General features: G+C 44.1%; 8 protein-coding genes across 8 annotated transcripts; 2 read left to right on the plus strand and 6 right to left on the minus strand.

The window, feature by feature from the left end:
• Window positions 1-10,503: 10,503 nt before the first annotated feature.
• On the minus strand, window positions 10,504-17,570 carry LOC104034492 (C-type lectin domain family 1 member B-like). The gene is made up of 6 exons (XM_009487517.1): window positions 17,459-17,570; window positions 16,282-16,371; window positions 15,040-15,138; window positions 14,635-14,789; window positions 13,962-14,074; window positions 10,504-10,627 (listed from the first exon to the last, which is right to left on the minus strand). The coding sequence occupies exons 1-6, from the start codon at window positions 17,568-17,570 to the stop codon at window positions 10,504-10,506; spliced, it is 693 nt and encodes a 230-aa protein (XP_009485792.1).
• A 4,112-nt stretch (window positions 17,571-21,682) lies between these two features.
• LOC104034494 (natural killer cells antigen CD94) lies at window positions 21,683-29,987 on the minus strand. The gene is made up of 6 exons (XM_009487519.2): window positions 29,815-29,987; window positions 27,207-27,305; window positions 25,862-25,948; window positions 25,420-25,574; window positions 23,263-23,375; window positions 21,683-22,907 (listed from the first exon to the last, which is right to left on the minus strand). The coding sequence occupies exons 1-6, from the start codon at window positions 29,939-29,941 to the stop codon at window positions 22,787-22,789; spliced, it is 702 nt and encodes a 233-aa protein (XP_009485794.1). The 5' UTR covers window positions 29,942-29,987; the 3' UTR covers window positions 21,683-22,786.
• Window positions 29,988-33,463: 3,476 nt separating this feature from the next.
• On the minus strand, window positions 33,464-38,461 carry LOC104034493 (C-type lectin domain family 12 member B-like). The gene is made up of 6 exons (XM_009487518.2): window positions 38,434-38,461; window positions 37,605-37,748; window positions 36,272-36,426; window positions 34,718-34,833; window positions 33,705-33,899; window positions 33,464-33,608 (listed from the first exon to the last, which is right to left on the minus strand). The coding sequence occupies exons 1-5, from the start codon at window positions 38,459-38,461 to the stop codon at window positions 33,734-33,736; spliced, it is 609 nt and encodes a 202-aa protein (XP_009485793.2). The 3' UTR covers window positions 33,464-33,608; window positions 33,705-33,733.
• A 19,736-nt stretch (window positions 38,462-58,197) lies between these two features.
• LOC142593332 (uncharacterized) lies at window positions 58,198-59,728 on the plus strand. The gene is made up of 2 exons (XM_075708379.1): window positions 58,198-58,254; window positions 58,991-59,728. Exons 1-2 carry the CDS (start codon window positions 58,198-58,200, stop codon window positions 59,726-59,728), a joined length of 795 nt encoding a protein of 264 aa, XP_075564494.1.
• Window positions 59,729-65,363: 5,635 nt separating this feature from the next.
• LOC104037751 (olfactory receptor 10T2-like) lies at window positions 65,364-66,311 on the minus strand. The gene is given in 1 exon segment (XM_009491868.2): window positions 65,364-66,311. A coding segment is annotated over 1 exon segment (942 nt). The 5' UTR covers window positions 66,306-66,311.
• A 1,433-nt stretch (window positions 66,312-67,744) lies between these two features.
• LOC104029658 (olfactory receptor 2A2-like) lies at window positions 67,745-68,682 on the minus strand. Its single transcript, XM_009481081.2, is given in 2 exon segments — window positions 67,745-68,451; window positions 68,454-68,682. Coding segments are annotated over 2 exon segments (936 nt in total).
• An 8,016-nt stretch (window positions 68,683-76,698) lies between these two features.
• Window positions 76,699-77,646, plus strand: LOC142593354 (olfactory receptor 10T2-like). The gene is given in 1 exon segment (XM_075708612.1): window positions 76,699-77,646. A coding segment is annotated over 1 exon segment (942 nt). The 5' UTR covers window positions 76,699-76,704.
• A 5,635-nt stretch (window positions 77,647-83,281) lies between these two features.
• On the minus strand, window positions 83,282-84,812 carry LOC142593404 (uncharacterized). The gene is made up of 2 exons (XM_075708707.1): window positions 84,756-84,812; window positions 83,282-84,019 (listed from the first exon to the last, which is right to left on the minus strand). Exons 1-2 carry the CDS (start codon window positions 84,810-84,812, stop codon window positions 83,282-83,284), a joined length of 795 nt encoding a protein of 264 aa, XP_075564822.1.
• Between the last annotated feature and the right edge of the window lie 29,067 nt (window positions 84,813-113,879).

The following is a 113,879-nucleotide window of genomic DNA, read 5'->3' on the forward strand; positions in this document are numbered from 1 at the left end:
TTCAGTTTCTTGCTGTCCACAACTAGAAAGCTTGCTGGCCTTGCCTGCTCCCTGGCCTCTTCTCCCGCAGGAGCAGAAGAGGATTCATATCTTTTTCTGACTCCTGAGCTGTACAGGAAGCAGCAGATAAAGCACAGCCAGAAGAGCTCTTTGCTGTGAAGGAATTTTTACGCAGACCCTTAATGGCAATGGGATTATGTCTTGAACTCTGTGGTTTTATTGTCTGTATTTTGAATTTCCTGTGTGCAATGATAGCAAACGACGCAAATGCCTTTTCTTGCCTGACTTATGCAACCAGGGTGTTGGAAGGAAGTCATTGTCCTATACCCATTACCCAGCTAATGTGCAGGCTTTGGTTCTTTTAGCTGAGAGATACTGAAAGCTCTCAGCAGGTTAATTTTCCTTATCTCCAAGATAGCACTGACTGCCAGGAGTAGGAGGCACTGCCCAGATTTACTTGTGAAACAAAGTCTGTTAAGCACAGGTGTGAGCAGCTCGCTTTCATTTGCCTCTCTCCTTTTCCAAATCATAGGCTGTTATGACAGAAGCAGAGATGTGATTCACAGGCTTTGCATTTATTTCTGTACAGGACTTTGCAATGCGATCAGCACAGTCTTACAGTTCTTATTCTTTCTGGATTGGGCTGTCTCGCAATGGAGCTGAGGGGCCCTGGCTGTGGGAGGATGGATCAGCTTTCTCCCCTGATCTGTAAGTCACTGCACAAATAGGAGCAGGCCACGTCCAGGCATGTTTGTCATGAGCCAGAAGCAGCAACCTTTAACTGCCACTGAGTAATTGCCCATCTCCCCACCTGCTTGCCAGCTGACAGGTTACCTACCCATCACTCACTCCTTTATCAACCTAGGCAAGCCCCCATCAGAGAGCTTGTATGATATTGTGGGTCAAATGGGAAGCAGCAGTCAGGAATTATTGTATCTGCCTGTAACTTTTGCATGGGATGATGAATATCTCTGCTATTTTTTCACAGGTTTCAGATCCAACAAGCCAGCTCAAGTCCTTTGCTGGATTGTGTGTGGCTTCAAGGTGCAAACATAGACATTGCACGGTGTGGCGAGTACAAATTTTACATTTGTGAGAAAGTGGTGGATCCTGCGGTGGTCGAGCAAGTGAGCTACTTGGAGAGGCACTAGTGTGCAGAGCTCTGCAGAGAGCCCTGTCCTGGGATACGCCATTGTGGGGGCGAGCTCTGCCCCAGCATTTGCAGTAGGGAAAACGAGTCTGAGCTCAGGTTAATGTAACTTCAGGGATAATCTAAGCTTAACTTGCCATCTGGTGATGCACATCAGCCAGACTCTGTCTTGGGCTTTTTCTTCAACAACTTCATTTCCTCTTTCTTCTTTCAGCCTTTGCATTCTTGTGTAACCACTTCTATCCACTTCTTATAAATTCCTTTCTAAATGAAGGAAAATTAAGTATATGATTCCAGAACTGTATTTTAAAGATTCATACATATCTCCCAGAAACAGGAATCAAAGACTATTTCTAAAAGCAAGATATCATGTTTTCAAAATCCATCCATTGGGTATTCACAGATGTGAGCTCCTAATTTACAGTAAATTTCCAAATATTTGATTTAATTTCACGCCCCACTTACTGATAACTAGAAAGTGCAACAGAATCAGAGCCTTCATTAAAAGACAAATAAAAATATTCATAGTTCTCCTGGTTAGAGAGAAAAACTTTCAAATGGGATTGTGTACCCTATGGTAAATACAGAAGGCAAATACAGAACACATCTTTATTGAGGGAAGTCAGCAATATTTAATGCCCAGGAATGCCATTCCAGCTGCTAGTGGATTGTTCTGCTGCATCGGGTGTAAGGGGGGAAGGTGCATTCCTCTAAGTCTTAATAATTATCCATATCACATCTGATCCAGTTCTTTGATTTCTCAAATCCATTTTCCATTCTGTTGCAGAATTTCACAACTAGAATAAATATTGCTGCTACTGACCTTTTCTGTAGTGTGTCTTTTTAGTAAGTCACTGTGCACAGTAGGCTCAACAACAATCAAATACATCGGATAGGGCCTTTAATGATGCAAAGCCTCCTGCTGCTTCACTGCTCTTTAGGAGGCTGTTCAAAGAGAAGGCTGCATCAGGGAGAGTATCTCTTCTATGGCACTAGCAAACAATAGAGATCTTTGAAATCTCTCAGGAACAGTCAGGTTTAGGACTTTTGTTCCTGTGTGTATTTTGTACTAATTTGAGCCATTCAATGAAAATTGAACTGTAAGTTGGGGAAGGTGGAAGTATGTAGGCAAGCCTCTAATTATGTTTATTTCAGACATAAGGCTGTGCATCAGAAGTCTGCAGTAGCAGCAGCCAACAAGTGTGCTGTATCTCTCACTAAATGAGTGTTTAGCAATATGGCACTTATCTTAATTATGGATATGAAGAAGTAGTTTAGAGGAGCAGGGACAACACCGAGTATCTTGCCATACAGCTATCTTATAGTCTGGAAGAGTTGCATTTTCTCAGTCTAAGCATGAGGCCTCAGCAGCCATGGAGATACTACCTGGGATCCCAGCACTGACTGGTCTACAGGGGATGCAGGTATGATGTGAATGATGGGAGGGGTAACCCATAGAGGGCTGTTGTTCTAACACATGCAGGGCATGGTGGGAGGCCCCATCTTGGTAATACAAGAGAGTCTTAAAGATCACACTTAAAGAGGAAGCAGGAGAGCCCTCACTGAGAAGGCTGGTATGAGGAGGAGCTGGTGAAGAGCTGAAGCATTGAGCAAAACCAATGTGAGGGAACTGATGTAATGGGCATGGGGTCAGCAGAACAGTGAGGGGAGCAGTGTTTGATTGTAGGGACCTGGCTGAGGGAAAAGTGTTACATGTGAAAAGCACTGGTATTATGGACTATTGCTGGGAGTGAAAAGCTGCAGAAGATGAAGGAAGGAAATGTTGAATGGAAGTCTGCTGTTCTGTACTGCGTCTGGAAGGAGAATACATTAGCCTGTCTTGTCCCCCTGTCTGGGGCATGAAGCGCTGGTCCCCGTGCCTGTCTGCTGAATATTCATGAGCTCAGGAATGTATAAAACAAGGGGTAAATTCCTGGTCCTCATTGCTGTCTTGATTTTTTCATTTTATACAACACCTCCATGTCTCAATGACTCGTAATTATAATCGCTACATGATGAGCCAAGTTGCACAGAATAGAAGAGCACATGGCATTCAGTAATTGCTCTGAGATATGCAGTGTACAACCTGTTACTGTGTGTGTTTGAGTAATACCTAACCCTGAATTTCCTTGATATGTAGCGTAAATTAGTTCTTGTATTTTGGCTTAAACCAGGAGAGAAAAATTTAGCCTTATATGTAATATGATTGCTTAAGTCACAATACAATAATTATTTCAACAGATGTCATATCTTTTCTTATATGAAGCTAAAATGTTCAGAATTTTAAAGCAATTCAGAACTGAGCAATTTCTTCTACACTTTACTCTTTCCCATAGCCACCTACACACATCAGACCATCTTCTAAATCACTCTGTGTGTTCTTCATGCAATTCTTCTTAACTCCCTTTGAAATGTCCTCTTCAGAAATCTTTCTCAGATTGCCCAGGGTCCATTAAACTAGTTGTGACACAGGAGTCTGTCCTGTGCTGCTGAGTAAAGGGAATATTCTCAGCAAGCAATGGGTTAGAGAAACAGTCTTTCCACTTAGCTTTGCAAGTCATGCTAACTATTGCATTTTGCACAGCTACCTGTGAAGTCTGGTCCTTCAAAATTACCGCAAATTCAGTGTTAATTTGTCTTAAGAGTGATGTCATCTGTGCTGTCATTCGGCTGCAGGAAGCATTTAAAACTAACAAAGTTCAAAAGGCAGCATGCAATCATACCCTTAATCAAATGAACTGAGTCATTTCAAGCCATGCAATGCTCATAGGCAAATCTTTAGGTTTTGTTGCACACTGAAAAAGACAAAGGGTGAAAAATTTTTTGATAGAATCATAGAATCGTTTAGGTTGGAAAAGACCTTTAAGATCATCCAGTCCAACCATTAACCTACACTACCAAGTCCACTCTAAACCAATCAAGGGTAGACTAGACTAAACCATGTCCCAAAGTGCCACATCTACCTGTTTTTTGAACACTTCCAGCGATGGGGACTCCACCACCTCTCTGGGCAGCCTGTTACAATTCTTGACCACCCTTTCCATAAAGAAATTTTTCCTAATTTCCAACCTAAACCTCCCCTGGCGCAGCTTGAGGCCATTTCCTCTCATCCTATCGCTAACTACATGGGAGAAGAGACCAACACCCACCTCACTACAACCTCCTTTCAGGTAGTTGTAGAGAGTGATAAGGTCTCCCCTCAGCCTCCTCTTCTCTAAGCCACCACTAGATTAGCAATTAGTTGCTGTCTGTTGTTGCCATAAGGTTTTATTAACACAGCCAGTTCTGTATTCTTGATGTTATGTTGTTCACAGTGATAAAAACTCTTGAGTCTATAATTAGCCTTTTCAGTTCAATACAATGTCCATTAAAACCACAGTATAGGCAGTGTACCCATCACGTTGCTACAGAACAAGCCTTCAGCTCACAAGCCACTCTCAGTGCTTCTTGGCAAATAATTTCCCTACTGTTCCCAACATGAGTATTTGTCTCAATAGATCTACCAAACTCATTAACATCTTTCTTCATAGTGCCTATGTGTTTTAAACACAATTTTTTCTGCTCACTCTAGTTTTCTTACATTGCTTTCAGTTGCTTCACATTGACATATAGCTGCACAAGTAGCTCATTTCTCAGCCATGCTCAGAGATGCAACCTTGAATGGAGTGTCACAGCTTTACTTTTTGATGAGTTTTTTTCTCTGCATTGTCATGCTCTTTACCCTTGGTGGCAAACAGTCAGTAAAACACCTGCATCATAAAAACTTAAACAAATCCGAGTGGAGAAAAATGTTCTTGTGGCAAGATCCCCATAATCATAACCACCAGACAAAACAGATGCATCTATGATTTCATATGGAGACAGAAGCTGCTGTCTTTAAACAGCAGGCCTTGCAAAATATACTGTCATTTTTCAAGTTGCACTGACACATGATATATGGAAAATACTGCTAAATCACCTCTACTTAAGGACTGCTGAGAGAACAAGGAAACAAGGAGAGAAGCACGATGATTTGCTGAATATATCACAGTAAATGCAGCTGCATATTGCATGCTTTGGGTGAAATATTTAAGTTTTCTGAGGTTTTCAATTTTTGTTTAAAATGAGTGTTCATGTCCTAGACCTAAAATAAAAGTTAAAGCCATGAGAGATGGTCAAGAGAGGTTTTTTTCTGTGCACTTGGAATTCTGCAGACAGTGTCAGGATTTTAAGAACCTGCATTTAAACCTGTGCATTCAAACTTGTTTAGTCTAATCTTTTGCCCTCTCTCTAATCTTTGATTCTCTTTCCACCACCATCTCATCCCTAGCCCTCTTGGATAAAAGAACTAGTTTTAATGCTAAAAAAAGAAGTAAAAAAGGAAACGTTACTCATCCTTCAGTTCTCTGGTTAGAGTCATGTGGGGATTTCTCCCTTTGCTAAATTAAGATTCCCATCCTGTAAATTTAACAATAAGAAACTTGTGATTTTATATTTGAAAACTAAAATGCAGAGCTTGTCTAAATGCTTCCAGCCTATTTCTATTTCTGTTTCAGAAATTCAGAGTCAGTGGTTTGCAATTACACATATGCCTGCTATCCTGAAAACTTACGTACCATCCCTGCTCCTCACCATTCTGGAGGCCCACCAGGAAACTGAGCAGGAAGAAATGCTCACTCCTTCTGTGGAAGGGTTGCCCTTTCGTTCTGATTTGAAACAAAAATATTCAGAGTTGTGAAATATTCTTTGGCAGAGGAAGACCACATAAGTCTGATTAAGCCATCAGCAGCAAAGCCAGTATTTCCTCCCTATTCAGTGTTTCCTGTATTCTATTCCTCTCTCATTCTTTAGATTTACTGGGACTTTTCCCGAAGAACATAGCCAGTAACAGTGAGCACCTGAAACAAACAGACAGACTCAAGTGACATTTGGAATTGGAGCACTCAGCTGGAACACACTTAAATGCACAAGACACACAGGTGACCTTTGTGGGTAAAACATTTCCTGGAGATGGACAGTCAAATGACCATGCTGAAGTCATATTTGCTGCTATTTAGAATGTCAAAGCAAGCTGAAGGCTTGTCATAGCACAAATTGTGGTGCAGATATTTAATAAGAATTGTGTAGCTGGAAAGCAGTATTTTGCAGGGGAAAGTAAGTAAATAATTAACACCAACTTGTCCATGTTATGATGGCAGAAGTCTTATGCACTTAAAAAATCTACATTTTGAAGCATAATGTTACAACCCAAGGAAAGGGAGCAGTTTCTTCTGCTGTATAAGTAAGACTGTATCACAAATATCACATATTCATAGACCAAGATGTGTCCTTGCTGACTGTGGTGGTTCCAGTTGCATCCCTATGCAAAATGCATATAGAAATATGCGCCAAATTTCTGGTGGACATAATGTGCTAAGTGTCACAAAAATACATCAAACTACCTTTTCCAATTTGTCCACTCAACTCAATTTTCCAACTTGAAGTAAAGATCTCAGAGTCACTTTCAAACTTGGAACAATAACAAGGGAACTTTTATAATCAGTGTTCCTACTAAAAAATGGCAAGCACTATTAAACTGAGCACCTTATTTGAACATGGCCACATCAGTATCACACAGAGATTTTATTCACTAGCATCTAAAATTTGACCTTGAAAAAACACAGAATCACCGAATGGTTGAGGTTGGAAGGGACCTCAGAACAGAAGGCTGGAACAGCTCTCTTATGAAGAAAGGCTGAGAGAGGTGGGGTTGTTCAGCCTGGAAAAAAGAAGGCTCTGGGGAGACCTTCTTGCAGCCTTTCAATATAAAAAGGGAGCTTACAAGAAAGACAGAAAGAGACTTTTTACCAAGACCTGTAGTGACAGGACAAGATTAAAGGAGCATAGATTTAGATTAGGTGTAAGAAATTTTTTGTGGTGGGGGTGGTGAGACACTGGAACAGGTTGCCTAGAGAAGTTGTGGATGCCCCCTCCCTGGAAGTGTTCAAGGTCAGGTTGGACGGGCTTTGAGCAACCTGACCTAGTGAAAGATGTCCCTGCCCATGGCAGGGGGGTTGGACTAGATAATCTTTAAAGGTCCCTTCCAAACCAACTGTTCTGTGATTCTATGACCTCTGTAGGTCATCTGCTCTAACCCCCCTGCTCAAGCAGAGCCACCTAGAACCAGTTGTCCAGGAGTATGACCATACTACTTTTGAATATCTCCATGGAGGGAGACTCTACAACCTCCCTGGACAACCAGTGCCAGTTTTCAATCACCCTCACAGTGAAAAAATGTTTCCCGATGTTCAGAGGGAACCTCCTCTGTTCCAGTTTGTGCTCATTGCCTCTGGTCTTGTCACTGGGCACCACTGAAAGAGCCTGGCTCCATCCTCTTTGTACCCTCCCTTCAGGTATTTATATACATTAATAAGTATATATATGTATATATAATAAGTATATATCCCCTCTATATCTTTTCTTCTCCATGCTAAACCATCCCAGCTCTCAGCCTTTCCTCATAAGAGAGATTCTTCAGTCCCATCATCATCTTCATGACCCTTCATTGGACCGTCTCTAGTATGTCTATGTCTCTCTTGTATTGGGGAGCCCAGCACTGGAACCAGCACTCCAGGTGTGACCTCACCAGTGCTGAGCAGAGGGGAAGGATCACCTCCCTCGACCTTCTAGCAACGCTCCTAATGCAGCCCAGGACACCATAAGCCTTCTTTGCCACAAAGGCATACTGTTGGCTCATGGTCAATTTGGTGTCCACCAGAACCCCGGGTCCTTTTCTGCAAAGCTTCTTTCCAGCTGGTCAGCCCCCAGCATATGCTGGTGCATGGGGTTGTTCCTCTCCAGTTGCAGGACTTTACACTTCTCCTTATTGAACTTAATGAGGTTCCTGTCAGCCCATTTCTCCAGCTTGTTGAGGTCCCTCTGGATGGCAGCATAGCCCTCCAGTGTATCAGCCACTCCTCCCAGTTTTATGTCATTAGCAAACTCTGCCCTATCATCCATGTCATTAATGAAGATGTTGAACTAGGTCAGATCCAGTGTTGACCCCTGGGGTACACTGCTAGTGACTGGCCTCCAGCTCTAGACTTCATGCCACTGATCACCACCCTCTGGGTCCGTCTGTTTAGCCAGTTTTCAACCCACCTCACTATTTGCTCATCCAACCTGTACATCAACAGCTTCTCTATGAGGATCTTATGGGAGACAGTGTTGAAAGCCTTACTGAAGTCTAGGTAGGCAATATTCACTGTTCTTTCCCTGTCTACCAAGCCAATCATCTCATCATAAAAGGTTATCATGTTGGTCAAGATCAACTTCCCCTCGGTGAATCCATGCTGGCTACTCCCAATCACCTTCTTGTCCTTCATGTGTCTGGAAGTGGTTTCCAGGATTAGTTGTTCCATCAGCTTCTTAGGGATTGAGGTGAGGCTGATTGGCCTATAGTTCCCTTGGTCCTCCTTCCTGCCCTTATTGAAGATAGGAGTGACATTTGCTTTCTTCCAGTCCTTGGGCACTTCTCCCAGTTGCCATGATCAGTCAAAGAGTATCAAGAGTTGCCTTGCAATGACATGTGCCAGCTTCCTCAGTACTCATGGGTGCATCCCATCAGGGCCCATGGACTTACACATGTCCAGTTTGCCTAAGTACTCCCTGACCTGATCCTATTCCACTGTGGCTACATCTTCCTTGTTCCAGACTTTTCCCTGGTCTCTGGGATCTGGGATTTCCAAAGGCCAGTCTTGCTAGTAAAGACTGAGGCGAAGAAGGCGTTGTAAAGTTGAAAGTATCTCTCAGCCTTTTCCATGTCCTGTGTCACCAGGTCCCTGGTCTCATTTGGCAGTGGGCCCACATTTTCCCTAGTCTTCCTTTTGTCACCTATGTACTAGTAGAATCCCTCCTTGTTGCCTTTGACACCCCTCACCATACTGAATTCCTTTTGGGCTTTGGCTTTCCTAACCTCACCCCTGCATGCCCAGACAGTGTCTCTGTGTTCCTTCCAGGTTACCTGTCCCTGCTGCCACCCTCTGTATGCTTCCTATTTGTGTTTGGGTTTTGCCAAGATCAGCTTGTTCATCCATGTAGGTGTCCTGACATTCCTGCCTGACTTCCTACTCATTGGGACAGACTGCTCTTGAGCTTGGAGGAGGTAATCCTTAAATATTAACCAACTTTCTTGGGCCCCTCTTCCCTCCAGGGCCTTATCCCATGGGACTCTTCCAAGCAGATCTTTGAAGAGGCCAAAGCCTGCTCTCCTGAAGTCCAGGGCTTTTTATCCAACTCCCTCCCCTCAGGATCTTGAACAAGATACACCAGATACAGTGACTTAGATTTAGAAAATCATCCATTCCAAAAGACAATTAATATATAATACCAAAAATATGTGGTTTCCCATACATTTGAAAATTCAGTTCCCCATTCAGCAGTTAATACTTTTCTGAATATTGTCACAACATTCCAGCTATCAGTGCAGCCATTCATGCCGCATATCCATCCTTTCATATGATGAGATGCTTTAGGTAAAGGGATGGATGTATGCTATGTTAGCTGAAGACTATGGCCCTCAGATGGTGTTCTTGGAAAAATCCAATCATTATTCCAATTGTCCCTGTATAACTGCAATGGTGATTATGATAATGGCATACTGTTTATTAAAACTCATTTAACACTGACTTCTGGGCATTCTTGGACGACCATATTATTGCATGTAAATGAAGTAAAATTTGAACATATCTAAAATTCATATACTATACCCAGTCAAGAAGAAAATGAGGATGCCGAGTGATGCTTCACTGCCAAGCAGTGAACAAGGGACCCACACATTTTTAAGTAGTAAAGGAGAGCAGAGCTTGCCTTGGAGTTTTAGACGAATATAGAATAACTGAAAGTGAGTGTGCTGAAGAGAGGGCTGGAAATAGTTAAGAGTTATCAGAGGTTAGCATATCTTTACAAATAGAAGTGAGAGAAGATTAATCATCTGAGTAAGGTCAAATACACTAGAGAGCCTTGGTAGAAATGGATATACATAAAGTCCAATCAGAGTGTCAAGAAGTGGTCCCGCAGGCCTTTACACTTCTGATTTCTTCGGCTGTAAGTAATGTTTAAGATTGTCAGCATTGCTAAGGTAGTGGTTTCTGAACTAGAACAGTAAGACTAATAGTTCATCTCTGATTTGCAGGTATTTGTTACTGCTGGTTCTTTTTATCTGCAAAGGCTTTCTGTCTCTCTTGCATTTTTGTGTTTGTGTGAATACACTAGGAAGAAAGGATGGACTCTGCTCTGAATTTGTATTAAACATTATTTTACACCCCTTCTTTGAAACATCTGAACATCAAAATCTTCTTCATACTCTTCCAGGTTTTTTTCTGATGATAATCTTTTTAGATCAGCTGGACTGCTGCCTTCTCACAGATCCAGGGATATTTCTTGTAACAATTCGCACTGTAAACTCTTGACTTACGATAAGACAGGTATGCACAGTTTTGCTTAGAGGACAAATCAATCCTAGAAAAAAAACCACACCATCTCGTTAAAAACTCTCATGTACAAATGTTAAAAAAACCCATAAAGCCCTTTTGGACAATCATACATTATTGCAAAAGTTGCTTAGTCATTTTAAGGTTTATAAAGGTTTGTACAAAATATTGAAGGACATAACAGATCTTGTAATTCAAGTCTGAAGGATCATGTTGGTCACCAAAACAAGTGAGCTAATCAGTGACATCAAGACTGGACGCAGCCTTGGCTGCAGTGACCATGCACTGCTGGAGTTCGCAGTCCTGAGGGATATGGGTCAGGTGAAGAGTAAAGTCAGAACCCTGAATTTTAGGAACGCAAAATTCCAGCTCTTCAAGGAGTTAGTCAATAGGACCCTCTGGGAAACTGCCCTCAGGGACAAGGGAGCAGAACAGAGCTGGCAGATGTTTAAGGATGCTTTCCATAAAGCACAAGAGCCCTCAATCCCCAGGTGTAAGAAGTCAGGAAAGGAAGGCAGGAGACCAGCATGGAAGAGTCGAGACATGCTGGTCAAACTAAAGGGCAAGAAGAAAATGCACAGGCAGTGGAAGCAGGGACAGGTATCCTGGGAAGAGTATAGGGATGCTGCCCGGTTATGTAGGGATGGGGTCAGGAAGGCCAAGGCGCAGCTGGAGCTGAACTTGGCAAAGGGTGCAAAGAACAATAATAAGGGCTTCTACAGGTATGTCAGCCAGAAAAGGAAGGTCAAAGAAAGCATGGCCCCTGTGATGAGCAGCATTGGCAAACCAGTAACAACGGACGAGGAGAAGGCTGAGGTACTCAACAAATTCTTTGTCTCAGTCTTCACTGGCACTGTCTCTTTGCACACCTCTCAAGTGGATGGACCACAAGACAGGGACTGGGGGACCAAAGTCCCTCCCACTGTAAGAGAAGATCAGGTTCATGACCACCTGAGGAACCTGAACGTATATGAGTCTATGGGACCTGACAAGATGCATCCCAGAGTCCTGAGGGAATTGGCTGGTGTAGTTGCCAAGCCACTCTATAATATTTGAAAAGTCATGGCAGTCAGGTGAAGTTCTGGGTGACTGGGAGAAGGGAAACACTGTGCCCATTTTTAAAAAGAGAAGAAAGGAGGACTCTAGGAACTACTGACCTGTCAGCGTCACCTCTGTGCCTGGGAAGATCATGGAACAGATCCTCCTAGAAGATATGCTAAGGCACATGAAGGACAGGGAGGTGATTTGAGACAGCCAGCATGGCTTCACCATGGGCAAGTCCTGCCTGACCAACCTAATAGCCTTCTATGAAGGAGTGACTGCATCAATGGACAAGCCAAGAGCTACACGTCGTCTATCTGGATTTCTGTAAGGCCTTTGACACAGTCCCCCACAACCTCCTTCTCTCTAAATTGGGGAGATATGGATTTGATGGGTGGACTGTTTGGTGGATGAGGAATTGGCTGGATGGTCACATCCAGAGGGTAGTGGTCAACACCTCAACGTCCAAATGGAGATCAATGACAAGTGGTGTCCCTCAGGGGTCTGTACTGGGACCAGTGCTGTTTAATATCTTCATCAGTGACCTAGACAGTGGGATTGAGTGCACCCTCAGCAAGTTTGCAGACAACACCAAGCTGAGTGGTGTGGTTGACACACCAGAAGGATGAGATGTCATCCAAAGGGACCTGGACAAGCTGGAGAGGTGGGCCTGTGTGAACCTCATGAGGTTCAACAAGGCCAAGTGCAAGCTCCTGCACCTTAGACAGGGCAACCCCCAGTACCAATACAGGCTGGGGGATGAAGGGATTGAGAGCAGCCCTGTGGAGAAGGACTTTGGGGTGCTGGTGGATGAAAAGCTGGACATGAGCAAACAATGTGCACTCACAGCCCAGAAGGCCAACCGTATCCTGGGTCGCATCAAAGGAAGTGTGGCCAGCAGGTCAAGGGAGGTGATTCTACCCCTCTACTCTGCTCTGGTGAGGACCCACCTGGAGTACTGCATCCAGCTCTGGAGCCCTCAGCACAGGAAAGACATGGAACTGTTGGAGCAGGTCCAGAGGAGGGCCACAAAAATGATCAGAGGGATGGAACACCTCTCCTGTGCAGAAAAGCTGAGAGAGTTGGGGTTGTTCAGCCTGGAGAAGAGAAGGCTGCAGGGAGACCTTATTGCAGCCTTTCAGTACTTAAAAGGGCTTATAAGAAAGATGTGGACAAATTTTTTAGCAGGGCCTGTTGCGATAGGACAAGGGGTGATGTTTTTAAACTCAAGGATGGTAGATTTAGACTAGATATAAGGAAGACATTTTTTGTGATGAGGGTGGTGAAACACTGGAGCTGGTTCCCCAGACAGGTGGCAGATGACCCATCCCTGGAAACATTCAAGGCCAGGTTGGATGGGGCTCTGAGCAACCTGATCTAGTTGAAGATGTCCCTGCTTATTGGAGGGTGGTTGGACTAGATGACCTTTAAAGGTCCCTTCCAACCCAAACTAGCTTCAGCTCAAAGATGTAAAAAAGAAAGCCTACATATGGAGAATCATCAAAGCAGGAAATAGCACTTGTTCCTCACCAGTGGTTATGTCACTCCAACCATTGCTTTATGTAGTGGTAGTTTGGGTCTGGAAACTGAAAGGCAGTGCTCTGCCTGAACAAAAGCCAGATCATTCTGCCCAATGTCTACTACGGAAGTGTAACAGTTTGCAAGACAAAATGACCACATGTTTCCAAGGAGGCACTGGAGAATCTTCACTCAAAGAAGGTTCCCCAGACCCTGAAGAGGACTCTCGCATTACTGCATACAGTGATCTCTTCACACAGAACAGAATGGGAATTTGATTTTTTTCCCCCTGGTTAGTAAAGGAGAAATACACTGAGTAAGCTCATGAGATTTTACAGAAAAAGTAAACAGGTTGTCTCCACCTAATGTTGACTATTTTTGTGTAATAAAGGTCTCAAAATGTTGATGCAAGAGAGAAGTGAATTTGGGATAATTGTTGCTGAGTAGAAGAGTCAGGTGCAGGCAGGCTTTGCAGGAGGTAGGCTGTCTTGAAGGAAGTGTGGGTTGCTTCCTATAGTCGTGGGATGTTTCATAAAGTGAATGGGTTTAAATAGTGAGAGCAGCCACTGTTTGTGCTGGTTTGCTGATTCCTCCTGCTCACACTTCCAGTTTTCTGAGACTTTCTCTATTTCAGAACTCCACAGCTGAAAGAGTATTTTAACTCCAAATCCATCTGCAGCTGTATTCTGCCTTGAAGCTTTGCCATTAATGGGATTTTCGTTTCCTCCTCCTTCAGTGCACAAGGAGGATGTTGTGCAAGAAGAGGTTAAAAACCACCAACTGTTTAAGTTCAGAAAACTTACCAGGCCATTCTCTTTGTAGAAAGTTTTGTATCATCTATCCAAGACCAGCCATCAAATCCATATGATAATCCAATCCAATAAGATTGTTTTTGTGATATTTGGGATATGCTAATCTATAAAAAATGCAAAACTTTTATCACTAAGGAGCTTGTGGGTATTTTTTTGCTGTACCTAAACAACTACTGTTGAGAGAGGAGGTGATCAAGAAAGAACCAAAGGACGTAATTTGACAACAATTTTCTGAACTCCTTATCAGGCCCTCATAAGTTTCCAAGAGTCAACATCTCTATCTGGTGTGCATACAGGAATATTTTGTGTCTGGCATCTCTATTAAAAGTAAGACCAGGGCAACAATTAGAACTGTTAGCTAGAATTAGAATTAGCTCCAGTTCTCAGAGTATTCAGTGAGATTTCCTGAATGAAAGACTCACTGCTTATAACTTCCACAGGATCCGTAACACTCATGTCCACTGTTTGGCTGAATAATATCCTGTGTTGCTAGCTACCTCATCATTACACATTTGTGGTTAAATGCTCTGCAGTCTGCATTGCCTCTCACCTTGGAGACAGTACCTCTATTACTATATAACATCAAGAGGTACTTGCTGACTGGTGAGGAGTTTTGAATAGTTGATACCAATGCAAAGAAATACCAGTATGATTGGAACCATACCAACTTGCTTTTCCTTTTCAGCATAAGAAGGGTGGCATTCTGGGAGAAGCAAAAGTCTTCACTTTCCTGCCATGTGGCCTCCTTTTCTGAAAAGTAGAAACAGGTGTCGCCTCCAACCCATTTCCAGTTTACAGGGCAGAGTGAACATGCAGATCCTAGAACAGAAAGAAACCATCAATCCCTTACAGACAGCCAAAGTAAGAGTAGAGGGGTCTACACGCATAGGCCTGGAAAGTCAAAGTTGTGCAGAGCTGAAAGGTATATGGCACTTTTTGGGTCACATCTACACTTACCCCTTTTTCTTAAAAACTCATTATTTAATCTGATATAGCATATAACACCCTTGTTTACTCTGATATAAGGCCTAGCACATAGATTTCAGGCTGTTTGAGCAGTTCTACTTACTATCGTTCCTCCTGTTTGCGTCACCCATCAAGCACAATCTCTCTTTTAGTCCTTGCAAGTTTTCATTGTGTCCTGCAGATGCCTTAGAATCTTTGAGACCTGGAGTTTATAAAGATAGTCTTCATGAGACAAAAAAGCTGTGATGATGCTACTGCATGATGCATGCTTCATCATATTACGCAAATTCACTTTTTGCAACAGTGTGCTCACATGCAACTATGATGCTACAGTGACACATATTGTGAGATTAGCAGATGAGAAAATGGTCTATATGTAGTTTAATCAGAGTGCCATTGCAGGCCACTTGGTAACCTAATAAAAGACTAAAATAATGCAAAAAAACATGCTTAGGAAGGACTATCCCAAAATAATCATGTTGATCTTAAAGGAAGTTTTATAAGCCTTTGAAAAAAACCTAAAATTCTAAACGTACTTCAGGTTGAAAAAACGTTTTATTCTTAAAGGTTGATAAAACTTCTCTGAAGAAAGCGGAGAGGGTTTTTTTATATATCTTCCTCAACAGTATTTAGATACTGGCTTTTGGTAGCAATGGCTCAGAATGACTATGTCCAGGCTTTGTGATAAAAAGTATAGGTACAGTCATATCACACATGATAAAAGCTAATATAAGTATGAGAGTCTTCAGTTCTCTTGAACATCTCGGGGAAACTGGGATGACAGTGAAACAGACAGAAAAAGTGAGATTTCCTCACTAATTTGAGTGCTAGAAGTATGTCCATTTTTAACACACTAGTATGAACTAATTTAAGACAGTAGTCTACAAACATGAAAAGTTAGTCTACAAACACAAAATGTTTATCAAATGAATGAGACAAGAACTGCTATTCCAGTAGAGTAGAAGGACTTGAATAATAGAAGAAGAGAAGAAGGGAAACAACAAACTGATTTATGAAAGTCAACATTAGAATTTTATAATTGATTTTGAATTAGCAAATAAATGAGTAATAGATGGGTGAGGACAGAATCCATATGTCATCTTGACTTCTATATCCTTGATCTGGGCACAGGTCCAGACTTAAAAAAATTGCTTCCCTCAAAGCCTTATGGCACCAGGCTGCAGAGTGTTCATCATAGGCAACTAGAAGAAGAGGAAAGAACAGTGTATGTGGGGAGGATAAGCTACGACTGTTCTTCTTGCAGTCAGTCTGCCACCTTTGTTCAATGCAGTTATTCCCAAGGCGTTAATATGAATAAAGGTACACAGCATATTTCAGCACTTACCTAGGACTATCATTCCTATGGTGAGGGCCAGGCACAGTGCAAACAAAGTGAAGATAACCGGCCACCATACAGCAAAGGGAAGAGAGTGCCCTGGGAGAAACCAACAATTTATCTGCACCCTGTTCAGCAGCACTCCCACCCCTCCACCTATCCATGAAAAGCCATCTGGTGACTCTCGAAAGAGTTCCCCTTCCAGGCTGTAGTATATTTTAAGGATCAACCCAAATGCAAGTGGAGAAGAAGATGTGATGCCTCTGTTAAAGAGGTCTGTTTGAAAGGAGACACTGGACATGGTTTAAATGGAACAGGTCAGGGATTCCTTGCCTTTGACAAATGATGAAACTATGAAACATTGTAGTGATCCTTTGACTTAGAATTAGGTGATGCTCCTGTTCTCCTTTGACAGTACTGTCAGTCAGAACAGAGTAAGGAAGTGTTTGCATACCACCTTACACTTTGCACAAATCCTTCCTGATCTCAGGGCACACAGTACTTAGGCTGTGTGCCAGCTCCAGGCTGAAGCCCAGTTCAGGAAAATTCTGGAGTCCAAAATATCCGCCAAGGTTCCCCTCAGAGAGTTGCTATCACCAGTCATGGCAACGCAGTATAATGAACCTTAGATGAAGAAATATTTAACTCAAGACTGGATGCCCTCTTGAAGTACATGCTTTAGCCCAACTAGAGCTATGGGACATGAAGGGAAATGACATGACCTGTATATTCAGGCCCAGTGTTGCCTCACACCTCCTGGTGTTAAAGTCTATGAATCTTAAGCATTTTCTGAAAAATTGAGGTCCAGAGGGCAAAACATGAAAGTTTTTTTCCTATTAAAGTCAGAATGTCCTGTCTCTGTAGCCATTTCTTGTAATAATAAACAAACAATAAAACTAGCCAACATTAAATCTGATTCCTACATTCTGGAGCTTGATCCTGAAGCTACCTCTCTTTTCCTACAGAAATTTAGGGCAAGTAATGGCCATAGTTCCACTCTATGCATTTTCACATTTATGAATGCTGGTTTTTATCAGACAAAACAATACAAATAGTGCATTAAACCTATAACATTAAACCTATAAGTACATATTTTTCTTACTTATTCAGCTGGACAAGAGAGACTGTTCCTATTGTCATTGTCTACCATAGCGCAGAAAGTTCAAAGAGCAAGTGTCAGTTGTACCTTTGCTGATGTTCAGAGACATGTAGTGTCTGGCTGGATGCTGTGGCAGGTGATTTAAATTAGAGTATCCATCCTCTTCCTCTGTATTCGTATGCATTATCTGAGAACTCATGCGTGGTTCAGTAACGATCCTCTTAAAAGACAGACTGAATGACTTGTGGAGGAGAGGCAAAAAGAAAAGCAGAAAGAGGGAGGGGATAGGAGAATGAGTCACAGTTCAAATGCCCTAAGGCAAGATTCAAGTATTACAAGTATTCAAGTGTTACATGTGACTCCTCCTTTTCTTCCCTCAGGGGAAGATCTCCTCTCTTCCCACCCATCGCATCTCAGCCTGGGTCTGCATTCCCAGGTCTAGAGACACATAGGGATGACATGAGTCCCAGTAAATGTATGGCCTGGTAGTTCCCCTCTTTTTCCATTAAAAAAAAAATCCCATAAAACACATAAACACTAAAACTGGTCAAGGGGAGGGACATCAAGATGCTTAGGAACTGGAGCACTTGATTTATAGGGACAGACTGACAACTGGATTTGTTCAGCCTGGAGAAGAGAAAGCTAAGGAGAATCCAATTGTAGACTCTCACTGCATAAAGGGGCTATGGAGAAGATGGAGCGAGACTCTCAGAAGTATACAGTGAAAGGTCAAGAAGCAATGGTCATAAGTTACAGGTAGATTGGCCAAATATTGGAAGAGGTGCCCAGAGAGGGTGTGTCATCTCCATCCTTTGAGATTTTCTGAACTTGACTGGACAGGGACTGAGCTTATCTGATCTACCTTTGAAATTAGACCTGCTGAGCAGGAGTTCAGATGAGATTAATTTTAGAGATCCTTTCCAAATTAAATCTTTCCATGACTTTGTGATCTATGAGCATGAAGGGAAGACTCATGATGATTTTTAGGGGAGAATGCCCAAGGGAACAATAGTAGACCACCTGAAATAGCATCAGCTGTTCCCCTTTCTTGTAACTTGGAGACAAAATTTTAAAAGGTGAGAAACAGACTGGATGCTACTTTCTTTAGTAACTCAAATTCTCTGCACCACCCAGCTATAGTAGGAGCCCATTTTTCTTTTTGCAAAGTTTGGCTCACAGCTTGCTGGCCTGCCTGCACAGTGCTGTGCACTCTTCCCTTTTTCCTCTGGAAGTTCCCCTACCAAGAGAACATAGATGTATTAAAGTCATGACGTCAAGAAAGAAGGTTCTGAAAGGTTAGCACCTCACCTGCTGCCTCAGATGTTTCAGATGAGTAGAGGTTTATTTAATTTAACACAAAACAAATATAAAAACTGACCAAGTGAAGGCAGGGACAGAGAGAAGGACCATGGTCCATGATCCAAATTAATACCAGTTGAAAGATCCTGTTAAGGAGAGAAGACACTGTGGGAAAGACCAGGCAGGCTTAAAGCAATGTGAATCTGTAGGGTGATAATGAGATTGTGTAACTGGAAACCTGTCATTAGACATGCATGAGCCAGAGCTGAGGCCTGTGTCAAGGAGTCCAGGCACCCCCAAGAAAAGACACGTGGCAGAAACATGGTGTCTTAAGACTCAATGTCTTAAGTGCTGTTGTTTGAAAGGAACCTCTGGAAGGCATGTGGTTGAACCTCCTGTTCAAAACTGGGGCAGCTTTGAATTCTGATGAAGTTGCTCAAGGACTTGTCCAGTCAAGTTCACGCAGTCTCCAAGGATGGAGGTCTCCCACCCTCTCTGGGTACCTGTTCCTGTGTTTGGCCACCCCCACTGTGAAGAATGTTCTCCTTGTGTCTAACTCAGTTTTCCCTTACTACAGTTTCTGTTAGTTGCCTCTGGTAGTGATCTAATCAGCCCTGGCAGAGCATAAGTATGAATATGGGGACAAGATAGAGGGCTCCACAGGAACGCTTGCTCATAAAGAGATGGTCCCATGTCTGCCATTGTAGCTGTGCTCCTGGACACCTTCTTGTAGTCTTTTAGGCACCTTTTACTGATTTAAAAGCATATCAGTGAACAATGTTACAATCGTTAAATGTTTTAAGATTCTGATTTGAAATAGAAAGAACAAACAGACAAGGAAGATCCAAGGGACAGACAAGCATTAAATTCTTTAGTAAAGTGGCTGACCTTCACAGAGAAGGGGTATTTTCTTTGTTGTTTTCTACAGCATATGTGAACACAGATTGGCATCATAACATTTAGCATCTTGCTGACAAGTGCATTTCAGTGTGTGAGTACCAACATCTACTGGCAAGTCTAAACCCCTTCCAGGGCAGCAGATGTGCTCATAACAAGGATGATGGAGGCCATTAGGAATGAGAGAAAATGCACTCAGTGCAGGGCCTGGAGCAGAGAGCGTAGTGGAGGATGTTGTGAAGAAGCACTGTGCATCTGTGGTGTGTGGTTCAACTCTTTTATTTCTGAACCTGCCTTCCTGACATCCATGAACTCTGCTTTTTCCTATCCAGCAGCTGACATTTAGGATCCTCCCATTTCACTGTCTTCATTATCTCATTGTAGATGGGCAAATGTGAAGCCACCATTCTCCTTCCACTTCAGAATGGCACTGCAGGGCTCATTCCCTCAGTGCACCCCTTTATTCACTTCACCCCATCTTCTTCACTGTCCATGTCCTGTTTGGAGGGATGTTGAAGCCAACAATTTCTCTTTAGTTCCCAAACCTTTCAAGATTTATGATGTCTCAGGCTCTACTGAGGGCTTTACTCACACTTATAGAATCATAGAATAGAATCATAGAATAGAATCATAGAATGCTTTGGGTTGGAAGGGACCTTTAGAGGTCATCTAGCCCAGCTCCCCTGCAGTGAGCAGGGACATCTTCAACTGGATCAGGTTACTCAGAGCCCCGTCCAACCTGACCTTGAATGTTTCTAGGGATAGGGCCTCCACTACCTCTCTGGGCAACCTGTTCCAGTGCTTCACCACACTCACTGTAAAAAATTTCTTCCTTATATCCAGTCTAAATCTGTCCTCCTTTAGTTTCAAACCATTACTCCTTGTCCTGACACAACAGGCCTTGCTAAAAAGATTGTCCCCTTCTTTCCTATAGGCCCCCTTTAACTACTGAGGTATTTAAGTACTGTATTATACAATACTTAAATACAATACAATACCTTTAAGTATTGTATTGTACAATACTAGGTTTTATTTTCCATACAAAATGTGCTTCAAATGAACAGCTTCTCTGAATTTCCCAGTGCCATGGGAGGATTGTGGACCTCCCCTATCCCCAAAGACAGTGGACCTCCTTGAGCAGCTTGTGTCTTGGACTCCCTATATGTGTAGTCAGGAGAACTTTGACAGCCTCTGAGATAGAGGACAGACTGGATGAAAGAATGAATTTACTTGAATTTAAAATACCAGATACTATAAATTCTTCACTCTGAAGTATGTTGCTGTTAACAGGGGAAAAGCCCTTTCCAAGCTGTGGTGGCCAAGATCTGGGCTGAGACCAAACGGAGTTTACTATATGAAGATATGGAAATAGTTTATAAAATCATCCAGCCATAGAAATGAAAGAAATGTACTCTGCAAGTTATCACCACTGACCTGACCTTCCTGCAGTGATAGTGAATGCTTCCTAAAAAATCACACCAAGCAGTCAGCAGGAAACCCAGAGGCTAACATTTGTTTTCACAATGCAGCCATCAAACAAAGGTGTATAGCAGGTTGCTAGAAAAAAAATGCAGTGTTAGTTTATGGGAAGAAAAAGTGATAAAATGTGGCAGCTTAGATGCCTGCATTGAATTACTTTTTCAAGTTGAATGGGTTGAAACAGATGAAACATTGTACCTTACTTGCATTGTACCTTGCACTTCCTACTGCAGCAGTAGAGGAAATGGCCTCAAGTTGCATCAGGGGAGGTTTAGATTGGATATTAGGAAAGATTTCTTCATGGAAAGAGTGGTCAAACATTGGAACAGGCTACCCAGAGAGGTGGAGTCACCATCCCTGAAGGGGTTCAAAAATGGGTAGTGTTGGTAGTGGTAAGTTAATAGTTGGACTGGATGATCTTAAAGGTCTTTTTCAATGATTCTATGATTCCTCTATGATGAGGAATTCTAGATAGCTCAACTGGCAGTTGTGCCCATGAATTATGACTGAGTATAGTGAATTGAGTCAGTTCACAAACATCTTTTGACACATTAGGAAGAGGGGTTCATTTTTTTATGGAGGTACTGCTTCAGTCTTTGAGAATATTTTCCAAGGAAATATTGAATACTAAAGACATATTATTATTTTTTCATTTATTTTAAGGAAAGTTCCCAAATACTCAGGCATATACACATAGACAAAGGTATATATATACAAGGAATATATGCATATGTAATACAAAACAGATGCTGACATACAAAACTTTCAAAGTACTCATGAAATGAAACTCCACCCAGAAAAGTGGAGGCATCATTTTCCTTCAAGAAGTATGACAAGTGCTTTAATAACATATGATGCATAGTGTGTACCTTGGGCTCCAGAGATCTCAAAGAGTGTGGATATAATACAAGAGCTCAAGTAAGATCTGTGGCAATGGATTCTGCATCAGTTTGAGTACTGACTGTATGTAGCTCTGAATGGAGCACGTAATTATTATCCTCACTTCTATTTCCATAGCAATTAATGTTATGATAGCACTGAAGTTATGCAGGTAATGTTTTAATCCATCCATGGCATTTGACTCTACTTTTCACAGACACTGCTTCCAGGGATTCCCTGCAGTCTTCTCACAAATGTCCTTTTTTTCTATAGATATTAATGCATATATGAAAAGAATTTTATGGGTGAATAGGCCTTGTGTTCTTTCTGTATCCCTGTACCTCAAATGGGGGAACAGTTGGAAGAACACATTTAGGAAAGAAGGCATGCCTAAGTAAACTGCTCCAGAAGAGGATTATGGGTGGACGGTAGTTAGTGTGTACAGTAAGTAATTCAGTGAGTATCATCAAAGATGTAGTTGGACTGGTTTATGACTGGCAGGTGTTAGTGTAAAATGCTGACTGAAGCTCAAAGAATATAGATATCTGCGAGAATGTGTGGTTGTCAACCAGGAGAGTCACGCAAGGATCATTGCTTGACTGTAGCTAACTCTTTCAAGTTACTTCCTAGTCTCGTAGTTTTTAGCTTTGTAGGGTTTTTTCCTCTCTCCCATTTGTGATCCTGGGAAGGAAAATGCAGACTAAGAGGAAGATTTAGTCTCTAATGACCTGCCCACTTGAATCGCCATTCTGAGAAAACTACATGATAAACAAACAAAAATAAAAATATATTTAAAAATTCCAGTTCCTAAAGTTGGTGTCTCACAACGGCAGATCCCACATCCATTCTTGCAATGCTTCCTCAGGTGAAATGAACAGCCACTTTCTCACAGATCCAGAATTGCTTTGTTGAACAGGGTTGTCTGGCATAAATAATCTGTCCATATAAGGAGGCACAGAAGATGTTGTCATAGAGCAGGACCCTAAGAAATTAAAAGATACGGCTTAATGATGTCCCAGTGACATCATGTAATCTGTATTTGGACTATTTGTAATTATACTGATTTGCCACTGGAATGTAGAGTTATTTCCCCCTTGGAGCTATTTTATCTGTGATAGCTGGTCCTTTTGGATCTGGTGCCTGTGATTGAGCTGTACTTTGCCACCCATTGTTCCTTATACAGGGCATGAGTTTAGACATCCATAGCAGATACTATGGTCTCCATGTTCCTTTGCTCATGTGGCAAACATGGGAAAGTAAGAGGAAGCACTAGTCTCTCATAATTTACTGGGGCCCATCAGATAGAACCACGCTGATCCTAAGTTATGAAGACTTACCAATTTGTCACTTCTTTTGAAAAAGCTGTTCCATCCTCCCAGTACCAGCCACTCCTTTCAGATATGTATGATAATCCAACCCAGTAAAACTGTGAATCCTGTGGCAGAGAAACCTGTAGGTATGAGAAAATCATCACAACAATATTTCAAAATTAAGACCTACGTTCCTGTATCTTCCAGCTGTGAAGGTTCTGCAACCAAAGGAGATAACTCTTAGTCAATAGGAGAGTAAACTGTTGTCCATGCTTGTTTTCCATGAGTGCTGACTGCTCTGATTATAGGATCATTTAAATACTGTTGTTTCTTGAATTGCTATAAGACAAATGTACCCTGGATCTGTAAAAACACTGCTTTTTAAAAACAAACAAACAAACAAACAAGCAAACAAACAAGCAGCTTTATCTGGTCTGCCTTTAGGTATCTACACTGCCTTTAGATTATCTGCAGTTTAGATATAGATATGGGAGCACCATTTAAACCCCAATTAGAGTCAGCAGAGATCTGGCCAACAGATCCAATGGAGCCTGGAAAGTGATTTATCTCACCCAGTGGGAGTGCTACTGAATAGTGACTGTATTGGCCAGATCTCCCCCTGGCTATAATGGAGCCTGAGGAAGTAGCTCTGAAGTTGCAGCCCGCTTACACTGTAGATGCTTGAAGTTAGGTGAGATGAATCCCAGCTTAGAGGGCAGAACCTGTTGCCTAAATACAGTCCTCTAGCACCTTTTGAGATTCTCCAACCTGTTTGAAGTCTTCATATATGGCTGAAAGACAAGACCCAGAACCTACAGGAGAACTGTGCCTTGCTGAGGCATTATTTGGAGGTCAAAGAGAATACCCCCGGGCATCTCAGATTGCCCTAGAAATCTACACTTAGGCACCTGAATCATTCACTAGGTGTCTAAGTGCTACCTAAGAGGTTCCTCAGCATCTTAGCCTGTTCAGATCCTCCAGATACTCTACTGCTGCTTAGTAGCATGTTTAGGGCCTTATTCAAAATCTAAAATCCACAGCTGGCTTAAACTTGTCGGGCCTCAGTCTGGCTGCAGCTGCATATACCAAACATGGAAGAAAAAGCAAGCACCTGGACATCTGGAATCAAACTATCCAGGGATTTATATAGCATACCAAAACAGTCTCTTGAATTCAGCATTGAAGGTGTGGTGTTCAGGTGTCTCCCAACAGTATGAGCCACAATTCTGATCTCAGGATGCTGCTAAACTAAAAAATAAATGATTTTTCTACTTTCTATTTTGTCTCTACCCATCTGATTTTCACTTTAAATAAATAAAAAAAAAAAAAAAAAAAAAAAAGCCAGCCTTTATGCCTTAAAATAAAGAAGTTGAGAACCCCCATCTGAAACTAACTCCATCTGGAAAAAGGGGAGAGATTTCCAGGGAAGCTTGTTTCCTTTTTTGCTAATGTAGCAAAAAGAAAATAAGGATATTTGGGCTTCATGTCAGCTTAACAGCTGCTGAAAAAGAGGTTCCCAGATATGTGTGTACAAAAAGGGAAGATACAGTCTTGACAGCAAATTACAGATTTTTTCATTAGTCAGCAAAGCACCCCCAAACTAGTAAGACTACTTAAAATTATTAATTCCCTAAATCTTTTTCAGTCATCATAATATAATCCTCTACTGTCTAGACTTTGTGCCATCATTAACACCACTCTATAACAGTATAACACAAGGTCAGAAAACAACCTTTTATAGTCACTTTGCACTGCAGTGAGCAAATGACAGTACCATGGTGAATAGGCTGCTCTCTAGATTTCACATAGATGTGGGTTTGATGCTGGGAGCTGTCAATAATAAAACTTGTGGAAAGAGATAATGAAAACACGTATTCTGTGTGCTGGGTCTCTCCTTCATGCTGGTAATACATCATTTGCTTTCTCTGTGAAAACCTAAGTATTAGCTAATTAAGGTATTTTATACAATGGCTTATTCTGTTTCTCAAAATACGTAATTTCACTATTTCTCACAGCACACAACTTAGTGTTGCAAGTCGTGACAATTTGTGTCTTGCGGGAAGGCTACCTGACCCAGAGAAAATTAAATACATGTACTGTAAGCGACCAAACTATTTTCTGCCTGCAAGATTGCTTGAAGTTAAAACACGTGACATAAAGGAATTCATGAGGTGAAGACTGTACCATCTTTGCTTTGTCTTTTAGCACAAGAAGAGTGGAATTTCTTGAGGAACAGAACTCCTGGCTTTGTTTCCATGTTTTCTTCTGCTTTGAAATGTAGAAGCAGTTGTCAGCTCCACTGTTTTGCCAGCTTGCTGGACAGAGAGCACATTTTGTTTCTAGAAATCAGAGAGAGTATTATGCAGACCTATGAGGAATATGGGGCCTTTAGCTACTGGCTTGACACAGAAAAGATTAAGGGTAGCCATGAATCAGCTGAACTCTTGAGGGGCAAGAGACAAGTTGTTTTGCATGTTAGCGTACACATATCCACATCTCAAATACTACCACAGTTAAAAACAGACACTAACTGGTCAGATCTTTTCCCTGTGATTTTACAGTGCCTCAGTCAATGGGCTCTGAAAACGGGGTGATTTGTGTTTATTTACATAACAAACACATTTACCATTTTTCTCCTTCCCCTCAAAACACAATGCTTCCCTCATTTCCTGCAGCTTCTTTCCTTCCTCAGGATCCTTGGAAACCTGAAAAACTGAAGGGCATGAAAGTGCTTATCAAAAATAGTTTTTAAAAATTTGTAGCTTTAATCTGTAGCTTTTGGCATTCTTTTGGTTTTTGTCTACTTTCTTTGTATGTCAATCATTGTGTGTACAACATCCGCATTTTCTTCACCAGGAGGGTTTTGCAGTACTGGAAAAGGCCACCTGGGAAGGTGGGGGCATCTCTGCCCTTGAAGATTTTCAAAAGTCATCTGGACAAAGTTATAGATGAGTTTATCTGGGGTTGGTGATAGTCCAGCTTTGAATGGTGGGGAGGAAAGGGTGGGTGTCAGACTAGAAACCTGAAGAATTGCCTCTGAGCTATTTCTGTGATGCCATGGACCACCCTGAGTGTTCATCCTGGGCACTTGCAACTGCTTCCCTCCTGCCAAAAATAAGCCGGGGACTCTCTGACTTTGCTTCCAAATGTAATGTGGCATCATCTCTGGTTGTTACTTGAAATGTTTCTATGGAAAATCTGCTGTAATCGTTGGGCAAATGCACCAGTCACAATGCTTTGAAGCCAAGATTGCTCTCCCTGCAAAAAACTTGCAATCCAAGAAAAAGAGGGAACTGTAACTGTGAAATATTCCGGTAACAGTCACAGGGGGGCACCATTATCCAGATAGTGTGGCTAACGAGATGAGCTGTGAAAACTAAGCATTTCAGAAAAGGGTTAGAGTTAGAGTTTAAAGTTAGGTTTTAGGGTAAGCGTTAGGGTTGGGGTTAGGGTTAAGGTTGAGGTTAGGGTTAGGATTAGGGTTAGGGTCATTATGATTAGGGTTAGGGTTAGGCATTAGGTGTTAGGGTTAAGGTTATTGTTTAGGATTAGGGTTGGGGTTAGGGTTTAGGCTTATGTTTAGCGATAGGGATAGGGTTAGGGATTAGCTTTAGTGTTAGGATTAGGGTCATTAAAGTTAGGGGTTTAGGGTTAGGGTTAGGGTTGAAGTTAGGGGTTACGTTTAGGGTTAGGGTTAGTTAGGTTAAAGTGTTAAGGTAATTATAAGTGCAGATATTAGTGATCCCGAGTTGCTGGGGTTGGAAAAGACCTTTAAGATCATCCAGTCCAACCATTAACCTAACATTACCAAGTCCACCACTAAACCAATTAAAGGTAAATGTTGCCCTTATTGCTGTATTGTTTCCATTGGGGGAACAGGGACACCAGAAACAGTCTGTAGGTGGAGAAAAAGCAGTCGTACAGCTGGAATTCACTCCCACAGCAGCAGCTTGGGACACCACAGTACTTACACAGGGCCAGCAGGGCTACCAGCCCCATCAGCAGCACCAAGCACAAAGTGAGGAAAGCAAAGGCCACTGGCCGCCATACGGAAGATGAGGCAGAGGGTCCTGGGACAAAAAAACAATGCATTCAGCAACAAAAATAGCAGCTCTCCTCACCACACAGTGGTATTACCTCCTCTCTGACATCCCCAGTTCACCTTTATCCCATCTGCAGAGCATCTTTTTTCCTTACTGCAGTTTTTGTTATCACTGTTCTGAATTTCCTGCAGTCATTTTGAGAAATGTCTATTTATCCACTGAGAATGTTTATTAACTGAGGCTCTATTGTTTTAGAGTAAAAATTCTCATGAAACAGGTAAACAGATTAAATTTTGCAGTTCCCACAGTCCTGGAAATAATAAAGCAATCTCTAAGACTTCTCTACCGTGAAAGGGAAAAATTACCATCTACTTTTGGCTAATTAATTCTGGAACCTGTGATTGGGATTTTTAAATTATTGTAATGTTTGAACATTAAACTGTGCATCTTTCTTCAGGCTTTTTCTCCAGATTTCCATTGTGGTTCAATGTCTAACAAGGAATATAGTTCTCCAGAATTTTATAGCTGACTATCCCCTCATTAAAATACTTTCTTTTATAGATATGCATTTTTCCCTTTTGGGAAGCGGTGCTCTGTAATTTTCCGTAATACTCTTTCATACCTATTTAGCGTGTTCAGGTTAATTGAAAAGTATTACACACATCAAGTATTTTACTTGAGTCCAGTGCATCAGAGCAAGCCCCTCCAGGGAGCTAACCTTTTATTGGGTGAGAAGAATCACCCTCCAGAGGTGCCTGAAGTCCAGATAGACTTGGCAAGTAAAACTCATATAACCAAAGTTAAGGGAGACGACCCTAGCCCTCACTAATTACAGAAATTTGAAGAGACTGCAGACGATACCACATTGGAGTGGTGACTGATATGCTGGAGAGTAGGGCTTCCTCTTAAAGGGACCTAAAAGTCCTAGGAATGCGCTGTAAGTGCAACAGTTCAGCAAAGGCAAATGTGAAGTCCAGCACCTGTAATAGTATAACTTCATGCACCAGTACAGGTAGGGGAATGACTGGCTAGAAAACAGCTATACTTCAGGGTTCTGGTGGACAAGTTGAACATGAGTCCTCAAGTGTGCCCTTGTGGCAGCAAAAGCTGACCAGCACTGGGCTGCATTGGCAAGACTGCAGCCAGTAGGTCGAGAGAATTGATTATTCCACTCTACTTGACAGTCATGAAGCCACATCGAGGTACTGTGTCCAGTGCTGAGCTTCCCAGTTCAAGAGAGATGCCAGCTAACTGTAGAGAGTCCAGCAGAGGAACACTGAGTTGGTCAGGGACCTGTAGAGAGGCTGAAGGACCTAGGCTTGTTTAGCCTGGAGAAGAGGAGGCCAAGGGAGGACCTAATTTCAGTCTTCCACTACCTGAAAGGGCTTTACAGATGAAGCCAGACTCTTCTCAGAGAGGCACAGCGAAGGGACACAATACAACACTCACAAGTTGCATCAAGGAAACTTGTGATTAGCTGTGAGGAAAAAGAATTCTTCCCCTTCAGCACTAGAACAAGTGCCCAAAGAGGATGTGAGATCTCCATCCCTGGAGTTTTCTGAAACTCAAGTGCACAAGTCCCTAAGCAACTTGATCAGACTTTAGAGCTAGCCCTTTTGTGCAAAAAATTGGAAAAGATGAACCCTCCCAACCTAATTTGGTCATAAGTCTATCTACTTTACATGTTCTCTGTGCATATCCGTAGGCCATTTTAAGAGTTTTCTGAGCTCGCCAGCCTGTTTCTTTCCGGGAAGCTCTGCTCCTAGATCACACTCCCTAATATTTTATCCTTGGTTTTCTGGCTGCTGCTTCTCAACAGCTTCTCCTCCCTCCTCCTTGTCAAGCCATCATTCTCAATTGATAGCCATAGCTCTTTGCCAGACAGCACCAGAGTGATGTTAATTTAGTCTCTGTCTACTCTACCTAACCTGCAAATAGCAGCAATGATATTTGTTTCACACATAAGCCATGTGGTGAATTTATGAGCAGCAGCAACAGTACTCACGTCATCATTTTATGGTCTCAGGCATTCCACGGGCACAATCCACTATCTTAGCTAACACTCAGCTTGTTTATAGAAAAACTTTGAGTATAAACAAATAAAAATATATACTCCTATCAGAGCTTACATTCACTGATAAACAGGGCACCTTTCTACTCCCCATAGCTGAGGACATTGCTTCCATTTCCAAGGCCTGCATTGTCTGATAAAACTATAGCACCTTCCTCTCTTGCAGTACCCTGCTGTAATAAATGAGTCTTACCAAAATGAAAAAAAATCCATAGAAAGGTGAAATTTGTTTTCTGTGTTGAAGTAAATGGAAAAAATAATTGCAGTAAAGATAGGCTTCAGAAAAAATATCATAAACAATAGCACACAAGACTCCATTATGATTATTCTTTCTGCTGTTTCTATGAACATTTATCTAAGAATATACTATAAAGTTTAGAAAGATTCTAAAGCAATCAACCTGAACATGCAAATTTAAGTTATGCCCTGATTTAGATAGAAAAGCAAATTTCCATCTGTACTTACTGTCTACTACAACACAACTGGCTTGAGCCTTAAATGCAGAACATTTGTTGCTGGTTGAATATGCAGGAGCAATAACTGAAGCTGAGGGTCGTAAATTTAAAGTGGTGTAGCCTTCCTCATCCTCCATTTCCAGCTCATCACACTTCTTTGCTGCAATAGCAGTACTTTGGGCGCAGGGGCACACTGCAGCAAGAGCAATGCTGAGGCAATGGGAATGGTTCACGTTTTAGCATTTCCAGTGAAACCACGGAGGAAGCTGGCTCTGTTCTGATTACTGTGTCATACCAGAAGTGTAGTATATTGAAAGCATGTTAAGGAGTTAAAGTGGCACTTTCAAGGATGGGTGTTTTCTTCCTGAATGTGAAGAGCAGGAGTCTTGGTTCCTGGATGGAACCTAAGACTGTTTAATTTAACTATCCACCCAATAAGACCCTGTAAATATAGCAAACATCAGGATATTCTACCTCCTTAAAATAAGATGCTCCAAAAATAGTTACTATTTTGAGTTAAGGTATGAAAGATATCTGTTCATGTATCAGGGCACGAATACAACACATCAGCTGCACTGAAAGCCATAGGCTGCATTTCTATACACTGTTATGAAATAAATGAAAAATGAAACTATTTTACAAAAATTCACTGAACTAAATGCTAGAAGGGGGAACGCTGAGGTGAAAGGATGGTGAGGCCAGGAGCTTGGCAGGATTCATGTGACCACTCAGCCTGTGTCTGAGAAAGACCAGACTACACTGAGGATGTCTCTATGTCTCTGCTGTTGCACCATACACAGAAGTGACTGTGCAGAAGTGGTTTAACCATCCTCACTGTCCATCTCTAGCTCTTTGCAGTGCCTTGCTCCAGTGCTGAGCTGTAGTTCTTAAACATCTTCAGTGACCAACTCTCCTTAACAGAGCACTTGTCCAGACATGATGAGTCACATCATGGTGACAGGATGAGTCAGAAGGAAATTGCAAGAGAGGAATTTCTGCAGTAGCTGTTCTTGTTCTTGTGTGTAAATTTCAGAGTCTCCCATTTGCAAAATAATTTCAATAGACTGGAAATATTCTGTAATGACTTGGCTATTATTCCTGCCTTGCTGTGCAGATGATAGATTTTTTCAGAGCAGAAATCTTCCTGGCTGCATATATTTCTTGCATAATGTTTTACCCGTATGCAAAGAGAAGGCATGAGGAAAAAGTATGGAGCAAAGGGTGCATAGTTTTGTTACACAGACAGGCATGCAAGGAATAGCATTTACTATGTATTTGTGGTGTATCCATAATATCCTTATAAAAACTTCATGCTAAATATGGTGCAAAAATCCTTGTCTATCAGCCTGAAAACTGTATGTTGACACCCTAGTGTAAAAAGGGCTTTTCTGCAGAGAACTGGGAGTCAAGTGTGTCTATGCTACTGAATTTGGTTGCAGATTTTCATGACAGTAACCTCTTCACTCTTAGCAATAACTTCTCAAGCATGTAACGAATCTCCTTTAGGGAAACTTTTTTCCAAGCTGATTTTAATTCTGGAGAGAAAACAGGAGGTAATAATTTTCTTGTATTATTTTTCTAGCTCTGAATTCAATAAGCAGTCTTAATTATATCACTTTTTTTTTTTGAGTCACCTTTTAAAACAGATCCTGCTGCAAGAACAGAAGTAACAAAAGCGTTAAGATGGAGCTCCACCACCACACTATCTGTTCTTTTAAGGATCCAGGGCAGGCAAAATTTCTTGGTTTTTCAGACTAAAAGGAAAAGAAAGGTAAACTAAGGCAGGAAATTTGGGCCTGCAGTTGAATACAGCCCGTGTATAAATATTGTCAGCAGGCTGGACAAAATGCCATCTCAGCAAATACACAAAGAGTACCTTTCTATGCCTCTTCCCCTGTAAGGAAAAGCTCCTTTCAATGGAAAAGGGGATACAATCAGACAGCCCTACCTGGTTACAACACCACCAGGGTATGTCCTTTGCCACTTTCAACCTTGCTGGACAAGGTTGTTTGCTGCAGCACTCCGAATGCTTGCAGTGAATGGTAGGACACTACTTGTCTCCTCTCTTTCTTCTCTGGGGTGATTATTTCTTTCCTCTTTTTTTTTTTTTTGTTTGTTTCAGTCTGTTTTTTGAGGAGAAGCAGCTAGCTGCTTCTGTTTCAGTAGCATGGTGCACCTGTGAAACTGTACTCGTGTTTGTCTTCAAGAAACGGCAGAAACGTGTAGGATTCACCCCTCTGCTATTAGGTATGCCTCATTAATGAAAAAACATCCTGGAAATAGCTTTTTTGTTTCTTCACAGTTGCTCTAATGTCAGAGAAAACAAGATCAGAGTAGTTTGGGTTTTTTTCTTTTTAATTTTTCTGGCAAATTACAGCAAAGCCCTTCATTATCAATAAAGGATGCACCATGAATACAGTTCAGGATACTTTCCACATGAGATTTCCTATTTCAGTGTAGTTGGTGTGAACACTGAGAGACACTCTGGGAAGTCACCAGGGCTGTGTCTGCACTGCAAGACAGAAGCACTCTGCATTTTCACCTGCAAAGACAGGAACAGCTAGGAGAGGAACTGAGGGGAGCAGCTAGAAGAGGTTATGCTAGAGATATGAGTGATAAGTGTAAACAGCAAACAGAGTAATCCACTAAGGTTTCTGGAGCGTGAAATTAGTATTTGAAAATAACACCTGAAATGTTCATGTTGGTGATCAGAAACTGCTGTGTAGTGCTGAGATCAGTGAGACACTAGAACAGCCCCTTGAAGGGAATGACTAATGCTTTAGCAGCCCAGCTGCTACACCTGTGGTAAATGATCCACAATAAATAATCTGGGATGCAAACCACAAGGAACACACAACTCTCTGGAGGGGACCAAGCTAGGAATTTGTGGACTTTTTGCTCCAATCAAAACACTGTTATGGGACTGAGATTTCTTATTTCAACCTGACTGTCATTGTTCTACAGAGATGTGGAGGGAGACATTTTGTTCATTAACACTGCTTGGGGTATTTTCACTATGGTTGGGTTTGTAGACCCTTGCTCAGCACATTAAGTCAGTAGTAGCGCATTCCAGGAAAGATCCTAAAAATACATAAAAGGAGGTTCTGCTCATGCCTCTGACTGAACCCTAGTGTAACTCTTGCAATAGATAAAAAAAAAAAAGTAGAAAATTAGAAAGGTAGAGCAGAATTATTACGGGGGGGTGGGGGGGGGGATGGAAAGAAAGAAAAAAAAAAAGGAAAAAAGAGAATTAATGGAGCCAGGAAGAATTATAGAGCATGGAAGAGAGCTAGACATTCATAGCTGAAGGCTATCTTAGCCTGTGACACATGCACAAGTCCTTATGAGGACTATGAATCCCTGTGCTCCAGAGCAAATATGATTATTAATATGGTTATGGAACACCTTGACCCACCTTCTGAGGATAACTGTGTTTGTGTGTTGTATACTCCAGCCTACTAGTGTATTAAAGCAGTCAGATCAACAAGACATCAGAAGCATCTCCTGAATTGAAGTGTTTAATCCTCATCACCTGTGTTATGTTACAGCTGTACAGTTATGAACTGACAAGTGGTATTAGGACTGCATCAGTGGATGGTGGGAGAGGAGCAGTATCTTTACGTGCTTGCCTTGTCACTGTGCTTTTTTTCCTGGCCATCACTTTTGGCCATTTTGTCCATCACTTGTGTTGGTTAAAACTGAGTAATCATTTGGCAGATTTGGATCTGGAACAACAGACTTGGGTCATTCCTGGAGCCCCTCACCATGCCCGTTTCCTTAGTATGAAGATATTTTTACATATGTCTAAAAGAGAATGAAAACAGGGAAATGTAATAGGTCTGATCCAACATATTTAAATTCCTATGTGATAGTCTGAAAAACAAAATAATAAATTCCAACCTTGCAGAATGTCTTCTAGCTGCTCATAATCATGTTGGTCTGACAAACCAGTCCTCCCGCCAATGGTTGTCACCTCGCTGTAATTGGATGGCAGGCTTTTCACAGACATAGTGAAGCTCGTCTTCACATGGTTTGTTATATACGGCAGTGTAATAAAAATATTGACAGGATTGGAAGTAATTTACATACTTTACCCTAGGAAAGAAAAACCTTTTTTGTTACATCTCACCTCATTCAAATGGTTCATCCTTAACCTTCCATAAAGAGCCATCTTTGCAAGAATTACTTACATGGCTTTCATGAAGAATACATACCCCCAACAAAGAAATAAAGCATTTAGTGACATAGTGCACCAATTCCTAGGAGGCTGACCCTGTCCTGAACATGCCAACAAGCACCCCTAGCAGACTGTAAGGGTGGATCCTAAACCATTTCCTGTACCTGACAGTAAGAAACGATAACTCCTGGGTACTGACTAGAGGGTGTCAGTGCCTGTTTCAACAGAAATTTTAAGAGGAGACTGCCCAATAATGAAAAGGAAAATTAGCAAAGTAGGTTTGCAAGCAAGAGAAAAATATACTGTATTTCTGAAATAACATGTTAAACTGAAGTGAAATGATTCCAGAGAGTAAATAATGTCTTATATAAAAATAAAAAAGTATAAAATTAAAAGCATGAAATGAAACACCTTTCCACTGGGTTTTTTTCCATGTATCCTCACTGAAACAAGATGTCAAATACAAGAGAAACATATGACATGTCACTCTGAAACTAAATTGTGGAAATAAACTTGCAGGGTACTTTTTTTGCCCAGTAATAGTGCCTAGATCACCCTCCAAGAAGTCCTGGGTGAGGCCAAGAAAAATCTGAAATGGAAAAGTGAGACCCAGAATACAGAGAAAGCTGCATAGAAATTGGCTGTTCAGTGTTCCCTTTGCATCAGAGAAACTGGGAGTTTGGGTGTGTATGGGTGAGGACCAGCTTTATGTACTGCGGGAAAGCTCCCCACTTACCAAGACTTTTGTTCTTCTGTAAGAGCTGTGCTGTCTGCCCAATACCAGTCTCTCTGTTCAGGTCTAAATCTTAATCCAAGCCAGTACATTTTTCTAGGAAATTTTTTTACCAGTTCCTATGCAGAGTAAGCACAATTCAAAACAGATATTCAGGAAGATATTAAAAATAAATATTTAGGCTCAGAATTTGAAAGCATTGATGGAAATTGCTTAAAGAACATAAATACCACAAATTGTTAACCTGTCAGGACAAGTTCTGGTCTTAGAGGAAAAGCCTACTATCAAAGCAGAAATGATAGTAGATCTGTTTTTAATTGGAGAGAAGATACATTTATAGCTCTGAAGAGCAATGTCACCCCCATCAACCTGATTTAAACCTTCTGGGTGAAACACTGGATCGTTCTTCCCACTTTAGTCATGAATCATTCTTCCCCCTTTACTCTGTCCTTAGCCTTTGTCAACAGTGAAAAGGAAGCCTCTGCAGGGAGCTGTTGGGTTTGATTTGTGGAACCTTCACACTTGGGTGTAGTATCATTTACTTATTCCCAAAAGCTGGACTGACAAGTAGAGGAGGTCTTAAAGTCAAGCATTTAGTGATATTATGTTCTTAAAAAATGCTTGGAGCAGAACAGGTAAGAATGTAAACTTAAATAATGCTGCCTTTCTCACTGCTACTTGAGGGAATTCTCTGAAGATTTGAATTCGATTTCTTCTGTTGTTCTCCTCCTTCCTTCACTTATCATTGTCACTCCCAGTGCACTTCTCCATTTTCTCTTTTTCCTCGTATCTTTCAATGCCATGATTAAGACAGCTAGAACAGACTGCACCTCACAATCTTTGCTGTCACCAATTTGGGAGGGTGAGAATAAAGCTGCTCCCCTTTCCTGCTGGGAGAAACCTTATGGCCTACAGCTCTGAGAGGGGAATTGGCATTTATCAAGTGCTGGGACATCTTTTCTGCCTTTGGTCTTCCAAAACATCTGCTGGCATCCAGAGGCAAAAGCATTGTTTCTCTCTACACCTAGCATTTTCTCTTCCCACCTCAGTTTGTTTTCATTTACTAAAAGATTAGGGCAGATCTCAGCAACTTGCTGCCAAGTGTTTTAATTTTGATTTAAAAGATGAGATCAACTTTTGTGAGAACAACTTCCACAAAATGGGGAGGGCTATGGTTTGCCTATGGGAAGAACAGGTTAAAAGAGGTTTTCACACTAATGTCTTACCAAATCCTTGTATGGATCTGTAATACCTGTTAAATTAGTGAAATCACTGCCCATGACAAAACAGCCATGAACCCTCTTTCACCAGTCATCCCAGTACGTAGCCAGCCACGGCAAGCTGTGGCAAGATGGGCTGTCTCCAACCACCAGCCGCTCAAAGGGTAGCACTTTGTGTGCCTATGACCAGTCCTATGCCTTAGCACTGCCCAGGACAAACTGATCACTGTAGAAAAACTGCTCACAGCGCCATCTGAGAAAATTACATGTGAATTGAGCAGCTGATATGGTGCATGAACTTTCTCCATGCTAAACAGTGTGAGAAACCAGTCCATACCAGCTTTGCTGCATCTTTTATCAGAAGAATAGTAGAGTTTTGTGAAGAACAAAACCAGTGACTCTCTTCCCACGACTTCTCTTGCTTGGAGTGGTAGTAACACATATTGCCACCTTCCCAGTTCCAGTTTGCAGGGCAGAGTACACAGTTCTGGCCTGGAAAAGGAAAACCATCACTCTGTTTCTGTTCCCAGGCTGTCCCTCACAGGCTGTCCCTCACTCTTGGCCTGTGATGACAAGATCCGTAGGGACTGAGGATGTTTGAGATGGTCTTCATTCAGTCAAAATCCCACTGTGGTGCCAGAAGGTTCAGGTAATGAAAGACATGAACACCAAATCATCCCTCTATCTCTCCCATTCCTTTAGCACTGGGAGGAGGTTCAGGTGTTGCAAATGGGATTTATTTTGCCTAATTTTAGGAAACTACAAAAGTGACATGAGTCAACCCATCTGGATTCCCATTTTAGTCAATGGACAGAAGTAGGGGTGTCTCACGTGTGCTTTTTCTGTCATTTCAGGTGTCTGTCTTGGGAAGAAACAGACCATATGCTTGCACTACCAATTTCTGTTCATTAACTAAAAGGGGGAACTAGACAGTTAGTTTGTCTGTGGAACAATATCTGGACAAATGAAATCCCCTCTCCTGACAGTCAAAATAGGATCCCTTTGCCCCATGCCCCTACTCCTCAGAATATAATTTCTGAAGAGAACTAATTCTCTGGCTGGCTCATTGTCAGATGCCACTTAAATAACCGAGCTGTGGCAAACTGATTTCAGAAACAGCCCTGCACTGGACACAGTCAGGAGACAGGGAGTGAACTCCCAGGTTGGTTTAGCTATGCTTCACTGCACATCATTTCTGACTTTAGGAGATTCCTGTCTTACCTGGGGTCAGTACTAGCACGCTGTCCTGTGTGTAGACTGCTGTTCACGTACAGTGCAGTAAGTTGTTTAATTCTTAGGCACCACTGTAAAATTGTCTATTAGATGCAGATCAGCATGTTGTAGAGATACCTGAACTAGTGCTGAAGGAACTGGCAGGTCCAGAAGGCATCCCACAGAACACTTTTTTTATGGAAACTAAATCCTGAAACGCTGGTACCACTGCCAGGCCCCATGCCAGTGCACATATGGCCAGGCTGGGCGCCTCTCCAGACACTGCATGAGGCAGACATGCTCATTGCCTACTTTCTAGGTGGTCACATCTGAGAAGGCACAGGCTCACCTGAGGAGACAGACCTGAGTAGACAGACCTGAGTAGACACAGAAGACACATCTCATTTGCTTCCCTGCCATGTTGAAAAATAAGCCCTGATCAAAACTTGTTGACTTACCATTATTTTTAAGGTTTTTTTCCCCTTCCAAGCACAGCTGATTTCCTATTGCTTGCAGCATATTTGAGAAATTTGCATGCAGCTCATTCTTTGTCGTGTTGAGGTCTCTAAGTTGTGCCCTCCAGTCCTTGGGAATCTGGAAAACTGAAATTCACAATAAGACATTTTCCAGTGCTGTCTTTCAGAAGGGGTGGCACACAAATAGGGAATGTCTTAGCAGATCATTAGGGATAAATAAACCATTTGGGATAGATGTTATTCCTCCCTGGACAGTTAAATGTAAGGGCTGCTGAGATGGAGAACATCTGCATAGTAGATTTCTTCTTATTTGGCTGTGAGTGAACAACAAAATTAAAGTGTCACTTTTTATCATATATTTCCATTGTGCATCTTTCTCTTATATTGGTTTGCAGGCTGTGCAGGCTGCTTTTCTCCTAAAAATGTGAACTTCAGCTCTGGATCGCAGTGGAATTGTTGCATATGGGAGGTACTGTGACACAAAGCTTTTCCCTTCCCTTCAGATCCAGCATTATCAAAGGGGAATTCACTCCAACCTTAATCAGTACAGCAGGATTGTGGATACAGCGTTTAGGACACCAGAGCAAGCAGCGAATCTCCTACTCCACTCCTTTCCGGCTCCCCTCCATGTTGCTCATTTCTAGTCTCATCACATTGAGAAGAGGATAAAGAGGATGCAGCAAGGGAAAATATCTGGTTTGCCTGGCTGCCTTTTCTTAGCTGAACCAGAAATTGCACCTGAAGGACATGTCAGTCTGGTGTTATTCAGTAGCTTGAGCCCCCCAGCAAACAGAAATGCATTAGTACTTACATAAAACTGCCAGGGTAACCAGCGCCATCAGCAATGCCAGGCACAGCGTGAACAAAATCAGGACTACTGGCCAGCAAGAGTGAGATGAAGTGGGAGGCCCTGGGAGGAATTCAGTCATGAAATGGAGTGTGGTACTAAGATAACAGTGAACACATTAGCCTCATTAAATAGCAGCCATCTTTGTGGTGCATTGGTCAATAAATAATTGCTTGTACTTTATGGCTGTATATTCCTGCTGCAGAGTCTCTCCATACAGCAAAAGATGTCCAAACAAAGTAAGAGAGTGAGATATCACAACAGCTCAGTGGAAAATGTGGACAGCATTGGTCCTTTAGAAGGCCACAGACTGTGGCAAGAAAGATATTGAGAAAGCAAGATATTGCAATATCTATACAGTTGATTCCTGAAAGCTGAAAACAAATATGTACTGTATGGTTGTGGTAATTTGTGATGTGCGGCATATACCTGTGGTAATCTGATTAATTTGAGTTCTATAGCAAAGTCCTCTAGTACTTTATGGTAGTTTGAGAATTCTAGCTAGGAATTCACAGAGAATTTTTCTTATCCCTGTTGATGAGGATATTAAACAATATCGGGTCAGTATTAACCCCTGAGGGACCTCTGAGGGACCATGCCACCAAATAGATGTCGAGCCATTAGTTACTTCCCCTTTCAGCCTGGTAGTCCAGCCAGTTTTCAACCCACCTAATAGTCTACCATCCATCCCATACTTCCTCAGCTTTGAACTGACAATACTGTAAGACACACTGACAAAAGCCTTGGTAAATATTACTTTCTTTTTCTCAGTTACCTAGAACTTTTGCTTTGCATTAACTTGTGGAAAAAAAAATAAACTTTACTCATAAGATATACTGAAGTACCTTATTTTAATGATGTATCTCTTCTACCTGGTATCCAGTGATAGAATGCATGGGAATGGTTCAGAGCAGAGCCAGGGGAGGTTTAGGAAGCATTTCTTTACCAAGAGGGTGGTCAAACACTGCAAGAGGCTTCCCAGAGAGGTGGTCAATGCCCCAAGCCTGTCGGTGTTTAAGAGGCTGTCCTGGTTTCAGCTGGGATAGAGTTGATTTTCTTCCTAGTAGCAGGCATAGTGCTGTGTTTTGGATTTAGTAGGAGAAGAATGTTGATAACACACTGATGGTTTAGTTGTTGCTAAGTACTGCTTATGCTAGGCAAGGACTTTTCAGTTTCCCATGCTCTGCCAGGCGCACAAGAAACTGTGAGGGGGCACAGCCAGAATAGTTGATCCAAACTGACCAAAGGGCTATTCCATACCATATGACGTCATGCTCAGTAAAGAAACCGGGGGGGGGGGGTGGGGGGGGTGGGTGGGTTGGCCAGGGGGCAGTGATTGCTGCTCGGGAACTGTCTGGGTATCGGTCGGTGGGTGGTGAGCAATTGCATTGTGCCTCACTTGTTTTGTTATTATCATTATTATATTGTTATTATTATCATTACTCTTTTACTTTATTTCAATTATTAAACTGTTCTTATCTCAACCCAGGAGCGTTTCTCACTCTTACTCCTTCGATTCTCTCCCCCATCCCATCGGGGTAGGGGGAGTGAGCGAGCGGCTGCGTGGTGCTGAGTTGCTGGCTGGGGCTAAACCACGACAGAGGCATTGGGACAATGTCCTTAATAATACACTTTAATTTTGTAAGCCTTGAATTGGTCAGGTGGTTGGACTAGATGATCATTGTAGGTCCCTTCCAACTGAAATAGTCTATTCTATCCTAAATATATATTATATCTGCCACTATTGCTTCATGTGCATTTCATCACAGAATGCAACCCCAGTCTAAGGAGGTGGTGTAACTACTTTGTATTGCATAAAAGGGAAATATCCAGGTCCTTCATGAAGAGAAAGAACATCTCCCTTCTGCTTCATTTCCAAAGTCTGATCTCACAGGCATACAACAGATACACTCAGAGATAAGGCCTGCACAGGAGAATCACATACCTTATAGATCCTAACAAGACTTAAGGACACATCGACTGCTAGGACATATGGATATTTTTAAGGTCAAAGTGCTTCTGTACATGCTCTGAAGCTGAATATCAGGTGCCTGGAGAACTTCAGTAACAGAAATTTGACTCCCTAAGGCAGGCTGCTAAATAGACTGATATGAATTGGAGATAAAGGGGGAAAAAAAATTGTTCCTACCCCTACAAAGTCGCAGCCCAAAGTTGAAGACTGAAAGCATTATAGTCCATGCTTCCTGGAGATTTTAGTTGAGAAGAGACAAAGATTTTGTAGTTTGAAAGTGAGATTTCATAAACAAATACAAAATATTTTCTGGGCAGCAATATGAATCAAGACCAAGCAGTAGTTCTAGCTTTGGCTGTTTAATTAAAGTATTGCCTCAAGAGTTTCTTTAGGTAATGGTTCCCTGTACTGCATTTTGTAACCTCACACTGCTTCTGCTACATCTAGCACAGCTGAAGGGGCCTTGGGCTGGGTCCTCCTTCCTGTACAGTACTCCCATGGTCCTAGAATGGATATATTTATTCACTGTGGTTGTTTCAATTTGGTGTTTGTGAAATAATGCACAGACTGTGCTGTGCCCTCTCAGAATGGTGCTTTCTCATCGTGAAATATGTGTTGTCTACCCTGGGACATAGAAGCAGGACATCTGGAGTTGTATGAAGGTACTGGTGTCATTGGATGTTAAAGGAAAAGAAGCCCAGAGCTTAACACAAGCACAGTTTAGATTTTCACCTTTTTTTTTAGCCCCGGAATTACACTTTGGCAATGCTCAAAACCATAACTTAGCATAACAATGTTCAAAAGGCATAACATACGTTCAAAAAACATGTTCATAAAACATAAAAGCATTCGAAACTGCTGCTCTTTGATACAGAATTCCTCAGAGAATTCCTTCTGAATCACAAGCAACTTGTCCTCTTGTTTGTAGATCTCTGCTCCAGAGCCTGACCCCACAAAGAGCTAGCACTTTCTATGTTCTTTGTTCCCATGAGTTGCACCACTCAAATCTAGAGCTCATCTTCACAGGTACTCTTAAGCAATTTAACACAAATTAAGCAAAATTAGTTTAAAATTAGTATTTAAAATATAGTATTTAAAATGCATTCAGCTCTATAACAGATACAGCCATTTCAAAGACCTGTGCCTTAACCTGTGCTAGAACTTCAGAAGTGAAATAAAGTGAGTTAGTTAAAGCTAATTCAGTTCTAAGCTTGAATGCAAATGCATGAAGAAATTAAATGGAACTGATCCACTTTAAAAATTAGTTCAAGCTAAGTCTTTTGATGTTTAGACAATTAGGATTATTTGTGGAGCTTACTCTCAGTAATATACTTTTCTGTGAAATAACAAGATCACTATTTCAGGTGTACCTTCCAAACTCTAAAAAATTGAGGCAGAAATGACAGCAACAAAAAACAGGACACATTTATAACTAGTATATCTTTTCTGATACTAACAAAGGCCCCTTGGGCATATGATTAAAATTATTTCCCATCCCATCTACTTCAGCAAGAAAAAATCGTAAAAGTTTCATAGATACTACACCTTTGTCCTTAGTATCTTCAGGCTTTGTGATATTATCCAGCTCAAGGCTGTCTTCAAATTTCAGATTGGCATATGTCACTTCTTCTGTCATAGCTGGTAAAAAGAAAAGCTTCAGAACAAAAAGGTAGAAAAAGATCTAGCATTTGCAGCTAGTAAGCTAGGAAGAAAATCTACCCCTTTGTGGCATTTCCTTATATTGGGCAGACACAAATGAGGTAGCAAAGACATCCAGATACTTCTACACTTCCTCAATCACAGTACTGTCAAGAAAATATTCCTGTCTCACTCACTACATTCTCTTTCTTCCTCTTTACCTCACTTCTACCCTCCCTGACTGGCATATATTTCTTTCTGCCATTACTGAAGAAAATGCAGCCGCTTTTGTAGAACTCTCTTCATTAGAACTCTTCTTCTTTTGGAAAGGCAACATTTAATTCTTGATTACATCAGGTTCAGGCTTGAAACACAGAATTTAATGAAATGTTTTACAGCTTTGAGGCTGTCCTTTAGTTTGGCAGCTGTTTTCAGCAGCAGATTTATGATCACACTTCAGTTTCTGTTTCCTACTGGAATGTGCTGAAAGCAAACCAGAAGGTGGACTTGCATCGTCAAGCTGGCAAATTGCTCTCTCTCATCCAAAAGAAGTAAGCACTTGTACTCAAGGGTGGCACCTCAGCTAGGATATGTCAGGGTGTTGGCTCTTACCTTCCATGCCAACTTCCCAAAGTGATCATTTTGTCTGGGAGCTCTAAGTCACCAAACGAGAAGGACCTCTTGACAAAGGCTATATCTCAGAAAATATTTTCTTCCACTCAGTTTTCTGGCATTAATGTTTTATTTCCATTTTTTGAATAATTTTCTTTATTCCACATTTCTTCTCCAGATCTATGGCATGAGGAAAAGCATACACTAACAGTCAGATGTTGAGACTGCACAGTAAAGTGAGTCTTCAAGAAAATACATTTCATGTATCTCCCTTGCAGAGATGGACACAGCTGTAGAAACTACCTTTCTCTGAGGTAGTTTCAATCTTACAGAAGAAAAGAAATGACAGGGAGACCTGGTTAGCCAAAGACGGAGTACATGTTTCATTCCATGAGAAATTGGTCACCTGTTCTACTGCGGTGTGCCTCCTGTGAGTCTGTTGCTCACTGCATTTCTCTGGAGAGCAGCAATTCTTTGTTACCCTGGTAGGGCAGTGCTTTGCTGGATTATTGCTATTATCCAAAGAATTGTCTAGGGCAAATTTTGTAATAGCTGGCATAATTGAGACCAGGAGACTGGATCTTCTAGAGCAAGAGCAAAATATTCAGTTGATGCCAAAATGTCAGTGATTCTACCTGGAATAGAAAGGCAGACAGGCACATTCAATGAAAACAGGAACAGGAGAATAGATTATCTGAGGAGTTTTAAGCCCTTCTTCATGATGTTTTTTAACACTTCCACAGTTGTGAAACCTTAAATGTGCATGACAAAAACAGGATGTCTGGAGTTTCTGGTACAATTTTTGCAGTTTAGCAAAAATGATGAATGGAACAGAAATAGATTACACGCACACGTTACAACCTGAGTGATTAGCGTGAGGCTTACGTACACTATTCTACCCCATGTTAGCAGTGTAAAGTGTTCTAAAAATGAGTTAATTCTCCTTTGTAATTCTGGACCTGCATAACTGAGACTTAGGCTTTCATTTGTCACTTTACTGAGAAAACTAACGAAACATTCTTTATATCAATGCTAAAAACAAAATGACTAGTCTAAATTAACAAAAGAAATTTAGATCATTAAAATACTGGATCAGCTATGTAGATAGATCATAAAAAAAAAATACATTTAATACAAAATATCAAAAACCATCCAAGGTTTCCAGAAACCAAACTCTACTAAAAATCAACCTGACCTGGTTTGTTTTTTTTTTTTTTTGGGGGGGGGGGGGGGGTGTCTTGGGGGTTTTTTGTTTTGTTTTTGTTTTTTTCCACAAGTGTGCTTGTTTAGGGAAGTGTCACTGGTAAAACATGTTTATTTGTTAACACCTAAAAAGGATCCATCAGGTTTGTGCACCAAAATAATTCTGGAGCTTTTGAAAGTTCCACTCTACATCCTTTCTTAGGCACCAAGTTAAAGGATTTCAACTTTCAGAGGCTCTTCATTGACTTAAAGGAGGCAAGCCAGCACCCAGCACCTCTGAAAGCTGTTACATTTTCATGTAGGCATTAAGGAAAATAAGCATCTGTATAATAATATCCTTTTAATTTATTTAATGCCTATTTGTCCTGGTTTCAGCTGGGATAGAGTTAATTTTCTTCCTAGTAGCGGGCATAGTGCTGTGCTTTGGATTTAGTAGGAGAAGAATGTTGATAACACGCTGATGGTTTTGTTGCTGAGTACTGCTTATGCTAGTCAAGGACTTCGCAGCTTCCCATGCTCTGCCAGGGGCACAAGAAACTGGGAGGGGGCACAGCCAAGATAGTTGATCCAAACTGACCAAAGGGCTATTCCATACCATATGATGTCATGCTCAGTATATAAACTGGGGGGGGTTGGCTGGGGGGCAGCGATCGCTGCTCGGGAACTGTCTGGGTATCGGTCGGCAGGTGGTGAGCAATTGCATTGTGCATCACTTGCTTTGTATATTATTATTACTATTTTTATTATATTGTTATTATTATCATTACTCTTTTACTTTATTTTAATTATTAAACTGTTCTTATCTTAACCCAGGAGTTTTCTCACTTTTACTCCTCTGATTCTCTCCCCCATCCTACTGGGGCAGGGGGAGTGAGTGAGCAGCTGCGTGGTGCTTAGTTGCTGGCTAGGGTTAAACCATGACACTATTATAATTTAATATTTTACTATTGTTCCAGACAATCAAAAATTATAACCATTTAAAAGAAACCATACATAAGGTCTAAAATAAAGAAAGCAAGCTAAGGCTCTAACAGAAAACCTACATAGTCATCCTGTTGTAGTATGACCACTTGTCAGCTGATAAATGCTGTCTGTTCTCCATTTCTTAACTGACCCTTGTACAGAGTGAGAAAACTTCTGGCTGTTTAAAGTATTAAAAAATGGCATACATGTGAGAATTTCAACATCTGTTTGATCCAGGCAGCTGACTCCAACAAACTTCTGGACTTACAGGAAGAAGCCCTTGCTGTTTATTTAGTTGATATATAATTTGTTGTGCTGCATCTCAAAATGCATTGTGAAGACCATTTGCCAGTTGGCAGTGCTGAAGGTAAATTGGAGAAAGATTTCTTGACTGAATGCAAAACATAGAGTGTTTCTAATTTGTTGTAAGCAAATACAGCTACAGGTCATTTTTCTGAAAATCTTAAGGAAGAGATTAATCAAAATGGGGTGAAATTCAACAATGCAAATGGCAAGGCCACATATATGGGAATATATGGCTAGCCAGAACTTTCTGAATCAGAAAGGGCTCAAAAAGAGAAGGACATAAGTATAATAATATTTCCTGTGAATTTGAGTAGGAACTAGGAATATACTGTGCCTGTTAAGGTCTCATACCTGTTACATCAGAAGAGGTGTCTAGAGCAGAGGTAGTGAAATTTAAGTGCTGTTACATAAAGCAATAGTGACACCATACCCAGAATGCTCTGCTTCATTGTTCTGATCACCAAACTTTAAGAAGGATATGATCTGTTTGGAATAGGTGAAGAGAAGGGCTATCTGTAAAAACAGTTTGATACAGTTTCTGTCATACTTCAGGAGACTAAATGATCTTGGATTGCTTATCCTTGCTAGTTAAAGACAAGTATGATTATTGTGGGAGAGTGTTGAAGAATGTCTGCCCAGGAGTAAAGGATTATAACCTGGTTTATGAAAATTCTAAAGCCGGAAGTTAGAACAAAAATTTCTTACACAGGTTAAATGAAATTCTGTAATAGCTTTCAGATGGGAGTATCCATTATAATTCATCCTCCATGTAAGCTGATCTTACACTTTCATCTTCCCTTTTGGAAAAATAGGCCTTTCCCAAAATGTAGGTTGATAGTCATACATAAGTTTCATGAATTGCTATTGTACTCATAAAAACCCATGCAAAGTCAGATATCATGGGAAGGATCCATTCGATTATAAGGCACTTTTTAAAAAACTAAACCACAAACCCAGTATTACAAAAGTAAAAACAAGCAAACAAGGGAATCAAAAGAATCCTCAAACCTGAAAAACCTCTAACAATTAGCTGCATCCCTAAATCTCACAGCTGCTCATCTAGGCATGTAATATACCACAACTGAGGCAACATGTGCATTCAGAAGAGCTAGGGAAGTGAAATAAATGTATCATCAGACCTGCTGGGATATAGTCAGGCCAGCAAACTAGAGTGAATAAGATAACTAGCTGATGGTACATAAGCAGTTCTCCTAAAACTCAATGGAACACTAAAAATCAATAGCACAAAATAGAAAGCCATGAGCACAGAAGACTAGTAGATAAAAGGACTGCTTGGAACAATAGGTTCATCTGCTGGGAATGACTGTGAAAGCTAGTCACAGGATGTATATGGACCATTTACATCCTGTGAGCATGATAAACTTTGGGAAATGTGACAGTAACAGAGACAAGCTGGCTTTCAGGCTCTGCTTCATCTGGAATCCCCTTATGGTTAAAGCATCTCTGGTCAGAAAAGACAAACAAAAACTAGAGTGCAGAAAAAGGCTGTGCTGATGATGGGAAAGTGAGGCCTCTCTTACAGGAGAAAGACTGAAAATCTTGTCTCATTTAGTTTGGCAGAATGCCACCTGGAAAGGGAACTTGTTGGCCTCTTATAGATAAAGGGGGGCTAAATGTCAGTGGGGAATGAGTCATTTAGAGCTGTGTGATCCGACATCTTCTACAAAGGTGGTGACTGCAGCTGGAGGAGCAGGACAGGACACCCTCAGCTCTTCTGCTTCCCACTCCCCATAAGGGCACCACAATGCGACATGTGCAGTTTATTAGAGTAAATAGAGTCACCATTATTTCTGGTTCATTCTATTGCATGGAAAAGAACCAATGGTAGAACAAGAGTTTCAGTCCTTTCTGCTAAGGCTGGCCCTGTATATCTGAACACTGCTGAATAGCAAGAAATGCTTCCTGCTGCTCTTCAGTTCAAGCAGACAGTTCCACTCGTGTCAGAGTCTGGTGCAGCTTAAAGTAACCATGTTGCAAATTAACAAATAGCATTATGACTTTGCAACGTTCTAAAAGCTTGAAGCCACAGCTCTAATGAGGCCTGAGCCTGAGTAATCAACACTAACAGTCAAAACTGGGTCTTAATGGTTGGAAAGTTTGAGGGTTTACAGCTCTGATGATCAACCTGTTGATTAGCTAGTTCAGTTGATATTTCCTCTTGTACACCTTCTCTTCCCTATTAGATAATGCTGGCCTATATATTTTTTTCTTTTTTTTCTTTTTTTTTTTTTTTTTTCCTCTTACTCACTTTCTTTTTCTTCTTTCTTTTGCTTCTTCTTAGTCTGGAATTCTACTTCCCTTTGACCACTCAAGACTTCTTGTTTCTCCAAACAAGTTACCATACTTCCTAGTGTACAAGTATTTATAATGTGTTGTATTTTGTTAGAAACTTCTTCCATGTTATTCAGTTCAAAGAACAAAATAACAGCAGACGTGGTATTTTATGCATGTTTCAGAGCAACAGGATAGGACAAGTTTCTTGTTTTCTGAGCATTGAGTCATTTAAGTCAAGAAATTGGTTCAGGATGTTATACTTCTCACAGGAACAATGAGTTTCTGCAGCCCCTAAAAGCTCTTCTTTGGGAAATGAGTTTTTCTGTTGTAAATTCACTTTTCCCTCATTTAAAAAAAAAAAAAAAAATATTTGGGAGAGCCAAAGATCACAGCCAACATTATTTAGAACACTTTTTATTAATTAACAGTTATTTTTGGGAGAGCCAAGCAGTTATTACTAGAAGCAGATGGCTATTCACAAAGCACGTCTCTTGCTCCCCTTGTGCTGTTAACACACTTGCTCGTAGCTACCCAGTTGGAGCAGCAGCAGCAAGGTCAAGTGCAGCATGACACTCAGCAGCATAAGGGCATATTGACACATTGGTGGCTTCTAGGCAGGTGTTCAGAAAATCCCTCAGGGGGCCCCGAGTTTCATCAGATGTATGCACAGCCCTGTAGCCTTTGTTGGAAACAGCAGTCACTACCTGGCAGCAGTCTGGGTTACTATGCATGTTGTAGGTGCTGGTGTGTACTGGTGGTATATATTTGGCAGGCTGTTGGCATTCTGGGTTGACCAGGTCTTGCAGCTCCAGCAGAACTCCTGGGCTCCAGAGTTTATCAGACCCTGGGAGATTTTTGCATAGTACCTCTCAGCACATACTCCCCTTCTCCTTGTCTTGTTTTCTGGTAGCTTTTTCTCCATCAACAACAACCAGATCCTATAGGATCCATTCATAAAATCTCCCACAAAAGGCCACTTACAGCCATCCATTGAATTTCTGTCTCTTGTTTTATTCTTCACCACTCTTCAAATTAAAAATTGTGTTATGCAAGAATAGTGTGGGTTACTAGGTAACATTCTTAGTAAACTTATAAGATAATTGTACTTCCCTGAACCATGTGAATCAGAGGAGTACACAGCAGAGGGTGTGTCAATGCAAGTGATGCAATAAAAGGATGAGCTGCCGCCTGTGCTTGAGCAATAGCTTCCCATTGGTTCCTATCCACCCAGTCAAAAGGGACAATTATTCCCTTATTTAAAGACAGACTCAATCACAAAAGAAGTCTCTGGTGCCCAAGAGTTGCTTACATCTATTTCACAAGGCTGAGACAGAAAGTAAGCAAGGAAAGCAATTCACTTTTGTGAATGCCAGGTGGAGAGAACTGAGCTACCCTCTAAAAAGAAAAATGTTGAAGCAAATCAATCATGCCAGAAAAGAAAGTCAGGAAAGACAAAAACCAGGAAGAAATATCAATACAAGCTAAAGAAAGTATGATTACAGAGCACTATCTTGCAAAATGCCTGAGAAGCAGACAGGATATGAAACTGCCTTTTGCAGGGTATTTGGAAGAGAAAGAAGTGAAGACCAAAATGAGCTGCTCCTCCAGGGCTGGGCTGGCTGTCTCTGTAGGCCCCAAAGACAGGAAGCTGTGCAAAGGGAAACAGGCAGCATGTATTGGGGCTGGAGCCCCTGTGTGTCTGGCTCCTGTGCTCCAGTACTCGACATATGAGGCTGTAGACATGGACAAGGAAATTTCAGAGCAAAGCAAACCAGCACATTTCTCCATCGCATATTCTCCAGACTGTAAAAAGATACTCTGAACTTAAGAAACTCCCAGCAGGCATCACCACCTGCAAGGCAGGGGCACACCAAAGAAAGAAGACAGTTGCCTCACGTCTTAAGAAAAGGAATATTAAACAATCAGCTATAAGAAAGATTGCACGCAGGAGTGTCACCTTCAGGTGCAAAGAAAGCAGAAACTCTTGCCACACACTGGCAAGGCAAGGCAAGGGCTATCTTGTGTTGTGGTTTAACCCCAGCTGGCAACTAAGCACCACCCAGCTGCTCGCTCACCCTCCCTGCCCCACAGTGGGATGGGGGAGAGAACTAGAAGGGCAAAAGTAAGGAAACTCTTGGGCTGAGATAAGAACAGTTTAATAATTGAAAGAAAAATAAAATATAATATTATTATTAATAATAATTGTAGGGAAAACAACAACAACAACAACAAGAAACAAAACCCAAGAACAAAAAGTGATGCAACCCCTCACCACGCACCAACTGATGTCCAACCTGTCCTCAAGCAGCGACTGCTGCCCCCCAGCCAACTCCCCCCAGTTTATATACTGAGCATGATGCCAAATGATGCCCTTTGGCCAGTTTGGATCAGCTCTCTTGGCTGTACCCCCTCCCATTTTCTTGTGCACCTGGCATAGCACGGGAAGCGGAAGAAGTCCTTGACTAGCATAAGCAGTACTTAGCAACAACTAAACCATCAGTGTGTTATCAACTCTATTCTCATATTAAATCCAAAACACAGCACTATACCAGCTACTAGGAAGAAAATTAACTCTATTCCAGCCGAAACCAGGACATCTTGCCAAATCCAGCGATATGGTCTAATGGTACAACAAAAGCCCTTGCAATGCCATGCTGTACCTGAGGCATGACTTGCAGGTTTTCAGCAGAGAAGTGTGAAAAGCTACTGCCTCTCACCTAGTGGGAGCGAGCACCCTGTCAATGGAGTGTTTTGTTTAAACAGTGACACCCAGCACTGCCCTGGCAGGGAAGAATCTGTGAAGGGATTGCTCAGGTTCCCTGTCTGCATTTTGGCATTTGAACACTTGAGCCCCAGAGCAGAAGCAAACCTCTTTTGCTCTTGGGACCTCTGCAGCCTGTTATGCCAGCTGACAGGTAGCTCCCCCAAGCTGCAGCCCAGCTGCACCCTGTAGCAAGCAGCCTTGGGGAACAGGCAGGAGGAGAGAAGGCAGGACGGGACATGTGGGCAGGAAGCATCCTGCCAGACCAAAGATGGATGTCCTCCTCTCTGGGCAGTCAAGCTTGCCAGCTCTCCCTGGACCCTGGCTAGAGAGTGCTATAACGAGGCAAAGACATCTTATTGCTGTGGCCAGAACGTGGGGCCTTTTGTGCCGTGTGTTGGACTAGCGTCTCCTGGCTGGACAAAGGCGTGCAGCTGGATGCAGGCAGAAAGTTCTGCAAAAGGAGGCTGTAGAGCAGCCCTTGCTGAGAAAGAGGGCAGGAACCTGCCTGGAGGGCAACTGGCCCTGCCGGGCAGCACCTGCCTCCAGCTCAGGCAGGCTTGCGCTTGGTCTGGAAGCAGCTGAGAGGGGAAGGAGGGATCTGCCTCGTCAAAGGATGGGCACAGGCTGTGCGGGATGGTGAGGGTGAATGTTTCTAGAAGAGCAAAGGGCCCCGGAGGTTCCTCTTGCGCCGTCCCAAGGGGGAATATGAGACCATATCTGAAAGAAAATTAGTTTTTCCAATGTTGTGTTGATGCTGGCAGGCTCTGGCTGTCTCCCACAGCATTCTCCTAAGGAAGCTGGTGGCTCATGGCTTGGAGGGGCGTATTCTTTGCTGGGTAAAAAACTGGCTGGATGGCCTAGCCCAGAGAGCTGTGGTGAATGAAGTTAACTCCAGTTGGTGACCAGTCACAAGCAGTGTTCCCCAGGGCTCAGTTTTGGGGCCAGTCTTGTTTAATGTCTTTATCAACGATCTGGATGAAGGGATTGAGTGTGTCCTCAGTAAGTTTGCAGATGAATCCAAACTGGGTGGGAGTGTTGATCTGCTCAGGATGGCCCTGCAGAGGGACCTAGACAGGATGAATCGATGGGCTGAGGCCAACTGTATGAGGTTCAACAAGGCCAAGTACCAGGTCCTGCACTTGGGTCACAACAACCCCATGCAACGCTACAAGCTTGGGGAAGAGTGGCTGGAAAGCTGCCTGGCTGAAAAGGCCCTGGAGGTGTTGGTCGACAGTCGGCTGAACATGAACCAGCAGTGTGCTCAGGTGGCCAAGAAGGCCAACAGCATCCTGGCTTGGATCAGGAATAGTGTGGCCAGCAGGAGCAGGGAGGTGATTGTCCCCCTGTACTCAGCACTGGTGAGGCCGCACCTGGAATACAGTGTCCAGTTTTGGGCCCCTCAGTACAAGAAAGACATTGAGTTGCTGGAGCATGTCCAGAGAAGGGCAACAAAGCTGGTGAAGGGTCTAGAGCACAGGTCTTATGAGGAGCAGCTGAGGGAACTGGGATTGTTTAGCCTGGAGAAGAGGAGGCTGAGGGGAGACCTTATTGCTCTCTACAACTACCTGAAAGGAGGTTGTAGTGAGGTGGGTGTTGGTCTCTTCTCCCAAGTAGTGAGCGATCGGATGGGAGGAAATGGGCTCAAGCTGCGTCAGGGGAGGTTTAGATTAGATATTAGGAAAAATTTCTTTATGGAAAGGGTGGTCAAGCATTGGAAGAGGCTGCCCAGAGAGGTGGTGGAGTCACTATCCCTGGAAGTGTTCAAAAAACGGGTAGATGTGGCACTTTGGGAGATGGTTTAGTGGGCATGGTGGTGTTGGGTTGATGGTTGGACTGATGATCTTAGAGAAAATCTTAGATCTTTTCCAACCTTAATGATTCCTAGGTTTTACTTTCATTAAAAAATAACCCAGCCACACAGTCAGGAAACAAGAAATTATTACTCTAGCCTTAATTGGTTTAGTGGTGGACTTGGTAGTGTTAGGTTAATGGCTAATGGTTGGCCTGGATGATCTTAAAGGTTTTTTCCAACCCTAAACAATTCTATGATTCTATGATTACCATGTGGGTATTACAGTAAGGGGAATGCAAGTGGAGCACCTTGGAGTTAGCTCAAAGCAGGGTCTCAAGAACCTTTTGAGACTTTGTGCTTCCCCTGAGCAAACGAGAAGTAGCAAGAAGCAGTGCTGGGGGACCTGAGGAACACAGAAAGGAGAAGGGAGGCACCAGTTCAGAGCTGTGAGGAGAACCCCACTTCAGCTGCCTCACTGGTAGATACCGTTGAAAGTGCCTTGTCTTCTGCCAAACTCTTGGTAGAAAACTCACATGTTGCTACTCTGCAGTTTGGTGAGGGTGTCTGGCCAGCCGAGCACATTGCTTTCAGGTGGATAAAGGGAGGTGATATGGCTTCTCATTGACATTTTGCACTGTCTCAGCTTGGCCGCGAGCCCCATTGACCCAAGCCAGGCCACTCACCCACAGACTGCCTTCCTGGCCTGACCTCTGACCTGCCTCATCACTGTGGACTTGCCTGATGATCACTGGACAGTGTCTGAACCTGGTTACTGCCTCTGGACCTGCCCTGCTCACGTTGCCTGGGTACTGCAGGACTGAGCCCTCGCTGGCACGGCCATGGCCTCTGCCAGCTGTGTTCTCAGCTCCTGGCACCCCATCCCTTGCAGAGCAGATGGCCCTCTCTGCTCCCTGACAATTTGCACCAGCTGCAGTCAGAATCAAGGGTGGTTTCAACACCGGGGTTGCTGACTCTGGCATCCCAATAGAGGCTAGGATGCTGCAGCTCCACGTCCCCAGGTCCAGGCAGTAGGGAGGCTGAGCATGGATTATCAGTAGGAACACATGCATGCACACACATGATACATACACACCTGTCTGCACAGATGGCCACAGATTACCACAGACAGAAAACAGCACTCATAAACATGAGAAGCACCTATGGCCTCATCCTATTCCCCTCTCCACCGGATCAGGACGGAAGCACGTTAGTGGAAATATATATGTGTGTGTGTGTGTGCATGTGAAATATTAATATTTATAATATTTACCTATTTTCATATATATATATATATATGAAACTAAGGATCCCTTCAGCTGCTGAGCTTAGACAGCCGGTCTAGTCAGTAGCTGACACTGGGATCCCCTGATCTCCCCCGTTTCTTGTACCTCCACAGACAAGACCCCATGAGCTGCAGTCCCACCCCAGTTGCTGGTACTCAGACCTACACACATGCACGCACAGACACCCTGTGGATCCCTCCAGTAGTCTTAGATGCTTAATCTATTCAGTAACTGGCTCCTGGATCGCCTTGTCTCCTGGTTTCACACACACACACTCACACACACACACACAAACACCAGGTCTCTCCATTAGCTGGTCCAGACCTACTGGCCTTCCCCGGAGCTGACCAGTCTCTCCAGTAGCTGGCTTGGACCTCTTGGTCCCTCCAGTACCTGACTCTCAGACCCTCTTGCCTCTCCAGTATCCGGTCCAGACTTAGAGCCACTCCGATAGCTGGCTGTCAGACCTCTTATCCTACTTGATGGCTAGTCCAGCTCAATATTTGCTAGTGACTACATGCTGACACGCACACACCCACACAACAGGCACACTCTCCAGTCTCCCCCGTTGCTGGCACCTCAGACTCAGGGCCCCTTTTGAGCCAGGAGCCACTCACCAGTGGCTGGCACTCAGACCTCCATACACGCAGGTGCACACAGGATAGAGAGTCCCTCACCCAGTAAAACGGTCAGGAACAAGAGTTTAATAAGAAGACGGGAGAGACTGCGGTGACCAGGTGCAGGGCATGGCCAGACAAGTGTACTGACCAGCAACCCGTTTACATGCGAGCAGCCCCTTTTATCCCATTTTCCCTCTCTTTTCCCACCATTGTTCCTCCCTAAAGCACCTTGACCCCTCCCTTTCCACCTTTGGCTCTTCCCCTAAATGTCCCATAAAACGTCTCACGCAATCTCAAAATGCTCTTCCCATGATCCCGTAAGGGCTCACACAATCTCAAAATGCTCTTCCCATGATCCTGTAAGGAGTCCCATACCCCTAGGCAGTCTGTAAGTGAGTCCCTCCCATTGACTCATGTGGTGGATCTCACTCCCCCACAATGGGGCTGCTCACTGCCCTGTGGCAGCCCTGAGAAGGGCTGGGTCAGGGTGCTCTGGTGGCTCTGCTCAGGGTACTGGTGTTTGCCCACCTGCCCTTGTCCCTTCTGCTTAATTCTGTTCCTTTGCATTTGTGGGGATGAGCCTCAGTCACACAAATGAAGCATGGCTAGGAGGCTGTGCCTTATATTTCAACCTAGGGCACACAGCACTAGTACAACACCTAGCTGACGCTTCCCCTCCCCACATACTCCCCAGATGGAAAGCTGCCCACTGCTACTTCTGACCCACACTGCAAAGAGCACCGTGGCTCTGTGCTGCCCATTTCCACTACACTGCTTCTCTGCCATCCCCATGCAGCTTCTTCCTTTGCTTGTCTCCAGCCTGTTGGTTGGGAAAACGACCTTATCACACCTCTCAGCTAGCTGAAATACAAGCTTTCCACCGGTACAGGTTTTTCGACTTCACTCCTGGATAAATTTCAGGGACCCCAAAGATTTGTTTTTCACAAGAAAGATGTTTCTGAGAGCTACTTCCACATCTTTGTTCCACGGGCTGTACACCAATGGTTTCAGCAGGGGACTTACCACTATGCAGGTGACGGAAATCAGAACATCCTCATTCAGGATGTACCCTGGATTTGAGCTGCAAAAAAGTGATGGAGGCACATCCAAAGTGCATAATAACCACAGTAAAGTGGGATGCACAGATGGAGAAGACTTTCCACCTTCTCTCAGTGGAAGGGATCTTCAGGATGCTGTTGAGAGTTAGAAGGGAAGAGAGCAGAATGAAGGAGAAGGAGCAAAATGCAGCCAGAAGACAAATGGTAAAAGTGACCATTTCATCCAGACAGTTCCTGGCACACACAAGCTTAAGAAGTGGTGCCACATCACAGAGGAAGTGGTTAGTTTTATTCTGCTTGCCGAAAGATAAATAACGCATGTCTTTGTTACTGAGAACAGAAATCCAGTCCACGCCAAAGAAGTTGCCAGCAGCAGGCAGAACCTGTGGCTTATGATGACACGGTAATTGCAAGGCCTACAGACTGAGGCATAATGATCACGTCTCATTGATGCTAGCAGCATGCAATCGCTGCATCAAAAGCCAAGGAAAAAACCACATGTGGGTAGCATGTCCCATGAAGGAAAGGACCTTTTGCTTTCTCACTAAATGTAGTAGCATACTGGGGACAATGACAAAGGTATGCTGTGTCCCTGAGAAGGAGAGAGTAGAGGGGAAGTACATGGACAAACGGAAAGAACAATCAAGCCTTATTACCACCACTGTACGGATATTGTTGATGAGACCAGACAAGTACAAGAAAGAGAACACCAAAACCAGCAGAATTTGTGCAATGGAGAAACAGGGAAACCCAGTTTTCAGGAAGAAATCAGGAAGAGCTCTGTGACATTGGTTTGGGAAGAGGCTAAGAAACCCTAAGAAACCCTTCCCTCTGCTGCCTCCTCAGGTTGCAGACACGGTGAACTCTCAGCCCAGGAGCTGCGCTGCCTCTTCTAAGAGTGGTTCTTTGGGGCTGCATTTGTGTTTGAAATGCCACCATGGTAACTGCTAGGGCTGCCGGCGCATGTAGGCTGCCCTAACCAGCCAAGGCATAGGAAAGTACTGGCCATGGCATACGAAATTGCCCAAAGTGGCAAGTAACAGTATGAGAGGTTGACAAAAGTTACAGGCAGCACCATGAAGAATGGCTGGATTTCTCAGGTGGTTAAGGGGCAGTTTATGTGAGAAATCATTGCACTTCACGGTAGCTGGAGGGAGGTATTGGTGGCAAGAATTTTGCAAGGCCAGCCATAGTGAGGTTATATGAGCAATACCATATAGGGCCTAGATAACAGTGTGAAAAATCTCAAGTTAGGTAACAGATGTAGTACAACTGGGATGAGTGAGAAAAAGGGGGCAGGTTGTTTATATGGGAGGAGATTGCTGTGGAGGATGGGAGGGACAAGGATTGGGATAATAAAGTTCGCAAATCATGATCTGGGCTGTCCAAGAGTACCTGCTGGGCACCCCTGCCCTTGATTACCACAACCTAATCAGGACCATAAAGCAAACGTGTTTTTCTGACCACAGAACACATGCCAAAACAACTTCTTCACTCAGGATGGTTTGGAGAGAACGGGATGCTTTCAGTGGTTAGCAGGGAAACATCTGAGACAGACGGATCAAGCATACTGGTATCACCATACTGATGCCTGTTGCAGGCCTGATGATATTGGCATCCTCCTAATCACTTCCTAAAAACAATCATAAGGAGGTGGACTTCCTAGAAAGACTACCTTCTAGCTGGGACAAAAATGGCCCAGTGGAAAGAAAACTAAGAGTGTGTTCAAGCAGACGCCTAGGAAGGACAGTTGCAAATACTGCTATCCGGTATGGATTTCTGAAGTCATGTTTCTACCACCCTCTGTTCACTGAAGGTTTTCTTGCATGAGAGTGATTTCTGAGGAACACTTAATTCACAGAACATGCTGAATAGGCAAGATTCTCCCGTGATGCCGTTGCTATCACAGCCTTTTCTTGCCGTGACAGTGTCAGCTGCTGGATTGGGCGGGGAGTTCTCAAGGGGTTAAACTGGCTTTCTAACTGAGCCCTGAATGTGCTTTCAGTGAAGTATTTTCTACCAAGGGTCTTCCTAAGGGCCAACTGCGTGTTCGTGTTTGTTCCAGTTATAATCTACAGAGTTTAACGAGGGAGTCATTACCGTACAAGTAACAGGAAGAAAAGTGTCTTCGTCCAAGATAGATCTGGATTTGGGCCTCAAATATATCATGGAGACACATTCAAAGTGCACAACAACTGCAACAAAATGAGAAAAGCACTTAGGAAAAGCTTTTTGCTTCTCTTCAGTAGAGGGAATTTTCTTTACAATGAAGCCATAAGAAAGCAGCATCAATAGGAGTGAGTCAAGTATAACCAACATGCTAAGACTGAACATGAAAAATTCCGTTCCACTGCTGTCCATGCAAGGCGTATAATCACAAGTGCCACGTCACAAAAAAGAGGTTAATCTTCTGGCCATGGAAACTTCAGTTAAATATGGAAGACGTCTCTCTCAGAGAAGGCACAAACCCAATCAGTGCTGAAAAGGCCAGCAGGTGCGTACAGGTTTTGGGGTTCATGAGAATGAGTTTGAAGGTTTACATATTGCAAAGCAGCAATCATAAACCATTGCTACTAGAAGGAAACACACTGAGCATGAAGAACCAATGAAGAAAAACATCTGCATAAGACAAGCAATAAATGAAATGGTCTTGGTCTCTTCAAAGAAATTTGCCAACACGCTAGGGACAATGACTAATTAACAAGAGATCTATGAAAATGAAGGAACATAAGAAAAGAACTAAATGGGAGAGTACAGTCAATCCTTATTATTACCATAACGCTGACATTTCTGGCAAGCGTAAGCAGGTATATGATGGACAACACGAGGATGAGCACAAGATGCACATCCAGATAACTAGGATTAATTCTGTCGTGAGGATTTGATTTCCTTTTCTCATTTACGCAAAAAAGTTCTGCTGTAAAGAATGATCATAACACAAAGGAATGAAACAATAGTATCACCGCTTAATCCATTAGAAAAGCTGATCTTTTCCCAAATACGCCATTAGACCTTGAAATGCTACAAGGACTGAAAATATTCCACACTTTCAAGCAGACTTTCACATGACAATAACTCTAGGAGTAATAATAGTAACAATAAATTACTGCAGCTTCTTAGTTACTTGTTGCCCAGCTAAGGCTACAGAGGAGTTTAAGCCACGTACCTAATAACCTCGTGCCATGAAGGTCTACATACAAAGATAAAAGTGAGGAAGCGTACATGAAAATCAAAGGAAAGAAGAACAAAACCAAGGCTGGTATCTTCGGGGAAGAGAAGGTATTGTTCCCTTTGCCCAAAGGTTTGTTTTTAAACATCCTTCATCACAGAGCTTTGAAAATTTCTATCACGTAAGTGCAACTCCTCAGACACAACGTCAATGACTTGATGAAACTTAAGTGGCGTGGGGAGTCCCTGCATTTCTCTCTCACACGCCTGACACAAATATAGGGTAATTTTTCCAGCTAAGGGGCATGACTGGAATGGAGGAGGGGAGAATGCATGCTGGCACTGGACCTTTCAAACTGCAGGCTTTGTCACTGCTTAATACGTCTCTACTAACGACCCTCCTGGGGTGACGGGCCTTGACAGGAAGGACACAACGGGACCCAAGTTTGGGAAGCCAGTGGCTCTGGGATCCCGTGACATGGGGAAGGGCAAAGGGAAGGAGGTCCTCTCCCCAAGAGGGGCAATGTAGAATGCTTGGGTGGAGGGGAGAGGCAAGGGCTAAAGGGAGAGCTGCCGCAGGGCAGGGCCAGGGAGGAGAATGCAGAGGAGAGGAGAGCACTCGGCCTTGTAGCGAGTCCCCCCGCACCATGCCAAGCACTGGGAAAGCCTCTTCCATGGAAAACGAGCGGAGGTGGGGAGCGGAGCTGCTCCCTGAGCTCACCCGCAAAGGGCGTAGCCAGCGGGGATGATGTCACAAGCAGGGAGGTGAGGTCACAGGGGAAGTCCTTCGCTATTGGTCCCCGCCAGCCCAGGAGAGCCCTTGCTCCTGCTGTGCAACTGAGCAAAGGGCCCGAGCCTGCGCAGGAGAGGGCATCTCGGCCAAAGCGGGCTCGGTCCTTGGCCGCCCTGCCACACGCAAGGCTTGGCCAGGCCGGCAAGGAAAAGCACAGGCAACCTGAGCCCCGAGACAGGAACCACCAGCGAGGGCCAGCAAGGGAAGCAAGGACAGGCGGGCAAGGCAGGCAGGGCACAGGAAGGCGCAGCGTGGAGATACTTGCGGGAGCAAGCTGCGAGCAGCATGTCTGAGGCAGAGGGGGTCGGCACAGTGCCCGAGCAGGAGCGGGAGCCCCAAGTGACATGTTCTGGGGGCCCCTCCACAGGCAGCGAAGCAAAGGCCAAAAAGAGCCGCTCCTCCCGGTCCTCGCGGGCCGGGCTGCTCTTCCCTGTGAGCCGCGTAGACAGGCAGCTGCGCAGAGGCCACTTTGCTGAGCGCTTTGGAGCCAGGGCCCCCGTCTATCTGGCTGCGGTGCTGCAGTGGGTGACGCACGAGACCTTGGACGTGGCTGGCAAGATTTCCAAGAAGAGCAAGCAGCAGCGCATTTCTCCATCGCACTTGCAGGCGGCGGTGCAGAAGAGCTCTGTGCTCAAGCAGCTCCTGCAAGACGGCGTGCCCAGGCGCCGCGGCAGGGCTCTCCCCCCAAGCCAGCGCGTGGCCTCACCCTCCAGAAGGAAGACAACCAAGAGTAAGAAGAGGCGCCCCACGCACAGGGCTGCACCTGCCCGTGCCACTGCTGCTGTCGAGTGAGAAGACAGTAGAAGCTCTTGCCCCACACCGGCAAGACAAGGCAAGGAGTGCTACACAGGCAAGGAGCTATGGTCTAAGGGCACAATAAAAGCTTTTGCAATGCCATGTGGGACGTGGGGCCTTTTGTGCCGTGTGTTGGACTAGCGTCTCCTGGCTGGACAAAGGCGTGCAGCTGGATGCAGGCAGAAAGTTCTGCAAAAGGAGGCTGTAGAGCAGCCCTTGCTGAGAAAGAGGGCAGGAACCTGCCTGGAGGGCAACTGGCCCTGCCGGGCAGCACCTGCCTCCAGCTCAGGCAGGCTTGCGCTTGGTCTGGAAGCAGCTGAGAGGGGAAGGAGGGATCTGCCTCGTCAAAGGATGGGCACAGGCTGTGCGGGATGGTGAGGGTGAATGTTTCTAGAAGAGCAAAGGGCCCCGGAGGTTCCTCTTGCGCCGTCCCAAGGGGGAATATGGGAGAGACAGCAAGTGCCCCGCAGTCCAGCTGCGTTTGCCCTTCCTGGGTCTGGAGGGCAGGAAAGCATTTGGGCTCATCACAGCCAGCACCCCAATTCCCACAGCCGCCTGCCCAGGCAGAGCCCAATGGCCGGTGTCTTCCACACCTTTCTTTCCATGGCTCTCGGAGAGCCCTCAGGTTCCGGATCCAGCCTGAGCACACTGCCCGCCTTTCTTCCAGGCGAAGCACGCAAGGACAGGCACTCCTGTGGGATCTTCCCATCAGGCGTATCCCCACTCGGGACCCTGGGAAGGCAGGAAAAGCCACTCTCTGACAGTGACCGTTATTCATTTTTCCCCACTTTTCCTATTTATTTCCACACTGCAACATCTTCTGGGTGTTAAGTGTGTACCCTATATGTCTAGGCTGAAGTTAGTTTTCCCTGGAGCTACATGGGAGGAGAGGGAAGAGAAAGGAAGTGGGCACGTGCCATACGCAAGTGTGTTGTCTGCTTTCCACAGGCAAACGCATTCCACTCAAAACTGCTACAAACAGGTGACCCAGCTCGTTGCAGGATTTTACAGCAACTCAGGGCATGAAGCGCTTTGGCTCAAGGAATGGTTGAAGCACACCCTTCTTTCAATCTTCTTGTACTAACATGTTCCAGAAGTGGTTTCCAGTGGAGACAATGGGAGACACACACACCCCTCCCATTGTCTTTAAGCCTCAGAGACAATAGGTAGTGCACAAACACTTCTCTAGGACACCTGGGAAATTGTCTCAGTGGCACCACAAATTTCTTGTTGCTGCTGTAAATGATACTGATATAACAACTGATACTATGGGGAATTCATAAGCTAAACAGGTATTCCTGACTAAAAGTCTGTGCTCCAAATGCAACAAAGTCACCTGCTGCAATACGAGGAGATTTAAATTTTTTCCAGTTTATAGGGGCAATCAAAGGTTAAAAAAGGCACGCCACACCTGGAAATCTGAAAACGAGCCAAGGATAACCAGTGTGTTTGTCCTCTCCTTTCCTGGTGTTGAGGTGTGTTGTGCAAGGTAACCTGAGATTGATAACCAGAGCAGAGGGACTCAGAGGGGGCACACCAGAGCCTTCAAGGCACATAAATGGAGAGAAAACGGAGGCAAAGGAAGAAAGGAAATGAGTGCAGAGAGGGAAAGGGGTCAGCAATGGCACACGGCTGCAGATTCAATGTTTTGGACAAAAGGGGATCCTGGAGCTACAGAGAAAATTATCACGGCCAACATGGGAAAGTGGGAGAGGACAAAGTCCCATATTTGCTGGGGCAAGGCAGAGAAAGAGCTAGAGGCAGTGGACCAGCAAGAGCCCTCTGTGTTACGCCTTTCATTCCTAAAGAAATGAAATGGGGCATTTTGGTCTTTCTGAAAGGGTGACCCTTGTTTCTTGATCCTAATCGCAGTTTAGCAATCCCAACCACAGTAATAAACTTTTTGATTCAGCGTAAGACCAGCACGAGCTGAGCTTTTATTCCCAACAAGCTGCCATTAAGACAAACGTGTAGATGCATTTGTGTGCATGCCTGCAAACAGAAGAAGGATTATATTTATTATGGACATGAGAGCGGACAAGGCAGGTGACGAGGTGTGTTCCCCCTATGCACAGGTGGTACGAGGCTGATGAGCGTCCCTGGGTAGGTAGGCAGGTGGGAATCACAGCTAAGGCCTGCAGCCGTCTTCCCCCACTACGTCCACCGTGCCTGCATTCCCATGCTTGCAGTGGCTGTGCCAAGAGACCCTCGGGCTGTGGCAGAAGGGGAGAGCTGCCGACCGGGTGGTGCTGGCTGCCTGTGGCCAAGGAAGACAGAGAAGCAGAGGTCATCATCTGTCCTTGTCTTGGGGGAGGAACTGTCTGTTGTTGCATTGGCTTTGCTCATAGCCCCAGGGGCTTCACCAAGTATTGTCTGGCGGCCCTGTGCGGCCAGCCCCTAACATTGTCACCAGCAGACATGTAAATGCTTTGCAAAACCAGAAATCTTAACTTTCAACAACCCCCACTGTGGCCTGTGTCGCAGCACAACCACGGCACTGGGAATCATCCGTTGTCCTGGTTTTGGCTGGGATAGAGTTAATTTTCTTCCTAGTAGCAGGCATAGTGCTGTGTTTTGGATTTAGTAGGAGAAGAATGTTGATAACACGCTGATGGTTTTAGTTGTTGCTGAGTACTGCTTATGCTAGGCAAGGACTTTTCAGCTTCCCATGCTCTGCCAGGTGCTCAAGAAACTGGGAGGGGACACAGCCAGAATAGTTGATCCAAACTGACCAAAGGGCTATTCCATACCATATGACGTCATGCTCAGTATAGAAACTGGGGGGGGTTGGCCAGGGAGCAGCGATTGCTGCTCGGGAACTGTCTGGGTATCGGTCGGCGGGTGGTGAGCAATTGCATTGTGCCTCACTTGCTTTGTATATTGTTATTGTTATTATCATTATTATATTGTTATTATTATCATTACTCTTTTACTTTATTTCAGTTATTAAACTGTTCTTATCTCAACCCAGGAGCGTTTCTCACTCTTACTCCTCCGATTCTCTCCCCCATGCCATCGGGGTAGGGGGAGTGAGCGAGCGGCTGCGTGGTGCTGAGTTGCTGGCTGGGGCTAAACCACGACACCCGTGACACTTGCAGAAGCCCTGTCAGTCTTGTCATCATTGAAACGCTGACACCGCAATGATGCCTCATGTGGCTCCTCTCCCCACACCACGGGACCCTCCCCTGTGCCGTTTGGGCAGGCAGAGCCTCGGCCCGCAGGCTCCGTTACCCAAAGTACTGAGTAGGGCTCCATGACCCACGTGCTCGGTTCAGGCTCTGGCAGCGTATTGCCTGCATGGCAGGTCAGGCACAGCCACTGCTGCTGCTGTAGCACTTGTCGCCCGATCGCTGTTAGATAGAAGCTGGGATTTCACCTGTTACTTAGCTCAGGTTCAGTTCCCTTCTCAGCCATTTCCTCATGTGTTCTTCCATCTGCTTCTCCACCTACAGCTGCTCCCTGGAAGAGCCATTTTCACCTGCTCCTCCCTTCCCTGCGGTGCTCTTCAGCTGTGCTTCCCTTGCTGTCTTAGGGATGAAGTGACTCCTGTCGGATACCCACTGTGAAATCCCTCCCCAGACCCCAAACCCCAAACCCCAAACCCCAAGCCCCAAACCCCAGACCCCAGAGGTTCTCCCCAAGGACCAAAACAAACAGAGATTGCTGCTGAGAAAACCGCAATTGGCTGTGGGGAGGTGGAGATGGGGAAAAAGCACCTGATTGCGCAGCATGCCAAAAATTAGCTGCAATTTCAATGCTGAGATGCCCTTGTGGATCTGGCCTTTGTTGAACTGTGAAAGGTGAAGCTCCTGCAGTCCTGGCCTGCGATGGCAATCATGCCCCGTGATTTGAAGGAAGGCCCGGAAAGAAAGACAACAATATCTTGTGCGCTTGGCTTTGGTGAGCCATACGATGTCCAGGGGAACATAACAGTGGGGTGGAGCACAGGCTCACATTTTCTGGCCAAAGGGGAGGACTTTAGCTCAGGAGGGCTAAAGCTCACAGATAGTTTCAACAGCAAAATGTGCTTAAATATAAACTTCCTCGTCATGGTCCCTGTCCCTGTCCTAATGAGTCAGGTGCAGCGGTCTTTAGAAAGGAACGGGGAAAATCTTGAGGGATGCTTGGAGCAGTTAGCAAAAGTGCGTGCTCTGAGCGAGTTAGTCTAACGTGGTTTGCGATGCGGTTAGAAAGAAGGTGGTTTTAGGAGGGCTTAGATTGCGTGTGTGCAGGAAGGGAGAACATGAGACTCAAATAGCACCATTCTCAGGTGGGAAAGAGGTGCTCATACAGGCACCAAGTGACTTGGTGGTTGCTTCTAATCTTGCTGAGTCTGGCCAGGGAGGAGGGACTTGAGGGAGGGAAGTAGAAGTAAGCCTTGGGCATGAGCAGAAAATGACCCAGCCCCCAAGCAAGATGTTGGATCCGCATCACTGAGATAGGTACTGCTCCTTCAAACGCTAATACGGGTGTGTGCAGCCGGCCCAGCCGTGAGGTAGGGCAGTGTTTTGCTGGGTGGCATAACTAGGGCAGATGCTTTCTGATAGAGGAAAACCAGGGACAGATCAGCTTCCCGGCTTGGACTTAACAACAGCTTTGTCCCTCTCCCGCCAAGACCATGGGCACAAGTCACGATAGCAAGAGCAAGTCACTGTTGTCCTTTTCTCTGGCCATGCTTCAGGTTTATTGACTGCAACCTACCGACATAGCGTGGAAGGGTGTTAAGAGAGCCAGTCTGTGTCCCTGCATTCAGACAACTGGTACACTCCAGAGGAACAAGGCATTCTTCAGTCTCCCACCAAGCAGCCAAGAGGAGAAGAGTCACAAGCCCAGCTGTTCTCTCCGACAGTCTCAGTTTGAATGCGGCATCAATGGACGTGGAGCTGACGGCCACCAACTCGGGGGCCCGGGGGCATGCTGTGCCATAGGTCTGATGAAACTCTGGGAGCTTGGTTCCTTGAGGAGAGGCCATCATCAGCTGGGCTCAAGGAGACTCGTACGTCATTGAAGGGCTCTACGCGCACTGGGGCTGTAAGGACAAGACCATTCTTCTTCTTCCCTCCACAGGGTGGTACGGAATGAGGAACTGAATAACGTTCTTCAGGACCGCACTGGTGATCTCAGGACCTGCCAAGAATGACGCAGTTGTGCAAAGGAGCGTGTGTCAGGATGTACCTGCTTCAGAAATGGGATGCTGGGCCAGGTGACCCCCAGAGTCCCTTCCAGTCTAACTTTTTCTGTGAGTCTGTGTGTGCAGGAATTCTCTCTGGCTCTGAACTGAAAGCCAACATGGAGATAAGAAAGGATAATAAAGGCAGTGAAGCTCTCTTACAGATCCAGTTATCCAAGTGATGTAGCTACCATCCTTTAGTCTTCGGTACGTCACAAAGGTCTTTTCATCTCCCTTGCCAGCTCAAAACAGTAAGCAACATAGGTGGCAGCGAGTGGTGGCTGCAGGTCAGCTTTTAGTTAATGTGATTTCTCCTCTTATGGATTATCATAGGATTATCCATGTTGGCATCCAGCATTGTTCCAAATTGACTTGTTTCCTGTTTTTTCAGTGCCAAGGTACAAAAAAAGCCATCTACCTAAGGGGAGAGCCCATTCACACCAGAACTTCAAGGAGCCCCCTTCACCTCATCCGAGTGCAAAATTTTCTTCCCAGGCCCTTCTGAAGGGCTATGTGCACATCCTTGTTCCTCAGGATAGAAAACCCAGGGTTCAGCAAGGGAGTCAGCACAGTGTAACTAACAGAAATCAGAGTGTCCTTCTCCAGGGAATAGGCAGATTTGGGCCTTAAATAGGTGATGGAGATGCACCCAAACAATGCAACAACCACAGTGAGATGGGAGACACAAGTGGAAAAGGCCTTATGTTTCCCCCCACTAGAGGGGATCTTGAGGATGGTGTTGAAGATCAAAACGTACGAGAGAAGAATCAACAAGAATGAGCCAAACACAACCACAACACAAAAAATAGAAATTACTGTCTCACTTCCATGATCTTCTGTGCAAGCTGCCTGAATGACAGGAGCCATGTCCCAGAAGAAGTGATTAATTTCCTTTTCTCCACAGAAAGGCAATGTGACTATAAAGCAGGTATGCATCAGGGACAAGGTAAAGCCAGTCACCGTTGCAAAGGCCACTAGCTGACTACGGACTCTGTTGGTCATGAGGACTCTGTAATGTAAATGTTTACATATAGCCACACATCAGTCATACCCTACTGCTGTTAGAAGCACACAGTTAGTGCCTCCAAAGCCAGTGAAGAAAAACTTCTAAACGGCATATCCAGTAAAAGAAATGGACTTTTCTTCTGTTATTAAATTTACCAGCATCCTGGGAATGACAGCAAATGTATAGCAAGTTTCTGAAAAAGAGAGAATGGAAAGGAAGAAATACATGGGGATATGAAGATGACGATGGAGCCTGATAATTGTCCTTAGCAGGACATTTCCAGTGAGGGTGACCAGGCAAGTCAAGAAAAAAAAAAAAAAAGACAACAGAATCTGAAGATCTAGAAAATCTGAAAATCCAGTCAAGATGAACTCCATCACTTTGGTTTCATTCATCATAAAGTCTCTGATCTAGAAAGAGGTCGTTGTCAAAAAGAAATCTGACATGAATGGTGAGAATAGTAACAAAACCATTTCCCCTTCATAACCCCCAAAGCACACTATAACAGCAGGGAGTAGTCCTCTGACACAAATGGACAGTATTTCTACAGTGAAGCAATAATAACAGTAAGCAAGAGAACTTTGTTTCCTTTTAAGTTCCCTGCTTCTTTGCAAACTCTCCTTTCAGCTTAGGAATATTATTAAATGTAGTTTTATAAAACATTTCTGTGCTGTTCCTCCAGTATGAAGTAAAATGGTAAGAAAATGAAGTTCAGTATCTTACTCCAAAGTCAGAGTAGCAGCTCAGTCTAACAGCACTGAACGTACAGGGTAAAAATCACTTGAGGCTTTTTTGAGGCTGAAATCCCAGTGTTTTTTATCTCACTGCAGAATAAATTTTGGTATTCTGGGACTAGAGGGTCTAGAAGTGCAACAGTATTCAAAACCAGATGGTTTAAATAAGGGGAAGGAAAATATGGTTTTATGCTTGGACAAAATCTTCACAATCTTCACTGTTCCTCTAGCATTGCAAAATAAAATCCAGCAAGCCATTTCTTTCTATGATGCAATATATATGGTGCATATGGATGCTGGGCCAGGTGACCCCCAGAGTCCCTTCCAGTCTAACTTTTTCTGTGAGTCTGTGTGTGCAGGAATTCTCTCTGGCTCTGAACTGAAAGCCAACATGGAGATAAGAAAGGATAATAAAGGCAGTGAAGCTCTCTTACAGATCCAGTTATCCAAATGGTGTAGCTACCATGCTAATGTTGATGTTTGTCATGCTGAAATCAGGAATGGTCAACTTTAGGGAAAGGAGATTTCTTTATGCCCACCTGTCATTCACTTTTAAAATTCAGATTTTAATTTTGTAATAATTAGATTTTTTATTTTTGATTTTCATTAGGTTATATTTTTAATATAAGAATAAATAATATAATAAAGCCATATTTTTAATCTTTTTAAATTATTATTATTATTATTTCATGGATGCCTTGGAAAAAGGAATTTGGCCCCTCAGAGTTCTTGAAACAACTGCAAGGAACCTCTAGCTTTTAAATGTAACTGGGGCTGTTGTCTTTTGAGTTTCAGGTGCTATTTCTGTTTTTCAGTTCTGCTTTTCTCATGTTCATTAGAAAAAGCTGAAGTTCTACAGGGTTCAAGTAGGATAGACTAACTTATCTGGTTTATTGATGCTCAGGGTTAGAACATCAGCAACCTGATAGGAAATATAGTAATTTTGTGTTGTGATATTCATTAGACTGTACAGAGAAATAGAGACAAATGCATTTGTATAATCTCTTGTGTTACATTTTAACCACTTAAAATTCAGTGAGAAATACCCAAAGAGCTCAAGAAGAGCCAAAAGACAGGAGATAGGTGAAAGCCTAGATCCTGAACTACATGGAATGAAAAACTCTTTTCCTTCTCTGAAACTTCAGCAAGGCTTGCTTCACCTGCTTGTTCCTCAGACTGTAAGTCAGGGGGTTCAAACTGGGGCTGAGGAGACTATGGAAAAGGGAAAGAACTTTCTCCCTCCCAGATGAGTTACCACTCCCAGGCCCCATGTACATGAAGATGGCATTTCCATAAAACAGACCCACCACTGTCAGGTGGAAGCCACAGGTGGAGAAGGTTTTGTTCCATCCTGCCGCAGAGCTGATGTGCAGAATGGTGGACAGGATGTGTAGGTAGGAAGTTAGGATTAAGGCTAAAGCAAAGACGAGGAAGCACACACAAACAGCAAAGATCAGGACTTTATTGGCAGTAGTGTCAATGCAGGCCAGCTTTAAGACAGCAAGGATTTCACTGAAGAAGTGGTCAACCTCGCAGGGGCTGCAGAAAGGCAGGTGTAAAGCCAGAGAGGCTTGTAGTGTGCCAAATAGGAACCCAAAAGCCCATGAAACTGCATTAAGGGTGAGGCACACCCTCCAGTTCATGATAACAGCATAGCAGAAGGGATGGCAGATTGCCACAAAGTGATTGTAAGACGTCACGGCCAGCAGTACACACTGTGTAAGTGCAAAAATTAAATAAAGACGTATCTATGTCCCACACCCAGCAAAGGAGATGATTCTGCCTTGTCCAAGGAGGTTCCTCAGCATATGGGGACATTGTTGGAGGCGTAGCAGATGTCCATGATGGAGAGGTAGCAGAAGAAGAAGTACCTGGGGCTGTGGAGGCGGTAGTCCAGGCAGATAAGCACAAAGACAAGTGTGTTTCCCATCAGAGTGGCAGAGTAGAGGACAGAGAAAATGCCAAAGAGGCAGTGCCGCAGAGCTGGGTTGCTGGAGAACCCCAGGAGGATGAATTCTGTGACAGACATTTCATTCTGCATGCTGTGCTGGAGGTGAGACAGCACAAACTGTGACCACAGGGATCTGGAAGGGAAGGAGCAAGGAAAAGGAAAGAAAATTGAAAGTTTTCCTAAGAATGTTGCATCCTTTATTCTTTATGGAGCAGCTCCCTTCTCCCTGTTTTTCCCTCTGACCCCAGTGGAAGGTGCATACTACCCTTACCATGCTGAGCAAAGTAGATCTGAATTGCAAGCTCTAATGTCTGCACAAACTTATAGCAGTTTTGAGAAATCTCGGACAACTTTACTGACTAGCTTTTCCTTGATGTCTGTCTTTTTCTGGGTTGGGTTTTATTTTGGCGGGGGTGGGGTTTCTCTGTTGGAGAAAATAACAGCTCTCTATCATGATGAAGATTGCAGGTGTTGATTAAGGTGAAGTCAGAACATCTTCAAAGCAGCTTTTTAAAATTAAGTCCATATTAAAATGAATGCACAGTTCATAGAATGATTCCAGTTTTACCATTAAACCAACTAGCATTTCTAATCCATTGCTGTGTCATCTTTACCTTAGTGAAATGCATTCATACTGAATCCTGCAGTTACTTGATTCATTATTCTATATCTAACTTCATTTCGGATTGCTGAACAAACTGAGAGCTACACTTGGAGGCACAGCTGATAATTATTGCTAAAAGAATGTTCTAACATTTATACACAAGAGTTTCCTTACCTGCAGCATCTGCATAAATGTGATTTGTTCAGCTCCGTGTTTTTGATTAGGGAAACCTTATTAGAAAGTTCTGTATACTTTCTCAGACAACAGGAAAAACAAAGAGCTATTCCACTCTGTTCAGCTCCCTACATTCATTTGTTCTTAAAGCCAAAGTTTTATGTGTAATGTGTCTAAAGGGACACTGTTTTGATTGCCAAAAGGCAGTACAATTAATCTCAAGTATAAATCCCCAGAGTTCCATACCTGAACTCAGGGGATCCTTCCAGATAGTAAATACTACTTTATTCTGAAATGGACATGGCATTGTACTTACTGGCCCTTCATTCATATGGGTTTCTTTTCTGTTAAACACAGTCTCCTCCATCACTTTCCCCTTTATGCCTTCGCTGCCTCCCAGAATTTCCCTGCCTCCAACAGTGTACAGAGCTTTTTGTTTCTGAGATACTAGCATAGGATAAATCCTCCTGTTAGGAGTTGCCAAATCCAGTATCTCAATGCAGTACAATACTGCTGCAGCTCTATGTCCCCATGTTCATTGAAGTAGTGAGGCTGAGCATGTGTTTTCCAACTGGCACACATACACTTGTATACATATATACATGGCCTGTCACATAGATCCACACTGACTGAAAACAAAGCACTCACATAAATACAAAGAGCACAAACAGCCTTGATCCTGTCTGCTCTCAGGCTACTCAGGGTGAAAGACACTTGGTGGAAAATATGTACACATAGAAGCAGTATGGGTCCCATCAGTAGCTGGCCTTAGGCAGTTAACCTATCCAGTACATGGCCCCAGGATTCTATGGTCTCCCAGCTGCCTCAGGTACAAAACCATACACACGCAAAAGGGTCTCTTCAGTAGCTGTTCCAGACCTACAACCTTACCAGATCCTCTGGTCTCTCTTGTAGCTGGCTTGGGCCTCCCAGTCCCTCCAGTAGCTGACTCTCAGATCCTCTGGTCTCTTCAGTATCTGTCCCCGACCTGTGGCCACTCCAGTCCCTGGGTCCCAAGACCATTATTCTACTTGCTGACGAGTCCAGCTTGATGCTCACTAGCAGTTGCACACACTGACATACACACCCTCACAATATGCACACTCTGCAGTCTCCACAGCTGCTGGTGCCTCAGGTCCATGGTCCCCTATGGCCCAGGGTCCTTTTCCAGTTGCTGGCACTTAGACCTTTCACACAAAGTAGAGACCTCCTCATTCAGGAGAACAGAAATGGAGTTTAAGAAGAAGATGGGACAGATTTTGGTGATATCATAGGCAAATCAGAACAAACAACAACCTGTGGTGTATCTGTATTCTGGGTTTTATTTAACAACCAACAAGTTTAGCCCCTACTTGATTGTTTCTCACACACACACATGTGCACACACATTCACACATGTGAGCCGATGAAGTTCAACACATACACAGTGCTACAACCCAGAGACCGTAAATTCCCTTCCCAGCAGGGAGGTTACTGCAGGTCGGGGAAGGTCAAGCAGAAAGTCATGTTGGTTCCTGCTGTGCAGCTGCTCGCCATTACCAATTTCAGAGGTTTCTGTCAAGGTCCCTGGACATCCCCTGGTATTTGTCTCCGCGCAGCTCTCTGTTCTCCAAGATCTTCCCCCACTTCCTGGATATTTCCTCCGGCCAAGATCTTCACCTTTTTCTTTCTAGGTCCCCTTCTTCTTTTCAAGATCCCTTCTTTGTTTTGGGAACCCTTCTTTTTGGCATGACCTCTTCTTTCTGGAACCTCATGCCCCCAGTTTTCCCAATCTAAATTGCCTGAGTAGTACAATGCCTGATCAGCCTCCTAATTGATGGGTCTGTCTCCTACCTCTTTATTAGTTGTAGGATTCAGGACATTGCCACTTTTGCTTATTCCAGGTGTTACCAAAATTTACAAACAGCCCATACTGGTTGCAGTTAGCAAGTAGCAGGCTTCTGCTTGATAGTTCAGAATTCAGTTTCAGACATTCACACACACAGACTTTGCCATACACATGCACCCAGTCATGTGTTGCCTGTTAACATTCACAGTTTAAGCTATTTTTTTTTGTTTGTTTACCACAGGTGTTCAGATGCAGGGCATGACCAAAGAAGTGCATTCCCCACTTCAGTCTGTGAGGTGAGCAGGAGAGAGTCAATACTCTTCTGGTGAGTCTCATACCCAGACTATGTTGTCTATCCCTCTCCTGTGACAGCCCTGGGAAAACGCCACATCTGGGGGATCTGTTGCCTCTGCCTAGGTTACTGGGATTCCTGTCTGCCGTTGCTCCTTTGTACCCCTTTGTGTAGGTGGAGATGAATATTTAACCACATAGTGTAACACCTACAACACTGGAAAAATGAGAGGCTGGAGAGGGTCCAGTGCTGAAGGTCATTGTTATAAAATGCTGTTTGTGAGAGGCAGGAGACCTAGCTCACCTGCTTGTTCCTGAGATGATCTATAAGAAGCACTGTGTGCAATATGCTCTGTTAAACACTCTGTGTCTATGTCTGCCTGCCTTGTCCTGGCTACAGCGCCCCATGCTGGGGGAATGCCATGGAGAGCAAGGGGGATGCTTCTTCCCCAAGAGCAACTGAGGATGCTCAGCTGAGTGCTGCTGCAGGGGCCAAAGTGGGGAGGGAGGGAGGGAAACACAGGAATGGGGGAGCTGGGAGTGATAGGGCAGACTGGGAGATGTCTGAGAGGGTCAAGAACCCTGTAAGCACAGGAAGCGGTTAGAGGAGAACAGATTTGAGGCCCTTTGGTTAACTGTCCCCTCAAGATCTGGACCTTCTCTAGTTACCATATTACCTTGCAGTTTAACAGCCCATTGCAGAGATCCTGACTGGGAGACCACTGTCCATTGTGGAGTTAGTGATCTACATAACAGTTAACCTGAGTAGGTGCAGGTCTGTGCTGTGCTGTACATACAGCGTAGCCCTTGGGCTGTGTCCCCACATGTGTCCCTTGGCTGCAGGATAAATTTAGCTGGTTGATTGTGGCAGAGGAGCCTACAAGCTCCTGCTTGGTACCAGCAATTGCATCACCTGCGTGTCCTTGCCTTTATCTAAAGTGCAGCAAGAGAGTCTCATGAACATCTTTTATGAACAGAGTTATTTCCTTCTAAGAAAAATTGTATAATAGCTTGAATGACCCAAAAGGAGGAACTTCTCCACAGACAGGATCTGTACATTGTGCCAAGGGAACATCCATCTGGGGTCTGTCTGATGCTGCATGAATGCAGGGATCCCAGCATCTGAAGGGACATAAGATTTACTTGCTGCCTATATGCCTCTTCTTATTCTAGCTTATTAAAACAGCTGTTTTATTGAGTATTTATTAATTCATTCTTACTGAGATCCAGAAAGAATCCTGCATTGTCTCCCTCTCTCACCTCATCCCCCTCCCTGATGCAGAACATGTGTGCTCTAGTGAAGCTTACCAAGGGTAACTTTTGGGATGCTCTCTGCAGGGTGGGAGGGAAGAAGGTTTGATTTCAAAGCCCTGGCCAGCTCCCACTGTCATTGCACTGTTGCCATGAGCAGGAGCAAGATATTCCATACACATGTGGTGGACAGAACAAGACATCACCAGCTCATCGTACAGAGGTGAAGATCGATGCTAGACTCATGGAAATCCATCTTTCTTGCTGTTACACAGCCACTAATTCAGTGATGGAAAAGTAGCTGTGATGGAGATGAGATTGTTTAAGATACTGTATGACCTTCGAGGATATTTAGTCCCATTCTGTCCTCCTTCAGTCTGCTGCAGTGTTCCCATAGCACCGTTCAACTCAGCTTTTGAAGTATCCTCGCTTTACCCCTGTCCTACAATCAGTCACAAAACAGTGACCCTACTGCTCACAACATGCTGAGCTTTACAGCTTCTCTACTCCCAGGCACGCAATGTCACCTGAGACTTCTGCTGACTCTTATTCATGCCCCAGACTCCCACTTAACTGCTGACAGCCCCTCAGCCCTGCCACTTGTGCAACCTACTCAGCGTAACTCTTGCCCTCCGAAAAGGGACCAGCAGTGAGGCTCACACCCCATCCATGAACATGGCCCCATCCAGAATGCATCCTGTTACAGTTAAAGATTGACCAAGGTCCCACAAGGCCCTTCTTGCAATCAGTGCAGGCACATGAGCTGGTATGGTGTATGCAAGCTGGGCTGCCTTGGAAGGGTTTCTAAGTGCCTGGAGCCAGGGCTGGGTGCAGAGGCGAAAAAGGTGTATAGCTTTCTCCTTGATTGGTTTCTAGCCCTAACTTGGATATTTTGGAAGAACCCATAAGACAGGTGAGGTTCAACAGTGCCTCAGACCTCAGCTCCATAACCATTGTGGTGATAACCAGTAGTGTGAGTGCTTATTTTCTCTTGAAAGTCTTCTGATATTTGTGGTTCTCTTAAAGCCTAAGCTTATAGCATAACTGGAGTTCCTAACAGTCTTAGTTATATTAAAAATTCCTGAGCTCATGGTTGGACAGAAAAGCTTGCAAACATGATGCAAGTCTTTCTGAAAGGCTGCTAAACTCTTGCAAGTTTACTGAAAAATGCATCTCATGGTTTTAAGACAATCTCCTTGTGTTTGGGAAAAGGAAGGCCATGACACAGGGCATTGGAGATAGTGACTGGAGCCTGATCCTGCACCCACCAAGTCAGAAGCTTTTTCTGGACTACAGTCCCTCAGAGCACAGCAATACTGCACAATAGTTTCCAATAGAAAGCTAAAGCCTAAAAGCACAGCAGGAATTTTAGGGCTGTAACACTGTGTTCTGGTGCTTCGTCAGCCTTCTGGATTAAACACAAACTGTCATTCACAGACATGCCAATGCATGTCAAATGATTATCCTCATATCAGGAAGTCTCAGCTGGTGGCAGGGGAGGTTACTGAATATCATCATCCTATTCTCTATCAAATCACATTTTTGACTGCAGTTTTGCATGTTGTGAATGGCACACTACTAAGTCCTAAACTTGTCACTCCTGGGCACACTACACATGTGGAACTTCATATCTGGTCTGTCCATACTTTTTCTCATGGGAGTGATTTTAACGCCTTGCATACCTGGTTGCAGAGCTAGAGCCCAAGTCCTGTTTCCACTAAGCTTGTAGGACAGATTTGTTTTCACTTCCAGCCTCTTAGAAATCTTTGCTCCACTTATTATTCTGCTTGGGACACTATAGGAGATTTAGCTTGTCGCATTTTGCCATTCCCCATTTGCCATATCACCATCTCGGTTCAGAACAAACTTCTCAGTTATCTCTCTCAGTGCATTCCCACTTTGTGCCACTAAAGCCTGTGGAATACCCCCCAGTTGTATGAGCTCTCAATAATGCATATCCTTATATTTCTTGCTATTGAATTCTATTAACCCAGAGAACAATGCTGGATATTTTATGCTGATTTTTTTTCCCACTTCAGTCTGTTCAGTTTTGGAATATGGAAAATTAGAATATGGAAAATAAGGACAAATGTAGTTTGCTAAAAATTTAACCAAGAAGTTACTAATGAAACCAGGTCAAAGCTTACAGGGAAGGTCGAGATTATGAACTATCAAACAAATCAAAATAACAAGGTCTGAGAGATGCCATTTCTTTGTGTTCTGAACTCTTCAGTGACAATTCTGACAGAGTTGACTCACAGGTTTCGGTTTTATGTCATAATGGCATATTGCATTTGGTTGACTCATTGATTTCCTGGCCCAGAATTTTGCCTTGTGACTTGCAACTTCAATTGCATTAACAAGAATTTACCACGTTAATGTACTTTGCTATTTACAAATAATTCCAAAGAATTGTTAACGTACTCTTGAAAAATATGCATTTATTTGGGTTTGTGCATTAGACAGTGTGGAAGGAATCTTCCCCAGCCCCCACTTGAAAATGAAACAGTTTTCAAGTTATAATATTAAAAAATACACTTTTGATAATTTTGAACATAACCTCCCCTTTTTTAGGGAGAAGAGCTTTTAATTATAATTGCATTGAAGCTTTCCTTCATTTGTTTTCTTTAATTTATGAATTAAAACTGTGAAGTTCATAGTGTTTTATTATGTCCCATTGATGATACTGTTACCAATTAGTCCTAGGTTTTGATTTACCACAAATATATATCCCAGAGGTCTTACAGGGTGTATAAAGGTGTGACTTGTTTGAATTGCATGTATTCAGAAAATGTGTTCTATACCCTGCATTTCTAACAGCTAGTTTTTCTCCTAAAAGGAATGTAGTTACGATGTCTGTCCCTTTTTTTTTCCAGTCCTTGTCAGGGAGATAGGAAATACTGCTGCTAACATCTCAGGGAAGAAATTAACGGCAAGACTGAGCAAAGTTTGCATCAACCTGTGACTTCAGAGTTGTCATCAAAGGTATGTTTCTTCAGGTAAGAAATTCCAGCAGCTTCTGCAAGGCAGCATTTGGTTTCTGATATTACACATGTAGGTAAGCTGAACGGTAGGGTCCTGAGAACTACAAAGTTCACACACAGAGCACTGTGACTATTGTCAGTGATGAAGGATTTAGCCCCGTTTCTTTCTTTTACAGCACTGTTGGTGTGAAACATTTCCCTGGTTTTGCCTTTCCTCTTATTTCACTCTGCATTGTGATGAAGCTGTCAATTATAGTTAGGATTTACTTAAAACATTAAAATGTATTTAAATGGGTTACTATACAGCACTAATACTGAAACTGAACGAATCAGCAGTTTGATTTATCTGAAATTACTAGCTTTTGAATATTGCATCATAGAAAGAAATGGCTTGCTGGATTTTATTTTGCAATGCTAGAGGAACAGTGAAGATTGTGAAGATTTTGTCCAAGCATAAAACCATATTTTCCTTCCCCTTATTTAAACCATCTGGTTTTGAATACTGTTGCACTTCTAGACCCTCTAGTCCCAGAATACCAAAATTTATTCTGCAGTGAGATAAAAAACACTGGGATTTCAGCCTCAAAAAAGCCTCAAGTGATTTTTACCCTGTACGTTCAGTGCTGTTAGACTGAGCTGCTACTCTGACTTTGGAGTAAGATACTGAACTTCATTTTCTTACCATTTTACTTCATACTGGAGGAACAGCACAGAAATGTTTTATAAAACTACATTTAATAATATTCCTAAGCTGAAAGGAGAGTTTGCAAAGAAGCAGGGAACTTAAAAGGAAACAAAGTTCTCTTGCTTACTGTTATTATTGCTTCACTGTAGAAATACTGTCCATTTGTGTCAGAGGACTACTCCCTGCTGTTATAGTGTGCTTTGGGGGTTATGAAGGGGAAATGGTTTTGTTACTATTCTCACCATTCATGTCAGATTTCTTTTTGACAACGACCTCTTTCTAGATCAGAGACTTTATGATGAATGAAACCAAAGTGATGGAGTTCATCTTGACTGGATTTTCAGATTTTCTAGATCTTCAGATTCTGTTGTCTTTTTTTTTTTTTTTCTTGACTTGCCTGGTCACCCTCACTGGAAATGTCCTGCTAAGGACAATTATCAGGCTCCATCGTCATCTTCATATCCCCATGTATTTCTTCCTTTCCATTCTCTCTTTTTCAGAAACTTGCTATACATTTGCTGTCATTCCCAGGATGCTGGTAAATTTAATAACAGAAGAAAAGTCCATTTCTTTTACTGGATATGCCGTTTAGAAGTTTTTCTTCACTGGCTTTGGAGGCACTAACTGTGTGCTTCTAACAGCAGTAGGGTATGACTGATGTGTGGCTATATGTAAACATTTACATTACAGAGTCCTCATGACCAACAGAGTCCGTAGTCAGCTAGTGGCCTTTGCAACGGTGACTGGCTTTACCTTGTCCCTGATGCATACCTGCTTTATAGTCACATTGCCTTTCTGTGGAGAAAAGGAAATTAATCACTTCTTCTGGGACATGGCTCCTGTCATTCAGGCAGCTTGCACAGAAGATCATGGAAGTGAGACAGTAATTTCTATTTTTTGTGTTGTGGTTGTGTTTGGCTCATTCTTGTTGATTCTTCTCTCGTACGTTTTGATCTTCAACACCATCCTCAAGATCCCCTCTAGTGGGGGGAAACATAAGGCCTTTTCCACTTGTGTCTCCCATCTCACTGTGGTTGTTGCATTGTTTGGGTGCATCTCCATCACCTATTTAAGGCCCAAATCTGCCTATTCCCTGGAGAAGGACACTCTGATTTCTGTTAGTTACACTGTGCTGACTCCCTTGCTGAACCCTGGGTTTTCTATCCTGAGGAACAAGGATGTGCACATAGCCCTTCAGAAGGGCCTGGGAAGAAAATTTTGCACTCGGATGAGGTGAAGGGGGCTCCTTGAAGTTCTGGTGTGAATGGGCTCTCCCCTTAGGTAGATGGCTTTTTTTGTACCTTGGCACTGAAAAAACAGGAAACAAGTCAATTTGGAACAATGCTGGATGCCAACATGGATAATCCTATGATAATCCATAAGAGGAGAAATCACATTAACTAAAAGCTGACCTGCAGCCACCACTCGCTGCCACCTATGTTGCTTACTGTTTTGAGCTGGCAAGGGAGATGAAAAGACCTTTGTGACGTACCGAAGACTAAAGGATGGTAGCTACATCACTTGGATAACTGGATCTGTAAGAGAGCTTCACTGCCTTTATTATCCTTTCTTATCTCCATGTTGGCTTTCAGTTCAGAGCCAGAGAGAATTCCTGCACACACAGACTCACAGAAAAAGTTAGACTGGAAGGGACTCTGGGGGTCACCTGGCCCAGCATCCCATTTCTGAAGCAGGTACATCCTGACACACGCTCCTTTGCACAACTGCGTCATTCTTGGCAGGTCCTGAGATCACCAGTGCGGTCCTGAAGAACGTTATTCAGTTCCTCATTCCGTACCACCCTGTGGAGGGAAGAAGAAGAATGGTCTTGTCCTTACAGCCCCAGTGCGCGTAGAGCCCTTCAATGACGTACGAGTCTCCTTGAGCCCAGCTGATGATGGCCTCTCCTCAAGGAACCAAGCTCCCAGAGTTTCATCAGACCTATGGCACAGCATGCCCCCGGGCCCCCGAGTTGGTGGCCGTCAGCTCCACGTCCATTGATGCCGCATTCAAACTGAGACTGTCGGAGAGAACAGCTGGGCTTGTGACTCTTCTCCTCTTGGCTGCTTGGTGGGAGACTGAAGAATGCCTTGTTCCTCTGGAGTGTACCAGTTGTCTGAATGCAGGGACACAGACTGGCTCTCTTAACACCCTTCCACGCTATGTCGGTAGGTTGCAGTCAATAAACCTGAAGCATGGCCAGAGAAAAGGACAACAGTGACTTGCTCTTGCTATCGTGACTTGTGCCCATGGTCTTGGCGGGAGAGGGACAAAGCTGTTGTTAAGTCCAAGCCGGGAAGCTGATCTGTCCCTGGTTTTCCTCTATCAGAAAGCATCTGCCCTAGTTATGCCACCCAGCAAAACACTGCCCTACCTCACGGCTGGGCCGGCTGCACACACCCGTATTAGCGTTTGAAGGAGCAGTACCTATCTCAGTGATGCGGATCCAACATCTTGCTTGGGGGCTGGGTCATTTTCTGCTCATGCCCAAGGCTTACTTCTACTTCCCTCCCTCAAGTCCCTCCTCCCTGGCCAGACTCAGCAAGATTAGAAGCAACCACCAAGTCACTTGGTGCCTGTATGAGCACCTCTTTCCCACCTGAGAATGGTGCTATTTGAGTCTCATGTTCTCCCTTCCTGCACACACGCAATCTAAGCCCTCCTAAAACCACCTTCTTTCTAACCGCATCGCAAACCACGTTAGACTAACTCGCTCAGAGCACGCACTTTTGCTAACTGCTCCAAGCATCCCTCAAGATTTTCCCCGTTCCTTTCTAAAGACCGCTGCACCTGACTCATTAGGACAGGGACAGGGACCATGACGAGGAAGTTTATATTTAAGCACATTTTGCTGTTGAAACTATCTGTGAGCTTTAGCCCTCCTGAGCTAAAGTCCTCCCCTTTGGCCAGAAAATGTGAGCCTGTGCTCCACCCCACTGTTATGTTCCCCTGGACATCGTATGGCTCACCAAAGCCAAGCGCACAAGATATTGTTGTCTTTCTTTCCGGGCCTTCCTTCAAATCACGGGGCATGATTGCCATCGCAGGCCAGGACTGCAGGAGCTTCACCTTTCACAGTTCAACAAAGGCCAGATCCACAAGGGCATCTCAGCATTGAAATTGCAGCTAATTTTTGGCATGCTGCGCAATCAGGTGCTTTTTCCCCATCTCCACCTCCCCACAGCCAATTGCGGTTTTCTCAGCAGCAATCTCTGTTTGTTTTGGTCCTTGGGGAGAACCTCTGGGGTCTGGGGTTTGGGGCTTGGGGTTTGGGGTTTGGGGTTTGGGGTCTGGGGAGGGATTTCACAGTGGGTATCCGACAGGAGTCACTTCATCCCTAAGACAGCAAGGGAAGCACAGCTGAAGAGCACCGCAGGGAAGGGAGGAGCAGGTGAAAATGGCTCTTCCAGGGAGCAGCTGTAGGTGGAGAAGCAGATGGAAGAACACATGAGGAAATGGCTGAGAAGGGAACTGAACCTGAGCTAAGTAACAGGTGAAATCCCAGCTTCTATCTAACAGCGATCGGGCGACAAGTGCTACAGCAGCAGCAGTGGCTGTGCCTGACCTGCCATGCAGGCAATACGCTGCCAGAGCCTGAACCGAGCACGTGGGTCATGGAGCCCTACTCAGTACTTTGGGTAACGGAGCCTGCGGGCCGAGGCTCTGCCTGCCCAAACGGCACAGGGGAGGGTCCCGTGGTGTGGGGAGAGGAGCCACATGAGGCATCATTGCGGTGTCAGCGTTTCAATGATGACAAGACTGACAGGGCTTCTGCAAGTGTCACGGGTGTCGTGGTTTAGCCCCAGCCAGCAACTCAGCACCACGCAGCCGCTCGCTCACTCCCCCTACCCCGATGGGATGGGGGAGAGAATCGGAGGAGTAAGAGTGAGAAACGCTCCTGGGTTGAGATAAGAACAGTTTAATAACTGAAATAAAGTAAAAGAGTAATGATAATAATAACAATATAATAATGATAATAACAATAACAATATACAAAGCAAGTGAGGCACAATGCAATTGCTCACCACCCGCCGACCGATACCCAGACAGTTCCCGAGCAGCAATCGCTGCTCCCTGGCCAACCCCCCCCAGTTTCTATACTGAGCATGACGTCATATGGTATGGAATAGCCCTTTGGTCAGTTTGGATCAACTATTCTGGCTGTGTCCCCTCCCAGTTTCTTGAGCACCTGGCAGAGCATGGGAAGCTGAAAAGTCCTTGCCTAGCATAAGCAGTACTCAGCAACAACTAAAACCATCAGCGTGTTATCAACATTCTTCTCCTACTAAATCCAAAACACAGCACTATGCCTGCTACTAGGAAGAAAATTAACTCTATCCCAGCCAAAACCAGGACAACGGATGATTCCCAGTGCCGTGGTTGTGCTGCGACACAGGCCACAGTGGGGGTTGTTGAAAGTTAAGATTTCTGGTTTTGCAAAGCATTTACATGTCTGCTGGTGACAATGTTAGGGGCTGGCCGCACAGGGCCGCCAGACAATACTTGGTGAAGCCCCTGGGGCTATGAGCAAAGCCAATGCAACAACAGACAGTTCCTCCCCCAAGACAAGGACAGATGATGACCTCTGCTTCTCTGTCTTCCTTGGCCACAGGCAGCCAGCACCACCCGGTCGGCAGCTCTCCCCTTCTGCCACAGCCCGAGGGTCTCTTGGCACAGCCACTGCAAGCATGGGAATGCAGGCACGGTGGACGTAGTGGGGGAAGACGGCTGCAGGCCTTAGCTGTGATTCCCACCTGCCTACCTACCCAGGGACGCTCATCAGCCTCGTACCACCTGTGCATAGGGGGAACACACCTCGTCACCTGCCTTGTCCGCTCTCATGTCCATAATAAATATAATCCTTCTTCTGTTTGCAGGCATGCACACAAATGCATCTACACGTTTGTCTTAATGGCAGCTTGTTGGGAATAAAAGCTCAGCTCGTGCTGGTCTTACGCTGAATCAAAAAGTTTATTACTGTGGTTGGGATTGCTAAACTGCGATTAGGATCAAGAAACAAGGGTCACCCTTTCAGAAAGACCAAAATGCCCCATTTCATTTCTTTAGGAATGAAAGGCGTAACACAGAGGGCTCTTGCTGGTCCACTGCCTCTAGCTCTTTCTCTGCCTTGCCCCAGCAAATATGGGACTTTGTCCTCTCCCACTTTCCCATGTTGGCCGTGATAATTTTCTCTGTAGCTCCAGGATCCCCTTTTGTCCAAAACATTGAATCTGCAGCCGTGTGCCATTGCTGACCCCTTTCCCTCTCTGCACTCATTTCCTTTCTTCCTTTGCCTCCGTTTTCTCTCCATTTATGTGCCTTGAAGGCTCTGGTGTGCCCCCTCTGAGTCCCTCTGCTCTGGTTATCAATCTCAGGTTACCTTGCACAACACACCTCAACACCAGGAAAGGAGAGGACAAACACACTGGTTATCCTTGGCTCGTTTTCAGATTTCCAGGTGTGGCGTGCCTTTTTTAACCTTTGATTGCCCCTATAAACTGGAAAAAATTTAAATCTCCTCGTATTGCAGCAGGTGACTTTGTTGCATTTGGAGCACAGACTTTTAGTCAGGAATACCTGTTTAGCTTATGAATTCCCCATAGTATCAGTTGTTATATCAGTATCATTTACAGCAGCAACAAGAAATTTGTGGTGCCACTGAGACAATTTCCCAGGTGTCCTAGAGAAGTGTTTGTGCACTACCTATTGTCTCTGAGGCTTAAAGACAATGGGAGGGGTGTGTGTGTCTCCCATTGTCTCCACTGGAAACCACTTCTGGAACACGTTAGTACAAGAAGATTGAAAGAAGGGTGTGCTTCAACCATTCCTTGAGCCAAAGCGCTTCATGCCCTGAGTTGCTGTAAAATCCTGCAACGAGCTGGGTCACCTGTTTGTAGCAGTTTTGAGTGGAATGCGTTTGCCTGTGGAAAGCAGACAACACACTTGCGTATGGCACGTGCCCACTTCCTTTCTCTTCCCTCTCCTCCCATGTAGCTCCAGGGAAAACTAACTTCAGCCTAGACATATAGGGTACACACTTAACACCCAGAAGATGTTGCAGTGTGGAAATAAATAGGAAAAGTGGGGAAAAATGAATAACGGTCACTGTCAGAGAGTGGCTTTTCCTGCCTTCCCAGGGTCCCGAGTGGGGATACGCCTGATGGGAAGATCCCACAGGAGTGCCTGTCCTTGCGTGCTTCGCCTGGAAGAAAGGCGGGCAGTGTGCTCAGGCTGGATCCGGAACCTGAGGGCTCTCCGAGAGCCATGGAAAGAAAGGTGTGGAAGACACCGGCCATTGGGCTCTGCCTGGGCAGGCGGCTGTGGGAATTGGGGTGCTGGCTGTGATGAGCCCAAATGCTTTCCTGCCCTCCAGACCCAGGAAGGGCAAACGCAGCTGGACTGCGGGGCACTTGCTGTCTCTCCCATATTCCCCCTTGGGACAGCGCAAGAGGAACCTCCGGGGCCCTTTGCTCTTCTAGAAACATTCACCCTCACCATCCCGCACAGCCTGTGCCCATCCTTTGACGAGGCAGATCCCTCCTTCCCCTCTCAGCTGCTTCCAGACCAAGCGCAAGCCTGCCTGAGCTGGAGGCAGGTGCTGCCCGGCAGGGCCAGTTGCCCTCCAGGCAGGTTCCTGCCCTCTTTCTCAGCAAGGGCTGCTCTACAGCCTCCTTTTGCAGAACTTTCTGCCTGCATCCAGCTGCACGCCTTTGTCCAGCCAGGAGACGCTAGTCCAACACACGGCACAAAAGGCCCCACGTCCCACATGGCATTGCAAAAGCTTTTATTGTGCCCTTAGACCATAGCTCCTTGCCTGTGTAGCACTCCTTGCCTTGTCTTGCCGGTGTGGGGCAAGAGCTTCTACTGTCTTCTCACTCGACAGCAGCAGTGGCACGGGCAGGTGCAGCCCTGTGCGTGGGGCGCCTCTTCTTACTCTTGGTTGTCTTCCTTCTGGAGGGTGAGGCCACGCGCTGGCTTGGGGGGAGAGCCCTGCCGCGGCGCCTGGGCACGCCGTCTTGCAGGAGCTGCTTGAGCACAGAGCTCTTCTGCACCGCCGCCTGCAAGTGCGATGGAGAAATGCGCTGCTGCTTGCTCTTCTTGGAAATCTTGCCAGCCACGTCCAAGGTCTCGTGCGTCACCCACTGCAGCACCGCAGCCAGATAGACGGGGGCCCTGGCTCCAAAGCGCTCAGCAAAGTGGCCTCTGCGCAGCTGCCTGTCTACGCGGCTCACAGGGAAGAGCAGCCCGGCCCGCGAGGACCGGGAGGAGCGGCTCTTTTTGGCCTTTGCTTCGCTGCCTGTGGAGGGGCCCCCAGAACATGTCACTTGGGGCTCCCGCTCCTGCTCGGGCACTGTGCCGACCCCCTCTGCCTCAGACATGCTGCTCGCAGCTTGCTCCCGCAAGTATCTCCACGCTGCGCCTTCCTGTGCCCTGCCTGCCTTGCCCGCCTGTCCTTGCTTCCCTTGCTGGCCCTCGCTGGTGGTTCCTGTCTCGGGGCTCAGGTTGCCTGTGCTTTTCCTTGCCGGCCTGGCCAAGCCTTGCGTGTGGCAGGGCGGCCAAGGACCGAGCCCGCTTTGGCCGAGATGCCCTCTCCTGCGCAGGCTCGGGCCCTTTGCTCAGTTGCACAGCAGGAGCAAGGGCTCTCCTGGGCTGGCGGGGACCAATAGCGAAGGACTTCCCCTGTGACCTCACCTCCCTGCTTGTGACATCATCCCCGCTGGCTACGCCCTTTGCGGGTGAGCTCAGGGAGCAGCTCCGCTCCCCACCTCCGCTCGTTTTCCATGGAAGAGGCTTTCCCAGTGCTTGGCATGGTGCGGGGGGACTCGCTACAAGGCCGAGTGCTCTCCTCTCCTCTGCATTCTCCTCCCTGGCCCTGCCCTGCGGCAGCTCTCCCTTTAGCCCTTGCCTCTCCCCTCCACCCAAGCATTCTACATTGCCCCTCTTGGGGAGAGGACCTCCTTCCCTTTGCCCTTCCCCATGTCACGGGATCCCAGAGCCACTGGCTTCCCAAACTTGGGTCCCGTTGTGTCCTTCCTGTCAAGGCCCGTCACCCCAGGAGGGTCGTTAGTAGAGACGTATTAAGCAGTGACAAAGCCTGCAGTTTGAAAGGTCCAGTGCCAGCATGCATTCTCCCCTCCTCCATTCCAGTCATGCCCCTTAGCTGGAAAAATTACCCTATATTTGTGTCAGGCGTGTGAGAGAGAAATGCAGGGACTCCCCACGCCACTTAAGTTTCATCAAGTCATTGACGTTGTGTCTGAGGAGTTGCACTTACGTGATAGAAATTTTCAAAGCTCTGTGATGAAGGATGTTTAAAAACAAACCTTTGGGCAAAGGGAACAATACCTTCTCTTCCCCGAAGATACCAGCCTTGGTTTTGTTCTTCTTTCCTTTGATTTTCATGTACGCTTCCTCACTTTTATCTTTGTATGTAGACCTTCATGGCACGAGGTTATTAGGTACGTGGCTTAAACTCCTCTGTAGCCTTAGCTGGGCAACAAGTAACTAAGAAGCTGCAGTAATTTATTGTTACTATTATTACTCCTAGAGTTATTGTCATGTGAAAGTCTGCTTGAAAGTGTGGAATATTTTCAGTCCTTGTAGCATTTCAAGGTCTAATGGCGTATTTGGGAAAAGATCAGCTTTTCTAATGGATTAAGCGGTGATACTATTGTTTCATTCCTTTGTGTTATGATCATTCTTTACAGCAGAACTTTTTTGCGTAAATGAGAAAAGGAAATCAAATCCTCACGACAGAATTAATCCTAGTTATCTGGATGTGCATCTTGTGCTCATCCTCGTGTTGTCCATCATATACCTGCTTACGCTTGCCAGAAATGTCAGCGTTATGGTAATAATAAGGATTGACTGTACTCTCCCATTTAGTTCTTTTCTTATGTTCCTTCATTTTCATAGATCTCTTGTTAATTAGTCATTGTCCCTAGCGTGTTGGCAAATTTCTTTGAAGAGACCAAGACCATTTCATTTATTGCTTGTCTTATGCAGATGTTTTTCTTCATTGGTTCTTCATGCTCAGTGTGTTTCCTTCTAGTAGCAATGGTTTATGATTGCTGCTTTGCAATATGTAAACCTTCAAACTCATTCTCATGAACCCCAAAACCTGTACGCACCTGCTGGCCTTTTCAGCACTGATTGGGTTTGTGCCTTCTCTGAGAGAGACGTCTTCCATATTTAACTGAAGTTTCCATGGCCAGAAGATTAACCTCTTTTTTGTGACGTGGCACTTGTGATTATACGCCTTGCATGGACAGCAGTGGAACGGAATTTTTCATGTTCAGTCTTAGCATGTTGGTTATACTTGACTCACTCCTATTGATGCTGCTTTCTTATGGCTTCATTGTAAAGAAAATTCCCTCTACTGAAGAGAAGCAAAAAGCTTTTCCTAAGTGCTTTTCTCATTTTGTTGCAGTTGTTGTGCACTTTGAATGTGTCTCCATGATATATTTGAGGCCCAAATCCAGATCTATCTTGGACGAAGACACTTTTCTTCCTGTTACTTGTACGGTAATGACTCCCTCGTTAAACTCTGTAGATTATAACTGGAACAAACACGAACACGCAGTTGGCCCTTAGGAAGACCCTTGGTAGAAAATACTTCACTGAAAGCACATTCAGGGCTCAGTTAGAAAGCCAGTTTAACCCCTGGAGAACTCCCCGCCCAATCCAGCAGCTGACACTGTCACGGCAAGAAAAGGCTGTGATAGCAACGGCATCACGGGAGAATCTTGCCTATTCAGCATGTTCTGTGAATTAAGTGTTCCTCAGAAATCACTCTCATGCAAGAAAACCTTCAGTGAACAGAGGGTGGTAGAAACATGACTTCAGAAATCCATACCGGATAGCAGTATTTGCAACTGTCCTTCCTAGGCGTCTGCTTGAACACACTCTTAGTTTTCTTTCCACTGGGCCATTTTTGTCCCAGCTAGAAGGTAGTCTTTCTAGGAAGTCCACCTCCTTATGATTGTTTTTAGGAAGTGATTAGGAGGATGCCAATATCATCAGGCCTGCAACAGGCATCAGTATGGTGATACCAGTATGCTTGATCCGTCTGTCTCAGATGTTTCCCTGCTAACCACTGAAAGCATCCCGTTCTCTCCAAACCATCCTGAGTGAAGAAGTTGTTTTGGCATGTGTTCTGTGGTCAGAAAAACACGTTTGCTTTATGGTCCTGATTAGGTTGTGGTAATCAAGGGCAGGGGTGCCCAGCAGGTACTCTTGGACAGCCCAGATCATGATTTGCGAACTTTATTATCCCAATCCTTGTCCCTCCCATCCTCCACAGCAATCTCCTCCCATATAAACAACCTGCCCCCTTTTTCTCACTCATCCCAGTTGTACTACATCTGTTACCTAACTTGAGATTTTTCACACTGTTATCTAGGCCCTATATGGTATTGCTCATATAACCTCACTATGGCTGGCCTTGCAAAATTCTTGCCACCAATACCTCCCTCCAGCTACCGTGAAGTGCAATGATTTCTCACATAAACTGCCCCTTAACCACCTGAGAAATCCAGCCATTCTTCATGGTGCTGCCTGTAACTTTTGTCAACCTCTCATACTGTTACTTGCCACTTTGGGCAATTTCGTACGCCATGGCCAGTACTTTCCTATGCCTTGGCTGGTTAGGGCAGCCTACATGCGCCGGCAGCCCTAGCAGTTACCATGGTGGCATTTCAAACACAAATGCAGCCCCAAAGAACCACTCTTAGAAGAGGCAGCGCAGCTCCTGGGCTGAGAGTTCACCGTGTCTGCAACCTGAGGAGGCAGCAGAGGGAAGGGTTTCTTAGGGTTTCTTAGCCTCTTCCCAAACCAATGTCACAGAGCTCTTCCTGATTTCTTCCTGAAAACTGGGTTTCCCTGTTTCTCCATTGCACAAATTCTGCTGGTTTTGGTGTTCTCTTTCTTGTACTTGTCTGGTCTCATCAACAATATCCGTACAGTGGTGGTAATAAGGCTTGATTGTTCTTTCCGTTTGTCCATGTACTTCCCCTCTACTCTCTCCTTCTCAGGGACACAGCATACCTTTGTCATTGTCCCCAGTATGCTACTACATTTAGTGAGAAAGCAAAAGGTCCTTTCCTTCATGGGACATGCTACCCACATGTGGTTTTTTCCTTGGCTTTTGATGCAGCGATTGCATGCTGCTAGCATCAATGAGACGTGATCATTATGCCTCAGTCTGTAGGCCTTGCAATTACCGTGTCATCATAAGCCACAGGTTCTGCCTGCTGCTGGCAACTTCTTTGGCGTGGACTGGATTTCTGTTCTCAGTAACAAAGACATGCGTTATTTATCTTTCGGCAAGCAGAATAAAACTAACCACTTCCTCTGTGATGTGGCACCACTTCTTAAGCTTGTGTGTGCCAGGAACTGTCTGGATGAAATGGTCATTTTTACCATTTGTCTTCTGGCTGCATTTTGCTCCTTCTCCTTCATTCTGCTCTCTTCCCTTCTAACTCTCAACAGCATCCTGAAGATCCCTTCCACTGAGAGAAGGTGGAAAGACTTCTCCATCTGTGCATCCCACTTTACTGTGGTTATTATGCACTTTGGATGTGCCTCCATCACTTTTTTGCAGCTCAAATCCAGGGTACATCCTGAATGAGGATGTTCTGATTTCCGTCACCTACATAGTGGTAAGTCCCCTGCTGAAACCATTGGTGTACAGCCCGTGGAACAAAGATGTGGAAGTAGCTCTCAGAAACAGCTTTCTTGTGAAAAACAAATCTTTGGGGTCCCTGAAATTTATCCAGGAGTGAAGTCGAAAAACCTGTACCGGTGGAAAGCTTGTATTTCAGCTAGCTGAGAGGTGTGATAAGGTCGTTTTCCCAACCAACAGGCTGGAGACAAGCAAAGGAAGAAGCTGCATGGGGATGGCAGAGAAGCAGTGTAGTGGAAATGGGCAGCACAGAGCCACGGTGCTCTTTGCAGTGTGGGTCAGAAGTAGCAGTGGGCAGCTTTCCATCTGGGGAGTATGTGGGGAGGGGAAGCGTCAGCTAGGTGTTGTACTAGTGCTGTGTGCCCTAGGTTGAAATATAAGGCACAGCCTCCTAGCCATGCTTCATTTGTGTGACTGAGGCTCATCCCCACAAATGCAAAGGAACAGAATTAAGCAGAAGGGACAAGGGCAGGTGGGCAAACACCAGTACCCTGAGCAGAGCCACCAGAGCACCCTGACCCAGCCCTTCTCAGGGCTGCCACAGGGCAGTGAGCAGCCCCATTGTGGGGGAGTGAGATCCACCACATGAGTCAATGGGAGGGACTCACTTACAGACTGCCTAGGGGTATGGGACTCCTTACAGGATCATGGGAAGAGCATTTTGAGATTGTGTGAGCCCTTACGGGATCATGGGAAGAGCATTTTGAGATTGCGTGAGACGTTTTATGGGACATTTAGGGGAAGAGCCAAAGGTGGAAAGGGAGGGGTCAAGGTGCTTTAGGGAGGAACAATGGTGGGAAAAGAGAGGGAAAATGGGATAAAAGGGGCTGCTCGCATGTAAACGGGTTGCTGGTCAGTACACTTGTCTGGCCATGCCCTGCACCTGGTCACCGCAGTCTCTCCCGTCTTCTTATTAAACTCTTGTTCCTGACCGTTTTACTGGGTGAGGGACTCTCTATCCTGTGTGCACCTGCGTGTATGGAGGTCTGAGTGCCAGCCACTGGTGAGTGGCTCCTGGCTCAAAAGGGGCCCTGAGTCTGAGGTGCCAGCAACGGGGGAGACTGGAGAGTGTGCCTGTTGTGTGGGTGTGTGCGTGTCAGCATGTAGTCACTAGCAAATATTGAGCTGGACTAGCCATCAAGTAGGATAAGAGGTCTGACAGCCAGCTATCGGAGTGGCTCTAAGTCTGGACCGGATACTGGAGAGGCAAGAGGGTCTGAGAGTCAGGTACTGGAGGGACCAAGAGGTCCAAGCCAGCTACTGGAGAGACTGGTCAGCTCCGGGGAAGGCCAGTAGGTCTGGACCAGCTAATGGAGAGACCTGGTGTTTGTGTGTGTGTGTGTGAGTGTGTGTGTGTGAAACCAGGAGACAAGGCGATCCAGGAGCCAGTTACTGAATAGATTAAGCATCTAAGACTACTGGAGGGATCCACAGGGTGTCTGTGCGTGCATGTGTGTAGGTCTGAGTACCAGCAACTGGGGTGGGACTGCAGCTCATGGGGTCTTGTCTGTGGAGGTACAAGAAACGGGGGAGATCAGGGGATCCCAGTGTCAGCTACTGACTAGACCGGCTGTCTAAGCTCAGCAGCTGAAGGGATCCTTAGTTTCATATATATATATATATATGAAAATAGGTAAATATTATAAATATTAATATTTCACATGCACACACACACACACATATATATTTCCACTAACGTGCTTCCGTCCTGATCCGGTGGAGAGGGGAATAGGATGAGGCCATAGGTGCTTCTCATGTTTATGAGTGCTGTTTTCTGTCTGTGGTAATCTGTGGCCATCTGTGCAGACAGGTGTGTATGTATCATGTGTGTGCATGCATGTGTTCCTACTGATAATCCATGCTCAGCCTCCCTACTGCCTGGACCTGGGGACGTGGAGCTGCAGCATCCTAGCCTCTATTGGGATGCCAGAGTCAGCAACCCCGGTGTTGAAACCACCCTTGATTCTGACTGCAGCTGGTGCAAATTGTCAGGGAGCAGAGAGGGCCATCTGCTCTGCAAGGGATGGGGTGCCAGGAGCTGAGAACACAGCTGGCAGAGGCCATGGCCGTGCCAGCGAGGGCTCAGTCCTGCAGTACCCAGGCAACGTGAGCAGGGCAGGTCCAGAGGCAGTAACCAGGTTCAGACACTGTCCAGTGATCATCAGGCAAGTCCACAGTGATGAGGCAGGTCAGAGGTCAGGCCAGGAAGGCAGTCTGTGGGTGAGTGGCCTGGCTTGGGTCAATGGGGCTCGCGGCCAAGCTGAGACAGTGCAAAATGTCAATGAGAAGCCATATCACCTCCCTTTATCCACCTGAAAGCAATGTGCTCGGCTGGCCAGACACCCTCACCAAACTGCAGAGTAGCAACATGTGAGTTTTCTACCAAGAGTTTGGCAGAAGACAAGGCACTTTCAACGGTATCTACCAGTGAGGCAGCTGAAGTGGGGTTCTCCTCACAGCTCTGAACTGGTGCCTCCCTTCTCCTTTCTGTGTTCCTCAGGTCCCCCAGCACTGCTTCTTGCTACTTCTCGTTTGCTCAGGGGAAGCACAAAGTCTCAAAAGGTTCTTGAGACCCTGCTTTGAGCTAACTCCAAGGTGCTCCACTTGCATTCCCCTTACTGTAATACCCACATGGTAATCATAGAATCATAGAATTGTTTAGGGTTGGAAAAAACCTTTAAGATCATCGAGGCCAACCATTAGCCATTAACCTAACACTACCAAGTCCACCACTAAACCAATTAAGGCTAGAGTAATAATTTCTTGTTTCCTGACTGTGTGGCTGGGTTATTTTTTAATGAAAGTAAAACCTAGGAATCATTAAGGTTGGAAAAGATCTAAGATTTTCTCTAAGATCATCAGTCCAACCATCAACCCAACACCACCATGCCCACTAAACCATCTCCCAAAGTGCCACATCTACACGTTTTTTGAACACTTCCAGGGATAGTGACTCCACCACCTCTCTGGGCAGCCTCTTCCAATGCTTGACCACCCTTTCCATAAAGAAATTTTTCCTAATATCTAATCTAAACCTCCCCTGACGCAGCTTGAGCCCATTTCCTCCCATCCGATCGCTCACTACTTGGGAGAAGAGACCAACACCCACCTCACTACAACCTCCTTTCAGGTAGTTGTAGAGAGCAATAAGGTCTCCCCTCAGCCTCCTCTTCTCCAGGCTAAACAATCCCAGTTCCCTCAGCTGCTCCTCATAAGACCTGTGCTCTAGACCCTTCACCAGCTTTGTTGCCCTTCTCTGGACATGCTCCAGCAACTCAATGTCTTTCTTGTACTGAGGGGCCCAAAACTGGACACTGTATTCCAGGTGCGGCCTCACCAGTGCTGAGTACAGGGGGACAATCACCTCCCTGCTCCTGCTGGCCACACTATTCCTGATCCAAGCCAGGATGCTGTTGGCCTTCTTGGCCACCTGAGCACACTGCTGGTTCACGTTCAGCCGACTGTCGACCAACACCTCCAGGGCCTTTTCAGCCAGGCAGCTTTCCAGCCACTCTTCCCCAAGCTTGTAGCGTTGCATGGGGTTGTTGTGACCCAAGTGCAGGACCTGGTACTTGGCCTTGTTGAACCTCATACAGTTGGCCTCAGCCCATCGATTCATCCTGTCTAGGTCCCTCTGCAGGGCCATCCTGAGCAGATCAACACTCCCACCCAGTTTGGATTCATCTGCAAACTTACTGAGGACACACTCAATCCCTTCATCCAGATCGTTGATAAAGACATTAAACAAGACTGGCCCCAAAACTGAGCCCTGGGGAACACTGCTTGTGACTGGTCACCAACTGGAGTTAACTTCATTCACCACAGCTCTCTGGGCTAGGCCATCCAGCCAGTTTTTTACCCAGCAAAGAATACGCCCCTCCAAGCCATGAGCCACCAGCTTCCTTAGGAGAATGCTGTGGGAGACAGCCAGAGCCTGCCAGCATCAACACAACATTGGAAAAACTAATTTTCTTTCAGATATGGTCTCATATTCCCCCTTGGGACGGCGCAAGAGGAACCTCCGGGGCCCTTTGCTCTTCTAGAAACATTCACCCTCACCATCCCGCACAGCCTGTGCCCATCCTTTGACGAGGCAGATCCCTCCTTCCCCTCTCAGCTGCTTCCAGACCAAGCGCAAGCCTGCCTGAGCTGGAGGCAGGTGCTGCCCGGCAGGGCCAGTTGCCCTCCAGGCAGGTTCCTGCCCTCTTTCTCAGCAAGGGCTGCTCTACAGCCTCCTTTTGCAGAACTTTCTGCCTGCATCCAGCTGCACGCCTTTGTCCAGCCAGGAGACGCTAGTCCAACACACGGCACAAAAGGCCCCACGTTCTGGCCACAGCAATAAGATGTCTTTGCCTCGTTATAGCACTCTCTAGCCAGGGTCCAGGGAGAGCTGGCAAGCTTGACTGCCCAGAGAGGAGGACATCCATCTTTGGTCTGGCAGGATGCTTCCTGCCCACATGTCCCGTCCTGCCTTCTCTCCTCCTGCCTGTTCCCCAAGGCTGCTTGCTACAGGGTGCAGCTGGGCTGCAGCTTGGGGGAGCTACCTGTCAGCTGGCATAACAGGCTGCAGAGGTCCCAAGAGCAAAAGAGGTTTGCTTCTGCTCTGGGGCTCAAGTGTTCAAATGCCAAAATGCAGACAGGGAACCTGAGCAATCCCTTCACAGATTCTTCCCTGCCAGGGCAGTGCTGGGTGTCACTGTTTAAACAAAACACTCCATTGACAGGGTGCTCGCTCCCACTAGGTGAGAGGCAGTAGCTTTTCACACTTTGCTGCTGAAAACCTGCAAGTCATGCCTCAGGTACAGCATGGCATTGCAAGGGCTTTTGTTGTACCATTAGACCATATCGCTGGATTTGGCAAGATGTCCTGGTTTCAGCTGGAACAGAGTTAATTTTCTTCCTAGTAGCTGGTATAGTGCTGTGTTTTAATTTGTGGGTGAGCTCAGGGAGCAGCTCCGCTCCCCACCTCTGCTCGTTTTCCATGGAAGAGGCTTTCCCAGTGCTTGGCATGGTGCGGGGGGACTCGCTACAAGGCCGAGTGCTCTCCTCTCCTCTGCATTCTCCTCCCTGGCCCTGCCCTGCGGCAGCTCTCCCTTTAGCCCTTGCCTCTCCCCTCCACCCAAGCATTCTACATTGCCCCTCTTGGGGAGAGGACCTCCTTCCCTTTGCCCTTCCCCATGTTATGGGACCCCAGAGCCACAGAACTGCTGAAGTCACAAGGAGCCCTTCAGGATCATCTAGACCAACACCCTGCCCCAGCAGGTTCAGCTAGATCAGGCTGCCCAGACCTGGATCCAGTTGGGTTTTGAGTAGCTCCGTGGGTGGAGACTCCACAAGCTCTCTGGGCAACCCCCCATGAGCCTTCTCTTCTCTGTGCTGAACAGGCCCTGCTCTCTCAGCTCTTCCCTCCAACCCAAGACCACATTTTCCTGTGCCTTCCTCTTCCTCTTTCAATGCTCCTTTCCTTTCCCTTCCCTCTCCTCCTCCCATGTTGGGCAGGGCAGGGTGGAGAGTGACCCAAGCAGGAGGAATCCCCAACCAGTCCTGATGCCTGCTGTAGTTAACAGACACAGGTACCTGGGGTGTGACTGCCTGGGGCAGGTGTGTCTGGGCAAGTCTGCAGAGGAGAAATGCCTTGAGAATGTCTCAAGGGCTGCAGGATATTCGCACTGTGTCTCCTGTACTTCACCCCAGAGGGTGCAGGCACTGTGCTTTGCCTGGATTTGTATCCTGAGGTCTCTTCAAGTGCCTTCCACCAAGATAAATGTGTTAGAGACATTAACTTTTGATTTCTGCGTATTCATCCTTCTGGGTTTTCTGTAGCAATATAGGTAGTTTTTCAGATGGCACAGAGGAGTAATTTTTTTCTTTTTCTATTTTTTTTTTTTCCTAAAATTCATTCCAACATATCGTTTAGGTACTTTGGACATCCACTCCCTCCTCACGTCGCCCAAAGTGGGTTTCACACTTCAACTCAAATAGTAAAGCCATGTCTTCACCTTGGCCCCATCTTCCCCCCGTGTCTTTTCAAATTTTCCACTGTTTGTTCTTACACTCCTTGATTCAGGGACACCTTTGTAAGTGTACGTGGCAGCCTGATGAGATGGAGATGCTGCACCTGTCAAAGGGTGGCAGCTGGACTTACTTTTACTTTTCTTTTTTTCCAGGTTAGCTCTAGCAGAGGTGCAGAGGAGAGAAATCATGCTGCTTTGTATAACAGCAATATATCATGGACCCAGAGCTGTGCCCTTCCAAGTGTTCTGAAAGAGTCGTGGAGTTTTGGAACCACTCTCTGGGATGAATGGAAAGATGAATATCCTCTGTGCATGAGGTCATTTCATAAATAGAGTGTTTTCAAATGCCTGTACCACTAACAGGAATACACTCAATTTTATATTTGGCTTCTGGTATTAATAGTAAATTCTTGTTGCTTCCCAATTTCCCCAGAGTTCTTACCATTGATGTAATCTGATTTTTAATGCCTCAGTCTCTGTAAGAAGTCATAGATACAAATAAATATGTATGAGCCCTGCTGCTTTTGTGGCATTGTTCTTTACATGTACTCCATGAATCGAGGCTCCTGATACCTATGATCTTCTCTCAAACAGCAAGATCTTCTTAATAGAATAAATGCTTGTGTGGCAGTGTCTTACATATCCATTGGATTCAGTTTTCCTAGATTTCCTTAGCATACTGGAAACTAGAAATCTACCTTTACCACTAATAGCCAATATTCCCAATGTCATATGATTCAAACAGCTTGGGTAAAATACTCAATATTGTAGGAGACTTCATATGCAGATACTTTTATGAACCCACAACAGAAATTAAAATTCTGTTCTTGAGTTGTTCTGCTCATAAAGGTCATCTGTCTATTATGGGTATCACTAATTTCTAGTTGTTGGGAAGATAAGGGTCTGCAACTTAGCTTTTGTCCCAACTCTCATGGAACTGAGTTCACTTGTTTGTCAAAAAGTAGCTTCTTCCAAGTAAGTAGAAAACACAATAGGGAGACAGTGCTACTTCTCTATATAAGGAAGCTGGGACCCAACCACCCACTCTGGTAGAGTGAAATCCCTTCAAATCTGGGGCACAAGTGTTAAGACTTCCCATTTTACTAATCATTCTGAAAGAAAAAGTGCCTTAAAAAGCTGCTTGCAGAGACCTCACCAGGGCAGAACATTAAGGGTGTTCTGAAATGTGAACAGGATGGTGGCTCCCACAGCAATGGTTTTGAGGAACAAACCTTGTCACAGTTCATGCTTGCAAAGTGCCCTTACCTGCCTGTGGCATGACAGGACACAAGGAAACGGCCTCAAGTTGTGCCAGGGAAGGTTTAGATTGGATATTAGGAAAAATGTCTTCACTGAAAGGGTTGTCAAGCATTGGAACAGGCTGCCCAGGGAAGTGGTTGAGTCACCATCCCTGGAGGTATTTAAAAGACTAGTGTATGCAAGGCACTTAGGGACATGGTTTAATGGTGGACTTGGTAGTGTTAGGTTAACGGTTGGACTTGATGAACTCAAGGGTCTTCTCCAACTTAAATGGATAGTATGATTCTATGATTCGACGACCAGAAGGTGGCATCAGGTAAACACTGAGACTATCCAGGGCCCCTCCATTGCCTTTAGGGTATTCCTGGTTGTTTCGCTGCTCTACAAAAGCAAACTTTACTGATATCCCCACTACAGGCAGTTATAAGCAGGACACGGGAAAAAGAAAAAGCTTATCTTAAAAGTTCAATTCTTATTTCATCTTTCATACACTCTTATCCAAATAAGAATTTTGCACTGATTAGCTATGGAGTAATGTACATTGGTCTAAAAGTCAGCACATCAGATTTCATACTGCATTCAGTTTCTGTTTGATAACATTCCAGTAACAAACTTCAGTATCCTAAACTTACTATATTATTATACTATACCATTGTGTAATTTTAAAATAATTAAGAACTGCTAAGTATAGGATGTGGTTTTAAGTACAAAATCCTGCTGGTTTAATTGCTATGTCACAAAAAGTCTATTTTCTAGTAAACACTAATTTTTAAGCATGCTGCACATTTGCTTGCAGGTCCTCTACACATGAGCTTTCTATAGTGGGCATCCAAAGCAATAAAAAGCTCTCCAGGTGTGTGCCTAATGTGTTTTTCTGAGGCAAATACTGCATTAAACTGCCCATCATTGTAACAGAAATCTTGAGTGTGGAATGAATAGCATCTGAATGGAAATATGTATGAAGAGGCATCTGAATAAAGAGTGGAACAAGAGATAAAGTCATGGCATCCCTTAATTGGTACAGAAGGTTGTCATTCAAATAACCAGAGAACAAGAACAATAGCAATTTAAAGCCATAAAGATGAAGTGACAAAAAGCTAAAAACCAGGCTTGAAGCCATAAAATACTTAAGTAGGAGAATAAAGAACACTGAGACTCAGCAATTTTTCCTCGGACTTGCAAGGGGCAAGAGAGGATAGTCAGGCAAATGATCTCAGTAAATGTCTACTTGTGGAAGATGCAAAAGGCACAACCAAAATTCAGTTAGCAATGATTAATGATTGCCAATCAAGAAGAACCTCTAGAGACATGGTGAGGACACACCAGCTGCTGACACCTCTCCCTTGTGGCACTATTATTTCTTCCCAGCTTACTTGGACACACATGTCTTGGCATTTGTGAATATGAGAATGAGTAAGTGAAATCCATGGCAGAAGGAGCATGAGTGAAATCAGTTTGCTTAAAATAAAAATCACCTCCCCCTTCCAGAAGGATTCACATTGAGCCTTCCTACAAAAAACATTGTAGCCAACATAGCATTTTTTGTCACATCTAGGAAACTAGGAACAAAGCATAAAAATTTAAAGCACAAGTTCTACCCCATAAGTTTCTGCTGTTTTCTTTGATTTCTCCATTTTATCCTACACAACTACAAAGGTTTTCATGTAAAAAAGCTAGCCACCATTATGTATTTTATAAATTAAAATGGATTCTCCCTGGAAGAGAACTGATAATGGCTTACTGCTTCCATCTTGACTCCCTTCATTTTATCTATTTTCTCCTTCACGCCTCTGTGCCTCAGTGCCCAAAATTCCATGCACCAGAAAGGCTCAGAAAGATATGAAGTCAAGAAAAACCAAATGCAAATAACAGGAAAAATTTCTTAAAAGCAAAGGTTTACTTGACTATACAATTGTCTTCTGTGTGAAAATAGTGCAACATCCAGCTTTAAATGCACTGCAAAGTATTGCAAACTGTAGGAGAACACATTCCCTGGTGTATTCCAGCTGTGGGGGAAGAAAGTGAAGGACACCAGACAATTTTGTGCATTTCATTGTTACTTTCTGTATTTTTTTCTGTCTGAGAGAAAACATGGTCTCAGACTGTGTGTTGCCTTCCTAGATAGAGCTGTGCAGATGATTGTGGCTTATAGTTCAGTGGGCAAAACATAGATCCTGCAATGGGATCATACAATCCCACCAAAACATCAAGTCACCTGGAACTAGTTGTTGCATTTAACAGATTTCTTCTTCAAAACAGGTGCTATGAAGTCACCTGGGTTGGAAAAATCTCCCCACTGAGTTGGAAAGAGGACACACTTATAAAGAGGTACTTAACCTCAACAACCAAATTTCCACTGGGGACTCACTCCCCAAGACTGCATTCCATGACCTGTTTAAGCCACTAAAAGCAGTTGCCACTGCCCCTTGTGTGCCACCACAAACAAAGCGAACTGGGTGCTGTACTGGTGAACTGATCCAACCTAGAACTAGCCTACAAGACTGCATTCTACCCCATATTGCTCTATCTGGCTAACCGCAGGGCATATGCAAATACACATGCTGGCACAGAAGAGTAAAACTTATGCCTGGGGCACAGCAAAGATTTATCTATGCAAACATAACTGAAACAAGCAGCCACACAAGAACAACATGCTATTATAAAGCAAACTGCTGAACAATGACAGATGCACATTTGGAAGTATAAATTCAGGTTTTTGAGAAAAATAGTCAGAATACTCAAGGAATAACAAAGCATCATTGCCTTTGGGCTAATACCTTCTCCCTCCCTTCCAGAGCTACCTGCTCTCTCTAAGTCTTTGCCTTCTGCTTCAGTACTGTGCACATCTGTGCCCTGTGTGTGTATATGCAGAACGGTCTTACAGAAAATTCTGAATTGTAAATGGCACAATCCTATTGCAGATCCCAGAAAGCACACAGTATTTGGGGACTGAAATAAGAAGGTTCATTAATCTTTTGGAGGTTTTCACTGTCTCCATTAAAACTGAAAAGATCATGAGAGAGCACGTGCCTATGTGCATACTTACACAGACACACTGAGATTTGAACGTTTGCAATAGAAAGAGAATTTTGCATGAGGTTCAAATGAGCTTTTTCTACCCATGAAAACAAGGTTAAAAACTGTTAGCGTTTAACCTCCACTCTTTTTGATTTTGTTTTATTTAAAACTATGATTCCAGCTAATTCCAGTTGGTGTAAAACATGCACTATCATGCACATATATGCACTTTCCTACTTGCAAAGATTTGGTTTTTTTCAGCTGAACTATCCTGTAAAAAGTGTCTCTTTTTTTTAGCTGAAAACAAAAAGAGCAGCATCAAAGCCCAGAATGAGCCTCCAAAATTCAGGGGCAAGGTAACTTGGTCACATTTCCAACTTACTCAGCCCCCAGTAATACTACTAGACAGGACCATTTGATTTGTCTGTGGCACCCAAGTGCCCCTAATACCTTTACTCCTTCCAGTTCAGCTCAGACTGCAAACCCAGCCTACATCATTGGCAGCGCTTAGTGTTTGACTGCCAAGAAAGGCCTGGAACAATCCAGGCAGGACAAGCCCAGATCTGCCTCAACACTTCCTGAGAACAGCTGCTTCAGATGGAGGCAGTACATACATGTCCCCTGCCAAGATTTTCATAGTTACATTCAGAAAGCTAGACAACAAGAACAGCAGTTTCTGGAATGCTGAAATGTCTGAGAAGCCCAACTCCAATTTCAAAGAAATCCATGTCACTTACAAATTTCCTTGCTAAAAGTCTGCCAGAATCTTAAAACTGGAAAAGTTGCTAGATTATTGTCATATATATGCTTATTTTTCTCTTTAAATGAGTGGTCTGATTTTTAAATAGGAAGCATATCCAGAGCCTGGGAAAGCTGGCAAATATTTTCCTTTTTGTCTTAGGGTCAGTGGAGGAAGGGAGAAGGTCAATAATAGTAGACCAAAGTCAGTATCCATGAATTTTTCCATTCAGTTAGCACCAAGAAATCAACTCCAGTTAGTCTGATCTCAAAAAGTGCCTGGCACATGCTGCTCCTGCAAGTCCCGTTATTGTTCTGACCGTGGCTTGGCCCTGGGATAAAAACAAGCAGTCTCTGTGTTCAGAACAATCTTTTCATCCTGAAGGATGAGCAAAAGAAAAAGAGGTTTCTTAGCTGATGTTTCTATTTGTAACAGACAAATAGTCCCTCATCTCTTCAACCTTGTTATGTCCTTCTTCATCCAGTTAGATTTTGCCATTGTTTCAGAAACTGATGCCAATTCGTCCTATTGGCTAAGAGGATATCTGAAACTTCTTACGTTGAAATATTGTAAAAACCACTAGTCTTCTAATTAATCTCATGTGGTACAAAGTAGCTCCAGGGAAACAGAAATGTTTTGAGCCTCTATTTCTGCTCCCCCCTTCACTTCCATGCATGAATAGATGATTTTACTTAACACTAGCTATTTTCAGAATGGTGTTTGAATGCACAGAAAGTTAGGATGTACTGAATAAGTGTTGCTAATGAGCATGACAGACCAACAAGGCTTACTTACAGAGATATCAGCCTGCATCTAACACTTTGATTCCTGCCTAAATGAGACAAGTTTGACTCCAGAATGCCTTCAGAAGAGCAGCCTATGGTCATCAGGCTTGAAAAATAAAAGCCAACTGAAATGAAATTTTTTCTTAAATCTTAGCTCCCAACTTCAAATCATGTTGTGACTCAGTTCCATCAGTCACTCAGAGAGGAGCCAATATCTCTATGATCAAAATATACTAGCACAAGAGGTATCACATGTACAGACATCCTGTTATTCCATTTCCCAGATCTCAGCAGTTATTCAAACTCAAAGACCTTGTCAATGTCCCCCAACAGTCAAATCCCAGTTCCAATGGGTTAGGAGCAATTTGCAGCAGGAAAACTGCTGCTACACCAAGAAAGAAGTAAAGGTGAGGATGTGCAGCTGCTGGCCTGCTGCAGGTAGTTTACCTACAACACTACAGTTTTCACAAACTTATGGGAAAGGTGGGACTCAGTTGCCAATGCTACCTCCCTCTTTTAAAGAAAAAAGGAGATTGCCGTTTTCAAAATCTAATTTAATACAGTACATGTTTTCAGAAGGACTAAAGGCACATGAAATGACAAAACTCCTGCTGGACCCACATCTTACCCCCCGCAGGTCATGTTCATTCTGAGCCAGTAGCTGAATACTGGAGCTCCTACCTGTACTGAAGAATCACATATTCATGGCTACACTTCTCCTGCCGTGTAAACACAAGTGCAGTTCAGACTACACACTCTGGATAGTAAGCATCGTTCAGGCTTCAATCTGGATCCTCCCAAAGGACAAGAAGCAGAACAGTGGAACAGCCTTCCTTATTGGATGCTAGTGCTTTAAGACAGTGACAAAGGCAACTCAGATGATCTATTACAGTTGCACATTTCAAAGCAGACAATCAAGTATGCCAAATGCGGAAAAAAACAAACCTGTCAGGGCCACAGGTGTTGAAATCTATAGAGCAGATCTACAGTCAGCAGAATTAGACAGCATACAGAGCAGATCTCTCTCGCTTATTTATGGAACACTAACAGTTTTATAAAACTGGCTGTTTTAATCAAAATTTAAAACAGGAGAGAGAATTGCAAACCCAACACCAGATCAATGAGCAGGGTGTTTGAAAAGTGTACCTCCTTTCCACCAAGATCACAGCACTGAGCATGTGGCCTATACCCCTCTTGCAGTTACTTTCTAGTTCACTGGTCCTTATGTATCTGCATAAACACAAAACACAGAAAAATGTTGCTTGCTTTTTCATCCAACTTTTTATCCAAGAGAAAACTTTAACAATATGGCCAGCAGACCACAAAGTCCTACAGCATAAGAAAATAACAAGTAGAGACATGGTTACATGAAAGGGTGGCAGAAGGAAAATAAAATGTTAATTATTTTTTAGTTCTGTACTGTTGAAGAGCCCTCACCACACACCAGAGCTCTGCATAAAAAAAGTGAGCCAAGTGCATCCCAGTGAACTTTACCAGTCAAGCATCATTATTAGATAAAAAGAGTAATTGTCAGTCTGTAAAGTTTTAATGCTGAGGATTGGTCTTCTTTTCTGCTCAGGGAAACACCTACCAGGCAACTCCCCAACCTACTAAGAAGCATTGGGCTCAGAACTGGGCCACCCCTGTGCTACTTGGAGATTTCCCTGCTGACATTTGCTTTTGGCGCTCAGAGCACAGTGCTGCAGTCTGGCAATAATGCAGTGCATTAAGAACTGTATGATACAGCTTATTTTCTGAATACAAACTCAGAAGAAACAATTTCCCATGTTTCTCCTACCTCTCAATTCCATTTTAGAGAGACACCAGCTGAAAAGGCAATTACTTTTATGTGGTCCTATTCAAAGGCTAGCTTGTCTAAAGCAGCAAGTGAAGAGTTCAACCAATGCCACATGTGTTGAAAAGCGATACAGTGACTTGGTGTATAAATATCAGAGCTCAGCTAACCAACATGCAAGTTCTCCTTCTCCAGCAGGATGAAGAGATCAGACTCCAGAATAAAACTCAGTATCACTAAGTCCCTTGGAAACCATCTTTGCAGCATCTTTTTGCGGCATATGAAACAGATTACAGATGAAGCTTTTACTGAAAACACACTTTGAATCAGCCTTAAGAAAGCACATGGGAGTCCAAGCTGGATGGAGTGCAGAAGTCAAGAGCATGTTTTAGCAATTGCAGAGAGCTGGTTGAGTTGGAAGGAAAATTTTCCATCTTCCCTCAAAATGCTGCAAGTGAGAAAAGCTGTGCTGTAAATCTTTAGAGAAACTAACTGGCCTGGTTATTACATTTGACCTTTCATGGTACCAAACGCATATTATAAAGGCTTATGAAGGCATATAGTGATATATTTCAGTGCTCTCTCCTCCCAAGAAGTGCATCCCACAGCAATTCAGCAGCATAGAGGAACACTATAGAAAAGCTCATGACAAGCTGCAAGTTCAACATTCAACTGAAATTTCAAAGCAAACTGAGCAAAAGCTGCTGCATTATTCCATCTCCTCTGAGACACACCACTGTCTTAACTCCTAATGCAACAAGAGAAGAGGGACACCACCCGCAAGAGACAAAAACTAAAATTCAAGAACTGTGCAAGAAGGTTTAAGAAAAAAGCACCACAGCAAAATACATCATGTAAATTCCAAGTCAGCATCAGTGTGAAAAAACTCATTTGCTGGGGGCAATCCCCACCTGTGAAAAGTGAAAGCAGAGGAACTGTCCTGCCCCAGAAAGGACCAAATGTCCTTTTAAGCAGGCCCAACAGTACAAAGCAAGGCTTTAGGAAGAAATGTACACATGGAAACATTAACTGCCCGACTCAGCTAAGATTATTAATTTCAGTAGACTGCAGTAGACACAAGCTTACACATCAGTTTTGTGTTTTCTAATTATGACATGCTTTTAACCTGCCAGCAGAGTTTAGCGCAGGACTATGAATTAATGATCGGCTGCATTTGCCTGAGAGTAGCTGACATCTGGGATGTCTTGTGAGAGCCTGAACATGCTGCCAGAGACATTTAAGAGAAAGTGCATCAAATAATGAGACAAATGTATAAATTATCTGAGGGGTGGCACTTCCTACCCCACTCACAGCTTCAGAAATTTTGGTCTGCTTAGTTCTTGGACCTACCATTTTTCACTGAAATGTTCCCTAGATCCCTTCCTAGCACAGGTTAAACCAAATCTTACTTAATCCTTGGCTCAGCTTCTCATGCCATGATTTTACAGAGAATTTTCAAGTTGGCCATGACATGCTGCTTTCCCACTGATGCCGGAAAGGTGCATTGCAACTTCGCTAGCAGCACCTCTGGGTTTTCATGCTGGTTTGGCTAGTGGGGTCACAAAAGCGATGTTAGATCTCCTTACAGCAGAGAAATGCATCTGAACTTCTACTCCACCAACTGGTGCCCGCCCTGCAAACCCTCTCCTTGTCTCTCTTCAGTAACCCGGCCACCCAAAGTCACCCTGCAAAATCCAGTGTTCTTAAATCTTTGGTGGTCCCACTGGGCACTTTTCTGCAGTAGCAGTCATGGCAGCTGGCCCCCGGCCCCCCGGATTCAGCCTGCCTGGCCGCTCCCCCAGGACCTCCATGGGGCTCTGTCCCCTCGGCTCTCCTCAGCCACCAGCAACCAGACAGGGAAGGCCAGCCCATCAAGTCTGGTGGCTCCCTGCTGCCCAACACTCCCTTCAGGGCCAGTAAGTAGCAGAGAGGTAGATAAATTACAGAGACTACTATGGTACATGTACTGCTATGGTAAAACATGCCCTACTCCTCTCTTCTGGCTGAAAAGATTTGCCTGCTGCCTGGAAAGCCAGCCCCCCTATAGCACAGGGTAGGGAGGTTGGAGGTGTCATGGTCTTGCTGAGGAAGTCTTCAGGTGGCTCCTGGTCTCCCTGAGACATCAGTTGCCTGCTGCCTGTTCCAGCCTGCCGACAAGAGGTGTGCCTACGGTCATCCCCACCAATGTGATGCCACTTCTCCTCTCTCTCCTCAGTACACTTCTCCATCTCTCTCCTTGTTAGCCATTATTTTCAGCATTTGTCAGTATTTGCCCCGCTCTACCTGATGCTGGAACATCTACCCAGTGGCAGCTTTGCATTTAGTTTCCCTTTGCTTCCTGATTGCTTGTCTGTGCACCTTGTGCCACACCCATGGACACCACTCCTGATTCCTGGCAGTCCCAGGATGGCTGGGGACGTCTTTGGAAGGGCTGTGTGTGATGGCTCCTTAATTACTGGGTAATCATCCCCAGATTATGAAAACTGTAATCACTGTTTATAATGATGCTATTCCTGAACATCTTGTAAAGGTGGTTTGGCACTGTTGTCCAGGAGACCCAGGGGAAGACCTTATGGCTGCAGCATCATCTCCATACCAACTCTGCTTTGGACTGTGGTTGGAGGGTCTCATCCCCCTCTGCTCAGGAGAGTCCTGAGTTATGTGGCAGGACTCATTCTTGTGTTCCGTCAGGAACTGCTGTTTTTATTTCCACCTATGCAGCCTGAACAAGGGTCAGAAATTGTCTCACAAAGGGAGTTCATTAGCCAGTGTGCAACAATCCAATTCACACACCGAGTCAAGATTTTATCAATCAATTTTATTTCATTTCTGTGCAGAAGTGGATGCTAGGTGGTAATTCCAGAAAGCTAGCATACTGAACTAGATTTTCTGTGCCTTATTTATATGCAAAACTTACAGAGTTAGTAATTATGCTTTTTACGATGATTGGTTAGTAATTACCATCCTATCTGCTATATTCTAATTAGCCCCACTTGCTATGTAAATTAGCATGCATGCTCCTTTTTGGGGGGGGGAGGTGGGGGGGGTGCAAATCCTTTTGGTCCTAAATTGAGTCAGTGGTTGTGATCTCCCCCTGCTGAAATTACCTTTCCCCCAGTTACTTTTTTTCGGCAATCGTCCTGTTTTTCCAGTGCCTTCTGGGATAGGATGTTCCCTTCTATCAGTTTCTCAAGTACTTCTTCAAGGTCTAGTTGCTCCAGGGTGTCTTGGTTAAAGGATACTGCATGTTTGTTCTTCTGATTAGGGATGATTAAGTGTCCTTTACCTGTCAGCTTACAAAAACGTCTTGGCCTGATACAAGGTTAGCTAAGTTTCAGAGTTAGCCTTCAACAAGAAGGCAGCAACACAACAGTATAATCCAGGATTATAATGAATATACATCTGGCATTCACAGTAGCATGGGGAAATCACGTAATGCCTGGTGTCACTGTGGTGACAAGGGTTTATTCCTTCAGTTTTGGGATGTCCTTTTACTGTCTGACTCTTGCCAGAGGGACTCTGAATTCAGCAGTCTCCTTTTCCACGGCAGCACCAGTCCCCAAGGAGACTGGTTGTAGACTGGAAGGTGATACAGCCCAGTTCTAGGGATAGCCAGATTTTCCTTCGGTTGTTGGTGGCCCAAAGCATTTGCTTTCAGCACTGATCAAACTGTATTCAGTGCTTCAAGAGAGAGACGATTTGTTTCTCTCAGATTCAGGCAGACTGAAAAGTAGAGCAATTACTAATCTAACAATTGAAGGGTTTGGGCTTTGTTTATACAATTAAAAGCACTTTGACTAAAAATAAAGATGCATACAATAAAATGCAGGCTTGGGCCACACCTAGACTTACTCTCTTATTCTAGCTATTGCTGCAAATGTCTTTCTGAGGTGTTTCTCAGCTACAAAATGTAAAGCTCCTTCTTAGTGGTAAGCTGCCTCTACAGACATGGCTTTCAGTGTAAGGCCTCCCTATGTTCAGTTATGCAGTTACATGTGAGGGTTTTCTAGGAACACTGAGTACAAATTGTATTTCAAAGCATTTCTTTGCTAATTTAAGGAACCTTTTTTTGCATTGTGGCCTTATTTTTAGCAACTCAGCAGCTAGGAGTGCTAATAAATTCCTAAGATGTACACTGGTCAACAGAGAGACACTGGGACACTGGTGCTTCTGCTCATCTTCTTTTCCTCTTAGGAAAGGACCTGAATTATGAGTTTACACAGAAGTAGTTTTCAAATAATGTAACATGCTTTTAAGCTCTGTTCATGTCTTCAACATCCTCTCTACTGAAATGTCTTCCCTAATCAGACAGTAGACAGAGCCCTCTGCCTGTGCTTGAATCTTTAAAGGTACCTTATAATGGACACATTGCAAAAGATTCTTAGGGAGGGCAGAATATGGCAGCACAACAGAGGTAAAATTGCTGCAGCTCCTTGCCCTGAGGTGCAAACAGTAGCAAGGCTGAGCATGTTATTCCCAGTAGGTGCACACACACAAATGCACATACACACCACAGAAATACATACATACATGGCCACCACACAGATCTACACAGACACACAGAGCACTGCCATGAACACAAACGGCACTAACAGCCTCCCTCTTTTTTTCCTGCCTGGCTGAGGAGGACAGAGGTCCACTAATGCAAATTATATATGCATATGTATATGCACAATGTAGATCCCATCAGCAGCTGGGCTCTTGCAAATCAAAATATTATCAGGTCAGGTAAAACAGATAGACGATGCTCTCCATGACTTGAATATGCTATATAAAGATAGATAAAATTCCTAAATTAACTTTGGAAGTTAAAATTCACTTTTGATCCAATTCTGGCCTTTGGTTCCAGATCTCACCAGCAGAAAGTAGCTTCTTGTTCCTGTAAGATAGAAAACATCCAGCTTCCAACATCAGATGAGTTTCAGCGTTGGGCTGCTCTTGTCACCTAGTGAAGGGAGCTACTCATCAAGTTCTTGCTGCTGTCGTGAATCAGCTGTGGTGCAGCCCAGTGCTCCTCTAACATCAGGTCCCAACTACAGGCTCACTGAGAAGGAACATTCTGGTAATTAAAGCATGGGAATGGGAATCTGCTTTACACTTTATATTTGACACATTTTGATCAAGATCCAGACCCTTGACTGCACTGTGTTTCACTTCCCCAGTCTACAGGCTGAACTTTTTCTTTTAGAAAACAAAATTAGGATGACGTATATTACACTTCAGAGCTTGCATGTCTTATCTAAGCATTTCCCACTGAGGTCATTGTTGGTTAGTTGCTGTTCGTCACTACCCCACAAGCAGACCTGCAGACCTCAAATTACTCACTATGAACTGCAGGTTTTCAGGTTAGCCACAGGAAAGAATGACTCCACTGAGGGATGTAAATAGATTCCTCCCACTGCTGCAGAGAAAACTAACCTTTCTGAATATCACACATCATGCTCCCATATTTCCTGCTGTAACCAAAGGACAGTCAAAAGGAGACAACAGAGACAGTATCTTTATTGCTAAATGCATCCTCTTTAGGAAGGGATCTCTGATCAGACTACATGATGCTAAAAGTCCCGTGTCCACCAACTTAGGGCTCTAGAACAGATTTAAGTGGCTGAATTGCACCGTATTAGGCCCAGGTCTTCTCTGTAAATGCAGAAGTAGCATGAGGGCTTTGCTGTAGTCCATAAGGTTAAGAGTCACATGTCCTGAGATGCACAATGGGGACATGTGGGGGTGATTGCAAGTCCAAAGCCTACTGACAAAGCAAAAAGGGGACCTACCATACTCTGGTCCAACCAATGACTATCAGTAGTGCTCCCTGCCATGAATTGTCTCCAGAACTGTCCTAGGTTTCTTCCTGGAAGGAATGGATTGGTTCATTCCAAAATAGTTCTGTGTGGTGAATTGACATCTATGCAGGGTGGACAATCTAAGAACCAGGTTATGGGAGCCAAGTGATCTGATAGTCCAGATAATACCCAGAGGTGAGGTGTTAGCTGAAGGGGCAGAGGTTGACCATGTGAGCTGTACCTGTGGCAATGGTGTTGCATGAACGTACACACGGGTGGAAAGGTTGTAAAACCCTCTCAGGGTTTTGTAGTATCTAAGGTGTTTCTCCTGGAAAATGCAAATTCTTCAAGGAGATGAGCTGCAGGATGATCCCACTCATTGGAAAAAGTGACATGGACACACAGTGATTTGAGCTGCAGAGTCTTTGGTCCCTGGTCCCTTCAAGAATGACTGGCTCTTCAGGCAGAATGGGGAGGGATGCAAAAGCCTTGGTTTTGCTGCCTGGAGAGTCGCTCTTGAAAGCTTCTCCAGCTTCCTGTTGCTTACAGATTAGCTCACTGAGTGCTGCCCCTTGCAAAATTACAGTGGGTACCATAGCAGCTGCATTTGGCTACTGCAGTTGTTTCATAACATCAGGAATAAGTTTTCAGCACCCCGTAAGCCTTTATTAGAGGAAATAACACACCTGAAAAATGTCTTGTACTGAACGGAAGTCTTGGAGTTGCAAGATGTGTTTGAGCCATTACTCATGCATTGCTCAAAGACTGGGAAAACCAGGTCTTAAAATACAAGGAGGGATGACATCACTTTATACGTTATGTCTTATGTTTTTAACCTACTGATTCTCCTGAATCACTGGTGGCCCATAAGACTGTATTAACTTGTTCTCAGCTTATCCATGAGATCATCTAGTCTTTGTAGTGTTTTCAATTAGAAGTTTCATGATCAAGATGGCTGGTTACATGCACGTGGTAGTCCACTTGTCTTTATGATTGTTTGGTAGTGGTTCATTGGATCATGCAACTGGGGAGCTGTTGCTCTTAGGTGTCTGTTCCAACAATACTAGCTGATGCTATAGAGTGAGCAGTAGGAGTCTTTCCCAGCTCAATGACCAACTACAACTTCAACCTGAGCACACCTTGAAATGGAGCATATGTCTATTGGCAAGGATCATCCAAGAGCAGGAAAAGCAGCAATGTTTTTAGGTCTCAAGCTTGGCTTTCCTATGATTGCAAAATATACCTTTGACTTACAGAGTTTGGATATTTCCAAGAGGGTAAAAACAAGGGGATCCCATGAAATGGGAGATTGCTGAGTGGGCTAGTGTAGAGGCTGGTGTATTGTTCTCTTTTTTTTTAAAAAAAAAAAACAGATATGAAAGCCTAATGAACTCTTTGAACCATAGGGGGTAGGAGGTTATTTAGAATCTGAATCTGGAGGGAACTGATTCTGATTAATTTTCTTTGTAATAGAATACAAAATTTGAGAGTCTGAAATTTCAAAAAGGAAGCTCTCAAACCTGTTTCTTTATTTCAATTACTGTTTGTCTTTTTTAAAGCCTTGTGCATCAGTCTGCCTATGTCCACCTAAAGTAGCAGAACAATATGAATAAGGGAACAAGGGAAATAATGAAGACAGGACAACTTTTCTACTGAAGGAAGAATTATTTTTACCCTTTAAAAGGCTCCCTGACACACATTTTCATCCCTTGTGATCAAGTGAAATACATGTTCATGGTCCCTTAAGGCAAAGGTCTGTAATACCAAATCTTAAGTTAAATCGATATGTCATTGGTTCAAGATTTTGAGCTAATTCAGAATGGCAGCAATATAATTACTGCATCAGAATTACATTGTCCATAGATTGAATGGTATTTTATTTTTTGAGAAATTAAATTTTTATATCAAATGGTTCATTTAAACACAGTAATATTTAATACTTACTAGATTAAGTAAACCGATAGGGAATAATAGTTATTGTTTGTACTGCTCCTACACTCTTCTTGACCTCCTCTTCTATCCTTCTCATTATGTGTCCTTGTGGATTCTCTGGCAGGCTTCTCATTCCTGCTGTTTTTGAAGAAAGATTGATTATTAGTTTTGATTGCCTTTGCTAGTCTTTTTAAAATCTTTTTTGGCCTGCCTTGCTATGTTTATATCCTCCAATTTTCATCATTTAGACACAGCAGGGGTTTTTCAAGGATGTCTATATACGTCTACACTTTCTAGATCAAGAAAAATGGGTGGTATTTCAAGTGTTTCATGCCGTATGAGGTTGTAATACTTCATTTTTCACAGGCAAGGCTAAAATATGTCCCAGAAAGATTATGTTGACAGCATACTAGTTAGTTTACTATCAGTCTATCTGTAACAAAGATCTTGCAGGCACTGAACAGTGTGCTGTTTACTCTTCTCAGTATAACAGTATTACAATGCTTAATATTACCTGATCTTTATTGTTACAGAAAATGAGCAATATCAGAAAAATGTTCCACCCATTCAACATGAAATCATACAGCATACTCTACCAACCTCACTACAAGCTGCCTGTAGCCAGCAAACATTCTGAGAAATATGATCACTTGCAAACATAAAAGCTTGCAGGTGGGGATATACCTTGGAAGAGTGGAAGGCTGTGTAGGCACATTCATCCAAAGTATCCAAACTCTGAGACATATACAATACTATTCAGAGATATGTTGGCTTTTTAAAACAAAATGTTTTGTCAGAGTGGGTTTGATAAAAGTGTTGCGGGGAAGCATTTCTCAGATTACAAAGAATTTCCTGAGAAGATCACAGGCTAGCAAATAGGCAGGGACTGTTGATGAGGGTATTTGTGTCAGTGAAATGGAAGCTGGGTCTCTGGCTCCACATCTACCTGTTTTAGAGAAACCAAGCAGACAATAAAACAGGTATTGTAGTGTGGGGTGGATTGTTTATACTTCATCTCAGCTGAAGTCATAACTTAGAAAGTACTCTCCATCCTTAAATGTTGTGCAAATGTAAAGTGGAGCCATAAAAGAGAAACAAGTAATTATGTATTACTCATTCTTCTGGAAAATCCAAGGCTTCACTGCTGAAAACTGCTCATATTTCCACTGAACTTCCTTCTATTTCTCTGACATAAAGGAAAATAGGCATGACCTAGGTCTGTATTAACCAAGAATTTGAAAGTCTCAAATCCACTTTCAGACTATGCAGTGTTCTGCATGGCAAATGGACATTCTTCAATGTTTTTATTTTTTAATTTGTGACTGCATCTAGTATCTAGATTCTGCACATATAGCTATACTAGGTATTTTGGGACAGCGTAGGGACATCTGAGATGCTGTACGCAAGCTAGCTGGGGTATCAGAGGTGGGCTAGTCACAACCTCATAGAATGCTCTGTTGTGAATGCAGTGTACATGCACAACACTGAACTTAACTGCTCCCAGAAAGTGAGTTGGATCAGTGTTAGTTGGAAAACTTTACATTGCTCTGCCATGTTATGTGTGCCCAGTGTAAAAGAGAAAAGGAGGAAAATGGATTGGCAAATTCAGCTTTATTTGAAAGAAAATTAACTTGTGAAAAACATATGTTTCCAATGCAACTGCAACAATCATCCCTCTGACTCATCTAGAAAATAAAGGGAAAAAAAATGTATGTGTATATAAAATTTCTTCATGAGAGAGAGCAAATGCAGTAACTTTCTGAAGTCAGGACTGAATGAGTTGAAGACATCTTGATTCTCTGCTGTTCAAAGAGCATGCAACAAGATTCTACTTTGAAAACAAGTATACATGTGATGCTTAAGTCTGTATTTACATTGTTTTGGTCCTGAAGTGCATTTGGCACTGTTGCTCATTTCATCAATTTTCTAGCCAAACTACAATCTCCAATTATGTCTTTCCTTACACCAATACAAAGCAGTGCCAGTCTAAGGTCAACAGATTGCTTTATAAGACATTCAGTACCAAGGTGCCTTCTGTGTGTCTGTCTTGTAACAGCTGCTTAACGTAAGGTTCATTATCTTCCCCATGTTAAATTTTGATCTTTGTGCTTCCAGATGATTAATCTCCCCCTGCTTGTAGCTTCTTAATCATACAACCCAAAAACTTCTTCTTTTTCCCTCCTACCAGAGACAACTGGAATAATCTCCCCAGTGCACTGTGGTCTTCTTAAGAATTGTCCCTACATAGTGGTGATGTGCATAAAGATCTGAGCTTACTTTTTTATCACAACATTGCTACAATACAAAGAGGTCCTCTGGGATTAGTAATTTGACTAAAGTAATTAATTCAATAGCTTGATTCCAGAAAAACATGTGCTCTTTAATTGATCGGAACATAATCTCTTCTAAGTTTTCAGTTTTTCAAATGCTTTATCTTTTCTTTCCCATGTCTGCGTATCAACAAGAAAGCCCTCTTACATTCATGCTAAAGGCATGCTGCGCTTAAATAAAGGATGAACCATTTGCACCAGGGCCCTGGAACTGAGTAGCATTTCCTTCTCCCTCCTTAATTCTATTTTGCCAATTACTTAGTACCTGTTTGAAGTAAGACATGGGGTCTGAGGCATTTCAAAGCTGCAAATACAAACATGTCTGTGATGTATTCTTAGCTGTCTTCTGCCTTCATTACAACTAATGCAGCAGCTTTCTTCACAATGTGACCGCCCTGTTTGCACACCACCCACCCACCACACAGCATTGTCACTTCAGTGTCAGGTCATTCTGGGAAGCTTTGTGCAATATTTCTCACTAGTAACTCAGTGGGAATAGATAGTAGCTCCAGCAGCTGTCAGGGCAGTTTTCTTTGTGTCCTAACTAGGTAATCAGAAAGCTTCTGGGAAAGATAGATAGGTAAGATGGTTAGGAATTGGGTAGTTTAGGGTATCGGCTATGCTGATGGAAAAAATAATCCCTGTACAGCTGAATCATTAGCAAGAATGTATTATATCATGAGAAGTGAAATTGATAGAATCTGGCTTTCAACAGTCCCACATGCATTTGTACCACATCACTATAATAGTCCTCCATTCCTTCTCCTACCCCTTACCACTGAAATAACTTGAGGCCCACTCTGCATTGCCTAACACCTGTTTCAGTGCCCCTAGCTCTTTTTCATGTCTCTAATTACTCCTACAGTATACTCAGCTGCTTCTTCCCATTCATCAGCTGTTTGGCTGAGGAAGAGGAAGAGGAAGGGAAATTGCCTGTTACTTCTCCTAGGTTGCAGTTACACATATGTTGATTGGCTACCTTATTTTGTTTGGTTGTTTTTTCTCTTTTCCTATGTAAGAGTGTGAATGCAGTCCCCCACTACTACAGATTATTTAGTTTCCTGTGTTAAGGCTATGTTACCAAGAAAGTAGCTGACAAATCAAGGAAATTGATTCCTCCCCTCTATTCAGCATTTGTGAGACCACAGATGAAGTTCTGTGTCCAGATTTGGTTCCCCAGTACAAGAAAGGCATTGACAGACTGGAGGGAGTCCAGTGGAAGGTCACTGGGATGGTCAGTGGCTAGAACAAACCTACAGAAAGAAACTGAGACAATCTCAGGTATTCAGCCTGGAGAAACAAAGGCTAAGAGGGGACATAATTGCAGTCTTCTGCTATGTAAAGTGGGATTACGGAGAAGACAGAGACAGATTCTTTGCAGGGGTGCACAGTGAAAGGACAAGAAGCAACAGACACAAATTACAGTATGTTAAATTCTGATTTAAGGAAAAAAAAAATCATATAATTGGTTAAGCATGGGAGCAGATGTCCAGAGATGATACAGACTCTCCATCCTTGGAGATATTCAAAACATGACTAGACAAGCTTTGAAGCTAGCTCTACTTAAAAGAAGAGATTGGACCACCTAGTGTCAGGAGGTCCCTTTCTATTAAAATTTATTCATGATTCTATATCTTAAGTGTTCTGAAACGTCTTCTCAGTCAGATTTACTTAAAATTCACCCGCAGGCTTACAAGTTATTTGATAGCGGGGAGCAGGGATGGCAGGAAAAAGCAGCCTGACAGACAGGCGAGTGAACAAGTGAAGTAACGCTGTAAGATTCCTTTCCCTAGATATATGCTTGTCCTGACCACTGGCAAAAATGATAGATAACTAGTCAACACTATTTCTTGCTGAATGTTACTATGTGCAGTAAGAAATCTAGATTACAATTAGGAGTTTCATTTTTTGCTATACTGAATGCAGACATAGCCTGATGCTGTGTTATTACTGCCCAGGCCCCTGTGCAGGCATACAGTATATAGGAGATCTTCACAGAACAAGGAAATACTTAAGCAGTGGCAAATGCTAACATGTTGAAACATTAAGGAACCTTCAGCCAATGACACGATAATCAGAGAAGCAAGCGTCAATAAAACATTCAGATGGGCAGGAACCGGTTTGGCTTGCA

This window comes from Pelecanus crispus, chromosome 1, assembly GCF_030463565.1.
Source record: "Pelecanus crispus isolate bPelCri1 chromosome 1, bPelCri1.pri, whole genome shotgun sequence".
Classification (NCBI taxonomy): Eukaryota; Metazoa; Chordata; class Aves; order Pelecaniformes; family Pelecanidae; genus Pelecanus; species Pelecanus crispus.

Coding starts and splice junctions, on each gene's coding strand:
- LOC104034492 (XM_009487517.1), bottom strand. CDS start 17,570: ATGAGTTCTCAGATAATGCATACGAATACAGAGGAAGAGGATGGATAC. Junction 15,139..16,281: donor CATAGGAATGATAGTCCTAG/GTAAGTGCTGAA, acceptor TATAAACTCCAG/GTCTCAAAGATTCTAAGGCA. Junction 10,628..13,961: donor TCTACAAAGAGAATGGCCTG/GTAAGTTTTCTG, acceptor TTTTTTTTCTAG/GATTGATTTGTCCTCTAAGC.
- LOC104034494 (XM_009487519.2), bottom strand. CDS start 29,941: ATGGAGGATGAGGAAGGCTACACCACTTTAAATTTACGACCCTCAGCT. Junction 27,306..29,814: donor CAGTTGTGTTGTAGTAGACA/GTAAGTACAGAT, acceptor TTTTTGTCCCAG/GACCCTCTGCCTCATCTTCC. Junction 25,949..27,206: donor GGTAGCCCTGCTGGCCCTGT/GTAAGTACTGTG, acceptor CATGCCCTTCAG/TTTTTCAGGTTTCCAAGGAT.
- LOC104034493 (XM_009487518.2), bottom strand. CDS start 38,461: ATGGCGCTGGTTACCCTGGCAGTTTTAT. Junction 36,427..37,604: donor AAAAAACCTTAAAAATAATG/GTAAGTCAACAA, acceptor TTCCTTTTCCAG/GCCAGAACTGTGTACTCTGC. Junction 34,834..36,271: donor TAAAAGATGCAGCAAAGCTG/GTATGGACTGGT, acceptor TACTCTGCATAG/GAACTGGTAAAAAAATTTCC.
- LOC142593332 (XM_075708379.1), top strand. CDS start 58,198: ATGAAAATCAAAGGAAAGAAGAACAAAACCAAGGCTGGTATCTTCGGG. Junction 58,255..58,990: donor GTATCTTCGGGGAAGAGAAG/GTATTGTTCCCT, acceptor AACTGAGCAAAG/GGCCCGAGCCTGCGCAGGAG.
- LOC142593404 (XM_075708707.1), bottom strand. CDS start 84,812: ATGAAAATCAAAGGAAAGAAGAACAAAACCAAGGCTGGTATCTTCGGG. Junction 84,020..84,755: donor GTATCTTCGGGGAAGAGAAG/GTATTGTTCCCT, acceptor AACTGAGCAAAG/GGCCCGAGCCTGCGCAGGAG.